This window comes from Pinus tabuliformis, chromosome 6, assembly GCF_031772625.1.
Source record: "Pinus tabuliformis cultivar Carrire ecotype Pingquan chromosome 6, CPIR1, whole genome shotgun sequence".
NCBI classification, from domain to species: domain Eukaryota; kingdom Viridiplantae; phylum Streptophyta; class Pinopsida; order Pinales; family Pinaceae; genus Pinus; species Pinus tabuliformis.
Window position 1 is genome coordinate 752,471,062 of NC_142292.1, and position 144,179 is coordinate 752,615,240.

Here is a 144,179-nt window from a genome sequence, read left to right on the forward strand (position 1 = left end):
TGGGATTTCCTGACCATTCTCAGTAAATCTTTTTTGATTGTCGACCAGCAGGCCAAGTAGAACCTGACAGTGAACCCATCAGGACCTGGGGCTTTATCAGGCTCCATAGAGTCCAGTATATGCTTTATTTCATCCACGCTGATCGGAGCAGTCAGCATGACGTTGTCCGAATCCTTAACGCTCTTGGGAATTAAATCCATTGGATAGATCTGGGGATCTATAGGATTTTCTTCAGGAGCCGAATATAGATCTTTGAAGAAAGAATAAGCTGCTCTCTTAATGCCATCAAAGTCCTTTATAACTGTGTTTTGGTATTGTATCTCAGAGACTGTTTTGAAGTGCTTTCTGGCTTCGGCTTGCTTGTGAAAGAAACTGGTGTTCCTATCTCCGGACTTTAACCATAAATTTCTAGATTTCTGTCTCCAGAATTCTTCCTCCTCCCTACTGGATTTATGAACCTTTTTTTGCATCTCAACTTCTTTTCTAAGGAGATTTTGAGTTACAGGACTCTTCTCCATTGCTGTTTGATGGGCAGCAAGGGTGTTGAGAGATTCTTTTCTTTTGGCAGTAGGTGTTTCCAGTCTTTTGGCCCACTCCTTAAGACTTCTTTTTAAAACTCTAATTTTCTCTTCCCACACATAGAAAGGGGAACCATGGACAGGTCTATTCTAGGCATCCGAAACTACATCTTGAAATCCTTCTAGCTGAATCCACAGAGGGCTGAACCTGAATGGAATGGGGCCTAAATTGCCATCCAGTGAAAGCTCAAGGAGGATGGGCTTGTGATCAGAAATGAGATTTGGAAGAATTTTAGAAGTAGCCATTAGACCGCAAGTCAGGAAGGATGAGTGGACAAGGAATCTGTCCAAACAGGCAGCTATATGATTTGGGGCTAATCTTTTGTTGGACTAGGTGAATTTGCCTGAAGTGGGTTTTATATCCTCCAGGTCCCAGCCCAACATAATGTCTTCAACCCATTCTCTAGCAGGGTCCCTCACAATGGATCCTCCCTTTTTCTCGTCAAGAGCTAGGGTGACATTCAGATCCCCTGCAATGATTATATTTCCTGGATTTTGTTCTGAAAGAAATGATTGAAGCGAGTTCCAACAAAAATTTTTCTCCCCTGGCAAAACGGGAGCATATAAATTAAACATACTTACTTGTTGACCTGAATCTTTGTGAAGGAGCTGAGTGAAAAGCCAGTGGGGACTGCTTTTTTCTTGGATGAGATCATAAATGGAGCTATTCCAGAAGGTGGCTATTCCACCAGAAGCTCCTCTTGCGCTTACCGCTCTTCCTTGACCTTTTTGCCAAAATACTTTACTAGATTGGAGGAGGAGGGGTTCCTCCAGCTTAGTCTCCTGGATGAGAAGGATTTCAGGCGAATATATTCTCACTATGTCTTTGACGGCTTCCTCTTTCAACCTGCTGCCTAATCCTCTACAGTTCCAGGAGACGTATTTCATTATTTACTGATTTGGGGGATTGAGGCTCCTTTTGGAGCCTTGTTACTCTTACGCCCAGATCTCGTATTCATCATTCCTTTGAGGGTTTTTTGAGAACCTTGGAGGACATCTAGATAAGTTTTTTCCTCCCGCTGTTTCTTCTTGGATTTCCGGCCCCTTGTCGATTTAATCGGAGTGACTTGCGAGTTATCTGTTTCAGAGTCTCTCTCCTCCGAGTCCTCCTCATATTCAGATGCGAGGCTGATATGCTCTTCATTTCCTTCTTTCCCCTGCTGACCATCATCAACTGGAGGAGCCGATGATTCGCCTTCAATATCTTTCACTTGCTTCGACTTATTTCCAGTTTCCTCTTGTGTCTCCATGGTCTCCACCTGATCCCCTGAGGAGGAGCCATCTTTGAAATCAGCATTGGACTTTGGGTTAGATTGAGGTTTCCCCAATGATGCAGAGGGTTTCTGCCCTGGTGGCTTTGGGGCAACCTTTCCCTTTTTAATTTCTTTCCATCCTTCCTCTTCAACCGTGATCGCTGCTGAAGCTTTTGGGCAATCACGCTGGAAATGTCCATGCTCGTGACAGGTTCGGCATTTGAACGGCAGCTGCTCATAGTCCAGCTTCTGATAATGCTGCCATTCTCCTACTGAGAGCTTGACCGCTTCGGGCAGACCGGCTTCCAGATCGACCTCCACGCAGATTCTGGCGCATGTATATTGGCCCTTATGGTCAGCTTTATCAATGAAACGACCTAGCCCATTTCCGATCTTCTGCAGGGATTGATAGCTCCAGCAGTGTATCGGGAGGTTGGGAAGGCGAACCCAGACCGACGCCTCCTTAGGGACATCAACGGAGGGGTCGAAGTCGGGACTCCATTTATTCAGGTACAGACCTTGATTACCCATAAAATACGGGTCGTTTCTGAACACCAAATCCCGGTCTTCTTTGGTTGTAAACTCGAAAATGAAGTAGCCTCGTCCCACAGCATAGCAGATCACATTGTTTTTTAGCTGGGGTCTCTAGTTCCTCTGAATCCATTCGTCCGTGATTTTTGTGGATGGCCAGCGGCCCATAAACTGTCCTACTAGGCCTCTGTCAGCCAGAGCCAGGGCGATTTTGATCGTTTGTTCCTCTGGGAGATCAATCTCAGGTATCTCTTCCAGTTTCTTGATGAACTTTGGCGCCTCTGTAGCTTTGCGTTTCTTCCCTTGCTGTTTTAATAGACTACTAAACGCTTCTGCTGATGAGACTGGAGGGTTGGGAGCGGCCTCCCCGCCCCCTGGACCGCTCATGGCAGCGTCAATCGAAGGCGGCTGTGGCTCTGATGCGGCTCCGCTATTCAGAGCAGCGCGCGGCTAGGGCAAAGATATAATTGACAGGGTTTTTTTACTAGTTTGAAAATTAATTATTTTATGAGGGAGGGAAATTTTGATGGTTTGTGGTTCTCTAATACTAGTCCACCCTTATACTTTGAAGAGAACATGATGCCATATAATCTTCGTCCATGGTTGAAAGCCAAAGAGTATCATGTTGGATTAGGGTTAGGAGTTACCTGTTGACCCAAGGGTGGAGGAAGAGGAAGGAAATATTATATTCAAAAAGCACAAGTTAGAACTACATTAGATATTGTTGCTGGAAAACAAATGACAATTAACATGGTTCTTAAATTGATGAACATAGCTATTGGGATGCTTAAAAGATATGCCCTTCTTTATGGGGTTGGCCAGCTCCATTGAACAAATAACCTTAAGGAGTTTTTTGGAGAAGAACAAACTAGATGTGTTGTTCCTACAAGAAGTTTTAGGGGGAGGGGGAGTTATACATAAGGTATCTGAAAACATGTTGGGATGTAGGAGTTTTGTTCATTAGATGTTTTGGGGAGATTAGGGGTGTTGTGACAGAGTGGAATAATAGGACTATGAAGTATGACAACAATTGGCCTATTGACTTAAGAATTCGGGTGACACTCTTTTCCCAAGAGATTGGAAAATATATTTTGTTCATGAACACCTACGAGCCTTGCATGGATAGAGTGGCCTTTTGGGAAAACCTTTTCAAGACATATTTTATGGCTTTTGAGGCTCTTATTTTTGGAGATTTAAATTTCTCCTTAGACAATTTAGAGGCATGGGGTCCTAGAGCTTCATCAATTTAGCATAATTTTTCATTCATAAATTAGCGAAAGATGGGTTGATTGATATAGAGTCAATAAAGTTGAAATTGACTTGAAGAAAGAAATGGGTGTTGGAGGATAGAGTGACAAAATGCTTGGATTGATTCTTAATATATGAAGGAATTCTAGAAAGCTCTTTAAGGTTTTAGTAGTGAGCCACTCTTCAAAATTAATTATATCATTTTTTATTATTATTCCAGAGATAGTAACCTCTATATCCATTTAATAAATATATTTTAGATTATTTATTTATTTGTTAAAAAGTCTTTTCGGATATATATATATATATATATAATTAATTAATTAATTTCAATTTCTATAATTTACTTAATATTTTGTAAATATGTTTTAATTCTTTCCTCTTTTTCTTATGATATAATTAATTATTTTTTCAACATTTTAATATAATTATATTCATATTGTTTTCCATTCACTTTATTAAATGAGTGTACAATTTGATTAGATTATTTTTTTTATAAATATATTCTATTCTTTTTTTGTCCTTTACCAAGTGCATTTAATTTTTAATTTTTTTAATATTTGTATGGGCTTTTCTTTGAAATTAATTATATATCATGATCATTGGATTCTTTTCTTCAATCTGCTCGTTCTTTCTAAATTATTCCATTCATTAACAGGTACCGCAATTATGGAATTGCTTTTCCATAATTGAAGTTAAAGGCAACCCTTCTTAACAGGTACCGCAATCATGGAATTGCTTTTCCATTCATGTGGAGCCCAACCTAAAGTTAAAGGCAACTCTTCTTCTTGGACGTACAAATCGCTGCTTTTACTTTATCAGACAAATTACAGGAATTAACAGGTACCGCAATTATTTTCCGCATCTGCTTCATGTGCTTCATGTGGGGACCAACCTAAAGCTAAAGGTAAAGGCAACTCGATGCTTTCTCTCATGCGAATTCCTATCTTCTTTGGTGTGTTTTGCTATTCGTGGCGTACATTTACCTCTGACTTTAACTTTTCTTCCCTGGAGCTTCATAATAACCACAGTGAGCACCATGATCACGGATCTGACCACACATTTTCTGCTTTTTCTTTTCCAAATAAACTCTCAGATTCCCAGAAACTTTTCTTCGCTCTCAAGTCGCTTCATCGCCACGTAACATCATATATTAATGCTTCTTGGATGACTGACTGCTCTTTACCTTGTTTACATCCAATCGACAGTTTCCCTTGTTCGACCTCCTTTGCAGCTTTACATATCACAGGCACAGATATAGCATTTTCGCATTCCTTTTCTCTGCGCTGCTCTCCCCGGATATCAAGAAAGCCATGGCAACCGTCAGCACAGTACCTGCAGTCGACGCCATAATCAAAGCAGTCATGAAGTTGTTGAAGGATGTTATTGAAAAGGAGGATAATTGTCAGATTCTTCAAACTGACTTCAGACCTATGGAGAACCTTGTGCAAGATATTGGCATCTTCTTCCGATTTCAACAGAAAGAGGCGCCTGAGATGGTGAAGATTTGGTTGCAACTGCTGCACAATTCGCTTACAGAGGCAAAAGGCCTGTTCGATCAGCCGCGGGGACAACGCCAAAGGTGTCTCGACTCTGTGTTGTGCAATCCAGGGAGACTCTCCGAAAAAATAAGAGCATGGAAAGCATTTTTTAATCATCTCTTTGAACGCTTTGAAAGTGACTGGTTTGATCACTTTCCAAAAGCAGGCAACACCCTCAACACCTATATGGTCGACGCAGTCATCAAACTGCTGGAGGTTGTTATTAACAAGGAGGATAACCGTCAGATTCTGCAAACTGATCACTTGAGGCTTATGGAGAACCTTGTACAGGATATTGCCACCCTCTTCCGGGATGAACCGGATATCACCACCCTCTTTCAACGTCAAAAGAGAGAGCTCCTGAAGATCGTGAAGAATTGGTTACAATTGCTGCAAAATTCTGTTACAGAGGCAGATGGCCTACTCGATCGCTTATGGCAGATGGCCGACTCTGTCGTGTGCGAACCCAAAGAAATAAGGGAATGGAGAGCATCTTTTGACAACATCTATGACACCATCCAAAGTGACTTGTCAATTTTGGTGACTTCTCTGGAGTTTCTTTTATCAAAACCGTTATATGAAAAGAAGGAAATATTCCCTCAAGAAGCAGCAACCTCCTCTGAGTTTGGAGGTTCCGGGTTTATGGAGGCTCAAGATCAAGTAGAGAAGTGGCTTAACGAAGGTGACCATGTTCACGTAATTGGCGTATATGGCATACCCCGCGCTGGGAAAACGCACCTCCTCCAACTGCTCTGCAATAAATATAAACAGGTCGGTAATGTTTTCGAGCATGTCATTTTGATCACAGTTTCCCAAAATTATGAAATTTTAGAGTTGCAGGATCGTCTTGCTAATGAAATAGATTTAAGCCTCCCAAGCAATTTTGATGAGAGAAAGATGAAGCTGTCTGCATATCTGAAGGAGAAGAACTTTCTTCTGCTATTGGATGACTTGTGGAGTCGCCTCGATTTGCAAGAAGTAGGTGTGGCTTTTGGGGATGATAAACACAGTAAAGTCCTATTCTCTACTCGCAGGAAGGATCTGATTCCAGAAATGAGCGCACAACAATCCACTGAAATACAACCCCTCTCTAAAGACGAGTGCTGGAAGCTGTTTCGCAGAGTGGCTTTCAAAGACGAGCAAGTTTCTATGGATATAGAAGAGCGTGCCAGGAAAATTGCCAACGAGTGCAAAGGCCTGCCTGTGGCCGTAAATGTAGTCGCCGCAGCAATGGTTGGGAAAACCAGTGTAGATGAATGGGACAATTGTTTATCTTCCATTCAAGAGGTAGATCCATCTTTTCCACCCACTCATCCTCGCCTTGATGCACACCTCTATGCACTACTCCGCTATGCTTATCATTCTCTGCCCAATTCACAACTGAAGAGCTGCTTTCTATATCATGCTATGTACAAGCAAGATCAAGAAATTTATGCGCTCGACTTACTGCAAAACTGGATTGGAGAAGGCTTAGTCAAGAGCAAACAAGGGAGCTATTTAATGGACATGGCCATTGGGAACAAGTACCTAAAACTCATCGTAGACCGCTGTTTGTTCCAGAGAGTTAGACAGAGAACGAGAGCCTTTGACTGGAATAGAGTAAGAGTTGAGGAGTGTATTCGTGATATGGCGGTGTACATTGGGCAGAGAGAGGAGAACTGTATATTCATGGCAAATCAAAATCAAAGAAATTTTCCTGAGGTTCAGAATGAGAATTGCTGCAGGATATCATTAGCCAATAATCTTTTGGAAGATCTTCCCAGTCATGAGTTGAGATGCCCAAAGCTCGCGAGTCTCAACTTATACAACAATCCAAATTTGAAAGAGCTTCCGTCAGGATTTCTACTCAGCGTAACCTCTCTCAGGGTTCTCGATCTGGAGGGCTGCACCAAAATAACTTCAGTCCCAGCGTCAATTGGGCAGCTAAGAATGCTTGAGTTTCTCTCATTACATGGGCTTCCCATCAAAGATTTGCCGGAAGAGATATGCCATCTCTCTAGACTTCAATTTTTGCATCTTTCAGATTGTAAATCTCTAGAATCATTCCCATCTACGATTGGACAGCTTCAAAATCTCAGGGGTCTTTATTCAGGCGGATGTGAGTCGTTACAGATGATTCCACGTGAGATCTCTGAACTTACTTCATTGAGCAGCCTCGTGTTAAGCACATTTTTAAGTGTGGAAAAGGAAGCGCCTACAAGTATTTGGAGTTTGAAGGGTCTCAAAAACCTGACGGAGTTGAGTGTATTCGTAGAACCGTCCCAGGATGGAACAAAGTCAGCATTTAAAGATGGCATAATGGGAACCTGGTCGGAGATGAGGCACTTAGAGTTGGTCTACCCATTTAATATTTCAGATGAAATCATGGAGAATCTTCCACAAGACATGCAGAACATGAAGAAGCTGCAGAGTTTAGGACTATTCCGTTACAAAGGGTTAAGTCTGCCTAATTGCAAGTATGAACATCTTGAAATGGTAGAATTGTACAAATGCAACAACATGACGGAGCTCTCTCGAATGGAGTGGATGCCAAATTTGAAGCTTCTAAAGTTGAGAGAGTGCAAGAATTTGAGAGAGTTGGGGATAGGGAGCCGTGGCAGGGTTCCGAGTGGATATTTGAAGTTACAGAAGTTGGTTCTCAAAGAGCTGGAGATGTTAGAGAGTGTAGCTGGACCATCAAACAGTGGAGTGTGGGATGAGAGGACACTACCAGAGCTCCGTGTGTTGAAGATAAGGAATTGCCGGTCTTTGAAAAGATGTCCGAATGGAATGGAAAAGGTACCAAATTTATCCGCAATATATGGGTATCCAGGGAATTGGTGGAAAAGCATTATATGGGAAAATAATAATCTGAAAATGAAGTTGGAAACAATCTTCAAAGAATATTTGCCTACAAGGGAAGGGTAAGTAAAAGTAATTTTTTATGAATTAAATTTCTGAAGCAGTTTTTTGGTTAATAAATTATATATATATATCTGTTAATTAATTATATATAGATATATATTAAAAACTATTTATAAAATTATATAAATAACATTTTTATTATTATTTTTTCAATTATTTCTAATTTACACTTTTAAATGTGGTAGCAGCCAAAAAAAAGGAATACAATTTTCAGAATACACATCATGATGAAATGATTCCATCAACTTGCTTTTTCTAACTTTTTGTCATCCAATGTTGTGTGGCAGTAATCGATGATGGGTTGTGAATAGGCAGTGTAAAATCTGAGAAATATCTTTGTCCGAGAGATCATGCATAGCCACGAAAGAGGTACTTTTAAATTTGCATTTAATTTAATATTTGGTTTTTAAATTTTGTATATGTAATAATTAAAATTTTGTTTTAATAGATTTATATGTTTTGTTATTTTATTAATATATTTGATTTATATTATTATAATTCGATATTATTAATCAATTAGTTATATATAGTTATATTATTTAGAATATTAAGATAAACTCTATCATGCACATTTATCTTATGAGATTTGCTGTAATTTATTTTAAAATTAGAGCAAACCAATTTTCATTGCAAATTGAGAAATTCAAAACTACTTACATTATTAGGTCTTAGGTCTTAGATGCAAAAATTGATCTTTTAAAATTTATTGTGAGAATAATAAGTTTATCAACTGTCTTATTCATCTATTTCAGAATCTAATATTGTAAGACTGTTTAGTAGATTATATTTTTTTATTCATTAAATAAGATAATATTTTTTAATACTATATTTAATTTTAAAGTAAATAATAAAATTTAAAATTTTATTTTATTTTTAAATAAAAATTGAAAATTTGTTTTTTTTTAATATTTTATCAAATAATATGTTACTTTTTGTTTAAAATAAAATTATATAATATATTTGTATATAAAATAATTAAATATATAAAATAAAATTACTATGTTTTCTTATGTAATATGTTAATGCATAAAGTTATGTTTATTTTTTTTTTACAAGATAAATTAATGATAGAGTAGGAATTCCTCCAATGGCAATTGGGTGAGAATCTTGTCATGAAGATTATTGAAATCTTAAATTTTTGGTGAAATGTTTAGAATCCATTGAACTTGGATCATATAGGTTTGGTTTTGAATTAAGATTTTATGGTTTTTAGTAAAATTGGAAGAAGTCAAAGTTTAGAAAGTTAAACAGTGTTTCTTGTTGTTTGCAAAAATAATTTTTTAGAAGTTAAATTATACTTTCTTGAACTAGAATTGATCCATCATGTATGTTTCTTTAAGATAAGCTTAGTGTCTTGAAGTTACATTGTTGAAATTTAGGTACCAATAATCTCACACACACTTTCTTTATAATTTTCCATACACTTCACTTAAGAATTAAGAACTACTATGTTTAAATTAACAACTCATTACATGATTTTGCTCATTCAAAAATTTCATAATTATATATTAATATTCTTGTATAAGAAGGCCTTTTTTAGCATTCTATCTTCTCAAGCATGGAAAATGTTGGTTAACAATAACAAGCCTTATGCCTCATGTATTGGTGTATTTGCAATTGTAAATCATTTTTTTTTTCTCATAGCATTTTTGTTTTTGATGTTGTATGAAACCCTCTTGTTTTAGGGACAATACCTCATGTTCGAATGTACATGTAAATGGAAATCAATTTTTTCTCAAGGCATTTCTACTTTTGATGTTGTATGAGACCCTCTTGTTTTTGGGATAAGGGATCTACCTCCATGCAACAATTTGACTTCTAAAGTCTACGGAGGTGTAAATACTCTACCCCACTCTCAATTTGAACTTGCGACCTCTGACAAGGAAGCACATCTTCTTAACCATTAGGCTCACCCAAGCTATACATATACTTGGAAATTGACAAATCTTGAATATCATCATTCTAGTTGTTTGATTTGATCATGGATGCCTTTTCATTCTAAGTTTGTTTCAACTCAAATTAATGTTTGATGATTAAGCTATACTTTTGCAATATAATTAATTATGACATGAAGGATTACTATTGATTGTGACAAATAATATATAAATTATATGATTTATTAGAATAATGTAATATTTATATATGAATCAAATATGATAACAATGGGAGAATTTATTATTGTTGATTTCATGGAATCAATTAAGAGGTTTAGGAAGGGATTATTAGATATAGTTAAGGGGATGGTTGAACTGAATGTCTTGTTATGACATGTTATTATTGTCACTTATTCTATGCAAAGAGACCTATTGCACAACAGATACACACACATATAATAAAATATTGAATAAACCCCCCCTTAAGGGGTTCAGTGAGTGTAAATTTTCATTATCCCTTTTTGGATATGTGTTGAGTGTTTTTAAGGTTTTATTAAATGCAATTTTTGATTATACCTTTCTTAATATTTTTTTTGACTATTTGCTTCCTATATATTAGAGTCAACATTTATTTATGATAGCTTAATTTCCTACATAATTGAAATTATTAACTCACTGAAGTTACTGAGCTTTTAGGATTATCGTCCAAGGAAATGGTCACACTACTTGAAGAAGATAAATTATTATTTTTGATGTTGTTAGAAAATTATGTCTGATTCTCCTAAATAACATTTTCATTGGAGCTCTAAATGTTGAACATTACTATTGAAGTTGTGAAATAAAGCCATGATAATGTATTCTGAGAGGTTGTTTGAATTTGTTCTAAATCCAACTAATCACATGCTTGTTGTTTGTCACAGATTATAGGATTTTATCATTCCTAATCCCCATAATAGTTTGATAATGCATTTATTGCCCCATTTAGGACTACTTCAACAAGATTTTTTGTTTCATATTCTAGTGTTCTTGCACCGATTTCTAGTTTTTGTTGTCCTATTGTTGTTTCCTTATTCAACAATTCAAATACCATTATTTCCTCTTCTGGAAATGCATCTACTCTTGTGGCATATACATGTACTTCATCATCCTTTCTTACATATATCGTTGTTTCCGAGGTTGCACTCACAACTTTGCCTCATAGCTAGGAAAGCCAATCTCTTGCATTTCCCTAGATTTTCTTAATTCAATTAATAGTTGATGAAATTATTTCAATTAAGTATGGAATTCATTATATGCATAAGATTTTTTTTCTTTAATTTCTTTATTGTAACTTTTTTAGGAAGGCATCAAGGAGAGGCATGGATTGAGGAGGAAGGCATCATTTACAAGATTAGTCATCCCATCTCTGGTGAGTTTTTTTTTTATATTAAATTAACAATTATACTTAGTAATTTTGTTTATAGTTAAATTTGTAGATTTTTCTTTTTAATGTTGTTTCATTTCTAGCCTTTAGGAAATTAACACCAACCATCAATGCAAGTAGGCTAGGCTTCTTTAGGTTCCTTAATCATAAATAAAAGGAAATTGTAGTATAAACCCATTTTTCATGTTTAGATTCATTGGGTATTTTTAATTAAAAATTTAAGTATATATTTTATATAGTTTTGACTATTTTACCATATGAAATAGTTCCAACCATATTTTTGTAGTAGTTTTCATAATGTATTATACAAATAATAATGAAAGTCAAAATGTTTTTAATAATATGGATCACAAGTATATACTAAAAATACTAAACATAAGTCAATAAAATGGTTCACAAAATATTTATGAATGGAAAAAAGGGTTTGAAATGATAAAAATTCATTAAAAAAACTCCACATTTCACTTGATTAAAACTATGAATAAACATAAAAACAAATAATTTCATTTAGGTTCCATATCCCACCACTCGAAAGTAGTAGGAAGAATAATATTTTGTAAACGAGACTAGAAGTGAACTAGATTAACATTCCTACCTAGATAAGGGTTTTAAAAGTTGAGGGATTCAAGTATTTTTTGTTTGCATTGAAAATATATGTAGAGTATAGCAAAATATATGCTTTGAATCCATTGGAACATACTAGAGATAAATAATTATTGATATTATTAGTAATTTCATGTAACATATTTGGGATAATGGATGATATCTTAAGCATTTTTTAAGATGACGATAATGTGTGGAGAATATATGAAGGTTTACATCTAAGATTTATTCAAATGATAGATGTTTCAAAGAGTTAAGTAATGTTGGATAGTCATCATAGATTCAAAATGATAAAATTATGGTGCTTTTATAGATATAGTTCTTACTAGAAACCAAAAAAATGTACAATTACCTTTATCTTGTATGGATATGCAGATAAATAGTTTCAATTAATAATGAGGCTTTCTATTAAGAATGACACCACAAACAATAAGGCATATCATCATGCACTCATAAAATTCCTATAAGAATCAAATATTGATGGGGTCAATCAAATTACAATGTTTGGAAACACTAAATAATTTTTAAGTATATGTTGAGTGAATTTAAAGTCGATGATGATCATCTTATACCCTTGTATTAAGTGATATTACCAAGTAATTATTTCATATACATCATAATAGTAGAGAATGATGCAATGTTGATTTTGAACAAGTGTGCTCTTCTCCAATGTTTAAGTTTTCTAATGAAAACATTGGTTATTAAATCTTATGACTAGGTTTAGTTCCACCTAACTCCTAGTCTTAGTACTCATTCTTTTTACTTGGCCTCTTTCAATTTTGTTTGTTTATATATGTCTTATACAATTTACTTCCTTTGGAGTTTATATTTTTGGATGTCTTTGGAGAAAGTTTTTGTAGGCTTGGAAACTTTTCCTTGTGGCCCGTTGAAAATGACACAACAAAGATTCTAATTTAATTTTCCCTTGACTTAAATTAGAATAAAATTGTAATTCCACATGACATGACAACTTGTACGAGTTAACTAAGTTAGTTTGACTTAGTTGGCTCAGTTAATTTGAGTTGAGGGTCTAACTTGAGTTATGTAGAGTGGCTCCTAGTTTATAGGAGCCCTCATTGAGTTTATTTTGAGTTGTAATTAATTAATTTAGTTTAACCGAGTTAAAGTCATTTAAGTTCGTTCCAACTGATTGAGGAACTAGTAGGATGTCTAGCTGCGGAGAGAAACTACAGTGTTCACCCAGTTAACTGATGATGCAAACATAAATAACTCATGCATGTGTGATATGAGATTTACCCAGTTGAGATTGGAGTTCAAGGGCAGTGTACTATCAGTTGTATAATTATCTGAATTGGACAGGTGGTGCATGCAGTCAGCAAAAGGCCTATGATGGATTGCATATTTGTGGATGAGGAATTTCCCTAATTAATAAGGGCTAATTCCCAAGGAAATAGTGTAAGAAAATAGGGACTTGGGCAAGCAGAAATTTGGTTAAGTTTTGGCCTAGGCTTGTCTAGGAAGTAGAGAGACAAATAGAGATAGTGCAAAAGTTGCTCGGGATTGAGCAAAGCATTTTAATCTTCTCATATTTTCTGGCTAATGCAATATACAAAAAGCAGGGATTTTTAGTTGTGACTTTCTTGAGGAAATAATTGTGTAATGTGTTGATTGAATTCTTTCTCTTGTATTCTTCATGATTTCACGATTGTTAATTGTTTCCACATTTTCTACAGTAGATTCAAGTCTATTGTTTTAGGAAATTACAATTAGCAGTTTGAATATACAAGGAATTTCTATATGTTGTCAAAGATGAAATCAAAATAAAAGAGAAGAATACAAGTTGGTACTTGCAGGAGGAACACGTTTTGCAGATCTATTCTCCAAAGCTAGCAGCAGGATCAAGATGGTGTTCTATGGTCTGAGGCTCAAGTATGCCCTTGAGGGTAGTTCAAATTAAATTTTGTGGAGGGACCGGATGGAAGCAATCATGGAAGAAACCAGATTGAAGGAGTTTATTGATAAGTACATCTTGAAACTAGCATCGACTAATGCACAAAATCTAGCATATTGGAAGAAGAGCGTAACAAAGGAAATAAGGATATTATTGGAAGGAGTTCAAGATCATATTGTCTCAAACCTCCAGAGTAAGGAGACTCCATATGAAATGTGGAAATTCTTGACAAACTTGTTTCAGAACAAAAGTGACCATAGTAAGCTAGCTCTAAAGGAAAAGCCCAGGAAAATCATGATGGAGAACGACAACACGATACCACATTATTTGACCAAGTTCACCCAATGCAGGGATGAGCTTGGGAGTGTTGGTGTTATAGTTTCTGAATATGATCAAGTCAACCTAACACTTCTAAGCCTTCCTAAGAGCTGGAGCAACTACCAGGATTTGGTAAATGGGAGGGAGAAGCTACTAGAGTGGGGGTGTTTGTGGTCTGACTTGGTGCAAGAAGAGATAAGGTGGAACATTAGAGATGGAACCTCATCTAAGAATGATGATGAGGAAAATTGTGCCTTGGTTAGAAAGATAAAGAAAGGGAAATAGAAGAAGTCCCAATCCAAAGGAGATTCCAGCCAGGAAAGCAAGAGCAAGGACTTGTCGAAGATTAAATGTTTTCACTGTCATGAGATTGGACACTATGCCATGAAGTTTCAACACAAGAAGGCCGACAAGAATACCTCAAGAGGAGTGGCAGGTGAAGCTCTTTCTTCACAATTTGAGTTGGATTTCACCCTCATTGCATGCATGGTGACATTGGTGATGGGTAGTGTGTGGTACCTGGATAGTGGAGCATCATTCCATATGAGCAACAAAAAATAATTCTTCAACGACTTGGAGGAGAAGGACCTCCAGATGCACAATGAGATGGGAGATGATGGAAGATACAATGTGACTGACATCGATACTGTTACTTTTTAGAGGGAGAATGATTCTCCTCTCAAATCAAAAGATGTGATTTATGTTCATGGTTTGAAGAAGAATTTAGCTTCAGTTGCTATGTTGGAAGATCATGGCTACGATGTGATATTTAGAAAAGGAAAGGATTTCCTTCGTCACATAGCCATGGGACAAGTGAAGCAGATCATGGTTTGGGTAAAGAACCCCTAAAAATTGTATGTTTAAGATTGTGTTGCTTTGAGCACAAAAGCAGAGAAGGTGCAGAGCTGAGACATCATTGAATTATGATGTATGAGACTTGACCAGATGCACCATGGATCTTTGAAGATCATGCAAAAAATTTCTACAGGACTTCCCAAGGATGCACTTGAGCATCGTGATACATGAAAAGAGTGTACATTGGGGAAGTGTAGATTTTAATCCTGTACAAAAATTAACTTCAAACGAATTCTTAAAATAGAAAAATAAACAATGGTGAGAACATAAAACAAATATACAAAGCGATTTTCCCCTAGATCCCAAAATCAAGACTACCAGATTGATTTTTCATTATATTCCTTTAAATGTTATAATACCTATATATACATGCTGAAGCATTCATAAACCAAAATCCATTAACCCTGGGTTAGAACATAACTGTAGTTCCCTTGACTGAATCTACAAAATATCATGGGCAGAAAACCATCATGCCCAAAACCATGTGCAAAACCCATGCAAAAAACCATGGGTAGGTCTTCCCACCTGTTAGAGGGTCCAAATAAAAAATTTCCTAGGGTATTGCCCAGGAACCCGTGCAAGGGGGCTACTGCCCCCCTACAAACCCCTTGAAAGGGGGGGCTATTACCCCCTTGCTACGCCTGACGCAACAAACTGGGGGGGCTATCGCCCCATGCATGTGCAACTAATTGTGGAAATAATATAACACACACCCAACATTCTCCCACTTGTTTTCTTTTCCACACAGGGGGCCACAAGAGAATTTATTGGAGGATACCATTATTGTAGCCTAATCTGGTATAGGTGAATGTATTAAAGACATTGTAGCCAAGGTCTCTTAACAAAATAAATTTATTTAAAATTTTCTAGGATTTTTGCTATTAAAGGTTTTGGGGCATTTGGAGCATCACTAGTCAATCATAATACATGTCAATTTTTTTTATAAATTCTTTACCTTTAAAAGGATATATATTTTTTTAATTTGAGCTCATAAATGAGTTTTGATAAGCCATATTGGTTTTCTATGTTTCCTACACAAAGACGGTCCTTTAATAAAAGTTATTGTGGCTTGAGGCCCTACTCTATGCTATTGTTGAGAATAGCAACAAGAAATGCTAAAAATAGCATTCAGAATATTCCAATTTTAATTTGTCCTTGAATTAAAATTCGAATTTAGTCTCACCATCTGCTTGGAAAATAATTAATTAATTCGTCTTGAGTTAATTAGTTGGAGAAATTCAAGCTAGAAGTCTTTGTGAAGTCATCCAACAGTTATCCCTTAAATTAAGGAGATTATCCCTTAGTTAAGGAGAAAAGGATGAGTTGTAATTAGTTAACTGAGTTAAGTCCAATTAAATTAGTTCCAAACAGTTTGAAGAACTAATTATGAGTTTAGTTAGTTAATGCATGCATGCATGAAACTAGTGTACTTCAGATAACTAAAGATTCTCTCATAAATAACTCATGCATGTCAGTTCAGACAAAGACCCAATTGAGATTAAAGACAGGGACATTGTACTATCAGTTGGAGGAATTTTCCTATAAAGGAAACTCATCCATGCAAAAGGAATAAGGTTCCTTGAGGATTACGTAGTTTTATAGGGTGTGAGATCAGTGTGAGTGATCAATGTTACACTTGGTAACAGGAGGATCACCCAAGAGAAACTGTGTAAGGAAATAGGAAGCTTGGAGGGTAGAGGAGAAGGCTTGTGAGAAGCTTTGTTTGCCTATGAGCATCCAGGAGGATTGTATTGAGAGCTGACTAGCTGTGAGAGCTAAAGCTTTGTGTAATTCTGAGATATTTCCACCTTGTATGATAATACAGATAGCGAGGTTTTTAGTTTTAAGAAATTTACTGCATAACATAAATAATTACTGAGAGGAATAAATATAAAAATAACCAACAACAACCATAAACACACATGTTTATCCAGGAAAACCCCAAATCTGGGGAAAAACCCAACCATAATGAAATTTCTTTATCCTTGGCCAAAACCCTGGCCAATCCGACCAAGTGAGCCTTCACCACTCACGTCCAGGTCTTGCATTACAATGAAGTCATTCCAGTCTTTTATAAGCTCCATTACATATAATACCACGGGCAAAATATTATGGGTGCACAATACCATGTGCCCCAAAACCATCATTGTTTAACCTGGTCAACTTTGACTCTATCTTGAGTCAAGTTTACCTAACAATTCCCCCCTTAAACTTGACTTGGGGTTCCTTGACTAACTCCAGCCAAACCTAAGTGAGACAATCCCACTCATCTCAGAGTTTTTACCCGGGGTATTGTTAACCCGACGTCCCCCCTATCACCTAGGTCTAACCCAGAGTTTACCGGTGATAACCGAGGGGTACACATGCCTTACCAGGTCTTACAGTAGTATGCCCATTTACATGCAAAAATTTTGACTTCATTACTTCTTTTTTTTGTTTATTGCTGCTGCCATTCTGATCCATCCTCTCTCAATTTGATTTGCTCAAAAACTTCTATCAAACTGCTCCAAATGAGAGCCCGACGAGAACGTCGTAGATTCCAGCATCGGTGGCCTCACGTAGCAGAAAATGAACAATTTTCGAAGCCGCATGAACAACTCTCTCAATTTGATTTGCTCAAAAACTTCTATCAAACCGCTCCAACTGCGAGCCCGAGAACCTCGTAGATTCCAACACCAGTGGCCTCACGTAGCAGAAAACGAACAATTTTCGAAGCCGCATGAACAATTTTCTTCTGCTTACCTGCATGCATCCCATGCCTACTCCATCTTTCAATACGACATAGAACACACAGGAAATATCCCTTATCGATTCCCTACAAAAAAAAGCTCCGAACAAAATCAGTCGTTACAGCGCTATCTTTCGCACATTCTCCTCGAGGTTCTTCCGCATACGATTATTCCACCATTATTTTCTAGACCCAAATCTGAAAAAAAAAACTGCATTGATCTCATCAGGTACTATAAACCCCTGGCATCAAAGAATCCCTTTGAAGCCAATATCTGGCTCTGATACCAGTTGTTAAGAAATTTACTGCATAACATAAATAATTACTGAGAGGAATAAATATAAAAATAACCAGCAACAACCATAAACACATAAACACACATGTTTATCCAGGAAAACCCCAAATCCGGGGAAAAACCCAACCATAATGAAATTCCATTATCCTTGGCCAAAACCCTGGCCAATCCGACCAAGTGAGCATTAACCGCTCACCTCTAGGTCTTGCATTACAATGAAGTCATTCCAGTCTTTTATAAGCTCCATTACATATAATACCATGGGCAGAATACTATGGGTGCACAATACCATGTGCCCCAAAACCATCATTGTTTAACCTGGTCAACTTTGACTCTATCCTGAGTCAAGTTTACCTAACATTTAGCTGAGGCTTTCCCTAGAGTATTCTTCTGTGTTTCATGTGTATTTATTCTTCTTCTTTGTTATATGTGTTTCACTTGATCTTGCTCAAATTGATTAATCTTCCGCAAGTTTGATTGTAGAAGTAGATTAAGTATTTTTCTTTAGTTATATTTCATAATTAGATTGATCTACAGTGAGAATTTCTACATGGTATCAAAGCTAACTGATTTGTAGAAATTTCTACATGGTATCAGAGCCAAGTTTAGCAGAGCAAAGTTTATTGGAGCAGAGAACAGTATACTGTGAAGGGAAAAATTCTAAGTTTGAAGTTCTTGATTGCAGGTAAAAAATAGAATTCTTATCACACCTCAAAGTTCACCAATGGTGATCAATGGCTTGAGACTTGAGTATGCCCTGGATGACAGCTCGAATTACATAGCATAGAAGGATTGCATGGAAGTGGTATTAGAAGACAATGGTTTGAAGGATTTCATTGATCAAGAAATCCCCAAGCCAGTAGCAGCTAATACCCAAGAATTGGTTGAATGGAAGAAGTGTGTGGCAAAGGCGAGAAGGATTCTTCTGGAGGGAGTTCGAGACCATATTGTCTCGAGTCTCCATGGGAAGGAGGCTCTGCTTTCAATGTGGAAAACATTGAAGGACCTATATCAGAACAGTAGCGACCAGAGGAATCTAGTGCTCAAGGACAAGCTTTGGAAAATCAAGTGTGAACAGGGCGACACTATTTCTACATATCTGAACAAGCTCACCACCTGTAGAGATGAGCTTGGTAGTGTAGGAATAACAACTGCTGATGATGACATGGTGAGACCTGCTCTCCTCAGTCTTCCAAAGAGCTGGCATAGCTACTAGGACTCAGTGAATGGAAGAGAGAAACTTCCGGATTGGGAACGATTGTGGTCGGATCTAATGCAAGAGGAGATTAGGAGGAACATCAGAGATGGTTCTTCATCTAAGCATGATGATGAAGAAAATATAGACTTAGCCAGTAAGGAAAGGAAAGGGAAAGGGAAGGCTTCCCATTCCAAATCGAGTTCTTCTCATGGTGGGAAGAAGATTGAAAAATCTAAAGTGACATGCTTTAATTTTCATGAGATGGGTCATTATGCGACTAATTGCCCATTGAAGAAGTCCAAGAAGGGATCCTCGATAGGATCGGAAGGTGAGGCATTAACCTCTCAGTTCGAAATGGACATTACTCTCATCGCATGCATGGTTTCATTTATGATGGGTTGTGGTTGGTTTCTTGACAGTGGAGCCTCATTCCACATGACCAACGATAAAATTTTATTCAGCATCTTGGAGGAGAAAGACCTCAAGATACTCATAGAGATGGGTGATGACGAAAGGTTTAGTGTTTCAAGAGTCAGCATGGTTGCTTTTTAGAGGGAGCATGGAGCTCTTATCACCTTGACAGATGTGAAGTATGTGCCTGGAATGAAGAAGAATTTGGTATTGATCGCGATGTTGGAGGACAAAAGCTATGATGTTGTCTTTAGTAAGAGAAAGGTTTTCCTTAGACACATCACCACGAGACAGGTGAAGTAGATCAGTTCACGTGTCAAGAATCTGTATGCTCTTGAGTTTCAAGATGCATGCAAAGCCTTGAGGAGCAAGGAAAATGTTGGAGACTTGGTGGTTGAGAGGGAGAGTAAATTACCTCTCAACATGCAGCCACAGAAGAAGTATCAGACAATTGTGGAGGAGCCACAATTGGAGATGCTAAGCAGAGACCGAGTGGAGGCATCCACTCATGCAAAGACCTCCAATAGGGGGAAATTTCGAGCCAAGTGGATAGAAGGATCACATGCAGCCATACCTCTAGGTGTGATGTGGGGCGATGTGAAGTGATAGTCCCAAGAAGGTTGAAATTGGGCAGGGTCCATTGAGAGGTTTTATCTCATGGATCATACCTTGATACGGGAGCCCAAAGTACATAGTAGCAGGAGGAATCAGTAGGATGCAGTCAGAGATCAAAGTGACAGAGGCTAGAGTAGTCAGATACTACAGAGTATAGAGAAGGATTGACAATGGTGTAGAAAGGTTGAGTTAGCATAAGCACAAAGTTTTCAGCTGACAGAGGCAATATCAGTCAAAGACTTTGATGACAGATGCATCATACTGATTCAGGTTGGATTTTATTTTGTTTCTGGAGTTGTGGGAGCAACAACACTAGAGAGAAGTGTTGCATGCAGAACATTCCAAAGGTTCAGGATCATGATCGAGTTGAATGCCTTTCTTGTTAAGAGGGAGTGTTGAGAATAGCAACAAGAAATGATAAAAATAGCATTCAGAATATTTCAATTTTAATTTGTCCTTGAATTAAAATTGAGAATTAAAATTTGAATTTAGTCTCACCAGCTGCTTGGAAAATAATTAATTAATTCATCTTGAGTTAATTAGTTGGAGAAATTCAAGCTAGAAGTCTTTGTGAAGTCATGCAATAGTTATCCCTTAAATTAAGGAGATTATCCCTTAGTTAAGGAGATAAGGATGAGTTGTAATTAGTTAGCTCAGTTAACTAAGTTAAGTCCAGTTAAATTAGTTCCAAACAATTTGAGGAACTAATTATGAGTTCAGTTAGTTAATGCATGCATGCATGAAACTAGTGTACTCTAGATAATTGAAGATTCTCTCATAAATAACTCATGCATGTCAGTTCAGACAAAGACCCAGTTGAGATTAAAGACAGGGACATTGTACTATCAGTTGGAAGAATTTTCCTATAAAGGAAAATCATCCATGCAAAAGGAATAAGGTTCCTTGAGGATTGCGCAGTTTTACAAGGTGTGAGATCAGTGTGAGTGATCAGTGTTACACTTGGTAACAGGAGGATCACTTAGGAGAAACTGTGCAAGGAAATAGGAGGCTTGGAGGGCAGAGGAGAAGGCTTGTGAGAAGCTTTGTTTGCCTATGAGTATCCAAGAGGATTGTACTGAGAGTTGGCTAGCTGTGAGAGCTAAAGCTTTGTGTAATTCTAAGATATTTCCACCTTGTATGATAATACAAATAGCAGGGTTTTTAGCTAAGGCTTTCCCCAGAGTATTCTTCTGTGTTTCATGTGTATTGATCCTTCTTCTTTGTTATATGTGTTCCACTTGATCTTGCTCAAATTGATTAAGCTTACGCAAGTTTCATTGTAGAAGTAGATTAAGTATTTTGCTTTAGTTATATTGCATAATCAGATTGATCTAGAGTGAGAATTTCTACATGGTATCAAAGCTAGCTAATTTGTAGAAATTTCTACAGCTATACCATATGGTCATAAAATGAAGTTACAAGCTAGTGCATACAGAAGACACCAAGATAAGGAGCTCACAGTGGGGTCAATGTTTTGCATTACATGTCAACATTTTATACATGGTTTGAGCAATATTAACATTTTAAAAACTTTTTATGTGAAGGATATGGGATATAATCCCACTATTGGGGTAATGAAAAAGTTTCATCTCCTTGCATGTGATATAATTTGAATTTAGTAAAAGACTCTCACATATTTTGAGACCCTTCTCCATAAAAGTTATTTATCACTGCCAGAACAAAGGGTTGTTGGCATTTGAACATATTTTATTTTGCATGATGCAGCGATGAACCGCGGAAAATTCTTCAACGTTCTTTTCCTCTTTCACACCACTTCTCCTATTATCCTTCTCTTGAACCTACTCTTACTTCAATATCTTTTTACCTTGTTCAATGATTGTTCCAAATCCATGGTCTTAGACAAGCACATAATTCATGCAAAACACTTATCTAGAAATGTAGATAATGTAAACAATGAAGGTACCATGCATAATATAATGAAGAGCCAATCCAACACTGGTGTAGGTTCGATTTCATTTTTTATAGGGTCCTAGACATGTCAGTTCTTTGTATAATCTGATGAAGGCATTAATCTAGTTTTTGATTTGAATTTGTGTGCATCAGACTGGATGAGAAATTGTAGTTCTAAATTTGGTTTGCCCCCATGTATGGAGACGATTGTAAATTTTACTCCTATAACTACACAGGGATATTTTATAAAGAATGGGTTTGATGAATTTTATGGGTCTACAAAGTGACATGAATCCCTCTATACTAACTTCTCAGAAGCTGACGTCTCCCAGTGCCTACACATCCATTAAGAGCAACGGGAGAGCTTTCCATAAAATCTAGAGCTGGGGAAAATGGTGTCATGTGTGAGAAGAAATAGTCAGGGAAGGAAGGAATATATCAATATTCATTGACATGAAAGCCCACCAGAGAAATCGAGCCAAGAAATGTCGAAATGGGCAATCAAGTTGCTCTGAGTTTTTACCAATAAGTAGTAGGAAATGAATTGGTTGTACAAAATAAGGGGGGAGAGAGATTCAAAGAAGTTTGAGGGAGGAAACTTGGAATGAAATGTAATGTAGGCATCCGAACATTGAACATTCCCAAGATGAATCCCAGAGATGTATTTAAAAGTACAAGGATGATGACAATAAAACTTCAATTGTGAAGAATTTGAGATTCTTGAAAACTTTGGCTAGGGGTCCTCTTGTGCAAACTAATACAGTGGATGCCAGAAAATCCTATACAGTTTCATGATCATTCTTTTGAGGTCAAAGAAAATGCAAGGAGACTTCAATATTTATTCTTCTAACATTCATCTGGAACATTTTTTTTTTTTTACATTAGCATATGAGGAAGACCTTCAATTAGGTGGAGTTGATGATGGTTGGGGTAGACTCCTCAGAAATAATAAAAACTTCAAATGAAAACAGACAAAAATTGGTTTTATACTTCTTACAAATGAAAAAAAAATCCATGGTCCATAACATTCATTCTAAAAATTGATGGTCTTCTGATGGAAGAAATCAATCGGAAGATAAGATGAAGAGAGCCCTCGGAATGAGCATAAATGTAAAACCACTCATATAGAAATCTATAGCTATAGTTGATTACAACTACATCCTCCTCTATTCTAGAAACCACCAAGAGGTGTCCCCAAAGGTAGTTTATGGCTTTGGAAAAAATAATTGTTGGTTGCAAACGAGCGTGGAATACATGGCCCACAAAACCTCAACGTTCAATATTGTATGTACATGTTTCTATTTTTAGACCCACACATGATCGACATCCACCATTATATCCAATAACATGTTTCAGTTTTTTTTCTTATTACATACACCTAGAATTTGTTAAATGTAATATGAGTCCAACCAAAAATCCAAAGCAACATGTTGTAAAAACATTATAAAAGTGGGTTTTGATAATATAATATATATTTTGATTCTGAGAATTCGGAACTTCCATAGTTTTCATTTTGAGTTTTCGACGTTTTGAGTCAGTACCATGACCCATCATTAGGAAAAAACCTAGAGAGAAGAAAAGAAAAAATGGAGGGATAAATAGGAGAAGGATAAGAAAGGGATAAAAGAGTTGACCATCACAGTGAAATGGGTTACTTATTGACAATTTCAATTATTTTATTTCTATTTTAATATAATAATGATAAATTTGTTTATAAAGTAAATTACTTATTAAAACTTAACCTAACAATATTTATTATAATTTAATAATAAATTCAATATTATTTTTATAATTTAATGATCTAATTACAATAATATTAAAATGAGTAATAAATAATTCTATTTTACTATTATAATCTAATGACTAAACACACCAAATAAATTTTTAATCCTATCAATAATATTAATGTGAATATAGATGCTTTAATTAATATAAATAGTTACTAGGACACTCCTACATTTATAAGTAATGAATCTAAGATTTTTTTTAAAATTATATTTTAATTAATCATCTTATGATATAAAAATACCTAATGTTAATATTTATATTTATATTCTTAATGTATTGTTATAGTAGTTAATAAGATAGATAATAAGTTAATGAGTTGCTTTGTTTTTTAATATGTGGGTTTTTTGGATAAATAAATTGATAAGGGGAGTTATACTAAATTAGAGGTATTATTAATATGAGGGTTTTTTATGATTAATATGGGGTTATTAATAGGTGTTATTAATAGATGTTATTATGATTAATAATAAATATACTAAGGGAAGCTGAAATAAGGGGATGAGAATAAAGGGGGGGGTGAAGGGCCACAAAAGATAGGGGCAGTTAAGATGAGCTTAGGCAGGAAAAAGAAAGGAACCAACTGTAAGAAGGGAGGGTTATTAAATATTGGTGCAGGGACTAGGGTAGGAAAAAGGGGGGTAGGGGAGGAGGGGCTAGTGGATTGGGGGAGGATTGAGAAAAACAAGTGTATGAGGGGAGGAAAGAGAGGAGGAGAGGGGAAAGGGTGAAGATGGTAAATAGAGAAGAGAATGAGCCAATATTGGTTCTTGAGGGAGTAAGGGAAACCAATTTCTACTGAGTTCTAAACCCCCATCCCTATTAAGATTGTGTGGATGTTTAATAATTTCAGGGGCTTCTCAATTTTTTCGCTTGTACTTTTGGTTCTTATTGGAGATAATATTGGTTTCTTCAAGAGACATATGGTGACATATTTTTCCTAAATATTTTTCTAGGGTTGAGGATCGAGTTCTACCATTTCTGATGTCTGCGCCATGTTCTTTTAGTCTAATTTTAAAAGATCTCCCAGTCTCCCCAATATAACAATTTCCACAAGAACATATGATCTTATAGACCCCTTTCTACTGGAAGTGATCAGGGCTATCTTTGACTGATTCATTCTTTGCTTAATGGTTGATAGGGGTTTGAAGGAGGTTTTGATATCCTTCTTTCTATGCACCCTAGACAGCTTGTCTGTGACTCCCTGAATGTATGGAAGATGCACTTTTTTGCTAGACTCCTGGGGGCTTGGAACGATATGCTTATCTTTATGTCTGGCTTTTGCTCTTTTTATGTTCTTGATGATGTGTACCTTTTTATACCCTAAGCTAGCAAACACTTACTTTAAATATTTGATTTCTTCTTCAGTGTGAGCGAAGTCTGATATTCTGAACACCCTAGTGAATAGAGTCTTGAGAACCCCCATTTTCTGAGCTGGGTGATGGTGAGAGTCAGCATGAAGATAGTTATCACTGTGTGCTTTATTTCTGAATACTTTGTGCCCAAGCATTCCATCTTCATATCTTATAAGGAGAATGTCTAGGAATGGTATATTATTCTTCTCTTCAACTGTTATTGTGAACTTGATGTCTATAGATAAGTTGTTGAGGTGTTCTAGAAAATTATTCAACTTCTTGTCTCCATGCAACCAATTTACACTCGTGTCATCAACAAACCTAATCCAAAATTTTGGCTTCAAGGGGGAGGTGTCAAGAGCCTTCTTTTCGAATTTTTCCATAAAGAGGTTAGCTACTATGGGTGATAGGGGAGATCCCATAGCCACCCCAATTGTTTGTTCAAATAATTCACCTTGGAAGGTGAAGAAGGTGGACCTGAGACATATCTCAGCAAGTTTTGAAATTTGCAGATCTATGACTTCTTTTACAACCTAAATAGCCTCTTCTAATGGGATATTTATAAAATTTCAGCAACATCAAAAGCAACAATTTTATCTCCAAGAGCCAACTTTGCATTTTTAATGAACTCCACATAATGGTTAAAATCCTTAATAAAAGAGCTAGTGTTGCCAACAAGAGGGGACAAGATGCTGGAAACATATTTCACCAACTCATATGTGGGAGGCCCGATAATGTTTACAATAGGTCAGAGGGGAGCGCCAACCTTATGTATTTTAGGGGCATCATAAATTTGGGGGGTGATTTCACTATCAGGAGACAAGCGCTTCTTAACTTTTTCATCCAAGTTAGAGTCTTTGATGGGTTTTTTTAACAATTCTAGTAATTTTGGAAATGGGGTTATCTTTGAGATTATTATAGCTACCACTATTATATAGGTGGTCTTTCATTTTGGAGAAGTAATAATTTATGTCCATAATTACTGTTGCCCCACCTTTATCTGCTTTCAAGATGACAATGTGTTCATTGTTTCTTAGATTATTTACAGCCATTAACTTCTCATGGTTTAAATTACCTTTCAGAGGTCTTTCTTTACTTAAAATGACGACACACTCTTGTATAATTTGTTCTCTCTCTTCATTCCTAAGAGATTGAATTCTATATTCAAGGTTGCAAATGATTTATTCAAAGGGAATCCTTTCATAAATAGATAGTTTCATAATTGTTTTAGAAATAAGTTTTATAACCGAAGGAGACAATTAGGTTGGGGGGGGGGGAATATGAAGGTGAAATTTTGTAGGGGTTTGGAGTCCAGTATTCATGACTGACTTGTAATGGGGATATCTCTCTGAAATCAAAGAACAATAAGAAATTTTGATTCCAACTTTGGGGTTAATTGTAGTCATTGTTTTTCCTCTTGTGTTTATCAATCCTTTATGTTTTTACTTCTCTTGGACAGTGCGAAATGCAACTAGTTGTTTCAATTTAAGTTTTCATGAATTTACTTGCATGTACTCATGTTGTTTAAATCTGAAACCCTTAATGAAGCGCTCCACATTAAGGAAATCCATTCACATCTTCTTAGTATTTTAGTATTCTTTCCGTAGAAGTTATATTCAGATTATTAATTGCTTGGGTATGAACTTTGTCCTTTTTTTTCTCTTCAAACCACTCTTTAAATCTAAGACCCTACAACCCTCATAGTTTTCTAGCCATTATGTTTTGGAGGCTAGGGTTTCCGAATTAGAAGATTTGTAGCAAGTCGTCATGTCCTGCCCCCCCGACCATTGATTTTAACTATTTTCATCAATATTGAGATGTCCTCGGTACTATTTTCCTTGCATCTAGGAAATGTCTTTGGGGAAACAACATCAAATTGACACTGTTGCTAGGGAACATATTAGAAAACTTTTCCCTGAGTTTTCTGAACATTTGATGATGATTCTTGAAGGTAAAAAGACTCAACATTTGGTTGTATATATTCACCTATCTATTTAGCTTTGGGGTTTTTTTCCCTAGGTATTAAAATGGCAACCTATTCATTCTTTTCCGATGAGCTAATTCCATAAAAATAAGAGTTGATTCAGTTGCATACAAACCCTCAGAGGTGATATTTTGTTTATTTTTCTAGTGCCCCCATTTAAGATACTTATCTTTCAGATGAGGGTTTAGGTTTCCCAACAAAATCTCCAGTTTATGATACTTAGAGTTCATAGCGAGACAATTTTGTTTCATATTTCCAAGAGGATTTTCTTATGGAAAAATGGCTAGAAGAGGACCAACAACAACCTCTTCAAGAAAATTCCAAGGTTGAAGAACTAAGCAATGCTTGTGACTGACCTGTGAAATAACATATATGTCAGGAGGATATTCAAGAAAGGGAGGAAACTTTTCATTCATTTTATGATCCAATAGCTGACTATATGGCCCCTTTCTTTCGTTAGCAACAAACATCAATTATGGGGTATATATATATATATATATATATATATATATATATATATAGATATATATATATATATATATATATATATATATATCAAATTTTATGTGTGAGGATTTCATATGATGCATGTTTGTTCTTATTTTCAGTTTTCATAAAAGTGGAGGTATAAGGTCGGACACTTAGATGTTGGGCTGGTACCATTAGAAGGTTGACTTCAATTGAAGGAATTCAACCATGTATATAAGTAAAACCTATACATAAATAAGCTCAGAAAATGAGCATTTAATTTTATATTTTCAGAAGTTTTGTTCTAGATTGCAGAAGGAAGAATAAGGATTCCACAAAAGAGAGATTTCAAAGGGATTTAGTTTTTCATAAGTTTTGAGATAAATGGGAAAAAATTTAATTTAATTTGAATCCATGCCCAACCAAGGCTATTGGTCTGTAGTTATCATGCATTGTAGGCAAAGAACAGTCCCTAGTTGGAGCCAATATGTTGTAGCTTAATCTAGTATAGTTGAAGGTATTAAAGACGTAGCCAAAATATTTTAACAAAATAAATTTATTTAAAACTTTCCAAGATTTTTGCTATTGAAGGTTTTGGGGAATTTAGGGCATCACTGATTAATCGCGATACATGTTAGCTTTTTTATAAATTCTTTTCCTTTTAAAAGGAGTTTTTTTTTTTTTAATTTGAGCTCATAAACATGCTTTTATAAGCCATATTGGTTTTCTATGTTTGCTGCACAAAGAGGGTATTTTAATAAAAGTTATTGTGGCTTGAGGCCCTACTCTATGATATACCATATGGTCATCAAATGAAGTTACAATCCAGGGCTTATAGAATGCACCAAGATAACAAATTCACAGTGGGGTCAATGTTATACATTATGCGTCAACATTTGCTCTGTGGTTTGAGAAATATTATCATTTTTTATTAAATTATGTGAAGGATATGGGATATAATTCCACTGCTGGCATAATGAAAAAGTTTCAGCTCCTTGCATGTGATATAATTTGAATTGAGTAAAAGACTCTCACAGATTTTGAGACCCTTCTCCATAAAATTTATTTATTGCTGCCAAAACAAAGGGTTGTTGGCATTTGAACATATGTTATTTTGCAAGATGTGGTGATGAACCTGGGAGAATTCCTGAGCATTATTTTCCTCTTTCAGACCACTTCTCCTATTATCATTCTCTTGGGCCTACTCTTACATCAATAGATTTTCCTCTTATTCAATGATTGTTCCAGATCCATGGTCTCAGACAAGAACATAATTCATGGAAAAAACTTGTCTACAAATGTAGAATATGTAAAAAATGAAGGTACCATGAAAAATATAATGAAGAGACAATCCAACACTGGTGTAGGTTTGATTTCCTCTATTATAGGATCCAGTACAAGTCAATTCTTTGTAGAATCCGATGAAGACATTAATCTGATTGTTGATTTAAATTCTAGTGCATCAGACTGGATGAGAAATTGTAGTTGTCAATTTGGTCTTCCCTAGAACCTGAATAAGTAGAAGTTTGGAAAAAGGTCATCCGTGGAGATGGGTGTAAAATTGCGTCCTATAACTACGCAGGGATATTTTCTAAAGAATGGGGTTAATGAATTTTATGAGTCTATGAAGGGACATGAATCCCTTTATACTAACTTCTCAAAAGTTGATGTCTCCAAGTGCCTACACAACCGTCAAGAGTAATAGGAGACATTTCCATAAAATTCGTGGCTTGGGAAAATTGTGTCACGTGCGAGAGGCAAAAACCGAGGAAGGAAAGAATTATCAATATTCATTGACATTCAATCCAACCAGAGAAATTGAGCCAAGAAATGTTGAAATGGGCAATCAGGTTGCTCTGGATTTTGACCAGTAAGTAGTAGGAAATGAACTGGTTTTATAAAATGAGGGGAGAGAGATTCAAAGAAGTTGGAGGGAGGAAACTTAGAATAAAATGAGATGTACAAATAAGAAAATTGAACATTCCCAAGACTAATCGTGAAGATGTATTTAAAGCTACAAGAATGGCGACAATAAAACTCCAATTATGAAGAATTTGAGATTCTCGAAAACTCTCGCTAGGGGTCCCCTTATGAAAACTAGCACAATGGATGCCAGAAAATGATATATTTTCATGATCATTCTTTTGAGGTCAAATAAAAGGCAAGGATACTTCAAGATTTGTTCTTCTAGCATTCATCTAGAACAAATTATTTTTTGACATTGGCATATGAGGAAGACCTTTAGTTAGGTGGCGTTGATGATGGTTGGTGTAGACTCTTCAAAAAGAAGAAAAACTTTGAATGCAAGCGAATAAAAGTTGGTTTTATACTTCTTACAGATGTAAAAAACAATCCATAGTCAATAACATTCATGCTACAAATCGATGGTCTTCCGATGGCACAAATCAATCTGAAGATAAGATGAAGAGAGCCCCTTGAATGAGTGGAAATTTAAAATCACTAATCTAGAAATCTATGGCTACATATGATTACGACAATACTCTCCTCTATTCCAGAAACCACCAGGAGGTTCCCTCGAGGGAAGTTTATAGTTTTGGAAAAAATAATCGTTGACTACAAGCAAGCCTGGAATACATGGTTCATAAAACCTCAACGTTAAATATTGTGCATAAATGTGCCTGTTGTCAGACCCACACACTATCAACATCTACCATTATATCCAATAACATGTTTCGGTTCTGTTCTTATTACCTACACCTAGAATTTGTTAAATGTAATATGATTCCAACCAAAAATCGAACACGAAATATTGTAAAAACATTATAAAAGTGGGCTTTGATAATATTATATATATTATTTATATAATATTAAAACAATATGATTGAAATTTTGTTATTTTGAATCCTTTCAGAAATAGATAGTTTTGTAATTCTTTTAGAAATCAATTTTATAATTGATGGAGACAGTTAGGCAAGGGGGAAATAAAAATCTGAAAGTGACATTTTGTAGGGGTTTGGAGTCTAATATTCATGATTGACTTGTAACAATGATATCTCTGAAATCAAAGAACAAGAAGTACTTTTGATTCCATATTTGGGGTTAATTGCAGTCATAGTTTTTCCTCTTGTGTTTATCAATCCTTTATGTTTTTTCTTCCCTTGGATGGTGTAACATGTAGCTGGTTGTTTCAGTTTAATTTTTCACGAATTTTCATGCAGGTACTCAAGTTGTTTAAATCTAAAACCCTTAGTGAAGCGCTCCACATTAGGAAATTCATCCACATCTTCTCAATCTTTTAGTATTCTTTCTACAAAAATTATATGCAGATTCTTAATTTCCTGGTTATGAATTATGCCTTCCTTTTCTCTTCAAACCACTCTTTCAATCTAGGACCTTGCAACCCTCAAAGTTTTTTGGGCATTTCGTTTTGGAGTCTAGGGATTCAGAATTAGAAGCTTTGTTGCAATCCCTCATGGCTTGTCCCTCTAGCCACTAATTTTAGCTATTTTCATCAATCTTGAGATGTCCTGGGAAGTGGTTCCCTTGTAACCAAGAACTCTCTCTGAGGAAGAAACACCCCTATAGCCTTATGGTTTTTGTGTGTATTTCCCACCAGGTCAAGGCATGGCCCTTTTGTTTCAAATGGGATAAAAAAAATTTATATTCCTCCCCTATGTGATGGACACTAAAATAAACCTCTAATCACTGCAACCAATGATTTAATTCCAAAGCATCAATATCACCTTAATGCATCTTGATGTACACCTTTGCTTACATCTTAAATAGGGATTGTGCATGGTTCTTGGAAATCAAACTAGGTTGTTCTTTTTTGGGTTATCGCATAGCCTCCTCCTTCAACTCTTCGCGAACCCTCAATTTTCCCTCTGGTTTGGCCTCTGAGTTGGAACCTTTTTCTTCTATGATTCCAAGCTATTTTCCTAAGTTTCCATGAGAAGGTTCATATTATCACTTAGATCTATGATTTTCTCTTCCAACCTTGTAAATATCTCCTCTACTCAACCTTGAGGATTATCAATAGATTCATTGGCCATGAATAGGGTTCTATTACTTTCTTCTTATCAATTTGGATCCCCTACAACTCCCCACAATAAACCCAAAGAATGTTTCTCTAATACTAGTATCATCCTTAAATTGCAATGGATATTCCACTAGACAGTTCGTCACAAAAAATATGATAAATTCATATTGAAATTTAAAATCTATACTATGAGGGTTAATTTTTTCCTTATATTCTAGATTCTAGATAAAAATATAGAAAATAGAGAACAAATAAAAATAATCACTTACAAACCAAAATAACACCAAGATATGACTTGATAAACCCTTTTGAGAGAAAAACCTAGTTGGAAGGTGAGGTTTCTCTTCTCTCTCCTTCTTCAAAATGAAATTTTGAAAATAAAATGGAGTGAGACATGTGGCTTCTAGGTTGCTGCAGAACATAAATCCTCTTTGTTTCACCCTCTCTCCATCCATTCAACTAATTTTTTATAATATGGGACAAAATGCACTATAATATAATCAAACCCCTTTGGCCCATAGTGGTGTTATGAACACATAATAGAATAACACAAAAACATAAAAAGAGATAGATCAACGCCTTGATAATAATCCACTTTGAGGGGGAAACCTCATTTTAGTTCACATAAATGAACGATTCTTAGATAATTCAAATGACAAAACCTCCTTGGTATATATAGGAATCTAAAGGGTAAAACTATAAGTAGGGCCTACATAACAATAATAATGTAAGGGCATAACAATAATAATAATGGGCTTCTATGGATCACAACAATAAAAATATAGGAGCTACGCTAGTATTATATGGACCTTACATTCCCCTCTCCTTCAAAAACGTGTTGTCCTCAACGCTTGAGTAGTTTGGGATGCTTTTGTGTAAAAAATAATCTTCCAATTTGGAATATTCAGCAAGTAAGTTCTTCCACTTAATGTTATACTCTGAAATTAATCAATTTCATAGCTACCATATTCTTATTTCAATGATTGCTTTAGGCTCCAATATGTTTTTTACTTCTTCATCAAATTCTGGAAATATATTTTGAACTAGGATCTCGTAACTTGTAATCTTCTTTAAGCATGAAACAAGGAAGAATAGGTGTACTCACAAAGACGTAGGCAACTCCAATTTGTATGCTATAGTAACAATATTTTTTAACACCTGATAAGGGCCATAATACTTTGGTGATAATTTATTATCCTTCTTAGCCTGTTTGAGGGACATTTTTTTTTTGCGGTTGTAGCCATAAAAATACCCAATTGCCCATGTCAAAACTTGTTTCACTATGATTTTAATTCACTCGTTGCTTCATTCGATTCTACGCCAAATTCAATTTATCCTTTAAGAGTTGGAGAACTTGTTGTTGATGCTCGATGAGATCTTCCACTGCTTGAACCTTAGATTTTTATCTTAGAGTTGATGTGATGGACAATGGATGATATCCATAAACCACTATAAATGGGGTCATTTTTCTATGGTATGGAAGGAAGTGTTATACCACCCTTCTATTAAAGGTAACTACTTAACCCATTGTGTTTGTTTAACAAACACAAGGCAATGCATATTTCCTTCCAACCATTTTTTCACTATCTCAATTTTCCCATTAGATTGAGGATGATAAGACGAGTTATGAGCCAATTGAGTACTGAGACAAGAAAATAATTTTGTCCAAAAATTTCCAGTGAAAATGAGATATTTTTCACTTACAATAGTATTTGGGTTTCCATGTATCTTTTGAAATATCTCCACGAATGCAATAGAAATTGTACTGGATTTGAAAGGATGATATAGTGCACAAAAGTGTGCATAATTGGTAAGTCTATCAACTACCACCATGATGATACTATTTCCTTTAGACTAGGGTAGACCTATGATAAAATTCATTGAGACCTCCTCCAACACATACTTGGAATGGATAATGGTTGTAGATTTAAGGCTATCCCAAATAAATTCCTTCTTGACCCTATGGTAAGTTTTTAAAAATCCCAAGTGCCCTCCTAATGGAGAGGTGTGAAATTCCAAAATAACCTTTTGTTTCAGTTGGGAGTTCTTACATATATATAAGTGATATTTGTACCACAATGAATCATTTTTCCAAGTAAATGTATGGGATGCACTAGGATCTTGCTACAAGTTTTGAATAAGTATTCACACCTTTTCTTCATTCTTCCATTCATCCCTTTCTTTAGTTATCCAATCAAGTTGGATAATATAAATCAAATAAAGAAATGCGTCCACATCTTCATATTTTATTGAGAGTGCATCTGCAACAATAATTTGTTTCCCTTTTTTATAGATCATTTCAAAGTCATAACCCAACATCTTTGTGACCCATTTTTGTTTATCTTTTCAAGATAATATTTGTTCCAAGAAGCATTTAAGACTATCATGATCTATTTTTACCTTGAAGTGTCCTCCCATTAGGTAAGGGTGCCATTGCTTCAAGGCATGTAATATAGCTAACATTTCCATCTCATTAATAGGTCTGTGTAAATTCTTTCCCTTGATTGGACAACTTTCAAAAGGAATGGGTCTTCCTTATTACATTAAACCAACACCAATTCCATTTCCCGAGGCATTGCATTCCATAGTAAATGTTTTTGTGAAGTTTGGTGTAGATAAGACCAAATCATGACATATTTCCTCTTTAATATGTTCAAAGGCCTTAGTTCATTCAAGAGTCCAAGAAAATTCATATTTCTTTAGTAATTTTGTTAGAGGTGCTGCTATTTACCCATAATTATGAACAAACTTTCAATAATACACTCCTAACCCAAGAAATTCTTGAAGATACCTTAAGGTTGTGGGGATTTTCCATTCCTTAGTGACTTTAATTTTGTCAGGGTTTACCTTAACACCCTCATGAGATACAATATTACCCAAATATTCCACTTCATATACTCCAAAGAAACATTTTGAGGGTTTTGCATGCAATTGTTTCTCTTCCAATAGTTTGAACACCCTGTCAAAATGTTGAACATGATCTTCCCAAGACTTGTTGTAGATTAGTATATCATAAACAAAATACTAGCACAAATTTTCTAAGGAAGGGTTTGAAAGTGGAATTCATCAAACCTTGAAATGTGGAAGGTGCATTAGTTAGGCTAAACGTCATGACCGAAAATTCATAATGGCCTTCATGAGATTTGAATGTTCTTTATAAAATTTCTTTTGTCTTCATTATAATTTGATGCCATATCCTAAATGGAGATCCATGTAATGCATCCAACAATTCATCAACGACATGAATGGGGATTTTATCTTTAATAGTGAGCTTATTGATTTCTCTTTAATCTGGACACATATTCCATGATCCATCCTTATATTGAACCAATACTATTGGAGAAGATAAATAACTTTGGCTAGGTTGAATTGTATAAGCCTCTATCATTTCTACAACCACACATTCAATTTCACTCTTTTGGGAATGGGGATATATATAAGATCTGATGTTTGGAGGAACACTTCCTAGAATTAGGTGAAATACATGATCATGATCTCGAATATGTGGGAGAACTTTGGGAGTCTCAAATACCTTGGAATGATTTTCAAGGACTCTTTGGACATATGGAGAAACAAATGACTTAGATGTTTGAACATCTAGTGAGAATAATTGTGCAATTACACCTCATTGCTCCTTATTCAAAATATTTGTTATGCCATTAGAAATGATTATCTTACTAGGATTTCTTGTGATACCCCTTAATTAAAATTCCTTTACTTTCCAAAAAAAACAATCAAGAAAACTATTGAAAATTGAAAGCTATCATCCCCAAAGATTGTAACCGTTGGACCCTAATACGACATCAACACCACTCATTGGAATGGAAATCATTGGACTATTCAATACGTATTCCCCCATGACTAGATTAATATTATGGAACTTCCCTTTGCAATTTATAGTTGCTCCATTTGAAACCATCTCCTAGAATTCTAGTGATGCATATATAAAGAAATTCAAATCCTTGGCTATATTACAATGAATAATATTATGGGTACTACCTGAATCAATCAACACTAGTATCTTTTTCTTCTTGATGTGTTCTTATATCTTGAGAGTTTGAGGAGTGGGAGCTCTAGCCAATGCACTACAAGATATGGTTGTAGGTTTTAACCCTGTACAAAAATTACCTGCATACGAATTGTAAAACACAGAAAAATAAACAATGCGAGAGCATAACACATAAAACACATATACACAGAGATTTTCCCACTAGATCCCAAAACCAGGACTACTAGCTTGATTTTTCATTATGTTCCTTTCAATGTTACAATACATATTTATACATGCCGAAGCATCCAATACCATGGACTGAAAACCATCGCGTCCAAAAAACATGTGTGAAAATCATGCACAAAACCATAGGTGGGTCCGCCCAACCTAACATAGGGTCCAAAACCAAAATTTTCCGGGGCGCTGCCCCGGACCCCATAAAGTGGGGTTACGGGTGCCTTTCAAACCCCCTGTTAACTACGTGGAAAGAATATAACACAATCCAACAATGGTAGGATTTATTTCTTCTATTTCAACTCTTGGAGATGGTTCCCAGTGTATATCTTCTTCTTTTGATGTTTCTAATTCCTTTTCTTCCCCCTGTTTACAATCTATGTAAATTAATTTCCTCTCATTGCACATATGACCTTTATTGTATTTACTATCACAACTATAAAACAAATCCTTTTGCTATTTTTTCCTCCAGCTTTTGTGGTGTCAACCTTGTAAGTTGTAGGAGGCTAGGAGTGGAAACCCTTCCATATTTATAGTTGTAAGTGGTATAACTCTTTGTTGCCATAATTTTTCTTTCAATGTTTCTTGCCACTCTGAACACATTCTCAATTGACTTAGATTCCCAATGGTGGATCTCATGTTGGATGTTATCCCTTAACATCCCTATAAAGACATCAGTCAAATGCTCCTCTTGAATATTGATTACCTAGATATTCAATTTTTGGAAGTTTACAATGTGCTTTGCAACTGAAGCGTTTTACTTGAGATTTATCAATTGGCTAAAGAAGGCATTTCTCTTTGTATCATCATAATGTGCTATTAATTCCTCTGTAAATTTTTTCCAAGTGACAAGTGATTTATGTGAACACATACATTGATACAACACAAATTCATTTGGTTCTAAGTATAAAGATGCAATGCATAACCTTTGTGTGTGTTGCACATCATGTAGATCAAGGAACTACTCCATTTGTAGTATCCATGTTACCATACCCTTGCTATCAAAATTCCTCATATCGATATTTGGAATGTGGTTTTTCTTCCATCCAATGTTGGAGTCTCTAAAATCATGATTCACAATCCTTTTTTTCCCATCATGATTTTCATGGAATACCTTCTCACCACTAGGAAGCATTTCTTGTATCAATTTTGTGAAACCTTCCATGTACCCTTTTATATCTTCTTTTATGTTTTCTTTTAAATCATCCACCATAAAATTCATCATTGCTTCAATTTCATGTTTAGTTTCTATTTGTCAAAGCAAAATTTGTTGCACTTAGTCTCATAGTTTTGATATATCGTGTTGCATTTATTCCTCTTATTCATGTTCCATATTAGATATTTTTGGGGGCTTAATGGATGTAGTATCATTTCATTTTGGAAGTATTTTGGAACCAAATAATGATATCTATGCTTCGACATGCCCTTTGAATCACTTCAAACTATTAAATTTTCAGATTGTTCTTTGTTGTATCAATTACTTTAGCCCAATTCAATACTTCAATTAGCAATATTTTCAATACTAATTAACCTTTCCAGTCATCAATAGTAGTTGAAGATAAAACAATAGATGTAATGACAAAGGAGACAATCAACACATCAATAAGAGATACTAGGTTTGGTCAAAGACGAGGGAAAAACGCCACAAGGGGGAAACCCTTTGAAATTCTTCTTTTATTAGATTGTCATAAAATGTGCAGAAGAGAGTACAATGACCCAAATACAATATCATCCAGAAAAATAACCCAATAAAATTCAAAAATATTTTTCCAAGATCACAATATATCGGAGACAACTTTACCTGTCTGTAGTCCATTGTGGTCAACTTTGGTCAACGGTCAAATTTTAGTCACACTTTTCGGTCGCATGGAGGAGGAGTTGTGCAAGCGACTAAAGGCTTCCAGTCACTCCCTTGAGCCTGAAAGCTAGTGAATTTAGCCCCTAATTTTTCCTATGACAAGCCAACAACTGTAACCAAGACCCTAAAAACAGAGGCGAGCTTCAGACCCTGTAATTTCAAACCTTTACGAACTTCTTTTGTAGACCCAGCCTCAAACTTGTGTGAATCAATCAAAGAAGAAGATAAGTATATGATGCTTGGTGATGTACATATGAGATTTATTTCACTTGTATTTATAGGCTTCCAAGGGTGACCAATTTACCATTAGGGCTGACTTGTCGAAATGTGCATATGTGGGCTTTTCTTCATAAGTACACTTTCCCTTGTCCAAATTTGATGATATTTAGGTCGAATTTGGTCCTCTTGAAAAAATGAATTCAATGAAATCATTATATCCATCAAATGAGTTGCCCAAAGTGGAATTTGACCCTAGTTTCCAACTTTAACACAAATTGGTTTTTCAAACAAAATTTATACAATTTTAAAAATATACAACTTTTTTTCTTTTAAGAGACTTATTTTGAGGTTGTTGATCTAGGCTCACATTGAGACTATAATATCTCTATGATTTCAGGCTCCCAAAATCTAAAACTTCATCTTGAGGTAGGTTTCTATGTCTCCTCTCTAGCCCCACAAGTAGTCTGAGATTATATTCTTCAATATAAAGTTATGTGAAATCTTCAATGATGACCTAATTATGGGTGGTTCAGTATAGTGAACTTGTATAGGCTTCAATGTCTCATTTCTTCAAACTTCAACCCTAAAACTAATACCAAAAAATAAATTCCATGTAATTTTAGTAACTTTTTATGGAATTCAAGGTAGATACTTTAAGAGGATGTTATGCTTATTTTCCCAGGGACATTTGTTTAAGACTGATTTCAGGGCTTGTAAAACACCCTAACTTGCAATGATCATAACATCCAAAACACAACGAATGTTTTGTTGAAAATTGAACCCAAAGTACTTCTACCTATAATATTTTTACTGTAAAATTTTCAGAGCCTTATCCCAAGCCAAAAAGAAATTATAGAAAAAATTTCCAAGATGGCTATTTTTGAGGAAGACAATCTTGAGATTCATCTGCTGTAATACCAAATGTTATGTACCCAAATAAAAATAACACAAAAGCATAAGAAGAGATAGATCAAATCCTTGATAACAATCCAATTTGAGGGGGGAATATCCTTTTACTTCACATAAATAAACAATTCCTTGATTATTCAAATGATCAGACCTCCTTAATATATGTAGAAGAGTCTAAAGGGTAAAACTATCAATAGGACCTACATAAAAATACTAAGGTAAAGGAACAACAATAAAAACATTGGGTTTCTAGCAGGCACAAAAATAAAAATATAGTGGCTACACTAGTATTATAGAAACCTAACATGGGTCTAACTAGTATTATAGGGACCTAACAAGTGGTCTAATTATAACATAGCCCAATAGCCAAATAGTGGTTAAATTTGACCAATTCTAAATGAGTTATAACTTAAACCTTCTAGGGTATTATACATAAGGCCCACATGGATAATGTATTTTCCATTAGTAATCGGGGTTTATGTGGAATCCTCTCAAATAATGGTCAAGTCCCATAATAGAAGTTACAACAAAAATGTCAAGCTGGCATGTTTGAAATTGATTTTAGGACCATTCAAAAACTCTAACTTCCACAAGGAATATTTTTAAAAGTATAGCGAACCAAAGTTTGAAATTTTTATCTAAGGTACATATGTGTGTCTCCTCATAATTATAAAAATTTCATAGTTTGAAAATCCTAGAAATAAAGTGATGGAAAAAAATGTCAAACTAACTTGTTTGAAACTAATTTCAAGATTATTCCAAAACCATAACTTCCACAGGGAAAATCTATGAAATTATAATGAGCATCTGTTTGAAATTTTGACCACATTTACTAGGGATATTGCCTCCATCTCCTCAAAATTTTCATGGTCTAAAATGTCATAGAAAATAAATTATAGAAGAAATCCCAAATTGACATGTTTAAAACTTTCATTTAGTAATCATAACTTCCAAAAGGAATATATTAGAAAGTATAATTAACTATTGTCTGAAATTTGGCACACATATACCGAGAAATCTCACCTCCATATCCTTAAAATTTCACATTTTGAAATGCCCTAGAAAATAAGTTATAACAAAAATGTCAAGTTGGTCTTTCTTAAACTGATTTTGGGAGCATTTAGGAACCCTATTTTTCATAGGGGATATATCAGAAATTATAATGAACAAAAATATAAAATTTGTATCACATGTACCCAGCAATATCACCTCCATCTCCTCAAAATTTCATAGTCTAAAACATCTCAAAAATAAGTTATAGCGAAAATGTCAAATTGACCTAAACTGATTTCACAATCTCTACTTTTTAATGATATTCAATAATATTTTCTCGTCCACTTCTTCAAAATAATACTACATTTTCACCCATAGACTTTCTCTCAACAATTTCTCTTTTTATACTTTATGATAGCCCTTTATGAAGGGACATGCTAATCCAAAAGGACATTACATCCATTAATCAAACAATTAATTCCATTTTATTTCACTCTTCCACATACCATGGACTTACGAACCCATAGGTTTGAAATACCCATTTCACTTTTTAATTTTCCATGTGCACCCCTTTTCTTATTATTCTTGTAATGCATTAATATCGAATTAATGGAAACATTAATCCTTTGACATCAATGACAATAATTCGAATAACACTCTTGGGAATTTTTATTAAATCCAATTTTTCATTTAGATATTAGATTAATGATTAACTTATCTTTTGGTCAAGTTGGATCAGAGGAATTTTTTTTTCTAGGATGTTGACTCTCAATAAGGGTTAACATTATTTGATTCAAAGTTTGGACTATTTTAATTTCCCTTTTAGGTGCAATCAATGTTGCAAGTATGAGTACCTTCAGTTTGATTGTAATTTGCCTTTGAAATGGAGGGATAGGGTGAGAAACATGATATAGGAAGAGCACTTTAATCATGGGCATGGGCATGATATAAGGGTTGGGATTTTAGGTACTAAGATGGATGGTTAACCACATGGCACAAATTTAAAATTTGTTGCTACTAAAATCCAAATGGTTGACATAGGAATGGATGATGTTTGCCTTAAAAAGGATTACTTAAGGGAAGTTTCATTGCCTGAGGTTGTGATGCAACCTATACTATGCAGTGGCTCTAGTTCACATGGCTCATAATATTTATAGTTTCTAGAGTATTTTAGAATAAATTTTATAAAGTATTTTGGTCCTTTAAATTTAGTTTCATCCTTGAATAAGTGTTTGAATTCTAGGGCTAATGTAAGCTTGGGATTGAGGATTACTTGTCCATGGAAAAAGGGGATCCTCTATATGCTTTATCTAGTCCAATTCTTTGTATTTAAATCCCTTAGTATTTTAAACTAGGCTATACACCTAGGTATTTTGATGAGTTTTTAGTATTTCTTGGGGGTGTACCTATCTATATAGGTGGACAATCCTCAATAGGTTTGGTTGTGTCATAATAAGAGGAATTGATAGAATATAATATGAGGCCTGGGATGGAAACATTTTTTGGTTTCTTTAGGGGATTGTTAGTGGCATGGATGTAAATGAATATATGTGTACAAAATTTATGCGTGGAGAGGGAAACTCTCTTATGTTATTATCCTAGAAATTTGTTTATTCAAAAGTTTTGAATCGTAGCCAATTACCCATATATGGGGTGATTTTATATTTGGACACTCTTAATGGAATTATTCAATTCTTTGGTCATCATTTAATTGTTAAGAGTTGACTATTCCGTAAAAAAATATTCTTTCGAGATGATTGTGGATATTGACAAGCTAGAAAGGTCCTCTTGTTGGAAATTAGAGTGAAGGATTGTGGGTGATCTTGAAAAACTATCGGGTGAGTAGAATTTCATGTTTCTAAATCCCAAGGATAGGTATAGGGATCTTATCATTGGATGGAGAAGCATATCTATTTTTTTCTAACTACATGTATTTTGAATTGGGATTCTCAATAGTTGTTAAAAGAGGTGACTATTTTGAATACATATGGTCATTACATTGCTAGGGTTGGATATTGGGAACTATAATCAAGGGAGTTTAAGTACTAAGGTGGATAGTCAACCACATGTCACAAATATAGAATTTGTTTCTACTAAAAACCAAATGGATAACATATTAATGGATGATGTTGGCCTTCAAAAGGATAAGTTGAGGGTCGTGTCCTTGCTTGAGAACATGATGCAACATATATTGTATAGTAAATCTCTAAGCATGGGAGTGAGGATTTATTTTCCTTGGAAAAAGGGGATCCTTTGTATGGTTTATCTAGTCTAAGTATTTGCATTTAGTTTCCTTAGTGTGTTAAGCTAGCCTCTACACCTAGGATTTCTATGAGCCTTTAGTATTTGTTGGGGATGGATCTATATATCTAGGTGGAGAATCCTCGATAGGTTTTATTGGGTCAAGAAAGATGAATTAATGGAATATATTATCAGTCTTAGGAGGGAAACCATTGTTGGTTTCTCTAGGGGATTGTTAGTGACATGGGTGTAAATGAAGATATGGGTACAAAGGTTATGGGTGGAGAGGGAAACTCTTTTATGTTATTATCCTTAAAAAAAATCTTCAAAAGTTTTGAATTCTAGTTAATTGTCCATATATGGGGTGATTTGATATTTTAACACCATTAAGGGACTTATTCAATTCTTTGGTTATCATTTAATTGTTAAGATTTGACTAGTCCATAAGAAAATAGACCTTCAAGAGGATTGTAGACATTCATAAGCCAGACATTTCCTCTTGTAGGAAATTAGAATGAAGGGGGGGATTGTGGGTGATCTTGAAAAACTATTGGCTGAGAAGAATTTTATGTTTCTAAATTCCAAGGATAGGTCTAGGGATTTTATCATCAGATGGAGAAGCGCATCTATTTTTTGTTCTAATTGTAGACCTTTTGAATTAGGATTGAGGATATTGTTCTATTCTTAAGAATTGGTAAATGAGGTGAATATTTTGGATGTATATGGTTATTACGTTGTTGGGGTTGGTTATGGAGAAATTTACTCAAGGGATACAACATGAATGGGGGGGGCATTATCCTTGAAAGAAGCCTTAACTTTTTTGTGGGATGTTGAAAAATATAGGGTCCAACAACAAGAATATGTCTTGTTTGATTCCCATTTTATAAAATTAGAGGAGGTAATGTTATTAGACATTGAACTTATGAAATTGAAATGTAAATGATTGAATGCACAAATAGGGGCTGATAGAATAGAGAAAAGAATAGGAAATTCCTTATCTTAGAATCCTTCGTAGCCACTATATGCTAATAGAATAAAGTAATGGATCATGTCTGGTGGGGACTCTAATCACTTTACTATTCTTTTGGAGTTGTAAAATTGGGGAAAATCCACCTAACCTATTTAATTTAGCCTGGGGTGACCAAAAGATGAATATTTTGTTAAACTTATCAAAGAGATTTGGATGCATTTTGATGATTCCATTAGGGAATAAAACTCCTTACAGTATAAAAAGGACCAAGTAAGCTTCCATTGCATGAGATTGGGATAAAAAGGAAAAATATGCTAAGGATCTTTTGGTAGTTGAATCCAAGTTGGAGGTATTGTATGCATCTACAAGAGGTGATTATTTGCTGAAGGAGATAAATGATGAGGTATATGTTTTGAAATGAAGGAAAATGATTTTTTATATGAAAGGTAGTGTAGAGTTTAAATATTAGAGAATTGTGGCAATCTATGGGGGATAAAGCAATTGTTTATTTCATAAATTTTGTAATCATATGCGAAATGCCAAACTATTTGGAAAATTGCTCATTCAGATGACTTGCATGTCAATAGTTTTGATGAAATAAGGAACCATAGCATAAATCAATTTTAGAATATTTAAAGATATTAGGCAAGGGATTATATCATTGAAGTGCTTAAAATGACCTTGTTTCTTTCCAAGCTTTATGAATGAGAATGAGAATCATGTTTTAAAGAATAAGTCTCTAGGTATGAACTATAAGATGGTATCCATATTCTTCAAAAGGATAAGACATAAGGCCTAATGGATGGGCAATAGTATTATTTCCACAATTCTCTAATATTGTTTGAAGGGTGGCAATATTACTTTCGTAGCACTTATTCCAAACTATGGAAATCCATCCTCTTTTGAGGAGAGTGGGCCTATTCCCTATGCAGCAAATTTATTGCGAACGTCATTTCCAAAAGGGTTAAAATAGGTTTGATAATTCAATCTTAGGAGAAAAATTTGATTTCTTGGATGGGCGATAGATACATGAGGCCATTAGGTTTGACCCAATAAAGTATTCACTCCAATAAAACTAGGAATTTGAGGGTTGTAGTGGTCCAAATTTATCTTCCAAAGGATTTTGACAAGGTCAGTTAATTTCACTTAAGGTTGATGTTGATCATTTGGGATTTTATGTGGCCTTTGGGATAATGAGTTGTGTGTCTAATGTCTCATTTTTTTACATAGTTAATGGACCATATTCTAATTTATTTAGATGTAATAAAGGAATAAGACATAATTTCCCATTATCTCTCCTCCTATTCCTCATTCTTGATGGTCTCAATAGAGCTTTGATAAATGTATAATGGTATATGTCATTTAAGGGTTTTAAGGTTGGAAGATCTTATTTTCTATCGCAACTAATTTTTTTAAAAACAACTTAATCACTTGTGATGATTTGAGGAAATGACAGTGCTAGAAAAGGATTTCCAGAGGAAAAATCAAAGTCCCAATGAAGTACTGTGCATTCCAGTGCAAATTTTAGGATCTAGTGCCAATTGAAGGATCTAGTTACAGTAGGAGTGAGAGTTGTAGGGAGAAGGTCGAGTTAATTTGTCAAAAGGATAAGGATATTCCCAGTTAATTTCTCTAGTATTATCAGAGTACGAGAAGGTAGAATTAATTATACAAAGAAGGTCAAAGCAAGAAGTAGAATAGCCAATTTTTCAGTTCACAGATTTGAAGCAATATTTCCATTTCCAGATTGTAGAGGAGGTGCGAGTAGCTGTGGAGGACATAGGGAGACATTATATTTTCCATAACAAATTTTTGGAAACATTCTTAGTTGCCAGGATGATTTGCAGGATCTAGTGTGGGCTACATGATCTAGTTTGAATTGCAAGAAGAATGTGTGAGTATGTAGAAGGAGGCTGAGTTAGTTTTATAGAGGAAACTTAGTGTTTCGAAATTGGTTTCCTAGTTGGAGTGAGAACGAGGATTTTTCTTTTAGGATGGAGGATGAATTCACACTTATTGTAGCATTATCCTTAGATAGAGGAGGAGTATGAAACTCCAGCCTGCTAGATGGGTAGGGTCCATGGAAAAGCAACATGCAGTTGCAACACACTCTTCAAATGGATCCTTACCTTTGCAATGGGAGCCCAAGAGTATCAGTAGCAAGAGGAAAAATTGTGATACAAGAGGTACACAAGTTCAATGTTAGCAGGGCGTAGTTAGATACTTGAGAGATAGTTCCAGATCCAGGGTGGCGTAGTTAGATATGTTGAAAATGCAACAAGAAAATCTAGTTTTGACTTTGTCTTGGTCAAACTAGATTAAAATTCAAATTTCAATTTCAGCAGAATACTTGGAGGTAGTGAACTGTGGTGACATGGCATTTGTAGCTCAGTTAATTCAAGTTCGAGACACCAGATTTAGATCAATATGATTTATTTCTAATTTCTAGCAATCTATTTAAGTTAAATTATCAATTTCATGTTTGGTTTCTATTTGTCAGAGAAAAATTTGTTGCACTTAGTCTCGTATTTTTGATATATCATGTTGCATTTCTTCCTCTTCTTCATGTTTCATATTAGATATTTTTGGGGTCTTAATGGATGTAGTATCATTTCGTTTTGGAAGTATTTTGGAACCAAATAATGATATCTATGCTTCAACATGCCCTTTGAATCACTTCAAACTATTAAATTTTCAGATTATTCTTTGTTGTACCAATTACTTTATCCCAATTCAATACTTCAATTACCAATATTTTCAATACTAATTAACCTTTCCAATCATCAATATTAGTTGAAGATAGAACAATAGATGTAATGACAAAGGAGAAAATCAACACATCAATAAGAGACATCAGGTTTGGTCAAAGACCACGGAAAAACGTTACAAGGGGGAAACCCTTTGAAATTCTTCTTTTATTAGATTGTCATAAAATGTTCAGAAGAGAGTACAATGAGCCCAATATAATATTATCCGGAAAAATAACCCAATAAAATTAAAAAATATACTTCCAACATCAGAATATATCAGAGACAACGTTTCCTGTCTGTAGTCCACTATGGTGTACTTCGGTCAATGGTCAAATTTTAGTCACATTTTTCGGTCGCATGGAGGAGGATTTGTGAAAGCGACTAAAGGCTTCTAGTCACTCCCTTGAGCCTACAAGCCAGTGAATGTAGCCCCTAATTTTTCCTATGACAAGCCAACAACTGTAACCCAAAACCCTAAAAACAGATGTGAGCTTCAGAACCTTGTAATTTCATACCTTTTCAGACTTCTTTTGTAGACCTAGCCTCAAACTTGTGCAAACCAATCAATGAAGAAGAGAACTATATGATGCTTGGTGATGTACAAATGAGCTGTAGGTCACTTTTATTTATAGGCTTCCAAGGGTGACCAATTTACCATTAGGGTCGACTTGTCGAAATGTGCATATGTGGGATTTTCTTCATAAGTACACTTTCCCTTGTCCAAATTTGATGATATTTAGGTCGAATTTGGTCCTCTCGAAAAAATGAATTCAATGAAATAATTATATCCATCAAATGAGTTGCCCAAATTGGAATTTGACCCTAGTTTCCAACTTTAACACAAACTAGTTTTTTAAACAAAATTTATGAAATTTTAAAAATATACAACTTTTTTTCTTTTAAGAGACTTATTTTTAGGTTGTTTATCTAGGCTCACCTTGAGACTATAATATCTCTATGATTTCAACCTCCCAAAATCTAAAACTTCATCTTGAGGCAGCTTTCTATGTCTCCTTTCTATCCCCACAAGTAGACCAAGATTACATTCTTCAATATAAAGTTATGTGAAATCTTCGATGATGACCTGATTATGGGTGGTTCAGTATAGTGAACTTGTATAGGCTTCAATGTCTCATTTTTTCAACTGTCAACCCTAAAACTAATACGAAAAAATAAATTCCATGTAATTTTAGTAACTTTTTATGGAATTCAAGGTAGATACTTCAAGAGGATGTTATGCTTATTTTCCCTGGGACATCTATTTAAGACTGATTTCAGCTTGTAAAACACCCTAACTTGCACTGATCATAACATCCAAAACACAACGAATGTTTTGTTGACAATTGAACCCAAAGTAATTTTACCTATAATATTTGTACTGTAAAATTTTCAAAGCCTTATCCCAAGCCAAAAAGAATTTATAGAAAAAATTTCCAAGATGGCTATTTTTTAGGAAGACAGTGCTGAGATTCGTCTGCTCTAATACCAAATGTTATGTACCCAAATAAAAATAACACAAAATCATAAGAAGAGATAGATCAAAGCCTTGATAATAATCCAATTTGAGGGGGAAATATCCTTTTAGTTCACATAAATGAACAATTCCTTGATGATTCAAATGACCAGACCTCCCTGGTATGTGTAGAAGAGTTTAAAGGGTAAAACTATCAATAGGACCTACATAAAAATAATAAGGTAAAGGAACAACAATAAAATCATTGGGTTTCTAGCAGGCACAAAAATAAAAATATAGAGGCTACATTAGTATTATAGAAACCTAACATGGGTCTAACTAGTATTATAGGGACCTAACAAGTGGTCTAATTATAACATAGCCCAATAGCCAGATAGTGGTTAAATTTGACCAATTCAACCTTCTAAATGAGTTACAACTTAACCCTTCTAGGGTATTATACATAGGCCCGCATGGATAATGTATTTTCCATGAGTAATGGGAGTTTATGTGGAATCCTCTCAAATAATGGTCAAGTCCCATAATAGAAGTTACGGCAAAAATGTCAAGCTGGCATGTTTGAAATTTATTTTAGGACCATTCAAAAACTCTAACTTCCACAAGGAATATTTTTAAAAGTATAGCTAACCAAAGTTTGAAATTTTTATCTAAGGTACATATGTGTGTCTTCTCATAACTCTAAAAATTTCATAGTTTGAAAATCCCAGAAATAAAGTGATGGAAAAAATGTCAAACTAACCTGTTTGAAACTAATTTCAAGATCATTCCAAAACCATAGCTTCCATAGGGAAAATCTATGAAATTATAATGAGCATGTGTCTGAAATTTTGACCACGTTTACTAGGGATATTGCCTCCATCTCCTCAAAATTTTCATGGTCTAAAATGTCATGGAAAATCAACTATAGCGGAAATCCAAAATTTACATGTTTAAAACTTTCATTTAGGAATGATAACTTCCAAAAGAAATATATTAGAGAGTATAATTAACTATTGTCTGAAATTTGCCACAAATATATAGAGAAATCTCACCTCCATATCCTCAAAATTTCACAATTTGAAATGCCCTAGAAAATAAGTTATAACAAAAATGTCAAGTTGGTCTTTTTTAAACTGATTTTGGGAACATTTAGGAACCCTAATTTTCATAGGGGATATATCAGAAATTATAATGAACAAATGTATAAAATTTGGGTCACACGTACCCAACAATATCACCTCCATCTCAAAATTTCATAGTCTAAAACATCTCAAAAAACAAGTTATAGCAAAAATGTCAAATTCGCCTAAACCGATTTCACAATCTCTACTTTTTAATGGTATTCAATAATATTTTCTCATCCACTTCTTCAAAATAATACTACATTTCACCCACATAATTTCTCTCAACAATTTCTATTTTTATACTTTATGATAGCCCTTTATGAAGGAACATGTTAATCCAAAAGGACATGTCGTTCATTAATCAAATAATTAATTCCATTTTATTTCACTCTTCCACATACCATGGACTTACGAACCCATGGGTTTGAAATCCCCATTTCACTTTTAAATTTTCCATGTGCACCCCTTTTCTTATTATTCTTGTAATGCATTAATATCGAATTAATGGAAACATTAATCCTTTGACATCAATGACAATAATTCGAATAACACTCTTGGGAATTTTTATTAAATCCAATTTTTCATTTAGATATTAGATTAATGATTAACTTATCTTTTGGTCAAGTTGGATCTTAGGAATTTTTTTTTCTAGGATGTTGACTCCCAATAAGGGTTAACATTATTTGATTCAAAATGTGGACTATTTTAATTTCCCTTTTAGGTGCAATCAATGTTGCAAGTATGAGTACATTTTGTTTGATTGTAATTTGCCTTTGAAATGGAGGGATAGGGTGAGAAACATGATATAGGAAGAGCACTTTAATCATGGGCATGGACATGATATAAGGGTTGGAATTTTAGGTACTAAGATGGATGGTTAACCACATGGCACAAATATAGAATTTGTTGCTACTAAAATCCAAATGGTTGACATATGAATGGATGATGATTGCCTTAAAAAAGATTACTTAAGGGAAGTTTCCTTGCTTGAGGTTGTGATGCAACCTATACTATGCAGTGGCTCTAGTTCACATGGCTCATAATATTTATAGTTTCTAGAGTATTCCAGAATAAATTTTATAAAGTATTTTGGTCCTTTAAATTTAGTTTCATCCTTGAATGAGTGTTTGAATTCTAGGTCTTATTTAAGCTTGGGATTGAGGATTTCTTGTCTATGGAAAAATGGGATCCTGTATATGGTTTATCTAGTCCAATTCTTTGTATTTAGGTCCCTTAGTATGTTAAACTAGGCTCTACACCTAGGTATTTTGATGAGGTTTTAGAATTTCTTAGGGATGTACCTATCTATATAGGTGGACAATCCTCAATAGGTTTGGTTATGTCATAATAAAAGGAATTGATAGAATATAATATGAGACCTGGGATGGAAACATTTGTTGGTTTCTCTAGGGGATTGTTAGGGGCATGGATGTAAATGAATATATATGTACAAAATTTATGGGTGGAGAGGGAAACTCTTTTATGTTTTTTTTCTAAGTAAAACTATTCTATTAATATGAAACAAAATATGATTACATCGAGGCTTGGGCCTTAGTAGTGCTGAACATCATTTATCAAAAAATAATTCGACTGCCCCATCGATGGGGAAACCAATCTGTGAAGGCAGAACAAACCCACACAGGGGTTATCAGTTTTAACCAAAAAATATCAAACATGGCAAAAATAACCAGTAAAGTTTTGACAGAACATATCATAACAGAAAATAACTAGTCAGCAGAAGAAACACCCAGCTGGTAGAAGGGCGACACCTGGCTGCCAAGTGTCAATTCTAGAGGTCGTCTAGGGCAGGCTCCTCCTCGATGAGACACGCGTACTAGTACCACTCCTCCTCCTCTGTTGACATGCCGGTCCGAAGTCCACGAGCATGTAGAATGCCAGCGGATCTACCTGTAGTTGCATGCGGGCCAGACGTGTCACCCGCTCTGCGTCCTGGTGTCTACGTGTCTCCAACTCTACCTTCAGCAGATTGCTGGCTGCCGCCCAACTCCTTGCCATGCGGGGTGGCAACATCCTCGTCCAGCGGTTGCTTGCTTGGGTCACGGGCGCTCCTGTTCCTTTGAGTAGCCCTCTACTACTCACCATTGTTCTCTGGCGGAGCTTCCTGCGGGTCGTTTTCCTCAGAGAAAGTGATGGTGACTATGGTGATAATAACAGGCCTATTCAGGGTGATGCAAAATTGAAACTGTGTCGTGTGGGGAGTAGGGTGAGGGGGAAGGGGAAAATTGGCTGTATGGACAGCGACATCCCTCCTGCTAGCACCTTGGAGCCAGAGAAGGAGCCATAAGGATGTCAGGGGAAGGGGAGGGGGAGGCAGATTCTGGGCTGGGCGTCGCAGGAGGACGGATGCCTCCACCGCGGCATCCCCCTCTCCTGCTACCCATTCGATGGTGGATGCGAGCCATGGCAATATTCGAAGCGGAGCTATCAATGGGGTAATTGGCTGAAATGTTGAGCAGAGGATGAGCGAAGGAAGTTTGAGCTAGAGTTAGATTGCAGAACCTGGTGTGGGAGAAATGATACCCATTACCAAGGTCTACACAGCTGAGCAACCAGCAGCAGCTTCTGGTGACAGTGCGAGAACAAGGCTCTGCTGCCTGAGGTGGGCAAATGCTATGGAGCAGGGGAGGAGGAGCAACATTATGGTCTATGGAGGCCATTTCTATGCAAATGATGGAGAAATCTCGACCAGAGTACCCATTTAATGTCACCTGCAGGGCGCCATGAATTTATTTCAGGCTGGCATGGGATGGAATGCAACGGCCATGTGGCCAGTCCTCTCACCACCCGTCTGTCTAATCGCCATTAATGGCATGGTTGTCACCCGCATCTGGGTGGAAACTCTTTTATGTTATTATCCTAGAAATTTGTTTATTCAAAAGTTTTGAATGGTAGCCAATTACCCATATATGGGGTGATTTTATATTTGAACACTCTTAATGGAATTATTCAATTCTTTGGTCATCATTTAATTGTTAAGAGTTGACTATTCCTTAAAAAAATATCCTTTTGAGAGAATTGTGGATATTGACAAGCTAGAAAGGTCCTCTTGTAGGAAATTAGAGTGAAGGATGGTGGGTGATCTTGAAAAACTATTGGGTGAGTAGAATTTCATGTTTCTAAATCCCAAGGATAGGTATAGGGATCTTATCATTGGATGGAGAAGCATATCTATTTTTTTCTAACTACATGTATTTTGAATTGGGATTCTCAATAATTGGTAAAAGAGTTGACTATTTTGAATATATATGGTCATTACGTTGCAAGGGTTGGATATTGGGAACTATACTCAAAGGAGTTTAGGTACTAAGGTGGATAGTCAACCACATTCCACAAATATAGAATTTGTTGCTACTAAAAACCAAATGGATAACATATCAATGGATGATGTTGGCCTTCAAAAGGATAAGTTGAGGGTCGTGTCCTTTCTTGAGAACATGATGCAACATATATTGTATAGTGGCTCTAGCTCACACGGCTCATATTCCTTATAATTTTTGGAATATTTGATAAGTAAATCTCTAAATAATTTGGCTCCTTTAAATTTAGTTTCATCCTTGAATGAGTGTTTGACTTTTAGGGCTTGTGTAAGCATGGGAGTGAGGATTTATTTTCCTTGGAAAAAGGGGATCCTTTGTATGGTTTATCTAGTCTAGGTATTTGGATTTAGTTTCCTTAGTGTGTTAAACTAGCCTCTACACCTAGGATTTCTATGAGGCTTTAGTATTTGTTGGGGATGGTTCTATATATCTAGATGGAGAATCCTCGATAGGTTTTATTGGGTCAAAAAAGATGAATTGATGGAATATATTATGAATCCTAGGAGGGAAACCATTGTTGGTTTCTCTAGGGGATTGTTAGTGACATGGGTGTAGATGAAGATATGGGTACAAAGGCTATGGGTGGAGAGGGAAACTCTTTTATGTTATTATCCCTAAAAAAAAACTTCAAAAGTTTTGAATGCTAGTTAATTGTCCATATATGGGGTGATTTGATATATGAACACTATTAAGGGACTTATTCAATTATTTGGTTATCATTTAATTGTTAAGATTTGACTAGTCCATAAGAAAATAGCCCTTCAATAGGATTGTGGACATTCATATCCCAGACATGTTCTCTTGTAGGAAATTAGAATGAAGGGGGGGATTGTGGGTGATCTTGAAAAACTATTGGCTAAGAAGAATTTTATCTTTCTAAATTCCAAGGAGAGGTCTATGGATTTTATCATCAGATGGAGAAGCATATCTATTTTTTGTTCTAATTGTAGGCCTTTTGAATTAGGATTAAGGATATTGTTCTATTCTTAAGGATTGGTAAATGAGGTGAATATTTTGGATGTAATATATGGTTATTACGTTGTTGGGGTTGGTTATGGAGAAATTTACTCAAGGGATATAAGATGAATGGGGGGGACATTATCCTTGGAAGAAGCCTTAACTTTTTTGTGGGATGTTGAAAAATCTAGGGTCCAACAACAAGAATATGTTTTGTTTGATTTCCATTTTATAAAATTAGAGGAGGTAATGTTATTATACATTGAACTTATGTAATTGAAATGTAAATGATGAAATGCACAAATAGGGGCTGATAGAATAGAGAAAAGAATAGGAAATTCCTTATCATAGAATCCTTCGTAAAGGCTATATGCTAATCGAATAAAGTAATGGATCATGACTAGTGGGGAATATAATCACTTCCCTATTCTTTTGGAGCTGTATTGGGGAAAATCCACCTAACCTATTTAATTTAGCCTAGGGTGGCCAAAAGATGAATATTTTGTTAAACTTATCAAAGATATTGGATGCATTTTGATGATTCCATTAGGGAATAAAACTCCTTACAATATAAAAAGGACCAAGTAAGCTTCCATTGCATGGGATTAGGATAAAAAGGAAAAATTTGCTAAGGATCTTTTGACAGTTGAATCCAAGTTGGAGGTATTGTATGCATCTACAAGAGGCGATTATTTGCTGAAGGAGATAAATGATGAGGTATATGTTTTGAAATGAAGGAAAATGATTTTTTATATGAAAGGTAGTGTAGAGTTTAAATATTAGAGAATTGTGGAAATCTAGGGGGGATAAAAACAATTGTTTATTTCATAAATTTTGTAATCTTATGAGAAATGTCAAACTATTTGGAAAATTGCTCATTCAGATGAGTTGCATGTCAATAGTTTTGATGAAATAAGGAATCATAGCATAAATAAATTTTAGATTATTTAAATATATTAGGCAAGGGATTATATCATTGAAGTGCTTCAAATGACCTTGCTTCTCTCCAAGCTTTATGAATGAGAATGAGAATCATGTTTTAAAGAAGAAAGTCTCTAGGTATGAACTATAAGATGGTATCCATATTCTTCAAAAGGATAAGACATAAGGCCTAATGGATGGCCAACAGTGTTATTACCACAATTATCCAATATTTTTTAAAGGGTGGCAATATTACTTTCTTAGCACTTATTCCAAACTACAGAAATCCATCCTCTTTTGAGGGGATTAGGCCTATTCCCTATGCAACAAAATTATTGCGAAGGTCATTTCCAAAAGGGTTAAAATAGGTTTGATAATTCAATCTTAGAAGAAAAATTTGATTTCTTTGATGGGAGATAGATACATGATGCCATTGGGTTTGACCCAATAAAGTATTCACTTCAACAAAACTAGGAATTTGAAGGCTATGGTGGTCCAAATTTATCTTCCAAAGGATTTTGACAAGGTCAGTTAATTTCACTTAAGGTTGATGTTGACTCATTTGGGATTTTGTGTGGCCTTTGGGATAGTGAGTTGTGTGTCTAATGTCTCATTTTTTTACTTAGTTAATGGGCCATATTCTAATTTATTTAGATGTAATAAAGGCTTAAGACATAATTTCCCATTATCTCTCCTCCTATTCTTCATTCTTGATGGTCTAAATAGATCTTTGATAAATGTATAATGGTATATGTCATTTAAGGGTTTTAAGGTTGAAAGATCTTATTTTCTATCACAACTAATTTTTTTAAAGACAACTTAATCACTTGTGATGATTTGAGGAAATGATAGTACCGAAAAAGGATTTCCAGAGGCATAATCAAAGTCCCAATGATGTACTATGCATTCTAGTGTAAATTTTAGGATCTAGTGTCGATTAAAAGATCTAGTTCCAGTAGGAGTGCGAGTTATAGGGAGCAGGTCGAGTTAATTTGTCAAAAGGATAAGGAGATTTCCAGTTAATTTCTCTAGTACTATCAGAGTACGAGAAGGTAGAATTAATTCTACAAAGAAGGTCGAAGTAAGAAGTAGAATAGCCAATTTTCCAGTTTGCAGATTTGAAGTAGTATTTCCATTTCCAGATTGTAGAGGAGGTGCGAGTAGCTTTGGAGGACAGAGGGAGACATTATATTTGCCATAATAAATTTTTGGAAACATTCTTAGTTTTCAGGATGATTTGCAGGATTTAGTGCGAGCTACGTGATCTAGTTTGAATTGCAAGAAGAAAGTGTGAGTATGTAGAAGGAGGCTGAGTTAGTTTTACAGAGGAAAATTAGTGTTTCGAAATTGGTTTTCTAGTTGGAGGAGTGAGAACGAGGATTTTTATTCTAGGATGGAGGATGAATTCACACTTATTGTAGCATTATTCTTATATGGGGGAGGAGTATGAAACTCCAGTATGCTAGATGGGTAGGGTCCATAGAAGAGCAACAAGCAGTTGCAACACACTCTTCACATGGATCCTTACCTTTGCAATGGGAGCACAAGAGTATCAGTAGCAAGAGGAAAAATTGTGATACAAGAGGTACAAAAGTTCAATGTTAGTAGGGCATAGTTAGATACTTGAGAGATAGTTCTAGATCTAGGGTGGCATAGTCAGATATGTTCAAAATGCAACAAGAAAATCTTGTTTTGAGTTTGCCTTGGTCAAACTAGATTAAAATTCGAATTTCAATTTCAGCAGAATACTTGGAGGTAGTGAACTGAGGTGACATGGCACTTGTAGCTCAGTTAACTCAGTTAATTGCAGTTCGAGACACCTGATTTTAGATCAGTATGATTGATTTCTAATTTCTAGCAATCTATTTAAGTTAAATTGAGTTATTGTGAGCTAAACTAGTTCTAGCTGTTAGAAGAACTAGTGGAAGGTCTAGTAGTGGGGTGTGACTTTATTCATCTTATGTGATAAACTAATTAACCCATCAATCAACCCAAAATAATTGATGCATGCAGAGAATTTGATTTATCTGGTTGAGATTGGAGTTCAAGGGTAGTGTACTATCAGTTGTAAATTATTCCAAGTTGTACAGGTGGTGCATGCAATCAAATATTGGCAATTTGGCATAAAGGAATTGTGTAATCCATATTGAGGAATTTCCTAATTAATAGGGTCTAATTCCTCAAGGAACAATGCAAGGAAAAAGGAGCTTGGAAATCTGAGAAATTGGCTAAGTATTGGTCAAAGTTAGTCAATTAAGAAGTAAGATAGACTATACATGTGCAAGTTGTTGAAATATGGCAACAAGAATATTCCAATTTAATTTGTCCTTGAATCAAAATTGTGAATTAAAATCGAATTTAGTCTTAATAGCTACTTGGAAATAATTAATTAATTTATTTTAAATTAATTAGTTGGAGAAATTCAAGTTAGAAGTCTTTTGAAGTCATGCAAGAGTTATCCCTTAAATTAAGGAGATAAGATTGAGTTATCCTTGAGTTGTAATTAGTTAACTCAGTTTACTGAGTTAAGTCCTGTTAAATTAGTTCCAAACTGTTTGAGGAACTAATAGTGAGTTAACAGTCAGTTGATGCATTAATGCACTCAACTAGTGATACTCCAGTTAACTGAAGATTTCCTCATCAGAAACTCATGCATGTCTATTCTGAGAAAGAACCAGTTGAGATTAATGTTCAAGGACAATGTACTATCAGTTGCATGTGTTTTCTCATGGAGAAAACTCATGCATGCAGTCAAGGGTTCATCCTTGAGCATTGCATAGTTTTGAAAGCTTGTTTTTCCACTTGGTAATAGGCTAATCATCCACAAGGAACAACACAAGGAAATAGGAGCTTAGAGGGCAGAGAGGAAGGTTGGAGAAAAGCCAAGATTACCTGTGAGCATCTGTGAGGATTGTACTGAGAACTGGCTAGTTGTGAGAGCTAAGGCTTTGTATAATTCCTATGTCTTTCCACCATGTATGATAATACAATAGTGTGGGGTATTTATCTGAGACTTTCCCCAAAGTATTTTCATGTGTATTGTGCCATTGATTCTTCTTCTTCTGGTTACATTGTTCAACTCGATCTTTAAGCTTCCACAAATTGATAGTAGAAGTAGGTTATAGTATTCTTCTTTGATTTATATTGCAGTATCTGGTTAACCTATCACAAATTTTCTACATGGTATCAGAGTTGTGAACAATATACTGAGAAGAGAATTCGAGGTTTGAATTTCAGGGTTGTAGGTGCAAATCAAATTCATATCATACTTCAAGGTTGGACAATGACTTTCTATGGCTTGAGACTCGAGTATGCCTTGGAAGGTAGCTCGAATTACATAGCATGGAAAGATAGAAAGGAGGTTGTATTAGAAGACAATGGCTTGAAGGAATTTATTGATCAAGAAATCCCAAAGCTAGCTTCAACTAATGCACAAGATTTGGTTGAGTGGAAGAAGTGTGTGGTGAAGGCAAGACGGATCATCCTTGAGGGAGTTCGAGACCATATTGTCTCGAGTATCCATGGGAAGGATACTCCATTTTCAATGTGGAAGACATTGAAGGACCTCTACCAGAACAATAGCGACCAGAGGAAATTAGCTCTCAAGGATAAGCTTCGAAGAATCAATATGGAGAAGGGTGATACTATTTCCACATATCTGAACAAGCTCACCACCTACAAAGATGAGCTTGGCAGTGTGGGAATAACTACTGTCGATGATGATATGGTGAGCCTCGCTCTCCTTGGCCTTCCAAAGAGTTGGAATAGCTACCAGGACTCTATGAATGGAAGGGAGAAACTGCCAGATTGGGAAAAACTTTGGTCGGATCTTATGCAGGAGGAGATTAGGAGGAGCACACGAGATGGTTCTTCATCCAAGAATGATGATGAAGAAAATCTGGCCTTAGCAATTAAGGTAAGGAAAGGGAAGGGGAAGGCTGCCCATTTCAAATCGAATTCTTCTCATGGAGGGAAGAAGGGTGACATGTATAAAGTAATATGCTTTAATTTTCACAAGATGGAAAATTATGTGACTAATTTCCCATTGAAGAAGTCCAAGAAGGGATACTCGGAAGGATCAGAAGGTGAGGCATTAGCCTCTCAGTTCGAAATGGACTTTACCCTCATCACATGCATGGTGTCATCGATGATGGGTTGTGTCTGGTATCTTGACAGTGGAGCCTCATTCCACATGACCGGTGATAAAAATTTATTCAGTGCCTTGGAGGAGAAAGACCTCAAGATGCACATAGAGATGGGTGACAACGGAAGGTATAGTGTTTCAGGAGTTGGCATGGTTTCTTTTCAGAGGGAGCATGGAGCTCCTCTCACCTTGATAGATGTGATGTATGTGCGTGGATTGAAGGAGAACTTGGTATCGGTCGTGATGTTGGAGGACAAAGGCTACGATGTTGTCTTCAGTAAATGAAAGGCGTTCCTAAGACACATAGCCACGGGTCAGACCAAGAGGATAGGGATTTGGGTGAAGAATCTCTATAAACTAGAGTTAGATGATTGTGCAGCATTGAGTACGAAAGTAGAATTGGTGCAAAGCCAAGACATTGGCAAGTTGTGGCACAGGCGGTTGGGCCATTTTCATCATGGGGCTTTGAAGATAATGTAGCAGATATCTACAGGACTTCCCAAAGGTAAACTTGAGCAAGTTGACCCATGCAAAGGTTGTACCTTGAGAAAGTACACCAAGTCTTCCTTTCATGATTGAGACACTCGAGCAAAGGCTATCTTAGAGTGAGTTCATACTGATTTTTGTGGACCATTATTGACGACATCCACAACGAAGCAAAGGTATTATGTGATTTTCATTGATGATTATTCTCGTAAATGCTGGATTTATTTCATGCAGAAGAAGGACCAAACTTTCACAAAGTTTTGTGAGTTCAAAGCTTTGGTCGAGAAAGAGTCAGGGAAGAAGATCAAGGCCTTGAGAAGCGACAACGGTGGAGAATATGTCTCTCAAGATTTTAAGTACTTATGTGCAGCGGAAGGAATTAAATGAGAGTTGACAGCACCTCATAACCCACAACATAACTATTGTTGGGGTAGCACAGGCAATGCTGCATGAACAAGGCCTACCACTTCACTTGTGGGCTAAGGCATGCAACACAATAGTCTATTTTTTAGAATAGAAGCCTGCATCGCATACTTGGGATGAAGACACCAGAGGAAGATTTCTCCAGTAAGAGACCAGATGTGGGTCACTTCAGGATCTTTGGCTCATCAATATATTTCCATGTGACAATGAATGCACGGAAGAAGCTTGAGCCAACAACAAAGTTGGGGATATTTGTGGGGTAAACTGATACACCTCACAACTATCAGGTGTACTTGCCTACCAGTCAGAGGATAGTGGTTTTCAGAGATCTCAAGTTTGATGAGCAGAAGGTCATGTGAGTTTCCCTTGAGAGGGAGCTACAACTACAGGATGTGGAGGAACTGTTGGTTCCTAAGGAGGAGGAGCCTCAGACTGATGCAGAGCAGCCACACAGAGAGGTTCCAGGAGTGTAGACATCCACTCAAGCAGAGTCTTCTAGAGATGGATGGAAGCGCACAAGAGAAGCTGACAAATTGTTGGAGGATGTGAGAGAGAATGTGGGAGCACCATCTTCTCAGCACAGACAGAGGAGGTCATCTGAGAGGTACACTGGATACATGGCCCTTGCTAGGGAATGTGTTGAGACTAAGCCATCTTCCTTTGAGGAAGCAATACAGTAGCCGATTTGGGTTGATGCTATGGTGGAGGAATATGACTCCATAGTTCATAACAGTGTTTGGGACGTGGTTCCGAGACCGGAGAACAGGTTAGTTATGAGTTCCCGTTGGCTTTACAAGGTAAAGAAAGTTGTTGATGGTAGTGTGGAGAAGCATAAGGCAAGATTTGTTTCCTGTGGCTTTTCACAGGTCGAGGGGATTGTCTATGATGAGACTTTTGCTCCTCTCGCAAGGTACTCATCTATCATATCTATGTTGACACTATCAGCACAGATGGGTTGGAAGATCTGTCAGATGGATGTGAAGACTGCATTCCTCAATGGCCAGATTGAGGAATAGGTGTACATAGAGCAACTGGAACGTTTTGAGACCTTTGATCATGAGTCGCATGTGTTCTAACTCAAGAGAGCATTGTACGGGCTGAAGCAAGCACGTCATGCTCGGTACACCAGGATATACAACTACTTCACCGGGTTGGGTTTTACAAAGAGTGAAGCGGATGCAAACTTGTACCACATCGTGGTGAAAGGTAAGTTGTTGATGATCTCATATTGACTGGTGATGATCACTTAATCGTGTCTTGCAAGGAGGACCTTGCAAGAGAATTTGAGATGAAAGACATGGGTCTCATGCATTACTTCCTTGGCATGGAAGTGTGGCAGAAGGATGGGGAGTTGTTTGTGTCTCAGGGAAGGTATGCCAATGAGATACTCAGGAGATTCCACATGGAGAAGTGCAATCCCATGCAGACTCCTCTAGTAGGTAATTGTAGGAAGGAGGTTGCTACTTCAAGAGAAGTGGTAGAGGCTACTGTCCAGCTGAGTCAAGTGATAGTTCAACCTAGCGATATGTTTTGGAAGGTGGCAAAGCATATATTGAGATACCTCAGAGGCACATCTCAGTATGGATTATGGTACAAACGGACAGAGGGAGTGAAGCTACAGGGCTTCACTGATGCATATTGGGTAGGGAGTCCATAAGATCAGAAGAGCACATTAGGAGGGATTTTCAACCTTGGGTCAGCGACAATTTCTTGGTACAACAGGAAATAGAGGTCAGTTGAACTCAGCTCGGTGGAGGCAGAATACATGGCTGCAAGTCAGGCAGCATGTGAGGCCAACTGGATGCGGAAAATCCTAGTTGGTTTGTTTGATCAGAGGATGGATCCAACTGTGATCTATTGTGATAATCAGAGTTGTATCAAACTCTCTAAGAATCTAGTATTTCATGATAGGTCCAAGCACATCGACATCCAGTATCATCATCTCAGAGACTGTGTAGCGAGGAGGATCATGTTGCTGCATTATATTTCAACAGAGGAGCAAGATGTTGACATTTTGACAAAGGAATTGTCAAAGTGTAAATTCGAGCTCCATAGAGATAGGATCGGGGTGGCAGATAATCCCTTTCTTGTTGAGAGGGAGTGTTGAAATATGGCAACAAGAATATTCCAATTTAATTTGTCCTTGAATTAAATTGTGAATTAAAATCGAATTTAGTCTTAACAACTACTTGGAAATAATTAATTTATTTATTTTAAATTAATTAGTTGGAGAAATTCAAGTTAGAAGTATTTCTGAGTCATGCAAGAGTTATCCCTTAAATTAAGGAGATAAGATTGATTTATACTTGAGTTGTAATTAGTTAACTCAGTTCACTGAGTTAAGTCCAGTTAAATTAGTTCCAAACTGTTTGAGGAACTAATAGTGAGTTAACAGTCAGTTGATGCATTAATGCACTCAATTAGTGCTACTCCAGTTAACTGAAGATTCCCTCATCAGAACTCATGCATGTCTAGTCTGAGAAAGACCCAGTTGAGATTAATGTTCAAGGATAGTGTACTATCAGTTGCATGTGTTTTCTCATGGAGAAAACTCATGTATGCAGTCAAGGATTCATCCTTGAGGATTGCGCAGTTTTGAAAGCTTATTTTTCCACTTGGTAATAGGCTAATCATCCACAAGGAACAACACAAGGAAATAGGAGCTTGGAGGGCAGAGAGGAAGGCTAGAGAAAAGCCAAGATTACCTATGAACATCTGTGAGGATTGTACTAAGAGTTGGCTAGCTGTGCTTTGTATAATTCCTACGTATTTCCACCATATATGATAGTATAATAGTGTGGGGTTTTTATCTGAGACTTTCCCCAAAGTATTTTCATGTGTATTGTGCCATTGATTCTTCTTCTGGTTATATTGTTCAGCACGATCTTTAAGCTTCCGCAAATTGATAGTAGAAGTAGGTTATAGTATTCTGCTTTGATTTATATTGCATTATTGGGTTAACCTATCACATATTTTCTACAAAATTGTGCTAAAGCTTGAGAAAGCATATGTATGCATCTAGATTCTTTGATTAATGCAATATAGATAAGAATGGGTTTTGAGCAGTTGTTTTCCCCTAGATAAATATCTATGTATGTGTGTTGAATATTGATGCATGCTTGTGATTTGTGTTCTTGATCGTGAATTGCTTTCCACAGATGAGTAGAGTAGATTTGAGTCTTATGTTTTACTAAATTACATGAGAAATTTTGAATCTACAAGGAATTTCTACATGGTATCAAAGCACGATTCACATTAGAGAAGAGAATTCGAAGTTTTTATTGTAGGAGGATCAAATTTGCAGGATCAATTATTCATAGCTAACATGATGACTTCCTATAGACAAAGGCTCGAGTATGCTCTTGAGGGAAGCTAAAATTATGTTTCTTGGAAGGACCATATGGAGGCAATGCCCAAAGATAATGGGTTGAAGTAATTCGTAGATAATGATATCCCGAAACTGCCAAAATTTGATGCTCGGGATATAGCAGAATTGAAGAAGTGTGTAACCAAGGCGAGGAGGATCATATTGGAGGGAGTATGAGACCATATTGTCTCTAATGTCCATGGGAAAGAGACTTTGTATGCAATGTGGAAAGCATTAACAGATTTGTTCCAGAATAGTAGTGACCACAGGAAGCTGGCACTCAAGGACAAGATTCGTTATATGAATATGCAAAAGGGTGACACAATACCACAATACCTGTGTAGGTTCACATAATGTCATGATGAAATTGGTAGCGTTGGTGTTACGATTGTAGAAGATGATCTAGTAAGCCTAACACTTCTAGGCCTTCCCAAGAACTGGCACAACTACTAGGATTTGGTAAATGGGAGGGAGAAGCTACCAAATTAGGAACGCTTATGGTCTTATTTGCTACAAGAATAAATAAGGCGGAACATTATAGATAAAACCTCATCCAATTATGATGATGAGGAGAATTGTGCCTTGGCTAGAAAGGAAAAGAAATGGAAAGGGAAGACATCCCAATCCAAAGCAGAATCTGGTCAAGGGGGCTAGAAGAAAGACTTGTCCAAAATCTAGTGCTTTCACTATCATCAACTAGGACACTATGCCATGAAGTTTCCACATAATAAGGAAGGAAATAATTCCTTAGGAGGCGTGTTAGGTGAAGCTTTGGCTTCACAATTCAAGTTGGACTTCACCCTCATTGCATGCATGGCAAGCATAGTGATGGGTAGTGTGTGGTATCTAGATAGTGATGCTTGGTTCCACATGACGAGTAACAAATAATTTTTCAGTGACTTGGAGGAGAAATATCTGCAGATGCACATCAAGATGGGAGATGATGGAAGGTACAACGTGATCGGTATTGGTACAGTTACTTTTCAGAGGGATTCTGTCTCCCCTCTTAAGCTCAAGGATGTGATGTTTATACCAGGTCTGAAGAAGAATCTAGTTTTTGTAGTTGTGTTGGAAGACCATGGCTATGATATGATATTCAGCAAAGAGAAGCCTTTCCTGAGACACATTGCCAAGGGACAAGTGAAGTAGATCGGTTTTCAAGTGAAGAACCTCTACAAATTAGATGTGGAATATTGTGCAACATTGAGCACAAAAGCAGAGACGACGCATAGCCAACATATCAGTGAATTATGACATAAAAGACTTGGTCGTTTACATCATGGAGCTTTGAAGATCATGCAATGGATTTCTGCAGGCCTCCCCAAAGGAGCACTAGAGCAACGAAATACATGCAAAGGGTGTACCTTGGGTAAGTACAAAAATCCACCATCAATGATTGGGACAACAAGGTGTCCTTGAAAGGATCCATTCTAAAGTCTGTGGACCTTTTTCAAAAACCTCCACTGCTAAGCACAAGTATATGTTATATTTGTATATGATTTCTCACAAAAGTGCTTAATTTTATTCATGTATAAGAAATACCAAACATTCTCCATTTTTTTTTAAATTTAAAGCACTTGTTGAGAAAGAAACTAGCAAGAAAGTGAAGGCTCTCAAGAGTGATAACGAAGCTGAGTATGTATCGAATGAGTTTAAAAATTTTTGTGTAAAGGAGGGCATTCGATGGGAGTTGACAACACCCCACAACCCACAACAGAATGGGTTGGCTAAGAGAAAGAATAGAATTATTGTGGGAGTTGAAAGGGCGATGTTGCATGAACAAGGCCTACCACTGCACTTGTGGGCTGAAGCATGCAACACATCAGTCTATTTGAAGAACATGAGTCCTAATTAGATTCTTGGCATAAGTACATAAGAAGAAGCTTTTTTAGGGAAGAAACCAAATGTGTCTCACTTTAGGATCATTGGATCATCATTTTAATGTCATGTTTCCAAGGAATCAAGGAAAAATCTAGAGCCAATAGCAGGGTTGGGTAGATTTGTGGGGTACACATAAACACCTCACAACTATAGTGTGTACTTGTCATCCCTCAAGATGGCATTTGTTTGTAGGGATGTGAAGTTTGATGAGGAGAAGTCAACGAGGTGTTCTCTTTAGAGGGAGATCTAGTTGCATTCAAATCAAGAGTTTTAGCTCCAAAGGAAGAACCTCAGGAAGTTGTGGAGCAGCCACAAGCAGAGGAGAAAAGACTGGAGACATCCAGGGAAGGAAGGAAGCGAACTAGGGAAGCTGACAAATTATTGCATGATGTTAGAGAGAATGTGGGAGCACCCATCTCATGACGCAGGTAGATGAGGTCACTGGATTGGTACACTATCTACATGGCTATAATCAGTGAGCTTGTAGAGACTGAGCCATCTTGATTCAGGGAAGTTGTCGAGAAACCGATATGGGTTGATGCTATGGTAGAGGAATATGATTCCATTATCAAAAGTAGTGTTTGGGATGTGGTCCCAATACCAGAGGACAAATTAGTGGTGGGTTTGAGATGGATCTACAAGGTAACGCAAGCAGCAGAAGGAAGCATTGAGAAACACAAGAAAAAATTTGTGGCCAAGGGGTTCTCTCAAGTTGAGGGAATTGACTATGAGGAGACCTTTTCTCTAGTAGCAAGGTACTCTTCCATCAAATGGATTCTAGCACTTTCAACGTAGATGGGATGGAAGATCCACTAGATGGATGTAAAGACAACATTCCTCAATGGACTTATTGAGGAGGATGTGTACATTGAGAAACCAAAAGGTTTTGAGACCTTTGACAGAGAGTTGCATGTGTGCGATCTCAAGCGAGTGTTGTATGGATTGAAGCAAGCACCCCGTGCTTGGTACACCAGGATCGATAGCTTTCTCACTGGGTTGGACTTCACCAAAAGTGAAGCAGATGCAAACCTTTATCATATTGTTGTTGAAGGTTAATTATTGATTATTGTGTTATATGTCGATAATTTAATTGTAACTGATTATGAGAAGTTTATCAGTTCTTGCAAGGAGGACCTTGCAAGAGAATTCAAAATGAAGGACATGGGACTCATGCATTATTTCCTCAGTTTTGAAGTATGGAAAGGAGATGGGGAGTTTTTTATCTCTCAAATAAAGTATCTCAATGAGATATTGAAGAAGTTCTGCATGGATTGTAGCAAAACCATGGACATTCCTCTAGCAGAGAATTAGAGGAAGGGGGATGCCACTTCATGTGAGGAAGTAAGGCTACCATTTAAAGCTAGTTTGTGGGTTCACTTATGTATTTGGTGAACACACGACCATGCATGTGTTATGTAGTTAACCAACTTAGTCAAGCAATGGTTAATCCAACCAAATTGTATTGGAAGGCAACAAAGCATGTGTTGAGAGACCATAGAGGCACTACTCAGTTTGTTCTTTGGTACAAATGGATAGAGGGAGTGAAGCTACAAGGCTTCATAGATGCAGATTTGGCAAGAAGTCCATCAGACAGGGAGAGCACATCAGGAGGATTTTTTAGTGTTGGTTCAGCAACAGTTTCTTGGTACAGTAGGAAGAAGAAATTTGTGGTACTCATCTTAGTAGAAGCAAAGTACATGGCTGAAATTCAAGAATCATTTGAGGCAATTAGGATGAGAAAGATTCTTTTTGGGTTATTTGGTTAGATGATGGATCCTACTGTCATTTACTGTGACAATTAGGGTTGTATCAAACACTATGAGAATCTAGTATTTCATGATTGATCTAAACATATCGATATCTGGTATGACCATCTACGGGATTGTGTGTAGAGGAAGATTATGTTGTTGGAATACATTCCTACAAAGGAACAAGATGCATATATTTTGGCAAAGGCTTTGTCAAGAGGAAAATTAGAGTTCCATAGAGGTAGGATTGGGGAATCTGATAATCCCTTTCTTGTTGAGAGGGAGTGTTGAAAATGCAACAAGAAAATATAGTTTTAACTTTGCTTTATTCAAACTAGAATAAAATTCGAATTTCAATTTCAGCAGAATACTTGGAGGTAATGAACTAAGGTGATATGGAACTTGTCACTTATTTAACTCATTTAAATTTAGTTGGAGACACTTGAGTTTATATCAGTATGTGATTGCTAATTTATAGAAATATATTTAAGATAAATTGAGTTATTATGAGTTAAACTAGTTCTAACTATTAGAATAACTAGTGGAAGGTCCAATAGTGGGGTGTGACTTTAGTCATATTCAATGGTAAACCAATTAACTTATCAATCATCCCAAAATAATTGATGCATTCAAAGAATTCGAGTTACCCAGATGAGATTGGAGTTCAAGGGAAATGTACTATCAGTTGTAAACTATTCCAAGTTGTACAATTTCTGCATGCAGTCAGAGATTGGCCTAAAGGAATTATGCAATCTAGATTGAGGAATTTCCTAATTAATAGGGGCCTAATTCCTCAAGGAAAAATACAAGGAAATAGGAGCTTGGGAGGCTGAGAAATTTGCTAAGTATTGGTCAAAGTCAGTTAGTGAAGCAATAAGATAGACTATATAGGTGTAGGTTGTGCTCAAGCTTGAGCAAGCATATGTATTCATCCAGATTCTTTGATTAATAAAATACAGATAAGAAGGGGTTTTGAGCAGCTTTTTTTCCCATAGATAAATATTTTTGTATGTGTGTTGAACCTTGATGCATGTTTATGTTTTTTGTTCTCAATGGTGAATTTCTTTCTACATATGAAAAGAGTAAATTTGAGTCTTATGTTTTAGTAAATTACATAAGCAGTTTTAAATCTACAAGGGAATTCTACAAGATACTTGAGAGACAGTTACATAGTCATAACTAGAAGCAAAGAAATACTTGAGAGACAATTGCAGAGTTAGGTAGGCACAATCAGATACTCAAGAGACATTTGTCGAACTAGTTGTAGTGAAAAAGGTTGTGTGAATTGGCTAGTTGTAGGTAGCAGATATAGTTTGAGCTAGATAGAAACTCCATGGGATGGTTTCTATCCTGGAGATTTCTCAGTTTTGTTTCATATGGAGGTCCAAGTTCACCATTGCAGTAGTTTCAACAATAGTGTCGTGATAGCAGCAATAAAATTAGTGGTAGTATGAGGTCATAATTGATTCAGCTATGGTTGGTAGCAAGTGGATCAGAGTTTGCATAGTAGCTTGGTTGACAGTGAGAGCCAATTATATCACAAATGTTAGACATCTACAGCGTGAGATAATCCAACTATAGGATTTTTACACAAATTTACTCATTCTGGAGATTGGTATAGTTAAGAACATCTTCCTCGCCAAGAGGGGGTGTTAGTTTATGGATTTGGGGTATCATTGAGTAGGTTTTATAGCCTCAGATGATGTGAAGAGGATAAGGAACACGAAATATTCAAAACCAAAAAAAGGTTTCGTGAGATAATCTTGGGAAACACCTTAATTAAATTAATTAGCCAATAATTTAATTATTTCCTAAGTCTAACTTAGGAAGGTTGGTTAATTAAGGATGTTCGAGATTGCTTTAGAGACTTCTATTGATGAAGTCTAACTGATATTAGTCATCGATGAAGATTAAGTCGTAGTAGTTGAAGACTCGACAAGAGATTATAAGAGCATGTCGAAGGGCTTGGAGATATCATCAATTCAGTTGTGAAACAAGGGAGCATGGTAGTGTGAATTACCCAGTGCACAATATTCAACGAGGAAAGAATTTGAGCTAGGAAAGGTTGGTAGCACGAGTTTGTAGCAGGGAGAATTTCAAGAGAAAGTCTCAGGTGTTTTTTCAGTTTCTGGAGTTAGGGAAGGAAGGCTTAATTGTTTAGGAGGGAGGCTGAATTTCGCAGTGCGAGTTGCCAAGGGAGGGATCAATTCAGTTTCTAGTGCCCGAATCAAGTCTTAGGAGGCCTAGTAAATTTATTCTAGAGGTAGAGACAAAGCATATGACTTGGAAGAAGAAGTTTTAGAGGTAGTGTGAAAGTCCTAGAGGTTGTAGTGCTCATTTTTGCCTAGTGGTGCGAGTGTCAAGGGGAGTGTGAGTGGCCAAGGAGAGGCTAAATTGGTTTTCTTAGAGGAAGATGGATTCTCCTAGTATTTTCTAGTGAGATAAATTTTAGGATTTGAACCTAGAAGGCCAACAATGGTAATTCTCCATATTTGTTGCATAATAAAATAAACCCTCATCTACTGCACTGGTTTTTCCTTTGGGGTTTTTTGAGGGACTTTTAGTCCAAAAATTTTGGTGTCTAATTTTTATGTGTGTGCATTTATCTCTCAGTTCCCAGTTTTATTATTCCGCAACATATTTTATTGTGAAGAATGCATCAATGATTTATTTGTTATTTGTCATAAACAAATAAATTGCTAATCAGTTAGAAGAATAAACTCCAATTAGTGCATTCATGGAAATTTCACACTAGGCATCAACCTTGTTTTTAAGTTTATCTCTTTTAATTATGTCTACATCGAAATCAATACAATTGTAAATGATATGATTAAAACTGCATCTCAATTAGCATATGGCATATGGTACATAAATTAGGAACTTCAATCGTTGAACTTAAAGTAATATCATCTTCCATTCCATGAATGAGCAATTCAATATTTTATTGTTTAATGTTCAAGGGGATGTTTTTGATGCATTTCCTAGTTACAATTTTTAACTCTAAGGTTACTCCTTATTTATATGTAATATTCATAATAAGTTTACACCCTTGGGTGGTAATACCTAGACATGTACAAAGGGGCTTCACTCAATGAACCTATGACATATCACATGCATTCATGGTATACTAAACAATACCCTTAATTTGACTAAATATGTAAAATACCTCTAAAAATCACATTATTTAACCCTACCAATATGAACCTAATACACCTTCCCAATTTTAAAAACCCATACTTTCACTAGATATTGTAGGTATCCATTTTTTCATTAACATTTTTTATACCCCTTTATATTTTTTCATTAACTTTGAGCTCCATTTTTTATGCCTGCCAATATCAAAATAATTTTTCCCCTATTATATACTCAATATATTATGTCATATTTTTCCTCAGTATATACCCCCAATATGAATGCGTGTGTTATGGTATTGCCCCCACCCCCAATGTAAAAACTTCTAGTTTTGGAAACTTCCTATACTTAGTGTTGGGAGAAAAAAATCACCTAAGTGAGCAAAAGAGTCTCCTATAAGTGGTGGAAAGGTTGAAAACTACTCATAACTAGAAGAAATAGATATTAAACCAATAGTAGGTTAGGCATCTTGAATTATGAATAGAAAATTAAGGAAAGTAGAAATAAAAACAATAAAAGAAAGTATACCTTTATTACTAATGGCGAGGCACAAATACCTTTTTGAGACAATAATAAGAGGTGGCTAGAGGTGATGCCATTCTCCTTCTCCTTAGGAGGGTCCTAGTTATCCTCTTTGGGCCTCTCTCTTTCAATCAACAAGTGTAAATGTGGATCTCAAAATGGTGTCCTTAAAGATTGAATTTACTAGCATAACTCTTCTCATAAACTTCAATTCCATTTTGAATACATACACATGGATTCATTATATAAGATATATTTGGTACCAAGAATTGTATAGGTTCATGCACAAGAAACCAATTGATTTTTTCTGCTTGAGTGAAATCATGCATTATTGTGATTTTTGTCTTGAAAGGGACTGTGCACTAATGTTTTATTGAACTTCCATTCAAATTTCCATGGATGGATTTTCTTAGAATGGAAATAACTACTTTTATGATATTTTTCTTACTTATGGCACTATTGAGGGATATTTCACAACTTTGAGTAGGTTGTTTAAAGGAATCCCGTGCAAGTCCAAAAATGCATAGGTTCCATCATTTTTTTACAATTCTCTTTGATAGAAATATTAATGCCATGGTGCATTTCATTGGTGATGATACCTTTGGTAACTACTTGTATGGTTATGAACCATTTTTAATTAATAACACCAGGAGTCTTGTTTCTTTAATAAACTTCTAAATATCTTGTGAGATAGGAGAAAAATATTAATGTAATACTCAAAACACCAAGTATCTCAATATTGTTCACAAAATGCACTAAATTGTGGCCTTGAATATTCCTAAAGGGTGAATCCATAAATATATGTCCCACTTTTTATTGAATCTCGCAATGAAAATGCAACATATATATATTTTAAATTAAAGACCTCACAAAACATACATGGCTTATTAATTTTATGTGCCAAGATTATAAGATATATATATATATATATATATATATATATATATATATATATATATATATATATAAGGATATATATATATATATATATATATATATCATAATTTTTAACATAAATATTTTTTTCTAAAGATATTCCTCACTTGAGAGGGGAAATGTACGTGTTTGGGAAAATAATAAAATAGAACATAACATTAAGTCCAAAAAGGGAAAATTATATACCACTAGATAGAGGATCAGATAGAAAATTTATAAACACCAATTCCACACTATTGAAAAATGTAACTAGGTTTGGTCTTCATAATTGTCATTGTACTTATGTAATTATATATTTTATGTAAAAGAAAATATATATATATATATATATATATATATATATATATATATATATATATATATATATATATATATTTCAAGCATGGGTTTCATGCTTTAGTTAATTTATTGATAGGTCAAGCATGTTCTTCATGATTTTATGGTTTACTGGGTCAAAAGAGTATTTGTCATAAGTCAAATTATTGTTCTAGAATCAAGTCCCATTTGGACTTTGAAAATAAAATGGGAAAATAATTTTATTTAAGTAAAAAATGTCATTTTTGTACCCACAAGAACAAGTTGGCCCTACCTCATCAAGTCATCCTTGGAAGGGGTAATTCGACCTCCCAACTATGTATAAATAAAAGACAGTTCAACCTCATTTGAAGTATCTCAAGCAAGTTTTACTTTAGTACCAAGAAGAAAGGGAAATACCAACGAAGAAGCCTAGAAGCAAGAGCAAAGATCTCAAGAGGCAAGGAGAGAGAAAGAAGAGTTCAAAATACAATTTTTTTCCCTTAAATAACTCACACGTGTGAGTTTCTAAAGCTACTACAGGGGCTGAAGTTGAAAATCTATTTCAAGTCTGAAAATTATGTTGCTACGGACCAAAAATCTGAAGTTTATGCAAGTTTGGAAGGTTTTGACTATTGTTGACTTAAGGAGACTTTGACTTATCAAAGAAGCTTGAAAGGAGGGTTGGTTAGGGTCTTGTGGGAGGTCCTTGTCTTGGTGTTTGGGTCTTATATTTCTTATTTGACTTGATTCTATAAGAAGAGAAGAATTTTATGGGTTTTCCCCTTGGAGGGGTTTTTCCCTGGCTTGGAGCCTATCTCTTGTGTTCATTATCTTTTTGTGATCTTCATAGTTTATGGTTTTTTTAATTTTTAATGATCAAAACATAATAAAAGTAATAATAATTCAACAAATAATCACAAGAAATTATCAAGTAAAAGAGAAATCTACCCTAATTATTGCCCTAAGGATTTCTCAACGCACACCTTCCGTCAAAGAGATGAAGGGAATACCTCAATTCATGGATTTAAAATACCTTAAATAAGGCATACTTAAACCTTCAATTATGATTTAAGAGTCTTAATCAAGGTAAAACCTCATTTGAAATTATTCCTCAATTGAATGTTTGTGAACACCATTTCCACCTACTATGCTAGCCCAAATGTGCAACCCAACTTTATGGATTCAGTTTGATGCTTGATGTTACTTTCTTCACTAGTGTGTTCTCTTCATCGAGGAATAGAATTAACAACAATATCATGTGAAATGATACACTTATATTTAAGTAATTTATAAAACACAACAAAATAATATCACTTTCAATATTTTTTTGACATTTATATAGTTACAAATTCTAATAAGTATTTTAGCATTAGTAATTAAGATTGAACAATGTCAACATCCATGTAAATAAATTTTAATGCAATGATATATTAACTAATAATATAGGTAATGGTGTTTACTTATAATTGTAAAATTTTCCATGTATACTCATAGGTCTTTGTGGAATTTTTCAGTTATAAGATTAACATGTTGCATTAAAAAAATGGAACAAATAATTTATACTCACCAAAGAAACTCTACAACTAAATTCATTGTTCCCTTCCTTTGTAATTGATGACATGAAGGAATCACCACAAGTAGATGACTTGTTTCTAAAGTCCTTCTTCTCTAACTTTATAATGATATAAATGACTATAATGACTATAAGGATAAAGTAGAAAGTATCTTAGTAAAGTTCACTTAAACAATTTTGGATTATTGGACTTGTGTTAATCCCCTTTGTTAATGGAAAATCAACTACGAGAGGTCAAACACCTTCCTCACGCACCCCATATACCCAAGTGCTTTACAACCATGATGGTTTGAACCTAGTTTTTTTGCATAGTGGTCCTCTATCCCAACCATTAAACTAGAGTCAAATGAAATATTTTCAAATGGAACATGTTAAACTAGTCAATTGCTATCATTGCTTTAGTACAACCATCCAATCCAAAATGTAACTTGTTATCTCAAATGCTAAGACAAAGATAAGTTGCTATCTAAAATGCCAACATTGAGGTTGTTCAAAAATTTGGTTTCACATTTCAAAAAAAATCTTATATGTCTTTTCAAAGTCTTTTGACTACCTTAATGAATGAGGTTGCTATAACTCTTCTAAACATGTTTCAAAACCTTATAAATCTTCGAAATTTTTCCACATAAACATATCCAATATATCCAAACAAAAGTGTACATAAAAAAAGCCACTTATTCACACTTAAGAAATGCATTTTATAGTTATCCAAATAAGTTTCAATGTATTCTACATGTTTTAACCAAATTTAACTAAATAATGACTTTAAGGAATGATATGAAACAATGGTTTATTAAAATATTTCATAACATGATTATTGATTTGTGCATATGTTTAGATGAAAAATCAAGGATAACCACTAATCTGAACAATTAACAACTTCAAATTTTAGAACATCAATTCAAAAGTGATTTGAACAAGTTATTATATTGGGAAAAAAAGACATGAAAAAGAAGAAAAATAGCATTGAATTTATTGAAGGGAATGAGGTTCTTTATAGACATCCAATACAAGTTTAATAAGTAATTAATTAGTAAATTATGAATACTTAATCTTCTCAAACTTCAATTTAAAACAAATTCACTTTTTTGTAAGGATACCCCATAATGTTTTTAGTTTCTATCATATCTTATTATGTCTTCATCTCAATTTTTCATAAAATCAATCTCTACCTTCTTATTAACAAAGTGTTTTTTAGCAACTAAAACTTAACCACTTGAACTAACCCTCAAAACTGATATTATACCTTCTATTTGTAAAAAGAATCTTCCCTTTAATATGACTTTCTAATATTGTATTTTAATTTTAAATTTGTACACTGAAAACTAGCTTTTAATTTTAAGATATTAATATCGTATTTTATTTCGGGTTTCAATTCTTATGTAAAACTGAGGTTGTTGCAATTGGAGATTTTGCAGGTTCTATAAAGTAAAATGGTTGTGGATTTTGTAACATGAGGTTGCATCTTTATGAGTTACACACGAGGAAATTTGTTTGCTCTTCAAATGAACATCGAATATTGTGATTGACCGGCAATGCACAACTGTCAAAGAGCTGGTGCAAATGTCAGTGTGACTCTATTCGTTGAAGTCTACAGCTACAAGTTGAGGGATGTACTGTGGTTTAACAATGTTTTAAATTTGCTCAAAAAATAATGGAAATTTAAGTAAATTTTGTTAAATTGGGTGAAAATTTTCTGAAATTTAAGTTACAATTTTTTTTAAGAGAGATTTTAGATGTTTGGAGGATTTTTTTTATAATGCTAATCTATTTCTACAAAATTAAAGCATGGTTATTGTCAGATTTTTTGGGAAAAAAATACCAGATTCAAACAATTTGACAAGGATGCTAAGTGTAGGCTAGTAAAATATATGTAAAGTACAAGAGATCATGTAATCACAGAAGTTGCAAAGTGGTTTTTTATATTATAATATTAGAACTGTTTACATGTATATATTCCGCTGAAAATAACCAGCTTGTTAATGAGTCATAAATGCAGTACAGTTAAATTTTAACAGGTCAGTAATCCATCCGTAAACATATATAGCCTTATGCATTTATGGCCCATAAATAGACTGATTATTTGTTGCCTATATATTCAATCTATACATATTCTAAAATCAGTGTAAATTTGGAAAACTTGAAAATATGAAAATCCTTGAAAATTTGGAAAAGTTTCTAATATCCGTTTATTAATGAAAATATGAAAATGTTGGAAAATTACTAGTTTGAAAAATATAACTGTCTCCGGTACGTGCAAATTTAAATTTGGACTGTGCACTAAAATGCAGTTTGTCCTTTTGGAAAATAGCAATCATAGTGAATATCATTTAACCACAAAGCAGCAAACGGTATTTCAATGGCAATAATCTGGCTGATACTGAAAAGAACCTGAGCGATTATCTCCAAGAAAGCGACCAGGTAGCCGCTGAGAATACCAAACTGGTGGTTGATTTAGCAAATTTTCTCTATTAATGTTCTCAGTTGAGCGGCTAGGAACTCCATAATTCTTTACAGCCCCTGATTTTCCTTTCGAGGGGTGCTAAAGTTCAACTCAGCCTTGTAATATTTTCAGGTGCTGTAGCCTAGTGTTTCTGACAGTGGCATAGATAGCTTTGTTCAAATCAAAATAATGCAATGGTAGTATTAGAAATTGCAAAAGCACTTTTTTATTTCATCTGAATATACAAAATGTGTACATATTCAGATGAAATTGCACAAGCTTTTGTTCATTCATGGAGCCAACAGAGCTGATTTCACATATAATTTAGATGATTTATATACCTAAAACATCTCCTGAAACCTTAAAGTATTCTTTCACTTTTGTTAGAAAATTTACCAGTCTAAAACTTCAAAATTAATATTAGTACAAAATCAAACTTTGAGGTATTATTTCTTTCAGCAAGAAAAAACTGTCTGTTTTATATTATGATTAAAAACAGTACATGCTTATGATGGACTAATCGTACTCATAAACCATGTGGTATCCACAATATGACTACATGGGGTAGAAAATATTCTACATACATACAACAGAACTGTAATCTACAATTTGCAACATCTGTGGAACTATATTCTCTTTGGCATAATTGCAAATATATCACTGAATTTCAAAGAGATGCTATAAGCTCTAAGATGTGTCTCAGGTCATTTACATATTCTGAAAATCACTACCATACAGTAGACATTCCTCATATGTTTTCTATACAGTAACTGAAACAAAATTTGTACAAAATTTTAAACAAAAAGAAACAGGGATTTTTATGAACTTATCTGCATTGAAGTTCTGCCTTTTTATAAGGTCTTCAGTGTCCTATCCCGACAGCTTTAGACTTTCTACTTCTGTCTCATCTACTCCCATTTTCATCATGATATACATATCTTCTTCTGTGGCTAGTAGTCCTTTCTTCGATAAATCATCCGCAATTTTGTTATGTGTCCTGTTGATGTGCTGAATGGATGGGTTCTGAAAGGTATTCCATATGCTTTTTATCCGTCTCAACCAGCCTTGTAGGGAGACTTGTTGGATATTGTTCTTTCCATTAACATGATCTATTAAACATTTGGAATCCCCAAAAATTTGTACTTGAGGGATATCCAAAAACTTAATAAACCATAATAAACCCCATAGAGCAATAGCTTCTGCCTTCATGCTTGTTCCTTCTCCCCCATACCAATGTATCCGGAACTCTTGTTCTTCTCATAGCTTTAAGCAGAAACCGCTCCCACATCTTCCTCCTTGAGCTGCCCCATCAAAAAGCCCCACTGGGTAATTGTTGATCTGAAAGTTCCTCTTCTCTTCTTTTTTTTCCCTTTCTATCTACATTCTGATCCGATACAACCCACTGCTCTATGAGATCATATATTATGTTCCCCCCCCATCTATTCGAACCAAAAATCAGTTGGTTCCGACCTTTCCAAATTTCCCAGAAAACAACCAAAGTGAGCAACCTCCTGCTTTTACTCTGATTGCTCCACCATTTTAAGCACTCCTCTATTGTGTTAAACTGAATGAATGGAATTTGTAGCTTACTGGTGAAATGTTTCCAGATATTAACAGATTTATGACAGTGTAAGAATAAGTGTTCATTATCCTCAGAATTTTGCCTGCACAGATAGCATATCCCAGGACCATGGTGGTTCTTCTTTTGTAAGTTTGTCCATGTGAGATTCTTGTTATGCCACGTTAGCCAAAGGAAGATTACAATTTTTATTGGAATATTAATTTGCCAAAAGCTGTAAAACCAACAATATTCTATATTCTGAATTTCCTTCAGGCATATTTTGAGATAATAGTCCGCCACCTCTATTTCTCCTATAATCTTCTTTTTTCCAGCCCATGCAATACAATCCCCTTTGTTGTCATAACATATCCCTGCCTCCTTTAAAGTTTTAACAAATTGTAGCCAATCCAGTTTATACTGATCAGCAAGATTCAGTTGGGAGGAGTCAAGCCAAATTGGAATGCTACCATTCCAATCACTGATCAACTGACTGAGAACATAAATGCCTCTTCTGTTCAGATGTTGTATCAATTCCACTGTCCCAGGTGGACTCTCACCTGCTCCTATAATGCAATCTTTTCCCAGCAAAATTCTATTGCCCAATCCAAAGAACCATGAGATATTTTGAAAGAGTATATTCTTGACCCTTCTAAAGCTGTTCCAAATCTGTGAGCCGCCTTTTTTCCCTATCGCTCCTTGTCTTAACCAAAAGGAAAACTCCTTATTCTTCATGTATTTAGATCGAATCAGCTTCCCCCATATGCCTTTACTGTTGATGCCTCTCCATAAAGATTTTAAAATAAGAGCCCATCCAAAAAACTTCAAATTTAGAACACCCCAACCTCCCAAAATTTTGGGTCTAGTGATCTTTTCTAGCTTCACTAAATGATATTTGCAGTTCCTACTTGCGCCAGACCATATATAGCTTGCCATTACTCTATTCAGAAGGTTAATGATCATTTGAGGAATGTGAAACAAGTGTGCCCAGTAAATCCCCAGCTGAGTAAGAACTGACTATGTGAGGATGATACATCCTCCCACAGATAAACATTTGTGTTCCCATCCCTTAATCTTCAGATAGAATCTTTCCACCAGCCACATCCAATCTGCATTTTTATAGCATCCTAGTTTTAGTCGATACCCCAAATATTTCATGCCCTTGTCTAGGATTTCTGCATTTACTCCAAAACAATTCTTGATATATGTGATATCGTCCTGGTTACATGAGCCATATAGAATAATGGATTTATGTTCATTTTGAACAAGTCCCGTGGCTATCCCAAACTTCTTTATGATTTGGGAAAGACAAAACCATTTAATCTTGTTTATCATCCCCATCAACAGAATATCATCAACAAAAAAACTATGAGAAACTGTGACACGACTGCTGATTTTTAGTGCTTCAAATTCTCCAATGGACACATCTTTTTTAATTTTTAAACTTAATCCATCCATCGCCAGGATAAAAAGAAGAGGGGATAATGCACATCCTTGTCTCAATCCTCTACCAGCAACAAAAAATTTGGATGGGAATCCATTGATTATTACTGCATAGCGAACTGTAGACACACACCCCATGATCCATTTAGTCATATTTGAGTTTATGCCAATTTTAAATAATACCATTCTTAGGTATCCCCAATCTAAGCAATCATAAGCTTTTTTTAAGTCAACCTTCATCACTGCTGCATTCATCTTTTTTGACTTAATACTGTGCATACATTCCTGTGCAACCGCCACTGCATCATGGATTATTCTATTATTTAAAAAACCATATTGCTCAGGGGAGATGAATTTAGATAAAGAAGCTTTCAGTCTGTTGGCTATGATCTTAGAGATAATCTTATATGTTAGATTACACAGTGATATTGGACGATAATCCACAAAAGTTTCTATCTCTGATTTCTTTGGGATAAGGGAGATATATGTGGAATTTAGATGAGGATGAATGAAGCCTTTCGTCCTAGATTCCTCCACCATTTGTATCAGGTCCTCCTGAAATATGTCTATGAAATGAGCAAAAAATTCTACTATCCATCCATCTAGACCCGGGCTTTTATCTCCTTTCATTGATTTAATTGCTTGGACCAGTTCTTCCTCCTTAACCTCCTTAAACAACTCCGCATTATCCTCTTCATTAAACATTTTAGGATATTCTTCAATTGCCCACAACTGAGCATCCATATCCTCCACTTCCACTCTGTTATATGCATTTTTAAAATATGAAACCGCAAGAGCTGTAATATCTGATTGCTTGTTATAATTGTTCCCTTCACCATCCTTTATCTGCCAAATTGAATTTTGTTTTCTTCTGTGATTTGCAAAGCAGTGAAAGAACTTGGTATTTTTATCTCCTTCCTTGATCCATATTGCTCTGCTTTTCAACCTCCAGGTCGCTTCCCAAATTTGAAGGATTTTCTTTTTCCCTAGTTCTAGAGCATGAATTTTTTCCCTTACTATGGGGGGGAGGACATGGGTAGTCATTTGGTTTTGCAGGGATTTTAATTCCTCCTCAATAATAGCCAACTCCCTTCTCAGTTCCTCCTCCTTCTTCCTTTCCCATTTTTTAACCTCTGCTTTAAGGAATCGAAGCTTGTTTATAAATCTTTCTGAGCTAGAAAAACCCTCCTCTGTATTTCTTCTTTCCTTCTAGAATGCTCAGATAAGGGAATCAAAATTTGAATCTTCTAGCCAGATTCGATTGAATTTGAAAGGAAATCCATACCTTGTATCAGAATTATGCCAAAGAAGAGTGATTGGGCGATGGTCTAATACGAAGTTTTCGACAATAGAAGATCTAACATCCCCCATTTTTCTATCATGTTTTCTTGAACAAGAAATCTATCAAGTCTCTTAGCTATATATTTATTACCACTTCTTCCATTATCCCAAGTGGGAGCAATTTTGGGAGGGAAAACATCTATTAAGTTGTGTGTTAGGATAATTTCTCTTAACTTCTGTGCCATTCTGTCTGCCACCCTAAATTGTCCCCACAGTTCTTCTATGCCTAAGGTACAATTAAGATCCCCTGCCAAAATCAGAGAGGGAGCATTTAGAATCCCCGATACCTCCATTGTATCCCAAAACCTTTCCCTCTCTTTGTAGGGGGCATACACATTGAGAATATGCGATCTTCCGGGGATACCTCTGATATAACCAATCAAGAGTATACCCACCATACATGAAAAAGCCTTCAGGTTTGCCCATCTTGGGTCCCAAAAAACAACAAGACCACCAAATCTACCATTGGCATCAGTTGCCACTATATACCATTTGGGAAGCATCCTCCTAAAATACTCAATTGTTTGGGTAGCAGAGTGCATTGATTCTTGGATGAGAATTATGTTGGATTTAGATGAAATGAAAAGATCTCTTAGAGCGAGGAATTTTGGATGGGCCCCCAAACCCCTTATATTCAGTGATAGAATTGAGTTCATTTGAGCCTATTGGAGGGCATGCAAGCTCTAAGTGCCCTGGGAGAGATAGGAGATGAAATGGGAATATCAATGAGAGATGGCGAATTTGTCAGGGTAGTATGTGTTTGACAAGGGCAACCTCTAAAATGTTTGTTACCTCTGTTGTTTTTATGCCTCACAGTAATATTCCCTGCAGATGTTGGGCTGATTACAGGAGACCCAGATCCCTTTGGCTTATGTATTGTAAGCGATTTGAGGTCAAGAGTTTTCCTTTGCAGGAGGAAATCAAGGTCACTGTCAACAGAGTTAATTGGAGAGGATGCCAGAGAGAATTGAGCAGGTGCCTTATCTTTATCTTTTGGAGAATTTGGTTGCGTCGCTGGAGAATGAAGCCTTCAAGCTTGTGTGTATGTGGCATATGAAGTTGATGGGATGTCTATCATAGTATAATGCGACTGTAGCAGCATATGAGGAAAGACTGGAGAAGAAAACATTTGGGGATTTTCTCGAAAAGATGAGTCAACAGCTAAATGGGAACCTGACTACTCAGACAACGGGGATGAAGAATGGATTTGAATAGGAATAGGAACAGATTCCTTTTTATAAATCTGGGAGAAGGTTAAGAAAATATTTGATTTGTATGACTAGAATTACCTGAGCCCGAAGTATTTCCATTGGATTTGTTGGCAAAGCCATGACGAGGAGAAAAGCACTCCGATTTGTTTTCCTTCTGCATCCTTTGGTGAACCCCTTTACGCTCCCACGACGACCGCCATCCCCCCTTGCTTTGGGGCAATTTGCAATTAGATGACCAGTTTGGTGACAGTTGAGGCATTAGAATGGAATTCCCCAGAAATCCAGACGCTGAGTGAGGTTGATGTTTTCCCATTTTAGTTCAATGTGATCTGGGAAAGCCTCACCAAAGTCTTTTTCTATTAGGACCCAAGCAATCCTCTTATCCCTAGCTCCTAGACAGTGAGGATCAACGTAAACGAATTTACCGATGGCGTTTCCAATATCAGTAAAGACATCCTTGGTCCAAAATTCCAATGGTAGTCCGGGCAATTTGACCCATATGAGTTTGTTCTTTGGCGTTTGCTTCAAGGGATTGAAGCCCACGTACCAAGCGTACATTGCCAAAAAGCCCCAGTCCTTGACCCATGGCCTTTCTGCAATTTTTCTGAGGTCTTCTTCACTCAAAAAGTGAAAGCTATACCATCCTCCCATGAGCTTCACCACCATAGGAACATAGCCCAACAAGATTTTCCACTTCTTGGCCAGCCACTGTCTCATCTCGGCTTCTTCAATTTCAGAAAAGTACCACCTTCCGACTAACGCTCTCTTCTGAAGACTCATAATACGATCAAGGAGCACGTCATGACCAAATGAGAGAATAGGCACAGGGGCATAAATTTTTATGGGACGTTGTTTTCTACCACCCTTCCTTCCGCCACCTTTTTTCCCCTCAATATTGTTTCATGGCATAATACCTGCTTCCAACCACAAGTCACGTCCATCCCCCAAGGTTGTCAGCCGAGGGGAATGTGCCACCTGCCTCATCATATTTTGGTTTACATGGCGTTGTGACTCAGCGGCCACTGTGGCTTGGATAAATGCTTCATGTAGAGAAGTGTCAGATTCAAATGGGTCCATCCGCCTACGTGGACAACAGAGGTGTCCTTTCTACTTAACAACCTTCCCGCCTATCTATGAAACCGGTAGTAATAACGACGGGTCCCACGTCCCAACCATCCTCAGAATCACCACTCTCGGGAAAGTCTACAGCACCAGGTTATATATTTGTCAGGCCAGGTACATTCCCATGGGAATATTTCCTGTGCCAACTACAGGGAATGTCACGCCAGCAATTAAGTACCTCCTGACCTCCAGTAGGCACCTCAGCTCCCACGCCTAAACATGCCTGGATTTTTTCGTCGAAAAGAATGTCAACGTCGCCGAATTAGCCACTTGCTTTGAAAATCTCCTCGGTATCTTCACTATCCTAGAACAGTAAAGTTACATGTATAGGTAGCTAGGACAGACGTCAGGCGAAATGGACTATGAGGCCGATTGTGGACACTCGTCACCTCCAGCCCGAGCCAGCTAATAGGAGTAGGTTTCTTATATTAAATAAATGATTTGAAATATACCCCGGAAAAGCGGTTAATCGGAATCCGATAGGAAACCCTCCCGAAAAAACCAGGCGAACCCAAAACCACTGTCAAGGCGGTTTAGAGCTCTGGTCCCTTGCAACAGCAGATACAGTAACAACCCTGGCAAAACCACCACCTGAAACCTATTCTAATGGAAATATACTTGCAGGGTCGAGAAACAGAGAATATGTTGCTCCAAACAAACCACCATCGCTCCAGTGTGTGAGTCAGTGGGCCAAAAGGAAAAAGTTGTGTAACAGAGGGACACACAAACAACATTTGGACTCTGGATAAAAGTTTTGGCCTTCATAAAACCGTTGTTCAGGGAGGAAGATTGTGATCGTTGGATAACCTGAAAGAAACCTTCCTAGAGCCCCTATCTAATGTGAAATTATGAAAACTCTAGAAAGATTAATAAATCTATAGCTTACTACATGGCCACTGAAAATTGGATATAATCGTCGTAAAATTACAGTCTTTACGAAGTGCAACCTATTGGCTTGGGTATCAAATATCTAGGTTTCTTGTTAAAAACCCACTGCTATTCTAGATCCGATTGGCTATGGATTCCCGATCGTTATTTCAAGAAAATCTCATCGTGGGAATTGTCTTTCTTTGGCGGGAAGGGTTGTATTGGCGCAATCAGTTCTAAATCAACTTGCTATTTACTGGGCTCACCTTTTTAATCTTCCCTCGAGCATCATTCAATCGATCAACAGACTCACTGCCAATTTTATACGGGGAGGACAACATGGAAAAAGGAAGTATCATCTCTCGAAATTCTCTTTTATATCAGCTCTAAAAAGTCATGGTGGCTGGGGTCTCTTAGACATGCGATCCTTTGGAAAGGCTTTGCTCTACAAGTCTTTTTGGAGGGGTATATGTGATCATGGCATATGGGGTTCGATCATTCAGGACAAATATCTGGGAAGAAAAGACCTTTCATATTGGATTAGAAAAGGAACCATTGGGCCAGCACATGGATCTTCGATTTGGTTGAGTCTGAGGAAAGTCGAGGCATTGATCCGGAAGAATCTGATATGGCGGTTTCAAACGGGAGACAAGATCATGATTGGAAGAGACTCTTTTCTGTGTGGAAAGGAGGAGATTGACATTCCTGGATCTTTATTGGAATTTTTGCACAGGAAGGGCATTTTCTTTTGGGATGTCCTGATAAACAAATGGAATGGCCCTTTTCCCATCTGGTACGAGGCTTCTTGTTTGAATATGCAGGTAGACATTGCTTTATCATGGGACCATATTAAAACTAAGCTCAGGAATGGTGGGTTTTTTAGATCCTCTGACCACGACTTCCTTACTTGGCGGATCTCTGATAGGATGGACTCCATCTGTGTTAAGGATATATATCAGCTTTTGTTATCTGAGGGTCGGCAACTGTGTAACAATGTCTTCCCGGGCATTTTCTGGAAATCTGGTTGTTAGTCTAAAATGGTGTTTTTTTCCTGACTGACTTTTCATAATAAAAATCTGACATGGGAGAATTTAAAAAAACCTGGTTGGCTTGGACCTAGTATATGTCCCTTATGTAGTTCTGCAGAGGAGGACAACCTTCACCTTTTTTTACTCTGTAAGGAAGCTTGGTGGATTTGGATGCTCTTGGAAAAGATTTATGGATTTCATTTTGATCCTCCCTCGACGATCAGGGATGCTTTCTTTTGGTGCAGTGGGCAAAAAGTTCCTTGGTGATCCATTTTTATTATTGCACTGTGGTGTATTTGGAGGTGGCGGAACGACTATATTTTCAACAATAAAAGATCTCCGCTGATGGATATTTTCTCCAATATCTGCGCTTTTTTCGAAGATATTCCTACTCCCTCCCCTTTGTCAAATATGTCTCAAGTTTCACCTCCTCAAAAGATGCCTTCCTCTCTGCCAAGGGCTTTTTTTGATGGGGCCGAACAGAAAGGTATGTGCGGCTGCGGTTTTCATATAGTGCCTGACAAAGAATGTTCTTTCTCCATTCATTGGAATGGAGGAAGAGGGACCAACATGATGGCAGAAATGATGGCCCTCTCTGGTCTCTTGTGTTTTTGTCTCTTTTTAGATCTCCATGATGTCTCTATATATGGTGACTCCCAAGTGCTAATTAATTTTGTTGTCGGAAAAAATTCCATCTCAAACTCTCATCTCGCCGGCTGGTTGGATCGGATCCATTTTTTATGGAACTCTTTAAATGGTGTTTCTATCAATCACATTCGCAAGGAGCTAAACCAAGAAGCCGACTGTCTTTCTAAAAAAGGCCTTTTGAATGATCCAGAGTTGTGGCACTTACATGTTTTCTCAGATGGCATAAATATCTGCATACAGGACTTTCTCCCTCCTTTCTATTAGTCATCAATTTTCATATATATTATTTCTGTTTTTATATATGTTGTTCCTTCAACAGTCGAAAGGTTTTATACTCCATATGCTATGAGATTTTTGGGTTTTATGTACATGTCCTTTCATGCCGCTAATCTTCTCCTGGGTATGGCAGTCAATTTAAGTTTATCTCAATTATCCTGGCGAAGAATGATATGGTTCCTCTGATCTAGTTTTTTTTGTTCTTGAACACATCCGATATATGCTGATCTATGATCTACTGATATATCGGAGTCTATGTCTTTCTAGTTTTTGTCGAACTATTGCTTTTTCTGATGCAACATATGTATATCATGTCTATTTTGTACCATGCAGACTCTTTTATATCTCTTATATAAATAATATTACGCTTTTTCTGCCCTGAAAAAAACTGTTAAATGCCCTAATAAATTATTTAATGCGGAAACAACCTACCAGAGAAATTCAAAAGGGGAAAGACATCAGGATGGAAATTCTTCACATAAATTCTATACAGAATTAGACCTAATTATCTGTTAAACTCCATTGCTTAAATAAACCCCCATTTCAATTTTCCCCCGGCCCAAAAAACTGCCATTTCCTGTGATTAAAAGCTTTAATTCGCATGGGAACATACCTTTTCCTTGTTGCGCTGCGGCATTATAGGTTCCAGGTCCGTTTCAGGTTCACGCAAAGCTGAATAGCCTACTGGAAATCGGTACCGTGCCTTCTTTCATATCGCCACCGCTGGTTTTACTTCTTCACTGCCCCTTTCGACCCTTTGTTCTGTAGCAAAAAGAGGTATTTTGGACACTATCAGGTGAGATGGACGGAAGAACAGGACGCCGCCTACCTCACTGAGGACACTGATAAGCTCAGTGGCGAAGCTGAGATGGTTTCAGTGGCAATTTTGCAGATTTTCTTCCTGCTTTCATGCCGAATTATCAATTTCAACAAACACATTTTCCTTCAATGACACGTACTTCTGCTCGAGATTGTGCTCCTCTCAAAGCCTCCAGTTTGATTGTCTCGTTCTTGAGGTATTATTTCATCAATGAAGTAGAGATTGAAAAATTCCCAAGTCCAAAACTTCAAAATTTAAACATTAATTTGTAACATTTGGACACATATATTCTGAAACGGGTTGAAGTTGATCTTCAGATTATGGAAAATTTTGTGTTATACATCCAAGAAAGTGATTGTTCGTAGTATCAAGTAACTCGGGCGGTGACATTGTATGAATTTCTTGCTGGAGTGTTCGACAACAAAGCTGGTGTAGGGATTTCACAAATATTATATATAGGCAATCTTGATAAACATTGTTTTTTTTTTTTTTAACTGAAACGGTTATGGAATTTTATTGAATCTGGTGGAAAAGGAGAGGGGCTTTGCCGAGGCAGCCCTGCTTACAACTTGCTTGTGCTTCTAATACAGCTGCTGAAACAATCTATTATGGAGGAGTTTCTATGAAGCTATCCTCATTGATGAAGAGCCGCCCTCTGACCAGTGCGCTTCCTTTGTTTGCCATCAAGTCCGCTTCACTGTTGGAAGTTCTGAGAATATGATATAATTTGGTGGTTGTAAAGTATGAAAGAGTTCTTTTTAGTCTTTCCAGAGTTCTGTTGAGGCCTACATTTCGGAATAACTCTCCATCCCTCAACTTCTTTATTAGAATCTCCGAGTCTCCAAAGATCTGGATATCCTTGACCCCTTTTGCTCTGGCAATTTGGCAGGCTTTAAGGAGGCTGAGAAGTTCTGCTTGATTGTTGGTCTTCACGCCGAGGCCCCAATAGAAAAAATCTCTGGAGCGCCCTTCAGGAGAGAAGATGATCCCACCGGCGCCCGAGGGGCCAGGGTTACCTTTAGAAGCCCCGTCAAAGAATATTGTATGAATGTTTTGAGCTCTCCACCACTTCTGGAATGTGTCATCTGCATCTCTTTTCTTCCAGGTTGGGTGCTCAAGATTAGGTGCAAAGAGAGTTTTCCTGTTTTGCAATGTAAGCTTTCCAATCCAATGCTTCTCAACCTGTTGTAGAGTTTCATCTTCTTTATAGTACTGTTGCTGCACCGTCTCTAGGAGAAGCGATCTAGCCTTGGCTGCTACCTGCAAAGAAGTTAACTGATGTTCCTTGAAAACCTTCTGATTGCGGGCCAACCAGATTTTCCAGCAGACGAACTTGGGCAGCGCATTCCAAATTTTATTCCAAATCGATTTTTGCTGTATGTGTCGAGGGTACCGGCGGTTCCATTCAGAAAAGAGATCCGGAATTGTTATGCGAGCCGGGGAGGTTATATGTAGATCTTGCAGCGTATGTTCCCAAACTGCCTTTGCAAATTGACAGTCGATAAAAAGGTGTTGCACAGTCTCGGCGTGGCTTCTACAGAGGGCGCACCAATGAGGGCCGGCAAAACTTCTTTTTGCAAGGTTATCACCTGTTAGGATCTTATTATGGATCAGGGTCCAGACAAAAAAATTGATTTTCGGAAGAGCAGTGGGAGCCCATATGTTTTTCCAAAGCGCTGGACTGTGCTTGCTGTTTCCTTTTATTTGATATGCTTTGTATCCTTCCGCAGCAGAGTAATCGCCAGAATGGCCCCAACCCCATCGATCTGTCATTGCTCTGTGGATCGGGGCGGCCTCTTCGAGTTGCTCCATGAAGATGTTCAGTTGATGCAGTAGATGGGCTGGTGGTGCAGGGATTGCCCAACCTGTCCAATCGCCTTGCTGGTCCCATTCAGATATGTCGTAGAGACTTGTCTTCCCGGAAGAGGTTAACCACTCTATTAAGCCTGCGATTTCTTCGTTATCCTTTATGGCATCTCGCCCCATTATCCTATCATTCCAGATGCTGGTTTTCTTGCCATTCCCCGGTATTCTGTAGATTTTACTATTGAAAATTTTGCTGCTCTTGAGACAGAGTTTCCACAAAAGAGTGCTGTTGGCTGTGTGGTCCAGTCGAAGGTTTCTTAGCTCACCGCTGGTAGTGTATTTTGAGCGAAGAGTGGCGCTGACAGGGTGACTTGGCTCTTTATACAATTTCCACAGGATCTTACTGCCTAGAGCAAGATTAACCAGGGAGGGATCTTTGATTTGGAGACCTCCTTCATCGAGAGGCTTCTTGACTGTTTCCCAGTTGACCAGGTGCAGTTTCTTGTCGTTGCCCCTGCCCCCTTGCCAGAGGAAATTCCTAAGAAGAGAAGAGATTTTGTCCATGATATTTCTGGGAGCAAGCAGAAATGCAGCTTGGTAAATTATTAAAGAGGAGAGCTGTGATTTGATTAAAACAACCTTACCTCCTTTTGTCAGCCAATGGCCTCCCCATTTCGAGATTTTGGCTTTGAATTTGCAGATTATGTCACTCCACAGCGATCTTTTGTTTATTCCTGAGATTATAGGTAGGCCGAGATATCTGATGCTCTCCCATTGAGAATGCCCTTTAAATCCAAGAGTGTTGGCTATGTTAATGAGTTCCTGGTGGTTTGTATTCCAGCTGTAGACTTCACTTTTGCTTTCATTTACCAATGCTCCTGAGACTTTGCAGTAGCTCCTAATGACCTTGCCACAGGCTTTTGCAATTCTGATTGAGGCACCCCCCAGAAGAATCGAATCATCTGCAAATAAAGCATGGTTTATGGGGCTTAATCTACTGGTGATTTTGAGGCCCGGGATGGAGCCTGACAGTCTTTCATCTTCGAGTTTTCTGCTCAATGCTTCTGCCATTATGATGTAAAGATAGGGAGAGAGAGGGCATCCCTGTCTGATGCCTCTCTTCGCTTTAAAGAAGTTTGCAGGTCTGCCATTTATGAGAGGAGCTATCCAAGGATTGTTCATGCAGGCTTTTAGAAGATTAACAAACTGAATGGAGAAGCCAAAGGACAGCAAGACTTTGCTGAGAAATTCTCTGTTAACTCTGTCGAACGCGTTTGCCATATCTAGCTTTATTAACATGCCTTTCTCCTTTCTCTGTTGGCTTGAGTGGATGGTCTCTTGAACTTGGATGACGTTGTCGAGGATGTGTCTACCCTTCACAAAACCTCCTTGTGATGTTGAGATGATTCTAGGGAGCAAGGGCTTCATTCTATTGGCCATCAGCTTTGCCAAGATCTTATAGGAAGCATTACATAAGGAGATTGGCCTGAATCTGGCAAAAGTTTCCGGGTTAGATTCCTTGGGGATCAGAGCTAAGTAGGTTGAGTTGGTACTACCACCTACTTTGGCTTTTGCCATGAATCCCCTTACCATCCTTTGAAGGTCATATTTTATTATGTCCCAGCAGACTTTGTAGAAGTGGATGGAAAAGCCGTCCGGTCCGGGGGCCTTGTCAGAGTCCATGGACCAGATGGTATTGATAATTTCTTCCTCTGTGACAGGTTTACATAACTCTGCATTGTCCTCAGGCGAAATTAAGGAGGGAATGTGATTGAGAAATTTTGCTTCCTCCATTTCTTCACCTTGGTCATCCGAGCTGAAGAGATTCTGAAAGTGTTGTTCTGCAGCTTCTTTAACTTGTTGATTGCCCTTGCAGATTTGGCCCGTCATGGTCTTTATTTCTGTTATGTGATTCCTAGACAATCTTGCCCTGTACTGCCGGTGGAAAAAGGAGGTGTTGCGGTCCCCTCCTTTTAGCCACAGGCTCCTTGATTTTAGTCTCCAATATTCTTCCTCGTTTCTGAAAGATTTATAGGCTGCTCTCTGCGCTCTAATTTCCTTTTCCAAGAGGTTTTCACTAATAATTTTGTTTTCCATATTATTTTGCAGGGAATGCAGGTCCTGGACAGCTGCAACTCTTAGAGAGGTGGGATTGGGCGCTGGCTTCTTGATCCATTCTTTCAAAGCTTTTTTAGTGAGCTTCAGTTTTTGCTCCCAAACAAAGCTTGGGGATCCTGCAATGGGGGTGTTCCAGGATATTTTCACCGTGTCCATAAAGCCTTCTCTTTCAATCCACTGAGGAGAGAATCGAAAGGGAATGGGGCCCAAGTCTTCTTCGTCTTCTAGGCAGAGCTGAATTGGCTTGTGATCCGAGGACAATTTGGGCAAGATTTTTGATGATATGATTTTCTTGTTCATGAGGAGAGATTGTACTAGAAAACGATCAAGCCGGGCAGAGATGTGGTCTGCTCCAGATCTATTATTTGACCAGGTATATAAACCGTGTATTGGATTAATGTCATGTAGATCCCAAGTCTGAGCGATTTCCTCCACTACGCCCACCATAGGGTCCTTGTGATCAGTGCCTCCTCTTTTTTCTTTGGCTTTCAGGACAATATTGAGATCACCCGCGAGGATGATGTTGTTAGGGGCTTCCTGTTCGAGGAAATCTGCCAAAGACTTCCAACAGTCTCTTTTTTCTGAATAGTTAACTGGAACATAAAGATTGACCAAAGAGATAGTTAACTTACTTGAAGTGTGGATGAGTTCTGTGTAGATCCAGTGCAAGGTCTCATGAGTGCTAAGCAGCTGGTATAGGTCTCCATTCCAGAGCGTTGCCAGGCCTCCCGAGGTTCCCCGAGCGCTGACAGCTATGCCTGAATTCTTCTTCCATTTTGAGTTTCCGGTTTCTAGCAGGGCTTGTCCTGCTATCTTAGTCTCTTGGAGCATGAGGATATCTGCAGGTTCCGATTTTAGAAGGTCTTTTACTGCTTCGACTTTTGCGGGGCTCCCCAATCCTCTGCAATTCCAAGAGACTAATTTCATTATTTACCTATGCTTGGGGTGGAGCCGCCCTTGGAAGTCCTGGGCCTGTTACTTCTCCCGATTGTCATTTCTATCGTGGATTGGCTCCCTTGGGTTTTGAACCTTTCTGCTTCTTCTTCTCTTTTTTCTTTACGGGATTTCCTTCCTGGTCTTTTTAAAGGCCTCTCATAGAGTTCTTCTTCTGAAGACTCAGAGCTTATAGCTGGCTTTTTCTTCGCCATGTCAGCATACGTGGGACTTGAAGGGCTGCCTTGGTTGGCTTCTATGTGGATTTCACCTCTTGCCTCTTTGCTATTTGATGGGGTTTCCTCAGGATTCTCATTAGCCTGAGCTTTGGTCGGCAGATCTGGTTGCGCCTCCTCAGATCCTTTTTCGATGTCTCCCGTTTCCTGAGCTGGGGTATCATTGTTCCTGTCACTTGTTGGAGCGCTTTTTCCTGAGTTTTTCTTTGCTTGGACTGATCTTTGGACTAATGTCCATTGTTCTCCATTCTGTTTCTCAACCTGTTCCTCTGCTTTCTTCTTACAGTTCTTGGCGAAGTGGCCATAGCCATGACAGTGTCTGCATTTAAATGGGAGCTGTTCGTAATCAAGCTCTTGAATGTGAGACCAACCTGCCACCGTGAGCTTGATCGCTTCCGGCAATCCTTCTTCGAGATCCACTTCGACGCAGATGCGCGCACAGGAGTATTGATCTCTTCTTACTGCCTGATCTATATACTTGCCTAGAGCGTTCCCAATGGTCTGGAACGACTTTTGGTTCCAGCAGTGAAGGGGCAGATGGGGAAGTCTAACCCACACCGGTACCGCGGATGGAACATCTTGAGTGGGATCAAAATCTGGATTCCATTGATTTAGATAGAGTCCCTGCGGCCCCATGAAGTAGGGGCCGTTTCTGAATATTAGGCTTCTGTCTTCTGAGCATTCAAAGACAAAGACGAAGTACCCTTTGCCCACGAAGTAACTCTTCACTCCATTTTTTATGAGAGGTTGCCAGTTTCTTTGGGTCCAATCCTCCACAGATTTGGGAGAGGGCCATAGGCCTGTAAACTGGCCAATGAGGCCTTTTTCAGACAGATTCAGAGCGGCTTTGCAGGTATCCTCCTCTGGCAGGGCAACAGAAGGGATCGATTCCAACCTTTTAATGAATTTTTGCTGGGTCAGTGAAGGTTGCCGAAGAGATCCGTTCGCTATCAGATTCTTGAATGCTGAAACTTCAGGGGGCGGATCCGGTGGGGGAGAAGGGCCCTCAGGGGCCTCCATCTGATTGCAGAGGGAGGGGGGGAGCTGTGCGCTGGGGCGCAGCAGCCAGCACAGGGCGGCGGGGTCAGAACCCTAGCTGCGGGCCGAGCTCTGAAGTCCGCAGGCGTAAAAACACTTTGGAAACCTTTTGATAAACATTGTTTTTTCATATTGAAGGAAATTTATAAATATAATTTGTTTGGGGATATGGAAAGTCTATAGATAATCCAACATATTCTTCTGTTTTTATTTATTTATTTAGAGATACTTTTAGTAAACTAAGTCATCACAACTTTTAGTAAACTAAGTCATAACAAAAAAATTTATCTGGTTCAACTATAGTTATAAATATAATTCTCTCAAAATCAACTCTAACTAATGATAATTTAACCTTGATCAGATCACAATTCAAAAAGAGATTGATAGTTTGTATAATTTCTTATTTTATTGAACATTATAAGAACTAAATTAGTAGGTCAACTTTTTGCTTAATAAAGGGGTTGCCTCAAATCTTGATTTCCTTTGGAAAAATGAAAGGTGGAGCTACTACACAATTTATTAACATTTTATATGTGGATATGATGGATCACAACATTGTAACTCATAATCACATGTCATTTAATCATTAGTAATGAATTACAACCAAGGAGCTTGGGCTTGAAAGGACAAGCCTTCCCCTCATTCACATGGTCAAGATTAATTTAGTTATGCCTGAACGGACAAGCCTTCCCCTCATTCACGCGGTCAAGATTAATTTAGTTATGGGATTTGAATTTCTCAAATAACGGTTGAACTAGTTACTAAGGTGGGGTAAAGAAATGACGTCTCGGAGGAGATGACTATTTTGGATGAGCTTTCCCTATGTCAATTTGGAGCCTACTAGCATTCTAATTTTTATTTGCTATGGTCTTTTTTCTCCTAAGTCTTTTGGTATAATCTAAGAAATAAGGGATCTCTCATTTTGTGGTGGAAATTGGGCCTTCTTTGGGTCGCTTCCTTTTAACATTTATTTGATACTTTAGATGCCATTCATAAAAGTTGGCACTACATATTTCTTTGTTGCGTAGATAGCATGAATTACAAGGAAGCGTAGGAGTTTTAGAAGGGTGATGAGAATACCTGAAGAGTCAATATAGTTTAAGAGATCATTTGTTTCTTTAGTGTCCATAAAGGTACATGAAAATGAACATTCATGTACATAACTAAATATTATATTCATGAGTACACTAATGAATAAAAGAAAAAAATTGTTGTGTTGTATAATGCATTCCTTAAGGAATATGGTTATGAGCCTAAGCAAGCATTCTTAGTCTGTAGTCTCTAATCATTGAATGTCAACAAAATTTGTTTGGAAAATTTAAAGCAAGAATATCTAGCTCATTAAATGCTCAAGGACATGTGTCTTGATAAATATAACTACCTTCCTATGAACATTGGGCAAGAGGATGCTATAAGTTTCTATGTCTTTCAATAATTCATATTTTTAGTAAAGCAATTAGAGTATTATGAGTATTTTTTAAGATACATGCTTGCACACTTTGCTACAAGAACACTAGGATGTAATAATTGAGAAATTTTGTTAATCTTATGTTGTGTGTTGTGTTTTTTGAGAGTTGTCATCTATGCCTAAATAGAATTTTTTATACTTTGTTATTTAGATTCTTACTGCAACTTTTATAATATAAATTCTCTTAGTTTATATTAACAAAATAAAAACATTACTTTCTTCTACTAGCATAGTTTCTATGATTTCTCCTACAATGTTACCAAATTCTTGGTTGTGTTTGGTATTAGAATTTTACATCAAATAATAATAGCAACATCTTTTCAAAAGAACTCAGTGAATAATAGAGTTGGTTGAGATGTCATTAGGCATTAGCAACCAACATATTGTTATTCATAAGGGAAATTGAATCTACAATTATCTATGCTACCATAGACCTTAAAACGTTGAGATCATGATCATGCTTCACTTTGATGCCACATGAAAATCCCTTCTATTGATTATAAATTTATCGAACTTACATATGGGCACGTAACTGATCCATTTATTCTACTTTATATATTTGACTACCTCAGGCTAGTCGCCCTTTTTATGTTAATATCGAAACCATGAAGGTCATATATAAATAAAATGATGCACTACTCATTTTTATCATCTCATTCAAGTGAATCCATTCATTCTTTTCCTAGGGGTTTTGTGACCACCTCCCACCCCCTTGAACATCCTAAGGTATGGGAAGGTTACCTTGTTTAACTCAATCTCCAAGGTCTATTATGAAGACAAGGTTACACAACATATCTCTATAAAAGTCCTCAAATCTTAAAAAAATACCACCATTACATTCAACTTGTCAAGTGCTTTCCAACAATATGAATCTTGAATGGAAGGTTATGCCCATTAAAATTTTGGCTTATTGAAAGAGGTCATATCATTACAAGGGCATTATGTGGCCTCCACCTAGCCTATGTGGCGCTGCCATGCCATCACCGCAAGGTCCATGAGTAGCCAAACTATGGTGGGTTCAGTTATTTTTGCATTAGATGTAATTTCCATTACAATAAAGGCTAAAGGTCCAAGGTCATCGATTAAATGGAGCTGCCCCCCCCACCCCCCTCCCCCTAGAGTCCAATCATACTGGATCAAGGCTCTACTCCATCCTCCCATACCATATCCATGTTAACCTAGTGGCCCAATGACTATGAACTAGGTGGGCCTACTCCGACATACCTCCCACCAAATCGGGACAACCAACATCTTACGTACACATCCCATCAAAAATATCTGATGCCTGATGCTTGAGAGTTTGGCGAGACCTAACCTGGTCCATATTATGTTAGGTCGGGCAATATTGGTTGTGGATACCCACACATCATTTCCACACCTGATGCCTGAAATGCTGAAAGTATGGGTGGGCCTACCCTGGTCTATGTCATGTTAGAACGAGGACTATTGGAGCATTCTCTGCTTGATTCATTTGAGTGCCTCAAAGGTTGAATGCTTAATGGGCTCACCCCTAGATCGTTTTAGCATGAAGTTCTATATACCTATTCTCTGCCTGATCTATTCAAATGTCCCAACGGTCGAGAGCCCAATTGGCCAACCCCTAGCACCTTTCAGCATTGAGGTTTATCGACCCATTCTCTACTCAATTTATTTGAATACCCAAAAGTCAATAGCCCAATAGGCCCAATCCCAACATATCACAACATCGATATATGTCAACCTATGTTTCATTTGATTCATTCAAATGCGCCAAAGGCCTAATTATCTTTCAAGATCATTCTCCGCCTTTGCAAAAATATGATAACCATAACAAGTAATGAGGGTACATGATTACTCCTCATTCATAATTTAAGAAAGGGGACATGGTCCCCAAATCCAACTTCACACAGATTGTAAAATATATAAATAAAAACCTTATGGGAATTCTCACTTTGTTGACCTTATGCATTGTAATATACATGTTCAGACGCAATCATTTGAATAATTTACTAATCAGGAAAACACAAATCTAGATATATGTTAAAGGAGAATTATGGTCCATTCAATAAACAACATAACCTTCTAAACATTTATACTATTATAATTTTCATCCTAAGTAACAAGAGTGTACATAAACCTACAATTTACCATATTATTTATGATCTAAGTAGTTATTGACACAATGTAAGTGTTTAATAAGTTCATAACATGCAAGTTTGTCTGCAAATCATGAATATGGAAGCATACCCATAGCTCAAGTATTTAAGGTTGATAATAATACATGAGGAATTACAAATCCTATAGTAAACAATCATAATTCCATTGAGTGAATATCCTATTGCATTCCTTAAGCATACTAGTCAAGTAAAAGAGCATAATGCAAAAAATTAACACATTATCCATAACCACAATATAGGACAACACAATCCAATAATTCATCATTTCCATAGACATAAGAGATAGTTTATAAATCTTGAGCATAACAATGAGTCCCATGAAGTCATCTATAAGCATACATGAACTTGTATCAACAATAAGCAGTAGCCTAGATCCATCTTAACTCTGGATCTATCAAGCACTGAGAGGGATCAAATCTCTCGGGGTGTAAGCCTTTTTTTTGAGTGAAAAAACTTGAGGAAAGGTTTGCACTTCAAGATGTTTGATCCCTCTCTGCGCTTGATAGATCCAGAGTTAAGATGGGTCCAAGTTGGTTTCAGGTTGGTTTCAGTTGTGTGCGATCAAAGAAAATCTGATGAACATATGACTAATTTTATCAATAATATGTAAATTGATCGAATATTAATATAATAATTTTAGATATGTTAAATATTTCTGAGATTAATTTGGTCATTTTAATTTTAAATTTTCTTAGTTACCTTAGTTTGTTGAGATGATAAATATTCGTAGTAACTTTAATGATAAAAAATGATGAAATAAAATTTTTGAATGTAAAGTGACAATTTAATAGTGTTGAATGATAGAAAATGTGAATAATAAGAATATAGTCAATTAAAAATAGTCCTCATTGTGATTAATCTCAAACTATTTTCTTCTACTATTCTTATTGTCACCCTCGTTACTTTTGTCATCTTTTCATATCGATTATATGAAAAGGACAGGTTAAATCACAAACCATTTTAATCTTTAGCTCCAACTATTGTAGTAAACATCATACCTTGTCTCTCTTTCTCTCCAATATTAATAGGTAAATTACTTTAACACAAAAATCTATGTATATTGTCAATAAGTTTTTGTGCTTACACTGAAATCAATGCACAATGTTAATCCAGTCACTTTAAAATTAATGTACCATCATACATCCAATTACATCAAATCAGAAGTCAACATCTACACTAAAATCAATGCATCTAATGCAAGCAATCAAATAACTTGATTAGAAAACAACATTTACACTGAAATCAATGCATCTAATGCAAGCAATGAAATAGGTTTAGAAATCAACATTTACACTCAAATGAATGCATCTAGTGAAAGTAAGAAAATAGGATTATAAACCAACATCTACACTAAAATCAATGCATCTAGTGCAAGTAAGAAAATATGATTATAAACCAACAACTAAACTGAAATCAATGCATCTAGTGCAAGAAATCAAATAGGATTAGAAATCACCATCTACAGTGAAATCAATGCATTTAGTGCAAGAAATAAAATAAGATTAGAAAGCATCTACATTGAAATCAATGAATCTAGTGCAAGAAATCAAATATTATTAGAAATCAACATCTACATTGAAATCAACGCATCTAGTGCATGCAATAAAAAAGGATTAGAAATCATCTACATTTAAATCAATGCATCTAGTGCAAGCAATCAAATATCATTAGAAATCTACATTTACACTAAAATCAATGCATCTAATGCAAGAAATCAAATAGGATTATAAATCACCATCTACATTGAAATAAATGCATATAGTGCAAGAAACCTTCTTCCCTCTCTTCCCCCCTCCATATATATCTATATATCCCTCCATCTCTCCTTCTTTGTCTCTCTATCTCAACCATCCAAACACACACACTCTCTCACTCCATATCTATCAATCTCTCTTTCCCTCCCTCCTTCTCTCCATCTCTCTCTTATTCCCTCTCTTCACTTTCCATCTATATCTCTATATCACTACCAAAACATACACTCTCTTTCTCCAATCTATCTATTTATCCATCTCTCCTATTGTCCCCCCCCCCCCGCTCTCTCTCTCTCTCTCTCTCTCTCTTCCCCTTCTCTCCCTCTCCCCCTATTCTATCTCTCTTCACTCCTACTTTCCTCTCTCCCTCTCTCTCCATCTCATTATTACTCCCTCTTTCTCTCTCCACATTTCTCTCTTTATTTCTTTCTTCTTACCTCCCTCTCCCTCCCACTCTAACTCCATATGTCTTTCCATCCCTCTCTGCACTCTCTTGCGTCCTCTCTCTCTACCTTCCTCTCTCCCTTTCTCTCCCACCTCTCTCTCTCTCTCTCTCTCTCCAACTCTTCTACTATATCCCTCGCTCTCTCCTCTCCCCTTTTCTCCCCCATTCTCTCCATCTCTCCTTCTTTATGTATTTATCTCACCCCCAAAGATACACACTCTCTTTCCATCTCTACCTTTTCACTCCCTCTCTCTCTCCACTTCTCACTTTCTATGTATTTCTTCTTCCATCCCTCTCTCCCCCTCCAACTCCATCTCCCTATCCCTCCCCCTCTCTTCCTCTCTCGCTCCCTCTCTCCTCCTCTCTCTCAAGTACTCTCTCTCGTACTTTCTCTCTCTCCCTTTGTCTCCTAGCTCCCTCTCTCTTCCCCCATCTCTCCCTCTCTCTCTCTCTCTCTCTCTTCCCCCAATCCTCTCTCTTCCCCCATCACTCTCCTCCTCTCTCTCAAGTCATGTATCCCATCCTTCCTCTGTCTCCCTTTATATCCTAACTCTCTCTCTCTTCCCCCATCTCTCTCTCTCTCTGCCCTCCAATCCTCTCTCTCTCTCTTTTCCCCCCAATCCTCTCTCTTCCACCATCACTCTCTCTCTCTCTCTCTCTCTCTCTCCAACTATGTTACCATATACCTCCCTCTCTCCTTCTCTCTCCTTCTCCCTATCTCTCCTTATTTGTCTCTTTATCTCACCCCTAAACATACAAACTCTCTCTCTCTATCTCTCTCTCGTCACTCCCTCTCTCTCTCCACTTCATATTTCTTCTTCCCTCTCTCTCTCTCTCTCTCTCTCTCCAACTATGTTCTATATCCTTATGTACCCCCTTCTCTCTATCTCTCCTTCCCTACCCCTTTCTCTCTATCTATCCTTCTTTGTCTCTTTATCTCACCCCTAAACATACACTCTCTATCTCTCCCCACTTCTCACTCTCTATATTTCTTCTTCCCTCACTCCCTCTGTGATGTCCCCTGGTAATTGTAAATATTAATTACCACATCCATACAAACTTGATATTGTTAATTGATTTAGGAAGTCTAAAACAATAATTTTATATTTACTTATGTTTAAGTAACATGATTAAGCTATCCAGGAAACAAATATTTTGAATAATGTCAATTACATAATTCTCACATGCCAGGTAGTTAGGGCAAGCGGTTACCTACCCATAACTTATCCTTGAAGATATATTCTCAAGGAAAAACATTGAGAGGGTATGATGTACCTGAGGTGAGGAAAAGGAAAGAACTAAGAACAAGGAAATATGTGTTGAGAGGTTAGACGGGTTCTTCATGCTAGCCTGGGATAAATCTAGTTAGGACCAGATGGCCACAGTGCATAATAGCTGATAATTATGAAATTTCTTGCATGTGAGGAGTAGCTTGGGGGGAGACTCAGCTTGAAGTTGTTGATCTCAAGGTTGGGAGGAAACTGGAAAATTATATTCAAGAACTGGACTATACGAAAAAACTATATTCAAGATCTAGAATTAACAGTTGATATTGCTTAGCACAAAATATAGATAAATACCTATTTTTGGCTGAGTAGTTGCATGTATTATTTGAAAATAATAGTATGCTTACAATAACAAAGATTTATGAATTTAAAGAAAAACCAATAAGACAAGAAAATAATCTTTGACAACAAGAAAATAATTAAGATATTTCTCAGTAAAACTGTGCTTTCTTTTTAGAATGAGAGAGAAACAAATAAGTCTTAGAGTATGATGGAAATTCGAATGAACTATGCATAGAGGTAAATTACAGGGTCTGGGTTTTATACATATATGTATATTCACAGTTATAAAAACAAATATGAAACCCAAATACTATCAAATTACAACTAACTAACCTCATGAATTATGATCACAACATAAAGGAGAGAAAAATGAAATTTCGAGGAAACTGAAAACTAAATGGTAACTAGATATGGAGAATCAAGGTCTCTGCAAATACAAACCCTCTAAATTCTAGAAGCATTCCAAGGAGGGTCAAACACCCATTGCTGTGAATTTAATTTCTACAACGGAATAAAGTGTTAACTGTAGAGAATCTAATAGCTAAAGAAACATAATTAGAAAAGGAAACTTCAGTCAAGGAAATGGCATTCGAAACTGATACATATACGATAGAAGACCTTATTAAAACCCAAAAAGTTTGTAATGTTACCAAGAAACAAGAGCCCGAATAATCAAACACCAGATTAGAATGGTTGCGAACAAAGAAAAAAAACAAAAAAGTAAATTTCCAAAATAACTTAAGTACTCATAAAAGAACCCAACGAATGGGTATTCATAACAAGGATGGAGAAAATTCCATTATATGACATAATTTTGTATCTTAAATACATCAAACTTACAACTCAAATCACTATTGTGTAAAGTAGTTCAGTTCCACCCCATTTAACTAAAGAAACGACATGCGAGAAAAATCCTGAAAATAATCATACAAAATCAAAAGCCCTCTCGTTATCATCATTGTTCAGAAATACACATTACTTGGAATCCAGTCAGGACTATGGCTCGACATTGACTGGTAACTCATCGAGCAGCAACAAAAATGGAGTCGTGGACCATACCTTCCAAAACAACGTAGGGTTTAGCCCCATCACCTCCATGAGGTATAAACGTTGTGGAAAAAATTCCATTTGTTAATGAAAGGATTGACCCAGTGTGAAATAAGAAAATTGCAGTAATATTTTAGTTACCTATAAACACCGGAGGAATAGTGGAAGGCCTCATTCTGAGCCTCGTTGTGGAAGAGAGGAATCAATTTTGACAAACTTGTAGAATGGCATATAATCAAGAACTTCCACCATAGAGTCGATGAATAGGGGTTGTAAAAACTAGAAATCTATATGATAGCTAGTTGAACAGTGAAGAACTACCTATGGTTCATTTGAAGGAAACCCCAAGCAGAAAAAATTTCCAAACAAAAAATGAATACCATCGAGACCTCTCTACGTACCAAAATAGTTAGGGTTCCATCGATATTCGTTTGATGTGAACGAACTACAGAGATCTGTGGATCAAGACCTCATCCTGAGGCTAATGGCATCCAACTGTTGAGCATAGGAAGTATCCACAACACCGGTTCCACCATTCCTATGAGCGGGGGTTGGTTAATAAATCACATTAATGGGTAAGTCCATTCATAGATCGATTACAAAACAAATCTTGGCAATCATTAAATGGAGGTATTCAAACCCAAATAATTTACATATAATGTAAGGTTGGTGAAAACAGTTAAACCAAACTCATTACATAGTGATTGATTCGAAGGTTCTAAGGAATAAAACAATATACATATCAACTTACTAATAATTTAACAATCATTCCGATGATAAAAGGAAATAAGATCATGTTTAAGGCCTATGTAATTATACAAATGATTTTTTATTTTATTTTTATTTTTATGTATAATATGAGGACATGTGAGAAGTGGTATCAGAGCACTAGGGTTGCAAAACTGAGGCCTTTGGATGATAATTGAATAACAAAAATTGTGATGTGGATAGAGAGAAAAAAGCCACCATGAGGAGAACTGGACTTACACCATTAAGACCGTGACGAGAAAAGGAATTACACCTTTTCTAAAAACCAATCCTGAAGTATGAGTAGAGTTAGGGGAGGAATCACACACCAACAATGCTCCCATACTAGAAATTGTGTAATAATTGAAGAATGAGATGGCCAAGTTGTAGGCAGACAATGAGAGGTTGATGCAAGAATAAGAGAAGATTATGAAAAGTTTGTTCGACAGACAGAATCAACGACAACCAATTCCCAGTCCGGAACATGGGAACATGACTAGTGATCAAGAGTTCAAAAATGAACATCTGGAAACATAAGGTGGCGAATAAAATTAAGAAGAAGAATCAAATAATGCGTCAAACCATAAAAAGCATAAACGACAGAAAATTGAGTTACAAGGAGAATTCTGAAAAATAAAACCTCCCATCTTTGATGGTGAACAGAAGGAGGCTTCTAAAGCCTAGCTTATTAATATGAATAAGTATTTTCAATTGTATGAATATGATCACAATCTAAAAGCTCGCTTAGCCATCTACCAATTGCAAGGAAAAGACACCTTATGGTGGGAGGAGGTGAACACAATATGTGAAGTTAATGAACATAATGTAACATGGGAAAAATTTAAAAAGTATTTGAAGGAAAAGTATTTAACTAAAATATTTTACGATGAGAAGGAAAAAGCGTTCCATGACCTCCAACTAGGACAGATGTCTATGGCTGATTTCATAACGAAGTTCACATCCTTGCTGCGATATGTACCCTACATACTAGAAGAAAAAGCAAAGGTACATATATTTATCAATAGTTTTCCATTATTTATGAAATAATGTCTAGAATTTGATACTCCGAAAACCATGGATGAAGTTATAAGAAAATCTCGTTTATGCTATCAACAGACAAGGCAAAATGGAGATGGAGGAAAGAGATCATGGGCTGATAAAATAAGAGTTAAGTTTCCACCAAGAAGTACAGGAAAGAGACTATTATTAACAAAGGATCCTATAAAGGTCAACAAACTAGAAATATGAACAAAAAGTAGCCAAGATTCAAATTGCCAAATGAGTCCAAGCCGAATGAGAAATCAAATAAGAATGAAGTGGAAACAGTTGCTAGAACCCCAGTAGAGTGTTGGGGATGTGAAGGACCACACTATGTTAAAAAAAATTGTGCCGTAAAGGAATTGATCAAGTTGCATCGATTCAAGAAGCATCAACAATAGGAGAGGTGGTGAGAAGTATTCCTAAGATCAATGGTGCTCTTGAAGATCATCATGTTGAGTACCAACCTACGATGGTAGATTTCGAAGGTAAGATCTTCGATCGAACTATATCTATTTTGATTGATTCGGGGGCTACTTTCAGTTATGTAAGTCCAAAAGTGGTAGATCAATGTTGCTTACAATTTGTTAAATTTAATAACCCTTGGCTAGTACAACTCGCTACGGGAGCAAAGAGAAGGGTGTTGGCTAAAGTCAGCAGTTGCCCTCTGAAGCTAGCAAGTCAGCCTATTGTGGCAGACTTGAATGTCTTACCTCTAGGATCATATGATGTTCTAATAGGTATGGAATGGTTGGAGAAACTTTGGACCCTCATTAATTATAAGGACACAAATGTTAACTATGTGGGTGAAGAGGGAATAAGATAGGAAATTTAGGGGGTTAAAAGACCACTGAAATTAAGACCAGTTATACAAAATTTTCCTGATTTGTTTCCTGAGGAGATCATGGGACTGCCTCCAAATAGAGATATATATTTTACTATTGAGTTGGTCCTTAAATATGCCCCAATATCCTGAGCTCGTTATCGCATGAGAGTACCAGAACCGACGGAATTGAAAATGCAATTACAGGAGCTACTTGATAAAAAGTATATTCACCCAAGTGTATCACCTTGGGGAGCTCCTGTACTCTTTTTTAAGAAGAAATATGGAACTTTACGTTTATGTATGGATTATCGACAGTTAATAAATTGATAGTCAAGAATAAATATCCCTTACCTCGTATTAATGAATTATTTGACTAGGTAAAGGGGGCTACATTATTCTCTAAAATTGATCTTCGCTCGGTTTACCATCAAATCAGAATCAAGGAGGAGGATATAGCCAAAACAACCTTTAAAACTCGCTATGGACATTAAAATTCATAGTATTACCATTTGGGATGACTAATGCTCCTGTGACTTTTATGTGTCTTATGAAGAGTGTTTTTCATCAATATTTGGATAAGCTTTTGTTGATTTTCATTAACAATATACTAATATATTCCCGAAATATAGAAGAACATAAAGAGCATCTGCGGATTGTTTTACAAACCGTAAGGGAGCAACATTTGTATGAAAAGTATAAAAAATGTGATTTATTTAAAGAGAATATTCAACTATCATTACTAAGGATGGAATTGTTGTAGACCCAGAGAAAATAAAAACCATAATGGAATGGCCAGTACCAAAGAACGTGGCTGATATAAGATTGTTCATGGAATTGGCTGAGTACTATAGGAGGTTTGTTGAGGGGTTTTCCAGAGCGGCATATCCCATTACTTCTCTGCAAAAGAAAGGGATAATTTTCTCATGGACCATGGAATGTCAAAATAGTTTTGACCAATTAAAGCACTTACTTACCACTGCACCTATTTTAAGCATCGATGACCCAAACAAAGAATTTGTTGTCTGTAAAAATGCCAACAAGGAGGGTGTAAGGGGTGTTTTAATGCAGGAAGGAAAAGTTATCGCTTATGAGTCTCAAAATCTTAAGGAGCATGAACAAAAGTATTTGGCCTATGACTTTGAATTGACAACGGTTATCCACCCATTAAAGATGTGGTGACATTATTTATTGGGTAAGAAATTACTGCTAATGACAGATCATCATGGTTTAACTAAATTGGGTAAGAAATTACTGCCCGTTGGGTTGCTTTCTTGAGTGGATTTGATTTTGAAATCAAACACTTGAAAGGAAAGGAAAACCGGGTTGTGGTTGCCTTGAGTCGGAAAGTAAATTGTATTTATTAAATCTCTTTTAGTGAGGTTCATTCCACCCTTGAAAGGTAGATTAAAGAAGCAACAGAACGGGACCCTGAATATAAATTTTTATGGCAGCAAGCTAGAAATTCAAACAACAAACAACAAATGGGATATGAGGTAAATCAAGAGGAAATGTTGATTTATTGAGGAAGAATGTATGTACCTAACCATAAAAATATTAAACAATTAATTTTAGATGAATATCATAAAAATCCTTATGCAACCCATCCTAGGTATAAGAAATTAATCATTGCACTAAGAAAGGTGTATTTATGGCCCGATATGAAGAAATAAGCAGCTAAATATTTAGCTCATTGTTTTGAATGTCAGTGAGTGAAAATATAGCACCAACATCTAGTTGGACTGGTCCACCCACTTCCTATCCCGGAATAGAAATGGGAAACCATTTCCATCGATTTTATTACAGGGTTACCTAAATCAAAAAAGAAAAATGACTCAATAATGGTGGTAATGGAAAAGTTAAGAAAGTATGCTAATTTCATACCAGTATAGTCCACCTTTAAGGCTGTAAAAATTGCCAACATATTCATGAAAGATATTTTATACTGCACGGAATACCGAAAGTTATAATTTCATATAGAAATATGAAATCTGGAGAGCATTGTTTGGGGGTTTGGGCATGCAACTACATTTTAGCACAGCCTACCATCCTCAGATAGATGGCCAGACTGAATAAGTAAATCAAATAGTAGAAAATATGATACGAATGTATGTGATGCAACAACCGTCTAAATGGAAGGCTTACATACATTTAGTAGAATTTGTTTAAAACAACAATTACCACACATATTTGCAGATGGGCTCATTTGAATTACTGTACAGTCAAAAGTGCATAACACCCTTGAATTGGGGTGGCTCTGATGATAAATTAATGTTGGGAACTAAAATGTTAAAGGAAATGGAAGACATGGTCAAAAAAGTAAGTCTGAACTTGAAGACCGCTTAATATCGATAGAAACATTATGCTGACAGGAAGCAGAGTTTTCAGGAACTTCATATTGGAGACCATGTTTATGTGCAGTTACGGGCCAAGAAGAGTACTTTACAATGGGGTGGTTTTGCTAAATTAGCACCCCGATTTTGTGGTCCCTTCCAAGTCCTGGCTCAAATTGGACCTATAGCTTATCAAATTTCTTTGCCCAGTCACTACGTGTACATAATGTCTTTCATGTTTTTGTGTTAAAAAAATACATATATGATCCTAACCATATAACCAATTGGCAGCACATACAGGTAACTTAAACAGACATTGGAATGATTTATTATTATGATCATTTTGAAATGAAGGACTATAAAATAAATACTGACTTATTTTTTTTCCATATTTTGTGTAGGTCAAGTCGAAAGGCGAGTTCCTATTCGAGCCTTTGGGTATACTCGATCGGAGGGAAGTAACGCTACGAAGGCGAGTTCTTACCCAAGTTAAAGTGCAATGGCAGCACTTTGGGCCAGAAGAAACCACCTGGGAGGATGCACAGGTTATAAAGGAGGCTTACCCAAATTTATTTTGTAGTACATAAACATCAGGATGATGTTTAATTTAAGGGTGGAGAGATGTGATGTCCACTAGTAATTGTAAATATTAATTACCACAGCCATACAAACTTGATACTGTTAATTGATTTAGGAAGTCTAAAACAATAATTTGATATTTACTTAAGTAACATGATTAAGCTATGCATGAAATAAATATTTTGAATAATGCCAATTACATATTTCTCACACGTCAGGTACTTAGGGCAAGCGCTTACCTACCCATAACTACTCCTTGAAGTTTTATTCTCAAGGAAAAACACTGAGAGGGTATGATGTACCTGAGGTGGTGAAAAGGAAAGAACTGATAGAAATTTGTGCTGAGAGGTCAGACAAGTTTTTCAAGCTAGACTGGGCTAAGTCTAGTTAGGACCAGATGGCCATAGCACATAATAGCTGATAGTTATGAAATTTCCTGCATGTGAGGAGTATCTCGGGGGGAGACTCAGCCTGAAGTTGTTGATCTCAAGGTTGGGAGGAAACTGGAAAATTATATTCAAGAAGTGGATTGAAAGACAAATTGTTTCAAGAATCGGACTATAAGAGAAACTATATTCAAGATCCGGAATTAACAGTCGATATTACTTAGCATGAAATACAAATAAATACTTATTTTTGATTGAGTAGTTACATGTATTATTTGAAAATAATAGTATGCTTACAATAACATAGACTTATGAATTTAAATAAAAACCAATAAGACAGAAAATAATCTCTGACAGAAAGAAAAGAATTAAGAGATTTCTCAGTAAAACCGTGCTTTCTTTTTAGAATGAGAGATAAACAAATAAGTCTCAGCGTCTATTGGAAATTCGAATGAACCCTACTAGAATAAAATTATAGGGTCTGGGTTTCATACATATAGGTATATTAGCAGCTATAAAAACAAATATGAAACCCCAATACTATCAAATTACAACTAACTAACCTCATGAATTATTATCACAATAGAAAGGAGAGAAAACTGACATTTCGAGGAAACTGAAAATGAAATGGAAACTAGATCTGGAGAATCGATATCTGTGCAAATACAAACCCTCTAAATTCTACAAACATTCCAAGGAGGGTCAAACACCCAATACTATGAATTTAATTGCTATATTGGAATAAAGTGTTAACTATAGAGAATCTAACCACTAAAGAAACAGAATTAGAAAAGGAAACTTCAGTGAATGAAATGGCATTCAAATCTGGTACAGATACCATAGAATACCTTATTAAAACACTAGCAAGTTCGTAATGTTACGGCGAAACAAGATCCAGAATAAGAGTTACTTGTGGTTCATTCGAAGCAAACTCCAAGAAGAGCAAATTTCCAAACGAAAAATGAATACCATCGAGACTTCCTTGCGTACCAAAACAGTTAGGGTTCCATCAATCGTTGTTTGATGTGAACAAACTGCGGAGAGTCATGGACGAAGACCTCATCATGAGGCCAATGACATCCATTTTTTTAGCACAGGAAGTCTCCTGAACACTGGTTCCACCATTTTTATGGGTGGGGGTAGGTTAATAAATCACATTAACAGTTAAATCCATTCATAGATGTTTTACGAAACAAATCTTGGCAATCAATAAAAGGAGGTCTTAAAACCAAAATAATTTATGTATAATGTAAGGTTGGTGAAAATAGTTAAATCAAACTCATTACATAGTGATTTATTTGAAGTTTCTAAGGATTCAAACAATTATACATTTCAGCGTACTAATAATTTAACAATCATTCCAATGATAAAAGGAATTAAGATCTTGTTTAAGGCCTATGTAATTATACAAACGTTTTTTTTTTTTTATGTATAAGTTGAAGACATGTGACACCCTTCCCCTCTAACTCCATCTCTCTATCCCTCTCTCTCTCCTCCTCTCTCTCAAGTCCTCTCTCTCCCTTTCTCTCCTACCTTCCTCTCTCTTCCCCCATATCTTTGCTTGTCTCTCTCTCAGCCCTCCAATCCTCTCACTATCTCCCTCCCTATCTCATTATCTCTCTACCCCCTCCTTATTTGTGTCTCTCTCTCCCTATCTTACCCTTCTTTACCTCTCTCACTCCTCTCCCTCTCTCTCTCGTCATTCCTCCTCTCCCCTCTCCTTAAGTTTATCTCAATTTATCCCTTGTCACTCCCCCTTACTCTCCACCTCTATCACTTTATGTCTTTGTTCTTCCCTCCCATATATATCTAGAGTTAATATATATCATGATATATTAATGTATATTATAATATAACAAATTTAATATTGTATCAATCCAAAGTTATTAAATTTAATAATATTAATATTATAATATTTTTTCCCATAGAAAAAGTTGTAATTTTATTCATAAGATAAAATTACATTTTGTAGATGCAGAAGCATATGCACTGATATTGATCCGGTTTTCACAGAAACCAAAAGAATAAAAAAAATGAAGTGAAAAACTATACTTTTCTCCCTTTCTTTTTCTCCACCTTTCGCCATCCCCCAGAGTTGGGGGTGGTGGTTACTATGGAGAGCTGATTTTCTGTTATTGTTATGGGAGATTCCTTGTTCGACTCCAATCCTTCAGATCCATGAGTTCTCTTGTTGCTGGATATTTCAATTCCTGTTATTTGGAGGTCTTGTTTTTGCAAAGGGTTGTTGGGAGCTTCCTCTTTCCTTTGCGTGTTGGTCTAGATTCCTTGTTCATCCTTTTCTATTTTGAAATCTGTGGTATCTAGTATGACTTCTTTTGCATCCAATGGCACTGTGTTTTTCCATCCTTTAGGCTTCCTCTGATGCTGCTTTTTCTGATTGGTGGTGTTTCTTTCCTGTGGACAAGCGCTGAGAAGGTGGCCTGTTTGTAAACATCCTCGACATCGGAATGTTGTGTTTTCGTAATCCAGTGATTGAAGCCACTGTTTGTTGTTGAAATTTAGTATTATACTTTCTGGTAGTCCCTAGCTGAGATCTACTTCGACACATATTCTGGCGAAGGTAAAAATTCCCTTTGTCAGTCTGTCATCGTCAATATTTAGAAATTTCCCCAGGGTGTTCCCTATGGCTATTAAAACCTTGTGATGCCAGAAGTGTAATGGGAGGTTATGCAACCTAACCCAGACTAGTATCTTTGATACCACCATTGTGTTGGCATCCAAATCTGGAAACCATGGAGTAATGTAGAGCCCTGCATTGCCCTAGAACCATGGCCCCTTATTAAGGATGTGTTCCTTTTCCTGTTCTGTGTTGAATCTTACTATAAAAAACCCCTTAGGGCATAAGTAGATTTCACAGTTTGGTGTCTAGGTGGTATGGATCCAGTGGTGTAGATCACCTGATTTGGGCCAGTAACCATTGAATCTATAGATAACAGAGTGAGAAAATAGATCTGAGTATAAATCATTTACCTCAGGCATTTCAATGGTGAGAGCAGGATTCTCAGGTTTTTGTTCGACTATGTAGGGCCCAGGAAGAACAGGGTTTGTTGTTGGATTGACTTGCGCTTTCCCTTTACCCTTCACCGCATCCTTGAAGGAGCCTGTGTTCTTGGAGCTTGTATTCTTTGAGCTGGTTCCAGAGCATCCTCCTTGCAGACGAAGGTTAATGATGATGGTTGAGTCTGTGGTTATACTGTATTCCTGGAGAGTGTAGTGGTCCTGTAAATTGCGCCCCTTGTAGATCAGATTTTGCCCTTGTTCTAGGATGCCGAGAAGGTTCTGAATTTTATTTCGTAGTTCCTGGATACTGCTTCCCCTCCATAACCTCACGTAGTAACTTCTACCTTCCAGTGCTTTTAAGAGGAGCTGTGTGAAGTCCGCCTCTCTAGGATTTGAGCCCATCTAAGGTTTCCTCCGATCTATTCCCTGGATTGTCTCGTTTCCAAACCCCAGGTCATCACCTTTCAGATGGTGTTCCTCTGCGGATTTGGCCCAGGTGTCAAGGCGATGGGGTATCCTGTTTTGCCCCCAGATCTAGGTTTTGTGCAGGCTTGTTATTCGTCTAAGGGCCCGATCCGGTGGATCAATAGCAGATCTGGGTAGCTGACTGTCTTCAGATCTGTGGTTTGGCCCTACAGAAATGCCCTTGGCAAGATCGCGTATACAGGGATTATATGTAAAATACAAACTGGCCCTTACCGCAAAAGTGATGTCTTGAAGTCTGCTTGAGCTGGTCTCGTCAATGCTCAGGTATCGCTTCTGCTTTCCGCCGCCTCAGATATCTGAAGACCCAGATCTGGGTTGTATTCCTCAGCTAGCTCCTCGCACGTTGCCTTCCGGTGCTCATTGGTATACTCATGGAAGATCCATGCAGTTTGACGGAGATCAAAGATGAGGTCGACTGCTTGGTAGATCTCATCTTTCCAAACTCCAATACGGGCATGATTGCCCTCTGATGAGAGATCCATGCATTGGGCATTTTGTGTGCATACAGTCTGATGGCAACAGGGGTTTCCTTGTTTCCTCAAGTCGTCGTCGTTTCTCACCCCCAGTTGAAAGTGGCGAGGGACGATTCTGGTCTTCTTGTTGTTACGGACAACCTTCCCGGCCAAAACCTGCCCTTCGGTAGCCAGATCTTCGAGGGCAGCAACAACGCAGACGGCTCCGCTGCCTCCAACCCGCTTGTCATAGCGCCCCTTCTTGAGGTGCCTGGCGTTTCTCCCCACCGGAATCTGCAATCCGGCCTTCGATGTTCTGCTCGCAGGCTGGTTCCTGGAGCCTACTCCTAGCCGCTCGCCCTTTTCGCTGCTCTTTCTCCATTTTTCCCATCGATATTATGTCATCTTGATCAATATTAATATTATAATATATTAATATGAATATTAGATTTAATAATAATAATAATAGTAATTTTTTAATATTAATATGAGGGTTAATAATGTTTTTTTACATGGTATTAATAATAATTTGGCCCATGGTATTTGGCTCATAGGCTTCACCTAAATAAAACCTCTTTTTTGAGTGTTAGTAAGTATAAAGAGGTTTATGGAGTAAATATTAAAAGAGGTTTTATTTATTTATCATAGCTCTGGTTTATTTATTTACCATACCTTTGGAGTAAATATAATTTTATTTTATTTTATTTATTTATCCTCTGGTTTATTTACATTTTTATTTATTTACCATACCTCTAGAATAAATATATAAAAAAATGTTTTATTTATCCTCTCGATTATTTATATTTTTATTTATTTACCATACCTCTTTTTTGAGTGTTACTAAACCTCTTTAAAATTTAAATTTATATTGTGTTTATGCATAATAATAATTAGATTGATTTTTAAATAGTTCTGACATTAGATTAAAAACGCTAAACGTTAAACATTACATTTTTGTTTACTTTTACTTGTTATTTGGCCCATAAGCTTCGTGTCTAATTAGATGTTGATTTCTAATCCTATTGATATATTTTTATTTATTTATCATACCTCTTTTATATTTATTTATTTACTTTATCTCTTTTATAAATATGGTATTTGGCCCATGGTATTAATAATTATTTGTCCCATGGTATTTGGCCCATAAGCTTCACCTAAATAAAACCTATTTTTTGAGTTAAATATAAAGAGGTTTATGGAGTAAATATAAAAAGAGGTTTTATTTATTTACCATACCTCTAGTTTGTTTATGTTATTATTTATTTACCATACCTTGGAGTAAATATAAAAATTATTTTATTTATTTAAAAAATACCTCTAGTTTATTTATATTTTTATTCATTTATCATACCTCTTTTTTTAGTGTTACTAAACTTCTTTATATTTTAAATTTATAGTGTGTTTATACATAATAATAATTAGATTGATTTTTAAATAGGGCCGACATTAGATTAAAAAAATGTTAACATTACCTTTATGTTTACATTTACATGTTTACATGAGATCTACCCCATACTCGGTTGTAGAGCGCCTCTCGGCACAATAATAAGGAATGACATAGCCCATAATCCAAACATATATAGGAAGTTATACTTATCAGGGGTGTCTCGAGCCAGATGAGGGGTCCTTGCTTAGGGGAAATCCACACCAAATATTGGTAAACACTCAAGGATGTAGTACATTGTTTAGGTGGTTTATCTACGACTCTCAATTATTAAAAACCATAGTGGCCCACTCTTCTTTGCCCTAATTCATAGGGCTTCACCTAATTTCTTAATAGATCAAATGAGAGATATGGCTCAACACTCAACTCGATAATTGCTATGCCTTCTACATTCATTGCTCCAAAATTCCATGCTCGTCTTCTAAATTCCTCTAACCTACAATAGAAATAGAGAGATAAAGAAAAAATACACACAAGAATGAGTGAGAGAAAGAAGGCCAACCTGCCCACATGATCAGTGACTGACAAAAGAATAAAGTAAAAAATATCCTTAGATGGACAACTCTAGATAGATTAACCACAAATGAACTTAATTTCTCTTTTTTTGTCCATATATATTTATTCCTCTATGTACCTTCATGTATCTGAGAAATCACTCCTTTGACTCTTCAATCTACACAGGGAATTGGGAACAAGCCTCTTTCTTTCATTGTCTCCTCAATCTCCGAGGGGGAATGTGCATTGTCCTCTACCCCTCATTACCCTAATTCAATCTCATTAATTGTTTACAACCAAGCAATTCCCACCCTCCCCCCAATCGTATCTCACCACATTCTTGTCAGGAGGTTCGATTAGCCTACAACTAGTGGCTTGACAATTTACTTCACTGGGTTCATGGATTTCAAAGAATGCAAGCAAGATTGCCTCAAAACAATTGATACACAAGGAAATCCTTCCTTTAGTCATGATTTAAATTATTAAATACTTAATTTTTTGTGTTTAAAACAAGTTATATGTTGTCACTACAATAAACACCCTCCAAAAAAATTCCATGATTGAATTTTGGAGCCTCCTTGTGATCTTACAATCATGTTGGATATAGTCACTTCATGATTGGTTGATGTTTTTTTGAGTGTTTAAGCCTTTTCCTAAGATTTTAATTGTCGAAACCACTTTCTTACACATACTTAGCTATCGATGCATTTGCAAGCACACCTCTTTCTTGCAAGCTCACTGGTCAATTTTTACCTCTTCCTTCCTTTCTCTCCCTATCTCTCCCACCTCTCTCTCTCTCTCCAACTCTATTACTATATCTCTCCCTCTCTCCTCTCTCCTTTTCTCCCCCATTCTCTCCATCTCTCGTTCTTTATGTCTTTATCTCACCCCAAAGATACACTCCCTTTCTCTCTCCATTTCTCACTCTCTATGTATTTCTTCTTCCCTCCTTCTCTCCCCCTCCAACTCCATCTCCCTATCCCTTCCCCTTTCCTCCTCTCTCTCAAGTCCTCTCTCTCTCTCTCCCTTTCTCTCCTACCTCCCTCTCTCTTCCCCCATTTCTCTCTCTCCCTCTCTCTCTCTTTGCCCTCCAATCCTCTCTCTTCCCCCATCACTCTCCTCCTCTCTCTCAAGTCATGTATCTCATCCTTCCTCTCTCTTCCCCCATCACTCTCTCTCTTTGTATATATTCTTCTGAAAAATAACCAGCTTGCTAATGGGTCATAAATGTACTTACACTTAAATTTTGGTAGGTCAGTTATCCATCAATAAGCATATATAGCCCTATGCATTTATGGCCCATAAAAGACTGATTATTTGTTGCCCATATATTCACTCTATACATATTCTAAAATCAGTGAAAATTTAGAAAAGTTTATAATATCCATTTATTAATGAAAATATGAAAATCCTCGAAAATTTGGAAAACTTTCTAATATCCATTTATTAATGATAATATGAAAATGTTGGAAAATTACTAGTTTGAAAAATATAGTTGTTGTCTTTGGCACGTGAAAATTTAAATTTGGACCGTGCACTAAAATGCAGTTTGTCCTTTTGGAAAATACCAATCACAGTGAATATCATTTAACCACAAAGCAACAAAAGGTATTTCAATGGCAATAATCTGGCTGATACTGAAAAGAATCTGAGCTATTATCTCCAAGAAAGCGACCAAGTAGCCTCTGAGAATACCAAACTGGTGGTTGATTTAGCAAATTTTCTCTATTAATGTTCTCAGTTGAGCAGCTAGGAACTCCTCCATAATTCTTTACAGCCCCTGATTTTCCCTTCGAGGGGTGCTAATGTTCAACCTCAGCCCAGTTCAGGTGTTGTAGCCTAGTGTTTCTAACAGTGGCATAGATAGCTTTGTTCAAATCAAAATAATGCAATGGTAGTACTAGAAATTTCAAAATGCAAAAGTACTTTTTTATTCAGATGAAATTGCACAAGCTTGTGTTCATTCATGCAGCCAACATAGCTGTTTTCACATATAATTTAGTTATTTATATACCTATAACATCTCCTGAAACCTTAAAGTATTCTTTCACCTTTGAAGGAGAGATTTAGAAAATGTACAGGTCTAAAACTTCAAAATTAATATTCCATCAATGAAGTAGAAAAATTCCCAAGTCCAAAATTTAAACATTAATTTGTAACATTTGGACACATATATTCTGAAATGGGTTGAAGTTGATCTTCAGTATATGGAAAATTTTGTGTTGTGTTATAATTTTGTGGAAGATTATGGAAAGTGACTGTCAACTAACTTGGACGGTGACATTATATGAATTTCTTGTTGAAGTGTTCGAAAACAAAGGTAGGTAGGGATTTCACAAATATTATATATAGGAAATCTTGATAAACATTGTTTTTTCATATTGAAGGAAATTTATAAATATTATTTGTTTGGGGATACGGAAAGTTTATAGATAATCTAGCATATTTTTATATTTTTTTGTATGTAGAGATATTTTTAGTAAACTAAGCCATAACAAATTTTTTTATCTAGTTCAATTATAGTTGTAAATATGGTTCTCTCAAAATCAACTCTAACTAATGATAATTTAACCTTGATCACAACCCAAATTCAAAAAGAGATTGATAGTTTGTATAATTTCTTATTTTATTGAATATAATAAGAACTAAATTATTAGGTCAACTTTTTTCTTAATAAAGGGGTTGCCTTAAATCTTGATTTCCTTTGGACAAATGAAATGGAGCTACTACAGAGTTTATTAACATTTTATATGTGTATATGACGGATCACAACATTGTAACTAATAACCACATGTCATTTAATCACTAGTAATGAATTACAACCAAGGAGCTTGGGCTTGAAAGGACAAGCCTTCCCCGCATTCACATGGTCAAGATTAATTTAGTTATGCCGAAAGGACAAGCCTTCCCCTATTTCACACGGTCAAGATTATTTTAGTTATGGGATTTGAATTTCTCAAATAAGGGTTGAACTAGTTACTAAGGTGGGGTAAAGAAATGATGTCTTAGAGGAGATGACTATTTTGGGTGACCTTTCCCTATGTCAATTTGGAGCCTACTAGCATTCTAGTTTTTATTTGCTATGGTCTTTTTGCTCCTAAATCTTTTGGTATAATCTAAGAAATAAGGGGTCTCTCATTTTGTGGTGGAAATTGGGCTTTCTTTGGGCCGCTTCCTTTCAACATTTATTTGATTCTCTAGATGCCATTCATAAAAGTTGGCACTACATATTTTTTTTGTTACGTAGCTAGCATGAATTACAAGGAAGCACCTGAGTTTTAGAAGGGTGATGAGAATACCTAAAGAGTCAATATAGTTTAAGAGATCATGTGTTTCTTTAGTGTCCATAAAGGTTCATGAAAATGAACCTTCATGTACATCACTAAATACTATATGCATGAGTACACTCATGAATAAAAAAAAAAAATTGTTGTGTTGTATAATGCATTTTGTTAAGGAATATCGTTATGAGCCTAAGCAAGCATTCTTACTCTGTAGTCTCTAATCATTGAATTTCAACAAAAGTTGTCTGGAAAAATTTAAAGCAAGAAGATATAGCTCATTAAATGCTTAAGGACATGGGTCTTGATAAATAGAACTACCTTCCTATGAACATTAGGCAAGAGGATGTTATAAGTTTCTATGTCTTTAAATAATTCATATTTCTAGTAAAGCAATTATAGTATTAAGAGTATTTTTTAAGATACATGCTTGCACACTTTGCTACAAGAACACTAGGATGTAATAATTGACAAATTTTGTTAATCTTATGTTGTGTGTTGTGTTTTTTGAGAGTTGTCATCTATGCCTAAATAGAGTTTTTTATACTTTATTATTTAGATTCTTACTACAACTTTTATAATATAAATTCTCTTAGTTTAAATTAACGAAATAAAAACATTACTTTCTTCTACTAGCATAATTTCTACAATTTCTCCTACAATGTTATCAAGTTCTTGGTTGTGTTTGGTATTAGAATTTTACATAAAATAATAATAGCAACATCTTTTCAAAAGAACTCAATGAATAATAGAGTTGGTTAATATGTCATTAGTCATTAGCAACCAACATATTGTTATTCATAAGGGAAATTGAATCTACAATTATCTATGCTACCATAGACCTTAAAATGTTGAGATCATGATCATACTTCACTTTGATGCCACATGCAAATCCCTTCTATTGATTATAAATTTATCGAACATACATATGGGCACATAATTGATCCATTTATTCTACTTTCTATATATGACTACCTCAGGCTAGTCACCCTTTTTATGTTAATATCCAAACCATGAAGGTCGTATATAAATAAAATGATGCACTACTCATTTTTATCATCTCATTCAAGTGAATCCATTCATTCTTTTCCTAGGGGCTTTGTAACCACCTCCCACCCCCTTGAACATCCCAAGGTATGGGAGGGTTACCTTGTTTAACTCAATATCCAAGGTCTATTATGAATATGGGGTTACACAACCTATTTTTATAAAAGTCCTCAAATCTTAAACAAATACCACCATTACATTCAACTTGTCAAGAGCTTTCCAACAATATGAATTTCACCTCAATATGAATCTTGAATGGAACGTTATTCCCATTAAAATTTTGGCTTATTAAAAGAGGTCATATCATTACAAGGGCACTATGTGGCCTCCACCTAGCCTACGTGGCACTGCCATGCCATCACCACAAGGTCCATGAGTAGCCAACTATGGTGGGTTCAGTTACTTTTGCATTAGATGCAATTTCCATTATAATAAAGGCTAAAGGTACAGGGTCATCGATTAAATGGAGGTGACCCCCCCCAGAGTCCAATCATACTGGATCAGGGCTCTACTCCATCCTCCTATGCCATATCCATGTTAACCTAGTGGCCTAATTACTATGAACTAGGTGGGCCTACTCCGACAGACCTTCCACCAAATCAGGACAACCAACATCTTACATACACATCCCGTTGAAAATGTCTGATGCCTGATGATTGAGAGTTTTGTGATGCCTAAATAGGTTCATATTATGTCAGGTCGGGCAATATTGGTTGTGGATACCCACACATCATTTCCATTCTCAGGTCGGGCCATTCTCTGCTTGATTCATTTGAGTGCCTCAAAGGTTGAACACTTAATGGGCTCACCCCTAGATCCTTTTAGCATGAAGTTCTATATACTTATTCTCTACATGATCTATTCAAATGTCCCAATGGCCAAGAGCCAAATTGGCCAAACCCTAGCACCTTTCAGCATCGAGGTTTATCAACCCATTCTCTACTTAATTTATTTGGATACCCAAAAGTCAAGAGCCCAATAGGCCCAATCCCAAAATATCACAACATAGATATATGTCAACCTATGTTTCATTTGATTCATTCAGATGCCCCAAAGGCCCAATTGTATTTCAAGATCAATCTTCGCCTTTGCAAAGATATGATAACCATAACAAGTAATGAGGGTACATGATTACTCCTCATTCATAATTTAAGAAAGGGGACATGGTCCCCAAATTCAACTTCACACAGATTGTAAAATATATAAATAAAAACCTTATGGGAATTCTCAGTTTGTTGACCTTATGCATTCTAATATACATGTTCAGAGGCAATCATTTGACTAATTTACTAATCAGGAAAAACACAAAGCTAGATATATGTTAAAGGAGAATTATGATCCATTCAATAAACAACATAACCTTCTAAACATTTATACTATTATAGTTTTCATCCTAAGTAACAAGAGTGTACATAAACCTACAATTTACCATATTATTTATGATCTAAGTAGTTATTGACACAACATAGGTATTTAATAAGTTCATAGCATGCAAGTTTGTCTGCAAATCACGAATATGGAAGCATACCAATAGCTCAAGTATTTAAGGTTGATAATAATACATGAGGAATTATAAATCCTCTAGTAAACAATCATAAGTCCATTGAATGAATATCCTATTGCATTCCTTAAGCATACTAGTCAAGTAAAAGAGTATATTGCAAAAAATTAACACATTAGCCATAAACACAATATAGGACAACACAATCCAATAATTCATCATTTCCATAGACATAAGAGATAGTTTATAAATCTTGAGCATAACAATGAGTGCCATGAAATCATTTATAAGCATACATGAACTTGCATCAATAATAAGCAGTAGCCTAGATCCATCTTAACTCTAGATCTATCAAGCACCGAGAGGGATAAAATCTCTCGAGGTGCAAGCCTTTTTTTGAGTGGAAAACTTGAGGAAAGTTTTGCACCTCGAGAGATTTGATACCTCTAGGCACTTGATAGATCCAGAGTTAAGATGGGTCTAGGTTGGTTTCAGTCGTGTGCAGTCAAAGAAAATCTAATGAACATATGATTAATTTTATCAATAATATATAAATTCATCTAATATTAATATAATCATTTTAAATATGTTAAATATGTCTTAGATTAATTTGGTCATTTTAATTTTAAATTTTCTTAGTTACCTTAGTTTGTTGAGATGATAAATATTCTTATTAACTTTAATGATGAAAAATGACAAAATAAAATTTTTGAATGTAAATTCACAATGTAATATTGTTGAATGATAGAAAATGTGAATAATAATAATATAGATAATTAAAAATAGTCTTCATTGTGATTAATCTCAAACTATTTTCTTCTACTATTCTTATTGTCACCCTCGTTACTTTTGTCATCTTTTCATATCGATTATATGAAAAGGACAGGTTAAATCACAAACCATTTTAATCTTTAGCTCCAACTATTGTAGTAAACATAATACCTTGTCTCTCTTTCTCTCCAATATTAATAGGTTAAATTACTATAACACAAAAGTCTATGTATATTGTCAGTAAGTTTTTGCGCTTACACTGAAATCAATGCACAATGTTAATCCAATGACTTTAAAATTAATGTACCATCATACATCTAATTACATCAAATCAGAAATCAACATCTACACTAAAATCAATGCATCTAATGCAAGCAATCAAATAAAATTAGAAAACAACATTTACACTGAAATCAATGCATCTAATGCAAGCAATGAAATAGGATTAGAAATCAACATTTACACTCAAATCAATGCATCTAGTGCAAGTAAGAAAATAGAATTATAAACCAACATCTACATTGAAATCAATGCATCTAGTGCAAGTAAGCAAATATGATTATAAACCAACATCTAAACTAAAATCAATGTGTCTAGTGCAAGAAATCAAATAGGATTATAAATCACCATCTACAGTGAAATCAATGCATTTAGTGCAAGAAATAAAATAATATTAGAAATCATCTACATTGAAATCAATGAATCTAGTGCAAGCAATCAAATATTATTAGAAATCAACATCTACATTGAAATGAATGCATCTAGTGCATGCAATAAAAAAAGGTTAGCCATCTACACTTAAAAATAGGATTAGAAATCATCTACATTGAAATCAATGCATCTAGTGCAAGCAATCAAATATCATTAGAAATCTACATTTACACTAAAATCAATGCATCTAATGCAAGAAATCAAATAGGATTAGAAATCACCATCTACATTGAAATCAATGCATATAGTGCAAGAAACCTTCTTCCCCTCTCCTCCCCTCCATATATATCTATATATCCCTCCATCTCTCCTTCTTTGTCTCTCTATCTCAACCCCCCAAACACACATGCTCTCTCACTCCATATCTATCAATCTCTTTGTCCCTCCCTCCCTCTATCCATCCCTCTCTTCTTCCCTCCCTTCACTTTCATCTATATCTCTATCTCCCTTTATATCTCTATATCACCCACAAAACACACACTCTCTTTCTCAAATCTATCTATTTATCCATCTCTCCTCCTCTCCCTATCTCTCTCTCTCTCTCTCTCTTCCCCTTCTCTCCCTCTCCCCTTCTTCTATCTCTCTTCACTCCTGCTGTCCTCTCTCCCTCTCTCTCTATCTCATTATTGCTCCCTCTTTCTCTCTCCACCTTTCTCTCTTTATTTCTTTCTTCTTACCTCCCTCTCTCTCCCCCTCCAACTCCATATCTCTTTCCCTCCCTCTCCCCACTCTCTCGCATCCTCTCTCTCTTCCTTCCTTTCTCTCCCTTTCTCTCCCACCTCTCTCTCTCTAACTCTTCTCCTATATTCCTCTCTCTCTCCTCTCTCCTTTTCTCCCCCATTCTCTCCATATCTCCTTCTTTATGTCTTTATCTCACCCCCAAAGATACACACTCTCTTTCCATCTCTACCCTATCACTCTCTCTCTCTCTCTCTCCACTTCTCACTCTCTATGTATTTCTTCTTCCATCCCTCTCTCCCCCTCCAAATCCATCTCCCTATCCCTCCCCCTCTCCTCCTCTCTCCCTCCCTCTGTCCTCCTCTCTCTCAAGTCCTCTCTCTCATACTTTCTCTCTCTCCCTTTCTCTCCTAGCTCCCTCTCTCTTCCCCCATCTCTCTCTCTCTCTCTCTCTGCCCTCCAATCCTCTCTCTCTCTCTTTTCCCTCCAATCCTCTCTCTTCCCCCATACTCTCTCTCTCTCTCTCTCTCTCTATGTTACTACATACACTCTCTCTCTCCATTTCTCCCTTGTCACTCCCTCTCTCTCTCTCAACTTCATCTTTTTTCTTCCCTCCTTATCTCCCCCCCCCCCCCCTCTCTCTCTCTCTCTCTCTCTCTATGTTCTATATCCTTCCATACCCCGTCCTCTCTATCTCTCCTTCCCTACCCCTTTCTCTCTATCTCTCCTTATTTGTCTCTTTATCTCACCCCTAAACATACACTCTCTATCTCTCTCTTTTCGCGCCCTCTCTCTCCCCACTTCTCACTCTCTGTCTTTCTTCTTCCCTCACTCCCTCTGTGATGTCCCCTGGTAATTGTAAATATTAATTACCACAACCAGACAAACTTGATATTGTTAATTGATTTAGGAATTCTAAAACAATAATTTTATATTTACTTATGTTTAAGTAACATGATTAAGCTATCCAGGAAAAAAATATTTTGAATAATGTCAATTACATATTTCTCACATGTCTGGTAGTTAGGGCAAGCGGTTACCTACCCATAACTTCTCCTTGATGATATATTCTCAAGGAAAAACATCGAGAGGGTATGATGTACCTGAGGTGAGGAAAAGGAAAGAACTGAGAACAAGGAAATATGTGCTGAGCGGTCAGACGGTTGTTCAGGCTAGCTGGGATAAATCTAGTTAGGACTAGATGGCCACAGTGCATAATAGTTGACAATTATGAAATTTCTTGCATGTGAGGAGTAGCTCGAGGGGAGACACAGCCTGAATTCGTTGATCTCAAGGTTGGGAGGAAACTGGAAAATTATATTCAGTAACTAGACTGTACGAAAAACTATATTCAAGATCTGGAATTAAAAGTTGATATTACTTAGCACGGAATACAGATAAATACATATTTTTGACTGAGTAGTTTCATGTATTATTTGAAAATAATAGTATGCTTAAGAGATTTCTGAATTTAAAGAAAAACCAGTAAGACAAGAAAATAATTTTTGACAGAAAGAAAATAATTAAGATATTTCTCAGTAAAACTGTGCTTTCTTTTTAGAATGAGAGAGAAAAAAATAAGTCTTAGAGTTTGTTGGAAATTCGAATGAACTCTGCATAGAAGCAAATTACAGGGTCTAGGTTTTATACATATATGTATATTCATAGTTATAAAAACAAATATGATACCCAAATACTATCAAATTACAACTAACTAATCTCATGAATTATGATCACAACAAAAAGGAGAGAAAAATGAAATTTCGAGGAAACTGAAAATGAAATGGTAACTAGATATGGAGAATCGAGGCTTGTGGAATTACAAATCCTCTAAATTCTACAAGCATTCCAAGGAGGGTCAAACACCCAATGCTATGAATTTAATTTCTATAGCAGAAAAAAAGTGTTGACTGAAGAGAATCTAACAGCTAAAGAAACATAATTGGAAAAGGAAACTTCAATCAAGGAAATGGCATTCAAAACTGATACATATACGATAGAAGACCTTATTAAAACCTTAGAAAGTTTGTAATGTTACCATGAAACAAGAGCCCGAATACTCAAACACCAGAGAAGAATGGTTGCGAACAAAAAAAAACAATTTAAATTACCAAAATAACTTAAGTACTCATAAAATAAGCCAACGAATCGGTATTCATAACAAGGCTGGAGAAATTCCATTGTATGACATAATTTTATATCTTAAATACATCAAACTTAAAACTCAAACCACTATTGTGTAAATTAGTTTAGTTCCACCCCATTTAACTAAAGAAATGACGAGCAAGAAAAATTTGGAAAATAATCATTCAAACTCAAAAGCCCTCTCGTTATCATCATTTTTCATAAATACACATTACCTGGAATCCAGTGGGGACTATGGCTCGACATTGACTGGTAACTCATCGATCAGTAACCAAAATGGAGTCACAGACCATACCTTCCAAAAAAACGAAGGGTTTAGCCCCATCACCTCCATGAGGTATAAACCTTGTGACAAACATTCCATTTGTTAATGAAAGGATTGACCTAGTGTTAAATAAGAAAATTGCAGTAATATTTTAGTTACCTGTAAACATCGGAGGAATAGTGGAAGGCCTCATTCTGAGCCTCATTGTGGAACGAAGGAATCAATTTTGATAGAACTGTAGAATGGCATATAATCAAGAACTTCCACCATAGAGTCGATGAATAGGTGTTGTAAAAACTAGAAATCTATATGATAGCTAGTTGAACAGTGAAGAGTAACCTATGGTTCATTTGAAGGAAACCCAAAGCAGAAAAAAATTCCAAACAAAAAATGAATACCATCGAGACCTCTCTACGTACCAAAATAGTTAGGGTTCCTTCGATCATCCTTTGATGTGAACAAACTAAGAGATATGTGGATCAAGACCTCGTCCTAAGGCCAATGGCATCCAACTGTTGAGCATAGGAAGTATCCAGAACACTGGTTCCACCATTTCTATGAGCAGGGGTCAGTTAATAAATCACATTAACGGGTAAATCCATTCATAGATCGATTACAAAAAAACTCTTGGCAATCATTAAATGGAGGTCTTCAAACCCAAATAATTTACATATGATGTAAGGTTGGTGAAAATAGTTAAACTAAAATCAGTACATAGTGATTGATTCGAAGGTTATAAGGAGTAAAACAATATACATATCAACTTACTAATAGTTTAACAATCATTCCGATGATAAAAGGAAATAAGATCCTGTTTTAAGGCCTGTGTAATTATACAAATGATTTTTTATTTTATTTTTATTTTTATTTATAAGATGAGGACATGTGGGAAGTGATATCAAAGTGCTCAGGTTGCAAAATTGAGGTTGCTGGATGATAATTGAATAACATAAATTGGGATGTGCACAGAGAGAAAATAAGCCACCATGAGGAGAACTGGACTTACACCATTAAGACCGTGACAAGAAAAGGAATTACACCTTTTCTAGACACCAATCCTGAAGTATGGGTAGAGTTAGGGGAGGAATCACACACCAACAAAGCTCCCATACTAGAAATTGTGCAATAATTGAAGAATGAGATGGCCAAGTTGCAAGCAGACAATGACAGGTTGATGCAAGAATAGGAGAAGATTATGAAAAGTTTGTTCGACGTCAACCAATTCCCAGTCTAGAACATTGGAACATGACTAGTGATCAATAGTTCAGAAATGACATCCAAAAACATAATGTGGCAAATAAAATTAAGAAGAAGAATCAGATAATGTGTCGGACCATAAAAAGCATAAACGATAGAAAATTGAGTTACAAGGAGAATTCTAAAAAATAAAACCTCCCATCTTTCATGGTGAACAGAAGGAGGCTACTGAAGCCTGGCTTATTAATATGAATAAGTATTTTCAATTGTATGAATATGATCACAATCTAAAAGCTCGCTTAGCCATCTACCAATTGCAAGGAAAAGACACCTTATGGTGGGAGGAGGTGAACACTGTATGTGAAGTTAATGAACATAATGTAACATGGGAAAAATTTAAAAAGTATTTCAAGGAAAAGTATTTAACCGGAAGATTTTACGATGAGAAGGCAAAAGTGTTCCATGACCTCCGACTAGGATAAGTGTTTATGGCTGAATTCATAACGAAGTTCACATCCTTGCTGCCTTATGTACCCTACATACGAGAAGAAAAAGAAAAGGTACATAGATATATTAGTAGTTTTCCATTATTTATGAAAGAACGTTTAGAATTTGATACTCCGAAAACCATGGATGAAATTATAAGAAAATCTCGTTTATTCTATCAGCAAACTAGGCAAAAGGGAGACGGAGGAAAGAGATCATGGGCTGATAAAATAAGAGTTAAGTTTCCACCAGGAATTACGAGAAAGAGACTATTATTAACAAAGGATCCTATAAAGGTCAAAAAACCAGAAATATGAACAAAAAATAGCCAAGATTCAAATTGCCAAATGAGTCTAAGCCGAATGAGCATTCAAATAAGAATGAAGTGGAAACAATTGCTAGAACCCCAGTATAGTGTTGGGGATGTGGAGGACCACATTATGTTAAGAATTGTTTGTACCGTAAAGGATCTGATCAAGTTGCACAGATTCAAGAAACATCAACAGTAGGAGAGTTGGTGAGAAGTATTCCTAAGATCAATGCTGCTCTCAAGGATCATCACGTTGAGTGCCAACCTACGATGGTAGAATTCGAAGGTAAGGTCTTCGATCAAACTATATCTATTTTGATTGATTCAGGGGCTAATTTGAGTTATTTAAGTCCAAAAGTGGTAGATCAATGTTGCTTACAAGTTTTTAAATTTAATAACCCTTGCCTAGTACAACTCGCTACGGGAGCAAAAATAAGGGTGTTGGCTAAAGTCAACAGTTGCCCTTTGAAGATAGCAGGTAAAACTATTGTGGCAGACTTGAATGTCTTACCTCTAGGATCGTATAATGTTCTAATAGGTATGGACTGGTTGGAGAAACATTGGTCCCTCATTAATTATAAGGACACAAATGTTAACTATGTGGGTGAAGAGGGAATAAGATAGGAAATTTAGGGTGTTAAAATACCACTGAAATTAAGACTAGTTATACAAAAATTTCCTGATGCGTTTCCTGAGGAGATTATGGGACTGCCTCCAAAGAGAGATATAGATTTTACTATTGAGTTGGTCCCTAGAGCTACCCCAGTATCCTGAGCTCCTTATCGCATGAGAGTACCAGAACTGACAGAATTGAAAATGCAATTACAGGAGCTACTTGATAAAAAGTATATTCGCCCAAGTCTATCACATTGGGGAGCTCTTGTATTGTTCTTTAAGAAGAAATATGGAACTTTATGTTTATGTATGGATTATCGACAGTTAAATAAATTGATAGTCAAGGATAAATATCCCTTACCTCGTATTAATGAATTATTTGACTAGGTAAAGGGGGCTACAATATTCTCTAAAATTGATCTTCGCTCGGGTTACCATCAAATCAGAATCAAGGAGGAGGATATAGCCAAAACAACCTTTAGAACTCACTGTGGACATTACGAATTCATTGTATTACCATTTGGGGTGACTAATGCTCCCACGACTTTTTGTGTCTTATGAAGAGTGTTTTTCATCAATATTTGGATAAGTTTGTGTTGATTTTCATTGACAATATACTAATCTATTCCCGAAATATAGAAGAACATAAAGAGCATCTACGGATTGTTTTACAAACCGTAAGGGAGCACCAGTTGTATGAAAAGTATAACAAATGTGATTTATTTAAAGAGAAGATTCAATATTTGAGCCATATCATTACTAAGGATGGAATTGTTGTAGACCCAGAGAAAATAAAAACCATAATGGAATGGCCAGTACCAAAGAACGTGGCTGATATAAGACCATTCATGGAATTGGCTGGGTAATACAGGAGGTTTGTTGAGGGGTTTTCCAGAGTGGCATATCCCATTACTTCTCTGCAAAAGAAAGGGATAATTTTCTCATGGACCATGGAATGTCAAAATAGTTTTGACCAATTAAATCACTTACTTACAACTGCACCTATTTTAAGCATCGATGACCCAAACAAAGAATTTTTCGTATGTACAGATTCAAGCAAGGAGGGTGTAGGGGGTGTTTTAATGCATGAAGGAAAAATTATCGCTTATGAGTCTCGAAATCTTAAAGAGCATGAACAGAAGTATTTGGCCTATGACTTGGAATTGACAATGGTTATCCATGCATTAAAGATGTGGTGACATTATTTATTGGGTAAGAAATTCTTGTTAATGACAGATCATCATAGTTTAACTAATTATTTCAGGAAACCTACCTTGAATGCTAGACAAGCCCGTTGGGTTGTTTTCCTGAGTGAATTTGATTTTGAAATCAAACACTTGAAAGGAAAGGAAAACCGGGTCGTGGTTGCCTTGAGTCGGAAAGTAAATTGTATTTATTAAATATCTTTTAGTGAGGTTCATTCCACCCTTGAAAGGCAGATTAAAGAAGCAACAGAACGGGACCCTGAATATAATTTTTTATGGTAGCAAGCTAGAAATTCAAACAACAACGAACAACAAATGGAATATGAGGTAAATCAAGAGGAAATGTTGAATGTATCTAACCATAAAAATATTAAACAATTAATTTTAGATGAATACCATAAAAATCCTTATGCAGCCCATCCTGGGTATAAGAAATTAACCAATGCACTTAGAAAGGAATATTTCTGGCCCGATATGAGGAAATAAGTATCTGATTGTTTAGCTCATTGTTTGAATGTCAGTGAGTGAAAAAAGAGCACCAATATCCAGTTGGACTAGTCCACCCACTTCCTATCTGAGAATGGAAATGGGAAACCATTTCCATCGATTTTATTACAGGGTTACTTAAATCAAAAAATCAAAATGACTCAATAATGGTGGTAATGGACAAGTTAAGAAAGTATGCTAATTTCATACTAGTATAGTCCACTTTTAAGGCTATAAAAAGTTCCAACATATTCATGAAAGATATTTTTAGACTACACGGAATACCAAAAGTTATATTTTCATATAGAAATATAAAATCTGGAGAGCATTATTTGGGGGTTTGGGCATGAAACTACATTTTAGCATAGCCTACCGTCCTCAGACAGATGGCTAGACTAAATAAGTAAATCAAATAGTAGAAGATATGCTATGAATGTATGTGATGCAACAACCATATAAATGGAGGGCTTACGTACATTTAGTAGAATTTGTTTAACACAACAGTTACCACACATCTTTGCAGATGAGCCCAATTGAATTACTATATAGTTGAAAGTGCAGAACACCCTTGAATTGGGGTGGTCCTGACGATAAATTAATGTTGGGACCTAAAAAGTTAAAGGAAACGGAAGACACAGTCAAAAAAGCAAGTATGAACTTGAAGACCGCTCAAGACCGATAGAAACATTATGCTGAAAGGAAGCCGAGTTTTCAGGAACTTCATATTGGAGACCATGTTTATGTGCAATTACAGGCCAAGAAGAGTACTTTACAATGTGGTGGTTGTGCTAAATTAGCACCCTGATTTTGCGGTCCCTTCCAAATCCTGGCTCGAATTGGACCTATAGCTTATCATCTCTCTTTGCCCAGTCACATACGTGTACATAATGTCTTTCATGTTTTTGTGTCAAAAAAATACATATATGATCCTAGCCATATAATCAATTGGCAGGACATACAGGTAACTTAAACAGACATAGGAAAGATTTATTAGTATGATTAGTTTGAAATGAAGGACTGCAAAAGAAAGTTTGACTTATTTTTTTCCATATTGTGTGTAGGTCAAGTTGAAAGGCGAGTTCCTAGTCGAGCCTCTGGGTATACTCGATCGGAGGGAAGTAACGCTACAGAGGCGAGTTATCACCCAAGTTAAAGTGCAATGGCAGCACTTTGGGCTAGAAGAAGCCACCTGGGAGGATGCGCAGGTTATAAAGGAGGCTTACCCAAATTTATTTTGTAGTACATAAGCATTGGGATGATGTTTAATTTAAGGGGGCAGAGATGTGATGTCCACTGGTAATTGTAAATATTAATTACCATAGCCAGAAAAAATTGATACTGTTAATTGATTTAGGAATTATAAAACAATAATTTGATATTTACTTGTGTTTAAGTAACATGATTAAGCTATGCATGAAATAAATATTTTAAATAATGCCAATTACATATTTCTCACACATCAGGTACTTAGGGCGGGTGCTTACCTACCCATAAATACTCATTGAAGTTTTATTCTCAAGGAAAAACACTGAGAGGGTATGATGTACCTGAGGTGGCGAAAAGGAAAGAACAAAGAACAAAGAAATTTGTGCTGAGAGGTCACACAAGTTGTTCATGATAGAATGGGCTAAGTCTAGTTAGGACCAGATGGCCATAGTTAATAATAGCTGACAGTTATGAAATTTCCTACATGTGAGGATTAGCTCGGGGGGAGACCCTGCCTGAAGTTATTGATCTCAAGGTTGGGAGGAAACTGGAAAATTATATTCAAGAAGTGGACTGAATGACAAATTGTTTCAAGACTTGGACTATAAGACAAACTATATTCAAGATCTGGAATTAACAGTCGATATTACTTAGCACGAAATACAAATAAATACTTATTTTTGATTGAGTAGTTGCATGTATTGTTTGAAAAGAATAGTATGATTACAATAACATAGACTTATGAATTTAAAGAAAAACCAATAAGATAGGAAAATAATCTTTGACAGAAAGAAAATAATTAAGAGATTTCTCAGTAAAACTGTGCTTTCTTTTTAGAACGAGAGAGAAACAAGTAAGTCTCAAAGTCTATTGGAAATTCGAATGAACTCTGCATAGAAGCAAATTACAAGGTCCGGTTTTATACATATATGTATATTAGCAGTTATAAAAACAAATATGAAGCCCCAATGGTTAGCCCAACTGGTCAAGTCGTGCCTCACCAAAACGGGAGGTCACAGGGTCGATTCTACCCGAAGCCCTTGGGGTTAGGTCTGTGATGGCCAAGGGGTGTGATCCTAGAGATCAGCCCTAGTTATTTCGTGGACGTAGCCTGCACCCCCTGACCACGGGTGTACGTGAACCACCGGGAAAAAAGAGCCCCAAGGGTTAGCTCAATCGGTCAAGCCGTGGCCTCGCCAATGGGAGGTCACAGGGTCGAAACCCGAAATCTCTTGGGGTTAGGTCTGTGATGGCCGAGGGGTGTGACCCCCTTCAGGTGGGGTCCACCCTAGAGACTTTCGATCCTGGATGTAGCGGACCACTGACCATGGTATCCGTGAACCAGAAGTGAAAAAATAGCCCCAAGGGTTAACCCAACTGGTCAAGTCGTGCCTCGCCAAAACGGGAGGTCACAGGGTCGATTCTACCTGAAGCCCTTGGGGTTAGGTATGTGATGGCCGAGGGGTGTGATCCTAGAGATCAGCCCTAGTTATTTCGTGGACGTAGCCTGCACCCCCTGACCACGGGTGTACGTGAACCACCGGGAAAAAAAAAAAAAAAAAAAAAAAAAATATATATATATATATATATATATATATATATATATATATATATATATATATATATATATATATATATATATATATAGATATATATATGAAACCCCAATATTATCAAATTACAACTAACTAACCTCATGAATTATTATCACAACAAAAAGGAGAGAAAACTAACATTTTGAGGAAACTAAAAATGAAATGGAAACTAGATATGGAGAATCGATATCTGTGAAAATACAAACCCTCTAAATTCTACAAGCATTCCAAGGAGGGTCAAACACCCAATGATATGAATTTAATTGCTATAGTGGAATAAAGTGTTAACTGTAGAGAATATAACCACTAAAGAAACAAAATTAGAAAAGGAAACTTCAGTGAACAAAATGGCATTCAAAACTGATAAAAATACCATAGAATACCTTATTAAAACCCTAGCAACTTCGTAATGTTATCGCGAAACAAAATCCAGAGTAAGAGATACCTGTGGTTCATTCGAAGCAAACCCCAAGAAGAGAAAACTTCCAAACGAAAAATGAATACCATCGAGACCGCCTTACCTACTAAAACAGTTAGGGTTCCATCGATCGTCGTTCGATGTGAAAGAACTATGGAGAGTCATGGATGAAGACCTCATCCTGAGGCCAATGACATCTAGTTGTTGAGTACATGAAGTCTCCCGAACACCGGTTCCACCATTTCTATGGGTGGGCATAGGTTAATAAATCATATTAACTGCTAAATCCATTCATAGATGTTTTACGAAACAAATCTTGGAAATCATTAAATGGAAGTCTTAAAACCCAAATAATTTACATATAATGTAAGGTTGGTGAAAATAGTTAAACCAAACTCATTACATAGTGATTTATTCAAAGGTTCTAAGGATTCAAACAATTATACATATAAACTTACTAATAATTTAACAATCATTTCGATGATAAAAGGAATTAAGATCTTGTTTAAGGCCTATATATATATATATATATATATATATATATATATAGATATATATATATATATATATTATTGTATAAGTTGAGGACATCTAACACCTTCCCCCTCCAACTTCATCTCTCTATCCCTCCCTCTCTCCTCCTCTCTCACAAGTCCTCTCTCTCCCTTTCTCTCCTACCTTCCTCTCTCTTCCCCCATATCTTTGCTTGTCTCTCTCTCTACCCTCCAATCCTCTCACTATCTCCCTCCCTATCTCCTTCTCTTCTACCCCCTCCATATTTGTGTCTCCCTCTCCCTATCTTACCTTTCTCTACCTCTCTCACTCCTCTCCCTCTCCCTCTCCGTTCCTCCTCTCCCCTCTTCTTCAGTTTATTTCAATTTCTCCCTTGTCACTCCCCCTTACTCTCCACCTCTATCACTTTATGTCTTTTTTTTTCCCTGTCACATACCCCGGAAATAAAAAAAAATTGGTATTTACATTTACCATGGATTAACATTAGTCCTGTATGAAATATTACTTCAGTTTAACGTTCTGCACTAAAGTCCACCATATATGAAACTTTGGTTAAGCATCATCACCTTTTCCGTTTCCGGAAATAGCAAATTGATGCGGCACTGGTCAGCGGGCACTGCTGGCATTACCAACAGTTAACACCTGGCCATGACATTTATTTACGTCGGCCTGTTCACGTGAAGGGGGTGAGGTCCCAGTGTACAAGGGTTCGTGCCTTAGGTTTTACTGCCTCATTCGACGGTTAGGATGATCTGGTGCGAATCGAAGGGTTGCGCTACCCCCTAGCATTACTCCCGGAGATTAACTCTATATCAAAGTTTCTATTCAGCTCTTCAAGATTTCCGCAAGGCTTCGCGACCCTGCTTCCATCCGCTCCACCTCACAGCGGCAAGAGGATCGATTTGAGTTCCTCATACCGCCGAGAGACCATCCTGAGGCATTATATGCACCCATCGATGAATTCCTGGTATGGTTACATCGGCTATTCATATGTGTTTTTTTAAGTTTTATCATTCTCGACTTATGTCTGTATTTTAAGTTTTTTTTCCTGAGATGAAACAGGGCTAATGGTTATCTTGCTGGTTTATTGTTTTGTGGGTGTGGGCTGCCCAACCATCCGAGTTCGATACAGGAAGAGGAGGGCCTCTTTCAAGACTTACGAGTTATCCGGCTGTCCAACAGGTGCGTTCCTTCAATCATTCTTAAGGTAATTAGTTCTAGGTTAATGATTTTCGTTTTTTTTTATACCTGATAGCAGAGGGTCTCCCTCGTGCCCTGGCCATAGCCCAATGATTCCTTACCTTACCCTTCCCATTATTGGTCGCATATGGCGACGGGAGGCTCACATTTGACCTGCTCTGCACCTCCTCTGATTGCAAATATATGGGTTCCGGGTGGAACCCTAACATTTCAAGTTCCAGAATTGGAAGAGTGGTTTAAACTATAAAGGCCTGTAAACTGCTAATCTAAATAGTTGTAAATCTGACCTTATATTCTGAATATGTGTTTGGAAATAAACTCTGAAGCACGTTCCTGTTGGTTACAGTTTTTGGACCCAGACTTCTATTTATTTCTTATAATCAGAATGTTTGTATCCTTGCGGCCTTTGCTTATTTTTAACATTAGATCTCTGTCTTTTATTTCTATGATTGGAAGGTTAGTTAAGAGGGTTATTACGGGTACTAACGACCCAGATATTGTGCATATTCTCAACAGTCACTCGCTGTTCGCTAAACTGGTTGCATAGTCGTTTTTTTTTTAATGGTAAAGGTTCATATATATTTGTTTTGTGAAACCCTCCTTATGGTTTTGGTAAGGAAAATTCATGGATTAATTCACATGATTGATTAAAAGTAGTTTCGGTCATGTTTCGACTTTATGCATTACTTTGTATAAGTGAATCGACTGTTGTTTTCGCTCATATCAAGCAGGCAAAGATTGGTTCTCTGTTATATAGCTCGTTTTATAACTCTGTTTTCAAAGATTAATTCTCTGCTAAATAGCTCGATGTATAGCTCTATTTTCAAGATTAATTCTCGGCTAAATAGCTCGATTTATAGCTCTATTTTCTTGTGAGATTGTGGATTGCCGGAATATGCTATCACACTTCCGATATTCGCTAAATGTTAATGTATACTTTGTTTACAGAATTATTTAAAGAAGGTTATGTACCATAGAAATTTACCCGGCTTGAAGGGTTTATGTTTTTTTTTTTAATTCCAGTTTAACAAACCTATCTCGGTTCTCTTAGCATGCTGCTATAGTCTGTCTTGTTCCTTCCTCGATCTTACTTGTATCCAGAACTCGTTACAATCTCAGGAGTTTGCCATCGTTTTTTTTATACTAGGCTTCGAGCTATTATTATCTCATTCCACTGCGTTTATACATGTAATTTCTTAGTTCTGGCAAAGGTTTTCTTCTAGAATATTCAGGGAACAGTTTTACAGATAACCCTAATTACAACTAGTTTTACAGTTTTGTCCCTGTTTGTTGACAGTGAGACTGAAAACTTTTGCAGCTCAGGGTTGTTCTCTGCTCAGTGATTTGGTGAGGTTAACCTCAGTACCTAATCTCTGCGCCTGAAACCCCTTGCTTAAAAATATTTCTGCCCTGCACCGGTTCCTTTTCCTTGCCCTTTACAGGGGTAAAAGAACACAGTCTCTATGTTCAGTTATCTATCATTTCCAGCCTTTTCCAATGCAGCATTATATTAAGTATTGAATATATCTTTTCAAGGAAACAAATAATACAGGTAACTTTGCAGATGTTCAAGGGTTTTTTTTTACTTACCTGGTCGCTGCCAGCAATTAAATCCCTCAGTAGATCACCTACAAAATCTGTGCATTTTTTGTTTATCCACCCATCTGTGAGACTCGTCCTTCAAGACCAAAGTCTCCCCCCTAGCTTTCTCTTGCCGGATCACTATCCTCAGCAAGGTTGCACTTAGTGCTTGACTATCTGGTCCTTACCAGACTTAGTCTTTCCATCTTTCCTTTTTGCTTTTTTCCTCTGCCTGTCCCTACAACGCAGATTTTTTCCATCCCCTTCCCTTTTCCCTGGAAGCCTTTCCAGTTAGGGAAGGTAGTTATATGCAGTTTCAATAACTGACTTTCTTTTCCAACTCCCTCTCGGAAGTCGCCAACATTACCATAAGTATTTCTTTATTAATATATTTTAATGCACATATAAAAATAGAAAGGAATACTATTAAGGTTTTTAAACAGTCTTCCAATGTTATTCTTAATTCTGTCTTTTACCACAGTAAAATTTAAATATCTACATTTTTCCGGGGTCATCACATCTCCCCCTCCTGAGATTGGACATCGTCCCGATGTCTGATGTTCACAAACAACCCCGGATAAGCTTTCTTAAGAAGCTCTTCATCTTCCCAAGTGGCCTCATCAGGCCCATAGTGCTGCCACTGCACTTTAACTTGGGTAATAACTCGCTTCCACAGCTGTACTTCTCTCCGATCGAGGATGCTCAGCGGCTCAACCAGGACCTCTCCTTCCGGTTCGACCTGCAATCAGCAACATTACCAGTCATTTTACCTTCAAAATAAATTTTTAATTAGTTCAACTGAAATCAGTCCTTACCCGTATGTCCTGCCATTTGATCACATGTTTAGGGTCGTAAATGTATTTTTTAAGTATAGAAACATGGAAGACATTGTGGATTCTAATGTGGCTTGGCAGGGCGAGCTGGTAGGCTACCGGCCCAACTCTTGCCAAGACCTGGAAAGGTCCAAAATAACGGGGTGCAAGCTTGGCACAACCGCTCCATTGCAGGGTACTCTTTCTGGCTTGAATTCTTACGTAAACATGGTCTCCGACCTGGTATTCTTTGAACCTTCTTTTCCGATCAGCAAAGCTCTTTTGTCTGTCTTGAGCAGCCTTTAAATTAGTCCGTACCCTTTTTACCATGTCCTCCATTTCTTTGAGCATTTCTGGCCCCAATCTTAATTTGTCCTCAGGTCCACTCCAACTTGAGGGTGTACGACATTTCCGTCCGTACAAGACCTCAAAGGGGGTCATTTGTATTGATGTGTGATACCCGTTGTTATATGCGAATTCAAACAAATGTAAATATTCTTCCCAATGTGTCGATTTCTGCAATACGCATGCTCTTAACATGTCCTCTACCACCTGATTCACTCGTTCTGCCTAACCATCGGTCTGGGGATGATAAGCTGTACTGAAATTCAGCTGTGTACCCAGTTCCGTAAACAATGCTCTCCAAAAGGTTGACATGAATTTTACATCACGATCAGATATTATTGTCTTCGGAAGTCCATGCAATTTAAACACATTCTGCATAAAAATGTGGGCAATTTGCACAGCCCTGTAGGTAGATTGCACGGGTATAAAGTGTGTTGCCTTACTCAATTTGTCTACCACTACCATAATAGAATCATTGTTCTTCTTTGTCCGAGGCAGCCCTGTTATGAAATCCATAGATATAGTTTCCCATTTCCATTCTGGAATGGGTAAAGGTTGCAATAACCCCACTGGATGTAGATGCTCTGCTTTGATCTGCTGACATTCCAAACACCGCGCTAAATATTCAGCTACATTCTTTTTCATTCCTAGCCAATGGTATTCTTTTCGAAGTGCAGTGAGCATTTTTTGGTACCCTGGATGTCCCGCATAGTGGCTGATGTGAAACTCATCCAAAATCAGATTTTTAAGACTATTTTTACTAGGTACATACAACCTCTTTTTATAGAGCAGCATTCCAGCCTCATCTATTTCATATCCCTGTTGATTTTCCTTGCTGGAAAGTTGTTGTACCTGCTGTTTTATTTGCTGGTATTCAGCATCTTGATCTGCTGTTGTTTTTATCATTTCTTTCAAGGGATTCTTCCATTTACTAGACGAAATTTCATATAAACATTGCACCTTCCGACTTAGCGCGTCAGCCACGCGGTTTTCCTTCCCTTTCAAATGCTTAATGTCAAAATCAAATCCGCTTAAGAAATCTGCCCAGCGGGCTTGCCTCGTATTCAAGGTAGGCTGGCTGAAGTAATTTGTCAAACTGTGATGGTCTGTTAACAACAGAAATTTTCTTCCCATAAGATAATGCTGCCACATTTTTAGTGCATGTATGACGGCTGCTAATTCTAAGTCGTAGGCAGAATATTTCTGCTCATGCTCCTTCAACTTTCTTGATTCATAAGCGATCACTCTTCCCTCTTGCATCAACACACCGCCCACACCTTCCCTACTTGCATCAGTACATACCACGTAATCCTTATTAGGATCAGCTATACTCAAGATGGGAGCAGAGGTGAGCAAACGCTTAAGTTGCTCAAAGCTTTGCTGACATTCTGAAGTCCATTTGAATGCCCTTCCTTTCTTTTGCAAGGAAGTAATAGGATATGCTACTCTTGAAAAGCCCTCCATAAATCTTCTATAATAACCGGCTAACCCCATGAAAGACCTGGTATCTGCCACATCCTTTGGTACGGGTCATTCCATTATGGTCCTTATTTTTTCAGGGTCCACTGCAATCCCTTCCTTTGTGATTATATGGCCTAAATACTGTATTTCCTCTTTGAAGAAATCACACTTGCTGAACTTAGCATACAGTTGGTGTTCTCGGAGAGTTTGCAGTACTAACCTAAGATGTTCCTCGTGCTCCTCCTTAGAACGAGAGTAAATCAAAATATCATCGATGAATATTATCACAAATTTATCCAAAAATCGATGAAACACACTATTCATTAAACACATAAATGTGGCGGGTGCATTGGTCAACCCGAAAGGTAGCACTACAAACTCGTAGTGCCCATACCGTGTTCTGAAAGCTATTTTAGCGATATCTTCCTCCTTAATCCTGATCTGATGGTAACCTGATCGCAAATCGATCTTAGAGAATATTGTTGCACCCTTGACTTGATCAAAAATTTCATCAATCCGAGGTAAAGGATATTTATTTTTTATCGTGAGCTTGTTCAGCTGATGATAATCTATACACATTCGAAGAGTTCTGTCTTTTTTCTTAACAAATAACACCGGAGCTCCCCATGGAGATACACTGGGTGAATATAATTTTTGTCTAGCAGTTCCTGTAGTTGCATTTTTAATTCGGTCAACTCAGGTACACTCATTCTATAAGGTGCCCGCGATACTGGTGCTGCCCCTGGTATCAATTCAATGGTGAAGTCTATATCCCTTTTTGGGGGCAGCCCGGGTATCTCTTCTGGAAATACATCCGCGAATTCTTGTATTACAGGGAGGTTATCCAGCGTGGTTGTTTTATCCTTGGAATCTGCATAACCTACCTGAATGGCATAAATTTGACATCCTTTTCTGATACACTTAGCTAGCTGAGATGCAGTGATTGGCCGGACCTGCACTGGTCGTTTAATCCCTTGCATCTCCTGCTTCTCTCCAAAGTCATCTTTGTAATAAATGGTTTTCATCTTGCAGTTTACTAGTGACCAGTGCTTTTCTAGCCAGTCCATCCCAATCAGAACATCATACGAACCAAGAGGAAGCACATTCAGATCTGCCACTACTGGCTGTCCCGCTATTGTTAAGGGGCAGTTATTAATCTTTGCCAACACTCGTCTCTTGGCCCCCGTAGCTAGCTTCAAATTCCACCATGGTTGGCTGGTACTCCGCCTGACGGTCGTCCAGGGCTGCGTTAATCCTTGGCACGCTACGTCCCACATCGCCGACGGTTGATGCCTCATGAATCTGGGATATCTGATCAGTTCCCTTCCATTGCGGACAATTTTTGACGTAGTGTGGTCCTCCACAACCCCAGCATTGAACTGGGGGTCTGGTTATTCCTTCGCCCTCCAGCCTGGCAGACTGTTCGCTCATTCTGGATTCACCGATTGTCTTGGACCTGAACGAACCTCTTTGTACAGTTCTGTTGTTCTGCCCTTTACTACCTCCCTTAACTCCACCGCTGCGACTTCCTTTACTGTTTCCAGCTGTTTTACTACCCCTTTTTTCATTCCATCTTTTATTTGAAGCGTCCCCTTTCTGTTTGTTCTGCTGATAACAGATTCTGGCTTTGCGGATAGCTTCATCCATCATCCTAGGATTGTCAAACTCAATCCTTTCTCGTATATACATGGGTAAACTACTAACAAATCTTTGCACCTTGGCTTTTTCTTCTTTAATGTAGGGCACATAGCGAAGCAGGGAGGTAAAACGATTAATAAACTCGTCCATAGTCTGCTGTCCTAACCACAAATCGTGGAATTCCCTTGCCTTTTCATCATAAAAGCGCTCAGCTAGATATCTTTCTTTGAAGTACTTCTGAAACTTTTCCCACGTTATGGTTCGTTCACTTACCCCCTTGACGATCTTAACCTCTTCCCACCACAGGGTCGTTTTCCCTTGTAATTGAAAGATGGCCAGTTGTGCCTTCAGGTTATGGTCATATTCATACAGCTGAAAATATTTGTTCATGTTAATTAGCCATGCTTCAGCCGCTTCCTCCTGTTCCCCATCAAAGTGTGGGGGTTTAATTTTCCGAAATTCTCCCTGTAATTCCACCCTTTGACGTTTTGAGGTCTGATGTTCGGATGCATTATCAGAATGATCCTCTCCCTCTTCTGACTTTTCAGGCTCTGTTTGATAATTTTTCTCTTCTGTCATTCTCTGTTGTTCCGCGCTGGGGTTGGCTAGTGGCGGGTTCTGCCTATCAGACAAACTCTTTAAAATTCTTTCTTGCTCCACCGTCAGTCGTGCATTATCCTCTCGCAATCGGGCCATCTCATTTTTCAGTTCCTGGACCGTCTCTAATATGGCAAGGTTCGTGCTACGTGTCTCCTCGCCAAGCTGTACCCACAGCTCTGGGTTGTTCCTAGGATTTATTGCAGGTTCCTGGCCTGCTATCGATCTGTGCGGAGCACTGCTAGCTCTCTGCATACTTACTGTCACTGTCTAGTGTCTCGCTGTTGCTTTTTTTTTTTTGCCTTGGCCTAAAATGAAATCAGGAGAGTAATTGGCATTATTAGTTATTTTGTACATAATATTTTGTGACTGCATAAAAAAAAAATGATGTGTTTACTACCACATGTTTAACGTGTTCAGACTTGTCCCAGAGGTCACAGTATGGAAACCTTTGCTCTGATACCAATTTGTCACATACCCCGGAAATAAAAAAAAAAAATTGGTATTTACATTTACCATGGATTAACATTAGTCCTGTACGAAATATTACTTCAGTTTAACGTTCCACACTAAAGTCCACCGTATATGAAACTTTGGTTAAGCATCATCACCTTTTCCGTCAGCGACCACTGCTGGCATTACCAACAGTTAACACCTGGCCATGACATTTATTTACGTCGGCCTGTTCACGTGAAGGGGGTGAGGTCCCGGTGTACAAGGGTTCGTGCCTTAGGTTTTACCACCTCATTCGACGGTTAGGATGATCTGGTGCGAATCCAAGGGTTGCGCTGCCCCCTGGCGTTACTCCCAGAGATTAACTCTATATCACAGTTTCTATTCAGCTCTTCGAGATTTCCGCAAGGCTTGGCGACCCTGCTTCCATCCGCTCCACCTCACAGCTGCCAGAGGATCGATTTGAGTTCCTCATACCGCCGAGCGACCATCCTGAGGCATTATATGCACCCATCGATGAATTCCTGGTATGGTTACATCGGCTATTCATATGTGTTTTTTTTAAGTTTTATCATTCTCGACTTCTGTCTGTATTTTAAGATTTTTTCCTGAGATGAAACAGGGCTAATGGTTATCTTGCTGGTTTATTGTTTTGTGGGTGCGGGCTGCCCAGCCTTCCGAGTTCGATACAGGAAGAGGAGGGTCTCTTTCAAGACTTACGGGTTATCCGGCTGTCCAACAGGTGCGTTCCTTCAATCATTCTTAAGGTAATTAGTTCTGGGTTAATGGTTTTCGTTTTTTTTTTATACCTGACAGCAGAGGGTCTCCCTCGTGCCCTGGCCATAGCCCAACGATTCCTTACCTTACCCTTCCCATTGTTGGTCGCAGATGGCGACGGGAGGCTCACATCTGACCTGCTCTGCACCTCCTCTGATTGCAAATATATGGGTTCCGGGTGGAACCCTAACATTTCAAGTTCCAGAATTGGAAGAGTTGTTTAAACTATAAAGGCCTGTAAACGGCTAATCTAAATAGTTGTAAATCTGACCTGATATTCTGAATATGTGTTTGGAAATAAACTTCGAAGCACGTTCCTGTTGGTTACAGTTTTTGGACCCAGACTTCTATTTATTTCTTATAATCAGAATGTTTGTAGCCTTGCGGCCTTTGCTTATTTTTAACATTAGATCTCTGTCTTTTATTCCTATGATTGGAAGGTTAGTTAAGAGGGTTATTACGGGTACTAACGACCCAGATATTGTGCATATTCTCAACAGTCACTCGTTGTTCGCTAAACTGGTTGCATAGTCGTTTTTTTTTTAATGGTAAAGGTTCATATATATTTGTTTGGCGAAACCCTCCTTATGGTTTTGGTAAGGAAAATTCATGGATTAATTCACATGATTGATTAAAAGTAGTTTCGGTCATGTTTCGACTTTATGCATTACTTTGTATAAGTGAATCGACTGTTGTTTTCGCTCATATCAAGCAGGCAAAGATTGGTTCTCTGTTATATAGCTCGTTTTATAACTCTGTTTTCAAAGATTAATTCTCTGCTAAATAGCTCGATGTATAGCTCTATTTTCAAAGATTAATTCTTTGCTAAATAGCTCGATTTATAGCTCTGTTTTCTTGTGAGATTGTGGATTGCCGGAATATGCTATCACACTTCCGATATTCGCTAAATGTTAATGTATACTTTGTTTACAGTATTATTGAAAGAAGGTTCTGTACCATAGAAATTTACCCGGCTCGAAGGGTTTATGTTTTTTTTTTATTCCAGTTTAACAAACCTATCTCGGTTCTCTTAGCATGCTGCTATAGTCTGTCTTGTTCCTTCCTTGATCTTACTTGTATCCAGAACTCGTTACAATCTCAGGAGTTTGCCATCGCTTTTTTTTATACTAGGCTTCGAGCTATTATTATCTCATTCCACTGCGTTTATACATGTAATTTCTTAGTTCTGGCAAAGGTTTTCTTATAGAATATTCAGGGAACAGTTTTACAGATAACCCTAATTACAACTAGTTTTACAGTTTTGTCCCTGTTTGTTGACAGTGAGACTGAAAACTTTTGCAGCTCAGGGTTGTTCTCTGCTCAGTGATTTGGTGAGGTTAACCTCAGTACCTAATCTTTGCGCCTGAAACCCCTTGCTTAAAAATATTTATGCCTTGCACCGGTTCCTTTTCCTTGCCCTTTACAGGGGTAAAAGAACACAGTCTCTATGTTCAGTTATCTATCATTTCCAACCTTTTCTAATGCAGCATTATATTAAGTATTGAATATATCTTTTCAAGGAAACAAACAATACAGGTAACTTTGCAGATGTTCAAGGGGTTTTTTTTTTACTTACCTGGTCGCTGCCAGCAATTAAATCCCTCAGTAGATCACCTGCAAAATCTGTGCATTTTCTGTTTATCCGCCCATCCGTGAGACTCGTCCTTCAAGACCAGAGTCTCCCCCCTAGCTTTCTCTTGCCGGATCACTATCCTCAGCAAGGTTGCACTTCGTGCTTGACTATCTGGTCCTTACCAGACTTAGTCTTTCCATCTTTCCTTTTTGCTTTTTTCCTATGCCTGTCCCTACAGCGCAGATTTTTGCCATCCCCTTCCCTTTTCCCTGGAAGCCTTTCCAGTTAGGGAAGGTAGTTATATGCAGTTTCAATAACTGACTTTCTTTTCCAACTCCCTCTAGGAAGTAAGTATTTCTTTATTAATATATTTTAATGCACATATAAAAATAGAAAGGAATACTATTAAGGTTTTAAACAGTCTTCAATGTCATTCTTCCAATGTTATTCTTAATTCTGTCTTTTACCACAGTAAAATTTAAATATCTACATTTTTCCGGGGTCATCACATTCCCTCTCATATATATCTAGAGTTAATATATATCATCATATATTAATATATATTATAATATAAAAAATTTAATATTGTATCAATCCAAAGTTATTAAATTTAATAATATTAATAATATAATATATTAATATGAATATTAGATTTAATAATAATAATAATATTAGTAATTTTTTAATATTAATATTAGGGTTAATAATTTTTTTTACATGGTATTAATAATAATTTGGCCCACGGTATTTGGCTTAGAGGTTTATGGAGTAAATATAAAAAGAGGTTTTATTTATTTACCATAGCTCCGTTTTATTTATATTTTTATTTATTTACCATACCTCTCTAGTAAATATTAAAAAAAAAAAAAATTGTTTTATTTATCCTCTTGTTTGTTTATATTTTTATTTATTTACCATACCTCTAGAGTAAATATTAAAAATATTTTATTTATCCTCTGGGTTATTTATATTTTTATTTATTTACCATATCTCTTTTTTGAGTGTTACTAAACCTCTTTAAAATTTAAATTATATTGTGTTTATATATAATAATAATTAGATTGATTTTTAAACAGCTCTGACATTAGATTAAAAATGTTAAATGTTAAACATTACATCTTTGTTTACGTTTACATGTTATTTGCCCCATAAACTTGGTGTATAATTGATGTTGATTTCTAATACTATTTGATATACTTTTATTTATTTACCATACCTCTTTTATATATATTTATTTACCATATCTCTTTTATAAATATGGTATTTGACCCATGCTATTAATAATTATTTGTCCCATGGTAATTGGCCCATAAACTTGACCTAAATATAAAGAGGTTTATGGAGTAAATATAAAAAGAGGTTTTATTTATTTACGATACCTCTAGTTTATTTATATTTTTATTTATTTACCATACCTCTCGAGTAAATATAAAAAAAATGTTTTATTTATTTACCATTCCTCTCGTTTATTTATATTTATATTTATTTGTACCATACCTCTTTTTTTAGTGTTACTAAACTTCTTTATATTTTAAATTTATATTGTGTTTATACATAATAATACTTAGATTTATTTTTAAATAAGTTCGACATTAGATTAAAAATGTTAAATGTTAAACATTACATTTATGTTTACGTTTACATGTTTACTTTTTTACGTGAGATCTACCCCCATGCGCCTCTCAGCACAATAATAAGGAATGGCATAGTCCATAATCCAAACATATATAAGAAGTTATACTTATGAGGGTGTGTTAATATGGTTGGAAAATAAAGGAGAGACTTCCACTCTTTACATAACCTTAGGCTATCTACACTATCTACACTGCAACTCTCTTGTAGTGGAACACCCCCGAGCGGATGAAGGGATCCTTGCTTAGGGGAAATCCACACCAAATATAGGTAAACACTTAAGGATGTAGTACACTATTTAGGTGGTTTATCCGCTACTCTCAATTATTAAAAACCATAGTGACCCACTCTTCTTTGAGCTAATTCATAGGGCTTCACTTAATTTCTCAATAGATCAAATCAAAGATATGGCTCAACGCTCAACTCAATAATTGCTATGCCTTCTACATTCATTGCTCCAAAATTCCATGCTCATCTTCTAAAGTCCTCTAACCTACAATAGAAATAGAGAGATAAAGAAAAAACACACACAAGAACTAGTGAGAGAAAGAAGGCCAACCCGCCCACATGATCAATGGCTGACAAAAGAATAAAGTAAAAAATATCCTTGGATGGACAACTCTAGATAGATTAACCACAAATGAATTTCATTTCTCTTTTGTTGTCCATATATATTTATTCCTCTATGTACCTTCATGTATTTGAGAAATCACTCCTTTGACTCTTCAATCTACACAGGGAATTGGGAACTAGCCTCTTTCTTTCATTGTCTCCTCAATCTGCGAGGGGGAATGTGCGTTGTCATCTACCCCTCATTACCCCAATTAAATGTCATTAATTTTTTACAACCAAGCAATTCTCCCCCCAATCGTATCTCAGCACATTCTTTTCAAGAGGTTGGATTAGCCTACAACTAGCGGCTCAACAATTTACTTCACTGGGTTCATGGATTTCAAGGAATGCAAGCAACACTGCCTCAAAACAATTGATCCACAAGGAAATCCTTACTTTAGTCATGAGTTAAATAATTAAATGCTTAATTTTTTGTGTTTAAAACAAGTTATGTGTTGTCAATGCAACAAACACCCTCCAAAAAATTCCATGATTGAATTTTGGAGCCTCCTTGTGATCTTACAATATTTTTTTTCATGTTGAACATAGTCATTTCATGATTGGTTGATGTTTTTTCTGAGTGTTTAAGCCTTTTTATGAGATTTTAACTGTCGAATCCAATTTCTTACACATACTTAGCTATTGATGCATTTGCAAGCACACCTCTTTCTTGCAAGCTCAGTAGTCGATATTTACCTATTCCTTCCTTTCTCTCCCACCTCTCTCTCTCTCTCTCTCTCTCTCTCCCTCCAACTCTATTACTATATCCCTCCCTCTCTCCTCTCTCCTTTTCTTCCCCATTCTCTCCATCTATCCTTCTTTATGTCTTTATCTCACGCCCAAAGATACACACTCTCTCTCCATATCTACCTTGTCACTCCCTCTCTCTTTCCACTTCTCACTCTCTATGTATTTCTTCTTCCCTCCCTCTCTCCCCCTCCAACTCCATCTCCCTATCCCTTCCCCTCTCCTCCTCTCTCTCTCTCGTATTTTCTCTCTCTCCCTTTCTCTCCTACCTCCCTCTCTCTTCCCCCATCTCTCTCTCTCTCTCTCTCTCTCTCTCTCTCTCTCTCTCTCTCTTCCCTCCAATCCTCTCTCTCCCCCCATCACTCTCCTCCTCTCTCTCAAGTCATGTATCTCATCCTTCCTCTCTCTCCCTTTCTCTCCTACCTCCCTCTCTCTTCCCCCGTCTCTCTCTCTCTCTCTCTCTCTCTCTCTCTCTTCCTGCCCTCCAATCCTCTCTCTCTCTCTCTTCCCTCCAATCCTCTCTTTCTCTCTCTCTCTCTCTCTCTCTCCCCAACTATGTTACTATATACCTCCCTCTCTCCTCTCTCCTTCTCTCCCCCCTTCTGTCTATCTCTCCTTCTTTGTCTTTTTATCTCACCCCTCCCCCCATCTCTCTCCCTTTCTCTCCTACCTCCCTCTCTCTTCCCCCTCTCTCTCTCTCTCTCTCTCTCTCTCTCTCTCTCTCTCTCTCTCTCTCTCCCATCCAATCCTCTCTTTCTCTTTCTCTCTCTCTCTCTCCCCAACTATGTTACTATATACCTCCCTCTCTCCTCTCTCCTTCATTGTCTTTTTATCTCACCACTAAACATACACACTCTCTCTCTATCTCTCCCTTGTCACTCCCTCTCTATCTCAACTTCGTCTTTCTTCTCCCCTCCCTCTCTCCCCCTCCAATTCT

At 36.6% G+C, this 144,179-nt stretch overlaps 2 protein-coding genes across 3 annotated transcripts; one reads left to right on the top strand and one right to left on the bottom strand.

Moving 5' to 3' along the window:
• The first annotated feature begins 4,782 nt into the window (after positions 1-4,782).
• On the top strand, positions 4,783-73,950 carry LOC149260917 (putative disease resistance protein At1g61300). 2 transcript variants are annotated; one of them, XM_089380883.1, is made up of 4 exons: positions 4,783-8,054; positions 8,343-8,424; positions 11,269-11,337; positions 73,667-73,950. In XM_089380883.1, the coding sequence occupies exons 1-2, from the start codon at positions 4,924-4,926 to the stop codon at positions 8,350-8,352; spliced, it is 3,141 nt and encodes a 1,046-aa protein (XP_089237009.1). In that variant the 5' UTR covers positions 4,783-4,923; the 3' UTR covers positions 8,353-8,424; positions 11,269-11,337; positions 73,667-73,950. The 2 variants fall into 2 exon arrangements, with proteins under 2 accessions (XP_089237009.1, XP_089237008.1); XM_089380882.1 differs by having other exon boundaries at positions 73,676-73,950.
• An 11,670-nt stretch (positions 73,951-85,620) lies between these two features.
• LOC149260918 (uncharacterized) lies at positions 85,621-91,127 on the bottom strand. Its single transcript, XM_089461532.1, has 2 exons — positions 90,028-91,127; positions 85,621-89,839 (listed from the first exon to the last, which is right to left on the bottom strand). Exons 1-2 carry the CDS (start codon positions 91,125-91,127, stop codon positions 85,621-85,623), a joined length of 5,319 nt encoding a protein of 1,772 aa, XP_089317658.1.
• Between the last annotated feature and the right edge of the window lie 53,052 nt (positions 91,128-144,179).

Bases quoted from the DNA above. Each gene is read 5' to 3' on its own strand.
- LOC149260917 (XM_089380883.1), top strand. From the start codon at position 4,924: ATGGCAACCGTCAGCACAGTACCTGCAGTCGACGCCATAATCAAAGCA.
- LOC149260918 (XM_089461532.1), bottom strand. From the start codon at position 91,127: ATGGAGGCCCCTGAGGGCCCTTCTCCCCCACCGGATCCGCCCCCTGAA. The intron at 89,840-90,027 runs GCCTTTAAAAAG...TTGGAATTGCAG, and splicing joins GAAGAAGAACTCTATGAGAG to AGGATTGGGGAGCCCCGCAA.